Here is a 144,179-nt window from a genome sequence, read left to right as displayed (position 1 = left end):
TAGCGGATGCTTTAAGTAGAAAGGCGGGAAACATGGGAAGTCTAGCTCACTTGCAAGCTTCTAGACGCCCATTGGCTAGAGAAGTTCAGATTCTGGCTAACGACCTTATGAGATTAGAAGTAAATGAGAAGGGAGGATTTTCAGCTTGTGTGGAGGCAAGATCTTCCTTCCTTGACAAGATTAAGGGAAAGCACTTTAATGATGAAAAATTAATCCGGATCCGAGATAAAGTGTTGCAAGGAGAGCCTAAAGAAGCGACAATCGATGAGGAAGGTGTTTTGAGGATTAAGGGAAGGGTATGTGTACCCCGCGTCGATGATTTGATCAACACTATTCTGACAGAGGCTCATAGTTCAAGGTATTCGATACATCCGGGTGCAACCAAGATGTACTGTGACCTAAAGCAACACTTTTGGTGGAGTAGAATGAAGCGTGATATTGTGGATTTTATTGCCAAATGTCCAAACTGTCAACAAGTAAAGTATGAACACCAAAGGCCCGGAGGAACACTTTAGAGAATGCCCATTCCTGAATGGAAGTGGGAAAGGATTGCAATGGATTTCGTGGTTGGTCTTCCAAAGACATTGGGAAAGTTTGATTCTATTTGGGTAATTGTTGATAGGTTAACTAAGTCTGCTCATTTCATTCCGGTCAAGGTGACTTACAATGCAGAGAAGTTAGCCAAACTTTACATCTCGGAAGTGGTGCGATTGCATGGGGTTCCACTCTCCATTATATCAGATAGAGGTACGCAGTTTACTTCTAAGTTTTAAAAAACATTGCATGCGGAATTGGGTACTAGGTTGGACCTTAGTATTGCGTTCCATCCTCAGACCGATGGTCAGTCTGAGCGAACGATTCAAGTGTTGGAAGATATGCTTCGTGCATGTGTGATAGAATTTGGTGGTCAGTGGGATAGCTTTTTACCCTTAGCAGAGTTCTCCTACAACAATAGCTATCACTCAAGCATTGATATGGCCCCATTTGAGGCACTATACGGGAGAAGATGTAGGTCTCCCATTGAGTGGTTTGATGCATTTGAAGTTAGACCTTGGGGTACTGACCTTCTGAGGGAATCGTTAGATAAAGTGAAATCTATTCAAGAAAATCTTCTAGCGGCGCAAAGTAGACAGAAGGAGTATGCAAATAGGAAGGTTCTAGACTTGGAGTTTATGGAGGGTGAACAAGTCTTGTTGAAGGTTTCGCCAATGAAAGGGGTGATGTGGTTTGGTAAGCGAGGTAAACTTAGCCCAAAGTATATTGATCCATTTGAAGTACTTAAGCGAGTAGGGGAGGTGGCTTATGAGTTAGCCTTGCCTCCAGGGCTATCCGGAGTGCATCCGGTATTTCATATGTCGATGTTGAAAAGACACCATGGGGATGGAAACTACATTATCTGTTGGGATTCAGTTTTGTTTGACGAGAACTTGTCTTATGAGGAGGAACCTGTTGCCATTCTAGATAGAGAAATTCGCAAGTTGAGATCAAGGGAGATCGCATTCATCAAAGTTCAATGGAAGAATCGACCCGTTGAAGAAGCCACTTGGGAGAAGGAGGCAGATATATGAGAAAGATACCTATATCTGTTTACAGATTCAGGTACTCCTTTTTGCCCTTGTTTTCCTTCTTGTGATCGTTCGGGAACGAACGATGGGTAAATTGGTATCTATTGTAACGACCTGTTTAGTCGTTTTGAACAGCAGATTTTATTTCTGGAAAAACAAGCTGAGGCGACGGACCCCCACGACGGACCGTCATGGGCACGACAGACCGTCGCAGGGTCTCGTTTCAAAACACTTAGAAAATCTGAAATTGGGTACTGAAAATCGACTCTCTGAACTTCGTAAAGAAATGGAAGAACGGACCGTCACAGAGTCTTCAGGGGAAATCCAGTCTCTGAACCTTGCGACGACCTGCAGGACGGACCGTCGCAGGCACGACGGGCCGTCACAGGTTGCGTAATCCCAGTCTGGGTCAGATTTCTTTACACGTTTTAAGGGACGTTTTGGACTATTCCTACTTTAATTATAAGTTAGAGGGTTAAGGTTAATAAGTCCAATTACTTGGAGGTTAAAAGAGGTAACCTTAAGTTAATTAGGGGGTTATTATTGCCATCTTTTATTCTTAATTATATACTAATTAGGGTAAAAGAAAGAGGGTTGGAATAAGAAAATTTGAAAGCACAAGAGAGGGAGAAAACGAACGAACAAGGAGAGAAGAAGAACAAAGCTTTGGGAATTCGCTTGCTTGATCACTAGTCTTCGGTGGAGGTAGGTTATGGTTTCTCTTACGATATTCGTAGTAAACTCTTAATAGCGAATGATATGTATTGATAATATTGTAAACCCTGCTATGTGCTTAATTGTATGCTTGCATGAATGTAATTATATAATTGTGATTATATAAGCATGATGAAGTTATTGAATCCCAAATCTTGCAAAACCCTAATCTCTTTGTTAATAATGAGGCCTTGGTATAAAAGAAGGCGTGATGAACTAAAATAATGAGATTGATGATGCCTTGGTAAGAAAGAAGGCTTGATGAATTGATAGAAGGAGATTAGGGGATCGGGTGTCACGAACCGACACGTAGATTTAGGGGATCGGGTGTCACAAACCGACACGTAGATTTAGGGGATCGGGTGTCACGAACCGACACGTAGATTTAGGGGATCGGGTGTCACGAACCGACACGTAGATTTAGGGGATAGGAGTGTCACGTTCCGACACATAGTAGTAGGGGATCAGAGTGTCACGTACCGACACAAGAGGATTAATGAATATGAGGGAGTGGAGTGTCACGTGCCGACACAAGAGAAATAAAGATAATGAATCTTTAAAGATGGTAATATACTCAATGTAATGAACATAATTCCCAAATGAGTATGGTATTGAGGCTTGAGTCCTCATGTGTGAACTTGACGGTAATTGTTAATGATATTGTACTTGTTGTTGCTACATGTTGAGTATCATAGTTGATTTTATGATATTACTTGGTATATATATTGATCTCTATTTTGAGTTGGCCAATGATATCTACTCAGTACCCGTGTTTGGTACTGACCCCTACTTTTATGTTTTCTTCTTGTTTATTTGTGGAGTGCAGCAAACGTGCCGTCATCTTCGACTCAACAGTAATTCTAGCCAGTCTTCATTACTCCGGATATCAGGGTGAGCTAATGCTTCTAGCTTGGACTGGATCTTCCTCTTCATGTCTTGATGCCTTGAAGTTCCGGCATGGACTAGCTTTTATGTATTTTTAGCTTCTTAGAAACTCTTAGATTTAGTAATTTGAAGTAGATGTTCTTGTGATGATGACTTCCAGATTTTGGGAAATAATAGTTATTGAATTGGTTTTTATTAATGAGTTCAAGTCTTCCGCATTACTTTATGTTGAAATTACATTGAAATGTTAAGGTTTAGATTGGTTGGTTCGCTCACATAGGAGGGTAAGTGTGGGTGTCAGTCGCGACCCGATTTGGGTCGTGACAATTATCCATTTGAATGTGTCCTCAAAATTAAATATGGTTAACTTTGATGTTTTGTTAAAAATTTAAAGTGAGATTTTTAGTCTTTTAAATTTTTTTAAAAATATCAAAAGATTTAAAATAGTAACAAATTCAAAAACAGACTTAGAAATATGAAAAATTATTCGTAATAGATAAGCTACCTATAATTTGAAAACTTAAAAAAGTACTTCAATATTTATATATTAAAATATAAAGTTCTCTATATATATAGATTCTTTGGAAGGACATGGGTGATACATGATTTTAGTTCGATAAAATAATTTTTAGTGATATAGAATTAACATAAAAATAATATATTATTGTTAAAATGCATAATAAAATAAGTAATAAATGAACAATTATAGATGAATGATAAAAGGTTTTATGTTAAGATTAAAAAAAAACTTATATATCTACTAAAAACTTATAAGTGGACTCTTGAATTTTTTCTAAATAAAGTAAACATAAAAAAACTTTTCACAAATAATATGAATATTTATGATTATTAACGATACATGATATTTTCTTATAATTAAAGTGTTGGAGAAAAAGTTAAGTAAATTTTTAGAATCATTATAATGGAGGATGAATGGTTAGTAATAAGTATATTTAAAATGATTATCTGTATTAATTTTTTCCTTGAGAAATTTTGTAACGACTGTTTAGTCGTTTCGAGCAGTAAAGTTTAGTTCTGAAAATAACTGATTGTGTCGACGGACCACACGATGGACCGTCGTGGTCACGACGGATCGTCGAGGGTCTCCGTCCCAAAACACTTAAACTCTAAAATTTGGGTACGGGGAAACAACTCTCTGAACTTCGTGACGGAAGAGCAGCACGGACCGTCGTAGGCACGACGGACCTTCACAGACTCTTTAATGAATTCGACTCTCTGAACTTTGTGATGGAAATAGCAGGACGGACCGTCGCAGGCACGACGGGCCGTCACGAGCTGCGTAACCTTGACTAGGTCGGATTTCTGCTAAAGTTTTAAAGGGGTGTTTTGGACTATTTATGTCAAACTGTATGAAATTAGTGGGTAAGTTTAATAACTTATTTACTTGAGGATTAAAGGAGATAACCTTAAAATAAATAGTGGGTTACTTTTATCATCTTTTATACTTAATTATATGGTAATTAGGGTAAAACAAAGGGAATTTGAAAGAAGAGATAACGAGCGAGAGAGAAAGAAGAACGAAGAGAAAGCAAAAAGCATTGGAGAAGTAGATTGCTTGATCACGAATCTTCGATGGAGGTAGGTTATGGTTTATGCTATTTCATAGTAAACTCTAAATAGCGATTGATATGTGTTGGGTGGTATTGTAAAGTCTTCTATATGCTTCATTGTGTTGTTGCATGTTGTGATTATGTATATGGTGGTGGATTATAATGATGATACTGTGGAATCTTAAAAACCTTAAATATACTGTTAATGATGATGCCTTGGTATAAAAGAAGGCTTGATGAACTAAAATAATGAGATTAAGGGATCGGGTGTCACGAACTGACACGTAGAATTAGGGGATCGGGTGTCACGTACCGACACCATGAATTAGGGGATCGGGTGTCACGAACCGACACGTAGAATTAGGGGATCGGATGTCACGAACCGACACGTAGAATTAGGGGATCGGAGTGTCACGTACCGACACCAAGAATTAGGGAATCGGGTGTCACGAACCGACACGTAGAATTAGGGGATCAGAGTGTCACGTACCTACACCAGGAATTAGGGGATCGGGTGTCACGAATCGACACGTAGTAGTAGGGGATCAGAGTGTCACGTTCTGACACCAGGATAATAAAGAGAATGAATCTTGAATTATGTTAATATACTCAAATTTAAAGAACCTATTCCCCAAATGAGTATGGTGTGGAGGCTTGAGTCCTCATAGATGTGCCTGGGGTTGTGGCCAATGGTTATGGTACGTGTTGTTGTCACCAGTTGAGTATGGTAGTCGATTTTATGTTATTATGTGATATATATTGCTTTCTATTTTGAGTTGGCTGATGATACCTACTCAGTACTTGTGCCTTGTACTGACCCCTACGTGTAATTTTCTTCTTTGTTATTTGTGGAGTGCAGCAAACGTGTCATCGACTTCAACTCGTCCTCAACTCTAGCCAGTCTTCATCACGTCAGATTTCAGGGTGAGCTATTGTTCCTAGCTCGGACTGGATTCTCTCTCATTCATGTCTTGATGTCCTTGAAGTTCGGACATGGACCATCTGTTTACTTATTTTAGCTTCCTAGATACTCTTAGATTTAGTAATTTGAGGATAGAATGCTCTTGTGGTGATGACTTTCAGATTTTGGGAATAATAAGTATTGAGTTTTAGAAGTTATTTAATCGATGTTTATTAATGAGTTTTAAGTCTTCCGCATTATATTCTGTATCTTATGGTTGAAATGTTGGGGTTTAGATTGGTTGGTTCGCTCACATAGTAGGATAAGTATGGGTGCCACTCGCGGCTCGTTTTGGGTCGTGACAAACTTGGTATCATAGCCTTAGGTTCGTTGGTCTCATCACACAAGAACGAGTCTAGTAGAGTCTTGAGGAACGGTAGGGGGACACCTTTACTTTTCTTTGAGAGTCTACAGGACTTTAGGAAAATTCCATTCTTTCTTTCTTTCGTGCTATTACTTGGATCCAATTGGTATATAGGTGATACAAATTGATATCTGACCATCTTCACTCTATTTCGTAGATGGTTAGAACTAGAACAACAACTGCGCCAACACCAACATCGGCAAGACAGGATGCGTCTAAGCCAACCACTGGGGTTGTAGCTCAAAGAGGAGTAGTGGCAAGAGGCCGTGGTAGAGGTCGCGGGAGGACGTCCTCTAGAGGAAGAGTACAAGCACCTGGCCCTTCTAGTACTAGGGCGGTGACTACTCCACCGACTGAGGAAGTAGTAAGAGAGGGTGAGGAAGGGGAGAATGAGCAAGTGCAGAATGAGGAATTACCACCCCAACCTACCCAGAGATGATTAACCAGGTTCTTGCTTATCTTAGCGGGTAATCCGATCAAGGCCAAACGCCTCCAGTGTTTTCTGCACTAGCACCGTAGGTTCCGGGAGTACAACATGCAGCTGCTATGGCTCCCCGCATGGATGCCTCATTAGAAATAAGAACGTTTCCTCGATTGACTACAGGGCCTATAATGACGAGTAATCAACACGAACTTTTCATGAAGTTCTTGAAATTGAAACCTCCAGTCTTCAAGGGTGCTGAATCTGAGGATGCCTATAATTTTCTGGTTGATTGTCATGAGCTGCTACATAAGATGGGCATAGTGGAACAGGTGTTGAGTTTGTAACCTATCAGTTTCAGGGAAATGCCAAAATGTGGTGGCGATCGTATGTTGAGTGTCAACCAGCACATGCACCACCTATGACTTGGGCATCATTCTCTAGCTTGTTTATGGAGAAGTATATACCCCGGACCTTGAGGGATAGGAGGAGGGATGAATTCCTGAGCCTAGAGCAAGGCAGGATGTCTGTTACTGATTATGAGGATAAGTTTCGTGCATTATCCAGGCATGCCACCCAGCTTTGCTTCAGTCCACAAGAGCGGATTCGCCGTTTTGTGAAGGGATTGAGGTCAGATTTGCAGATTCCAGCCTTACAGGTAGCAACTGCAGCAAAATCCTTTCAGGAGGTGGTAGATTTTGTGATAGAAGTGGAGGGAGTAAAGCTAGACGACTTCACCACAGCATCGACACCTAAGAAGTTTTGTAAGGGAGGTGAGTTTGGTGGGTCTTACTCCAGAGGGCAGAGTTCAGGAGGTTACCCAGCCCGACCTATTCAGTCTTCACTGCAGGCTGTAGCTGGGGGTCCACCGCAGACCGGTCAACACTTCTCTGAGTTTGGGGGTTATCCCCAGACTCCGTCGTTCTCACAGAGACCTATGCTTGAACCCAGAGAGTTTTATGGATGTGGGGAGACTGGACATATTAGGAGGTATTGTCCAAAACAGAGTTACAGACTCCCAATAGTCAGGGGTAGAGGTGGTCATGGAAGAGGCCGCTATTCTGGAGGATGGGGTGGCCAAGGTAATGGAGGTAACCAAATCAACTGGGGTGGCGGGCAAACTAGAACTACTGCAGCGCAACATAGTAGGGGCAACGGGCAGACAGGTGATAGGGCCCATTGTTATGCTTTCCCTGGGAGGTCTGAAGCGGAGACATCTGATGCTGTTATCACAGGTAATCTTTTGGTTTGTGATTGCATGACTTCTGTATTATTTGATCCTGGCTCCACATTTTCATATGTATCTTCCTCATTTGCTACTGGTTTTGATTTACATTGTGATTTGCTTGACATGCCTATTCGTGTTTCTACTCCGGTGGGTGAGTCTGTGATAGTTGAAAAGGTGTATAGGTCTTGTCTTGTGGCTTTTGTGGGGAGCAATACTCATGTAGACTTGGTTATCCTAGAAATGGTTGACTTCGATGTATTTCTGGGTATGACTTGGCTTTCTCTAAATTTTGCAATCTTAGATTGTAATGCTAAAACTGTAACGTTGTCCAAGCCTGGGACAGATCCGTTAGTATGGGAGGGTGATTACACTTCCACTCCAATTCGTATCATCTCCTTTCTTCGTGCTAAGAGAATGGTTAGTAAAGGGTGTTTAGCTTTCTTGGCACACCTCAGGGATGATACTACCCAAGTACCTTCAATTGAGTCGGTTTCGATAGTCCGTGAGTTTCTGGATGTGTTTCCTGCAGACCTTCCTGGTATGCCACCGGATAGGGATATTGACTTTTGCATTGATCTGGAGCCGGGTACTCTCCCCATTTCATATCCCCTTATAGAATGACTCCCGCTGAGTTAAGGGAGTTAAAGGCCCAACTTTAAGAGTTGTTAGGCAAAGGCTTCATTAGACCAAGTGCTTCCCCTTGGGGTGCTCTTGTTTTGTTTGTGAAGAAGAAGGATGGAAGTTTTCGGATGTGCATAGACTACAGACAACTGAATAAGGTAACTATTAAGAACAAGTATCCTCTTCCTCGCATTGATGATTTGTTCGATCAGTTACAAGGTGCTTGTACTTTCTCAAAAATCAATTTGAGATCTGGTTATCATCAATTGAAAATACGGGCAACGGATGTGCCAAAAACTGCTTTCCGGACCAGGTATGGACATTATTTCTTAGTAATGTCTTTTGGGCTTATGAATGCCCCTGCTGCTTTCATGAGCTTGATGAACGGGATTTTTAATCCATATCTGGATCTCTTTGTCATTGTATTCATTGATGATATACTGGTATACTCCAAGAGCAGGAAAGAACATGAGGAGCACTTGAGAATTTTATTGGAAACGTTGAGGGAGAAAAAGCTTTATGCCAAATTCTCCAAGTGTGAGTTTTGGCTAGATTCAGTGTCCTTCTTGGGGCACGTAGTTTCTAAGAATGGAGTAATGGTGGATCCTTCTAAGATCGAAGCAGTGAAGAGTTGGGTGAGACCTACTAATGTTACAGAGGTAAGGAGCTTTGTTGGTTTAGCTAGCTACTACCGTCGATTTGTCAAGGGATTTTCTTCTATTGCTTCCCAATTGACAAACTTGACTAAGCAGAGTGTTCCATTTGTATGGTCGGACGAGTGTGAAGAAAGCTTTCAGAAGCTCAAGACTTTGTTGACTACTGCACCAATTCTTACCCTGCCAGTGGAGGGTAAGAATTTCATTGTTTACTGTGATGCATCCTATTCTGGTTTGGGTGCAGTGCTAATGCAAGAGAAGAATGTAATTGCTTATGCTTCGAGGCAATTAAAGGTGCATGAACGTAATTATCCGACCCACGATTTGGAGTTGGCTGCAGTAGTGTTTGCATTAAAGCAATGGAGACATTATCTATATGGGGTTAAGTGTGAAGTCTATACGGATCATCGTAGTTTACAGTATGTCTTTACTCAGAAAGATTTGAATTTGAGACAGAGGAGGTGGATGGAACTACTAAAGGACTATGATATCACTATCTTGTATCATCCGGGAAAGGCTATGTTGTGGCGGATGCTTTAAATAGAAAGGCATGAAGCATGGGAAGTCTAGCTCACTTGCAGGTTTCTAAACGCTCATTGGCTAGAGAGGTTCAGACTCTAGCTAATGACTATATGAGGCTGGAAGTACTAGAGAAGGGAGGATTTTTGGCCTGTGTGGAGGCAAGATCTTCCTTTCTTGACAAGATTAAGGGAAAGCAGTTTACTGATGAGAAACTGATCCGGATTCGAGATAAGGTATCGCGTGGAGAGGCTAAAGAAGCAAAAATTGATGAGAAAGGTGTTTTGAGAATTAAGGGAAGGGTATGTGTACCCCGCGTCGATGATTTGATTCACACTATTCTTACAGAGGCTCATAGTTCAAGGTATTCTATACATCCTGGTGCAACCAAGATGTATCGTGACCTAAAGCAACATTTTTGGTGGAGTAGGATGAAGCGTGACATTGTTGATTTTGTTGCTAAATGCCCGGATTGTCAGCAGGTAAAGTATGAACACCAGAGGCCTGGAGGGACACTTCAGAGAATGCCATTCCTGAATGGAAGTGGGAGAGAATTGCAGTGGACTTCGTGGTTGGTCTAAGTATGACTCTATTTGGGTGATTGTTGACAGATTAACTAAGTCTGCTCACTTCATTCCGGTTAAGGTGACTTACAATGCAGAGAAGTTAGCCAAACTTTATATCTTAGAAATTGTTCGATTGCACGGAGTTCCACTTTCCATCATATCAGATAGAGGTACGCAGTTTACTTCTAAGTTTTGGAAAACATTGCATGCTGAATTAGGTACTAGGTTGGATCTTAGTATTGCATTTCACCCTCAGACCGATGGTCAGTCTGAGCGAACGATTTAGGTTTTGGAGGATATGCTTCGTGCATGTGTGATAGAGTTTGGTGGTCATTGAGATAACTTCTTACCCTTAGCAGAGTTCTCATACAACAATAGCTATCACTCAAGTATTGATATGGCCCCATTTGAGGCACTGTATGGGAGAAGATGTAGGTCTCCCATTGGGTGGTTTGATGCATTTGAGGTTAGACCTTGGGGTACTGATCTTTTGAGGGAATCGTTAGATAAAGTGAAATGCATTCAAGAAAAGCTTTTAGCGGCTCAAAGTAGACAGAGGGAATATGCAGATTGAAAGGTTAGAGACTTGGATTTTAGGGAGGGTGAACAAGTCTTGTTAAAGGTTTCACCCATGAAAAGGGTGATGCGGTTAGGTAAGCGAGGTAAGCTTAGTCCGAGGTGCATTGGTCAATTTGAAGTTCTGAAGCACGTGGGGGAGGTAGCTTACGAATTAGCCTTGCCCCCAGGACTCTCAGGAGTGCACCCGGTATTTCATGTGTCTATGCTGAAAAGATACCATGGGGATGGAAACTACATCATTCGTTGGGATTCAGTTCTTTTTTATGAGAATTTGTCTTATGAGGAGGAGCCTGTTGCCATTTTAGATAGAGAAGTCCGCAAGTTGAGATCGAGGGAGATTGCATCGATCAAGGTTCAATGGAAGAATCAGCCAGTTGAAGAGTCCACTTGGGAGAAGGAGGCTGATATGCAAGAAAGATATCCACACCTTTTCACAGATTCAGGTACTCTTTCTCGCCCTTGTTTTTCTTCTTGTGATCGTTCGAGGACGAACGATGGGTAAATTGGTATCTATTGTAACGACCTGTTTAGTCGTTTCGAGTAGTAAAGTTTAGTTTTGAAAATAATTGACTGTGTCGATGGACCACACGACGGACCGTCGTGGTCACAACGGATCGTCGAGGGTCTCCGTCCCAAAACACTTAAACTCTGAAATTTGGGTACGGGGAAAAAACTCTCTGAACTTCGCGACGGAAGAGTAGCACGGACCGTCGTAGGCACGACGGACCGTCACAGACTCTTTAATGAATTCGACTCTCTGAACTTTGTGACGGAAACAGCAGGACGGACCGTCGCAGGCACGACGGGCCGTCACGAGCTGCGTAACCTTGACTGGGTCGGATTTCTGCTAAAGTTTTAAAGGGGTGTTTTGGACTATTTATGTCAAACTGTATGAAATTAGTGGGTAAGTTTAATAACTTATTTACTTGAGGGTTAAAGGAGATAACCTTAAAATAAATAGTGGGTTACTTTTATCATCTTTTATACTTAATTATATGGTAATTAGGGTAAAACAAAGGGAATTTGAAAGAAGAGAGAACGAGCAAGAGAGAAAGAAGAACGAAGAAAAAGCAAAAAGCATTGGAGAAGTAGATTGCTTGATTACGAATCTTCGGTGGAGGTAGGTTATAGTTTATGCTATTTCATAGTAAACTCTAAATAGCGATTGATATGTGTTCGGTGGTATTGTAAAGTCTTCTATATGCTTCATTGTGTTGTTGCATGTTGTGATTATGTATATGGTGGTGGATTATAATGATGATACTGTGGAATCTTAAAAACCTTAAATCCACTTTGTTAATGATGATGCATTGGTATAAAAGAAGGCTTGATGAACTAAAAGAATGAAATTAGGGGATCGAGTGTCACGAACCGACACGTAGAATTAGGGGATCGGGTGTCACGTACCGACACCAGGAATTAGGGGATCGGGTGTCACGAATCGACACGTAGAATTAGGGGATCGGAGTGTCACGTACCGACACCAGGAATTAGGGGATCGAGTGTCACGAATCGACACGTAGAATTAGGGGATCGGAGTGTCACGTACCGACATCAGGAATTAGGGGATCGGGTTTAACGAACCGACACGTAGTAGTAAGGGATCGGAGTGTCACGTTCCGACACCAGGATAATAACGAGAATGAATCTTGAATTATGTTAATATACTCAAATTTAAAGAACCTATTCCCCAAATGAGTATGGTGTGGAGGCTTGAGTCCTCATAGATGTGCCTGGGGTTGTGGTCAATGGTTATGGTACTTGTTGTTGTTACCAGTTGAGTATGGTAGTCGATTTTATGTTATTATCTGATATATATTTTTTTCTATTTTGAGTTGGCTGATGATACCTACTCAGTACTTGTGCATTGTACTGACCCCTACGTGTAATTTTCTTCTTTGTTATTTGTGGAGTGCAGCAAACGTGCCATCGACTTCAACTCGTCCTCAACTCTAGCCAGTCTTCATCACGTCAGATTTCAGGGTGAGCTATTGTTCCTAGCTCGGACTGGATTCTCTCTCATTCATGTCTTGATGTCCTTGAAGTTCGGACATGGACCATCTGTTTACTTATTTTAACTTCCTAGATACTCTTAGATTTAGTAATTTGAGGATAGAATGCTCTTGTGGTGATGACTTTCAGATTTTGGGAATAATAAGTATTGAGTTTTAGAAGTTATTTAATCGATGTTTATTAATGAGTTTTAAGTCTTCCGCATTATATTCTGTTTCTTATGGTTGAAATGTTGGGGTTTAGATTTGTTGGTTCGCTCACATAGTAGGATAAGTGTGGGAGCCACTCGCGGCTCGTTTTGGGTCGTGACAAACTTTCTTCTATAATTAAGTTTTTTTTTAAAAAAAATTATTTCAACTCTATTTTTTAGTCTCCCTTTTTTTTTAGTCTTTGCTTATTTAATTCTGTTAAGAAAACACAAACAATTAGCATCGTAATTGAAAGACTGAAGTTTGCTCGTCTTTAGTATTTTTGCTAATTTATATATATTTTTTAAAATAGTAACAATTAGCATCAAATCTTAACATAATCAAGTTAGCTTGTCTTAAGCTTTTTATTAATTTAAGCAAAATGTTTAAATGACTTCTCTTAATTAATTTTTATTATACTTTTCAGTATTCATATTTTATTTAAAATTTAAAAATAACTTCATAATAATTTTGATTATTTTCCACCGCTAAGCGTATCTACAAATATATTTTAATGTTTTCAAGAATTGTTTTCGTCTTACTTTTAGTAATGATCTTACTCTTATAATTTCATGCAAAAAAAACAAATCAATTATTCTCTTTTATATATCTTATTTTGTATCATTATTATTAGAAGTAAAAACAATTATATAAAGAAGTCTTTGTCGATAGATTTTGCATTACAAGATTAAAGTAAAGGACAATTAAGCGAAACATAAATATATTTGGTTAGAAATATTTTTTTGATGTGCTTTTAAGATATCACAAATTTAAATATTAAGTAATTTGGGGTTACGAAGATATAAAGTTGGAAGTTATAGGTATTACTAATAAGTGTTAATTAAGTAAGTATAGAGGTTTTGAAAGATGAAGAGGTGTGAGTTTATAATAAAAATTTAATTAAAAATAAATATATAAAAATAAGAGAAAAAAGGTTAAAAAAAATGTGACATATTTTTTTAATAAACAAAATATGTTTAAGTAAAATCCTCCATCATTTTTATGATTTATTTTATTATATGACATATTTTCTTTTTACCTCATTTTAGAAATTTCAAATTATTAAAAGTCTCCAAATATGCTTCTAATAATATACATTATTTTTAGTAATTACTATTATTTTGAACAATATATACTTTTTTCTCTTATTTTATAATATAGGAGAGATATCTATTAAGAGAAAAATTAATTAAAAACAAATTAAAAAGGGACATAGAATTAAAAAGTTAATCAAAAGGAATTAGAAATTTTTTTGAAATTATCAAAAAAAAAGTAATCGTACGAATGTTTTAAAATAAAATTAAAAAATATTTAATTTTTTGTTGATTAAATTCTCAAAATTGTGAAATATTTGGCCTATAAATAATTTCTATATATAAATAATATAAAAAATAATGCAACGTTAAAATTATTATTTTTACCATATCATTGTTATGTATTGTGAGATACGAAATTATAAGAGGAATCGATGTATTTGATTCTTAGTTATATAATATTTAGTATTTTATTTACTTTATATTGAGATGTGATATATTACTTTTTTTATTACTTATATTTATTATATATTTGTATAACATTTTTATAGCTAGTGAGGAGGAAGATATCGTTAGACGAAATTAGAAATAAGATATATTGACGTTTTTTAAATTAACTAATTAATTTGATAAGGAACCAATCAACTCTTATTGCATCAAAGGTTTAACCGGAGAACTATAAACATCCTTACAATAATACCAACAAACATACCTAAAATAATTAACTAATCAAGCAAAAATATTTAAAATATTTAGTTATATGATTTGAAGGGGAAAGAAGGATCACGTTCTCAACATAACATAATTATAATCCTTACAATAATAACAACAAAAAGACATAAAGTTATAGTTAACTAATCAAGCAAAAATATTTAAATATTTAAGTTATATATGATTTGAAGAGGAAAGAAGGATTATGTTCTCAACATAACATAATTCGATTCTTCAAATTTACAAAGTGAATAAAGACAATCAGTGTCGGTAGAAACTACAAGAATAAGAAAAAAAATATCAAAAAACTACAAACAGAAGCAAAAAAAAAAAATATTTTTTTTTATAAAAGAATCATGATTTGTAACATCAGCAATCCAACCTAATAATATCAAATCTATATATAATTACAATAGAACAAAAGTGATAATGATAATTAGACATGTCAAATCATTTTACCTCACAAAATCAAAATATGCAAAATATATAACATTTTTCATTATACATCCCTCTCCTGCAAAAATTAGATCAAAGAAGACAAAAAAAATAACAAATCAAAGGAATAAAAAATGAAGAATAAGGAAAATAAAAATAAAATGATCATCATGCAATGTCTCAAAGTGGATTTTTATAGGTGTAATATTCAGGAGTTATAATTTTTATATTAAATATTTTGAAGTTTATGAATATGAAAGGTTAGGAGTTATATTATTAAATTAAAAATTAGATGTTATATATATTATTAAAAGGTCAGGAGGTGTAATGCTCATTAAGTTACTTATTAATAGCAATATATATATACACATAATATTATTGTGTAAAAAGAAATAATCTAAAAAGCCCAATTTTCTTGAAAAAATATATATATATTTTTCTCAACATTCATGCCACATAGGCGGATTGAAAATCCTCATTTATATATATATATATTGATAGTTACTAATTTGTTTTTTTTTCATGATTAGTTATATTTATTGGTGTTAGAGAAGAGGAAAAATTGCAGCTATTTTATATTTTCGTAGAATCTGAGAGGGACCCACAAAATGATCCTCTCATAATTTGGCTCACTGGAGGTCCTGGTTGCTCTGGTCTATCTACCTTTCTAAATGAATTTGGTATCTCAATTTTAGTGGTGTTAAAACTTTAAATAATTCAATTATTTTTATATATGTGTACAAATCATGTTTTCACGTATAGAAATAATTTATCATTTAGCAAACATCTCTTATCCATAAATCAATAGTGTATTCAACTTTTAGTATGCAATACCAATGGCATAGCCACATGGTACTCAGGCTATCCAATTAGACATCTTTCGTTGGAAAAATATCATATATATTAAGTAAAATAATTCAAAAAATGATTAAATAACATATTTTAGACATCCTTAATACAATAAGCTATTGTACTCTAGTGGTTTGACCTCTTTAGAATGAGGTAGTGCATTTGTGTTTGAATCTTACTAGTTCTACTTTTTGAAAAGAGTTTTTATTACTATTTTTGAAGAATCTTTATGAAATTTCTGACTCCACCACTGTGCAATATCACGGAGATACGATTAATAATCACTTAGGATGTGTTATGTAAGATGAAAATGATTCCTAAGAACAAGAATAGTTTTTTTAAAAAAAATAATTTTCTTGTGTCCGATACATAAGAAAAAAGTTATAATCCCAGAAAGATTTATATATGATCCCAAGTAAAATCTACATGTAATTTACAGTTTTTTAGTAACGTGTGTATATAAGGGAGATCGAGTTGAAGCTCATTCTCCATTAATCTTTTAACCAAGCTTTGGAATAATGCTTGTTTCAGGCCCTTTTACCTTTGATTATGCAAATTCTAGTGGAAATTTCCCTAAATTGGAGTTGAACTTACATTCTTGGAACAAGGTTTTGTAAGCTTACTCTTTTATAATATGGTAATTATCCTTCTATTAATTGATATAACCAATATGGTGACCATGACATGCTTATTTCTCATTTGAGCACTGAAGAATGGATAGACTCTTTGAAATTGCAAATTGTAGATGATTGGGAGCCGCGGTTTGTTCAAGATCAAGTTGCAGGGTTGGTTCCTTTTTTTTATATTGCTCCGACTCTTCAATAATGTTGTTACATAAGTGTGTCGGACACACACATCTGATGATGATATTGTTGAAGAGTCGGAGCAACATAGTCTTTTTCTTAAACTCACATGTACCAATACTTTTTCTAATAAATACTACTTTGTTTATGTAGATACAAGGTGAAGTATTTACAAAATGATTATGAGTTGACATATGCAACTCTTAAGGTGACCACTATTCCCTATTGCAACAATCCTAAACCACTATTAACGATGATTTCAAATGTTATTAATTGAGTTTCAAACTTAATATATGTACATATTTAATACTCCATTCGTCCCATTTTATGTGACGCTATCCTTTTTGGTCAATTCCAAAAAGAAAGTCACATTTTCTTATATGATAAATATTTAAAGGTATAATTTCTCTTTTACCTTTGTTGGTCCCACTTAATTTTAAACATAGTACTATAATATATTTATGAGGAGAGAGAAAAGTGAGTTTATTTTTTGAAGGGCAATTTGATAAACATTTAAAAGTCTTCATTATTTCTTAAATTTCGTGCCTGGTCAAATGTTCCCACATAAAATGAGACGGAGAAAGTAAAACTTATTAATACTAATACACTATTTGAGCAAAAGTTATAATTGGATATGACTGAATCTGTACTCGGGCGTCTAGATCCACCCCTGATTGCATTTGCATTTTAATTGATTTACTTAGGGTGCGGGTCATACACCTCCTGAATACAAGCCTCAATAATGACTGCATATGGTTGATAGGTGGCTTTCCGATGAACTTCTTTAATTTCAACTTTCTAAGATGTTAATGTACAAATTATCAACATAAGTGTGTGTGTAATGTAATTTTGACATGAAAAATAAGTATGTATGAATTGAGGTTGACGTTATTTATATTTGTTTTTACTTTGTAGTATGAGAAGTTATGGAAAATTTTAATATCTTTATTTATGAATCATGTATTACTAAAATCCTTATAACAACAATCTTGAAGAAATAAGTTACAACAAAGTTTAAAGCATGTTTTCAAAATATGAAATCAAAACCAATAAAGAAAAAAAATGTAACAATTAACAGAAACATTATTAATGAAAAGAAGAAAATCGAATCTACTGAATACACAGTGTCTTTAAGGAAATTATTATTTTCCTCGAGCATCCAAGGCTAAAGGAATATATTTTTAAGGATAGAATGAATTTTCTCACCAGAATATCGATATCAAAAAATGAATAATTTTACTCATCAATATATTAATATAAAAAATATTCATATCAGCAAACCACTCAATGAAGTAAAGTACACAAGATTTTTTTGTTGTTGGTAATTTTCATTTGTTGCGATTTATTTAAAATGTTGTTCTAATATAACAAATAATAGGGAAAAAAGCAGCCACTTGACTTAAAATTATTGTTAGGTACAAAAAAACTCAATTTTATTTAAAATAATTCTTATAAATTTGCAAGAAATCATTTCATAAGCGATTCGTATGTTGATATCAACTTATTGGCATATGATTCGCTAAAACTAAGTGGAAATACTATGTTTTATCACATGAACTTTTTATTAATTCATAATAGAAAAACCTTTATTTCTATTGGTGAGATCCCTTTATTTCTATTAATAGGATGGAGGATCAAATTAGGTTGTTGTCAAATTATATATTTGTAAACTATGTAAAAAGTACTATAAGTCACAATAATTGATAATTTAAAATGTTAAAAAGAATCTATACAAAACTTACGATCAAATATAAACGGTCAGTTGACCTACTTTCACATAGGATATATAGGAGATGAACAATCCACTACATAAATATGAGAGTACAAATATCGAGAGAAGAAACCTCATACAATTCACTCGAAATAAAAAAAAAAAAAAAGAGGTTCACAGTAGTGATAGCGTATTGTTTGTGTCTCACAGTTTCTCCCGCTACACAAAACTCTGAAAGTCACTAAGACTACATTGTAAATGTTTCCAAGTTAGAAGAAATGAATCTTTATTTATAGAGTCATAAATCTTTTCTCTCCAAAAAAAAATGACTAATCAAATATAAAGATTTTCATGTATTAAACCCAATTATAATAAGAAACATAGGTCAAATACCCAATAAGCCCAACAACATCTACAACTCAAATAACTACGAATTAGTTAAAGAGTTTAGAATTTCACTAAAAAATATTTTCCTTTAACATTAATTACTCTTTTTCGTATACTGAATTATTTGAAGACTTAAAATATTATTATTATTTTTTACTACACTGTTCTCAATTAAATACTCCTCATCTTTACTTACATTAATTTTCGTCTTCCAATACAAAGTAAAACCACACTAGCCATTTATAATGGAAGAATCTTCCTGAATAAAAGATTATTGGTTAGTTAATAGGATAAATAAATGGTCTAAACGTTACATATGTTATAAGAATAATTAGGTAGAATATTAATGAGTGAAATGAAGAGTTAGAGGTTACAAAAGTTCTTTTAACACAAATGTAATGTATATCAATGAACATAATATAATACATAATGTGATATATGATACATTTTTATTAATATTCAAATGTCACACTAACACAATGTTTTATCAAATAATTGTCACAACACGTACAATGTAGAAGTTCTAAGTTAACTATATTTAGAGTTCTACTACAATACCTAATACTATCTATTATATGTTCCAACCGTCAGCTTCCTTTTTAATAAGCACTTGCTATAAACATGTCAATCAACTGCTTTGGACATGTTTCATTAATATGTTCCAATATATCGTCAGGTTCCTTCTTTTTCAAAACAAATATTCCTATATAGGTTAATTTCTACATTCTATGTCAACTTTCTCGTTTCGTAAAAGTAATTAATATCATATTCATTTTTAAGTATAAAATTCACATTAACTAATCAGGATTATGAGAGTGATTAATGCTCCATTCTGGATCATAACTCTCAAATTTGAGCATGATTGAATATAAAATTACCTTTATTATATCTCCCAATTACATGGGATTTTCTGATGTAAAATAATTTAAATTTAATCTAATGACTATACCAAGGGAGATTTTTTATTTTATTTTATTTTATTTTATTTTTAAAAGAAAACGTATCCAACTGCTCATAAACAAACAAATCAAATCTTATCAAAATTTTGCAACAATGACAAGAAAAATTAATAGAATATTATAATTTGCCGAAGTGGGCATCTATTTATACATAGAGTGATGATTATATATATTGGTGATGATAATATTTTATTATATAATATGGAGGTTATTACCAAGATAATTTCCACTATATAAAACAATTTTATGAGACATTAACCATATCAAGATTTGATTATTTCTCAAATATAACAACAAAGTTTAAGTCATGGCTAAAATTATTCTACTTTATGTTATTGCACTTTTCATGATATTTCCACTCTTTTGGAGATATGGAAATGCAACAACTCCTCGCAAATTAGGAGTACGTCATAACGCAGTTACAAGCTTGCCTAATACAAATGAAGTAACTTTTGATGGATCAGAAAATCAGGATTCTCCAATTTTAAGCTCGTCAGATCTCACGAATATAATAACTGTTCCTCTTGTAGACCCTACTATATTTGCAAATGAAGCAGAAGCCCACAAGCATGGGGCACGTCAGACCCCAATTATAGTTACAAGCCTACCAAATACAAACGAAGAGACTCAAACAAATGTAGTTCTTCCTCGCGAACCATGGTCAGGACACGGTTCATTAATCATTGATTGATACAAACGAAACAACGTAATTACTCGAAGACTATGGAACCCCCTACCCCACACACAAATTAGTTTGTCAATCAGTACAACTTGAAGTATCTTCTAATAACTAGTGGCTGCATAAGCCCACAATATAGCTTCTTGCTATATGTATATTGTTGTGTCGTATTAATACTATCTACGCATTGTGTGTTTTAGTTTTAATTGTTATGCCTTATTTTATTTTTTAATTTGTCAAAAAAGTGTAATGTATATATCGCATTAAAGCACTTTTTATCCCATAATTACTTTCCTTGTAATTAATATCTAATCGAGTCACCACATTTAACCTTGCTATTACTTGACATGTCTGAAATTTTGACCCCCCTTGCTAGTGAATACATACAATCCCAATAATTTATTACTATGATGGACCGGCCCACCATTTAGTGGCAAATTTACAGCCTAAATTATGCATGTAAACCTGTGATTTCTTCGTAAAGTTAAATATTTTATGTACATTTTTTTAATGTGTATATAGTATATATTATCTGATGATTGACACTCACACGGTAGGAAGACTAAGTTGTGCACTTAATTTAAGGTTAAATTCTTTGCCTTCAGGACTTGGAATAAATCCGAGTTCATGATTCGATACGATCGTTATGAGTAGGTCAATAATAAAAGAATTTGGGCCTAAAAGCTTTTCTGAGTAGAGAATTTTTTTTAATCTTTTTTTGGCTAGGCCAGCCTCAAACGGAATTTGGGCTAGGTGAAGTCTGGGTCTATTTATAAATGGGTGGGGTACAATGTTAAGGTTTGATTGATATATTCGTATAGCCAAGATATTAAGAAATTCATATGGCTTTTACGAAATTAAATTCAAATAAGTAAAACTTTAGTAATTGATTTTGGTGTAGAAGATATATGACGAGAGAAGAGGTTTCCTTGTTAAAACATGAGTTTTCTCGGATTTCTGGAGTTGTAAAACGTTAACCTATCACGCTATAGCAATGCTGCTATTGTGCGGGGAAACAAGTTTTTTTTTTTTGGCAGAAACATCTCTAAAACCCCTATTTAGTGCACTTTTGTTCTTGGACTTGAGAGGGCAATTTTGTGAGGGTTCCACTCGTTTTCCACGGAATTCTTGTAAAGGTAAGATTTTGACTCCCCAATCTTGTGTATTGATTCTTAAATCTAGATTATTACCCTTGGGGTTGGGGGGGGGGGGGGGGGGGAGGTTTTCACATGATTTCATGGTGAAAAAGCGCCTAAGTTGGGGAAGATGATCATATGTTGATCCGACGTTAGGATTTGTTGATAATCTTGGTAATTAAAAGGCCACTAGTTATTGATTGTTGCTTTTATTATTTTATGTAAGACCAAGAACAAGTCAATGAACTTCAAAAGGGGAAAGCTTGGGTTCTTTAAAATTTACAAGAGGCTTGGTTTGAGATAGGTGATGGTTGTATGTTTTCACTTTATATATGTATGAATAACTATTGCTTTGTAGTATCATTTGTGCAATGATTTGTAGGGAATACATAGGGAGGCATATGAAATAACATTGTATTGATAACCTCATGTGTAATGAATATTGTGACTTGTGGTTTTCAAGTGGTAATATTTGTGATTATGTATAATTGTTGGTTGGCGCGGGTACCATGCTGGTAAACTAACTGCAAATAGCTCGGATAACACACCGGTAAACTAACTATGGATCACTGGGTAACGCAGAAGAATACTAACAATTTTGGTTTGGATTATATGAGAGGACCAAGCATATGACTACAGTTCTATGAGAGGATTGAACATTTGCATTTGTGATCATTTTGAACATGATCCAATTATTGTTGTTTCATGACATGTGACTTAGAGTCTATGTGGTTTGATAATTGTTGTTATATGCATTGTTTTGTGTTACTATTTCTGATGAATTGTTTACTTTCAATTCTTGGAGTGACCATGTAATCCTACTAGTACACTATGATTTGTGTATTGATACTACACCTGTTCTTTTCTTGTTGAGTACAAGGAATTTTCCAGCGAATGATACGAGGCCTCATGTGTATGTACCATTCATAATCTTCTATTAAAAGCATATACAGAGACGAGTCTATTTCAGTAATCTTGCGTAATCATAAATGTAAATAGCATACTTAAAAATGAATCAAAAGAAGTAAAAGCATATCGTAAAAAATCCATAAAGTAGAGAATTTCTTTAACTGACATACACCATATCATAAAAAAAATGCATAAAGTAGAGGGCTTCCCTATATCTCGCCAAAGTACATAACCATAGCAAATCTAAAATAACTTGTATTGAGGTTGAAATTCATATCATGCTAGCTTTCATTCTCAAAATCTCATGCCAAATCAATACAATAAGATTTTAAAAGCAATGTGAAACGATAAAAACAAGAATTAATGTAAAGAGGAACATAATTTCATAAAAAGCATGGTACTGCCCGACAAGGTTTCACTGAAACGAGCATAAAGTTTAATCTGAATTCTGTTTGACATAAACTTGATACGGTTATAAAGAAGACGCATAGACCTTTCATCTGATAGGTTAATAGTCACCTACCTCTTCATATTGGAAGATATATAATTGCTTGAAGTTGATCCAAGTAAAATTTGATATTGAAACTCAATCGATAAGGAAGTTTTCAACTCAACTTGGTGCTAGAGGATTCCGATGACCATAATTCATCTTCAAAGCTTTTTTCACACTAAAGAATTCACCGTAAATACCTATGCGAAATTGAGAATCACCTAGTACGACCCTATACATATATAAAGAATGTAAATCTTTAACTCGAACTCGAGATATCTAATGTATCACTTGTTTGTATTTTGAGACACCAAAAATGAGAGTTTCTATTGTCTTTTGTATAAAAACAGAAATACTGGAAACTCAGAGCCATTGAAACAAAGATTTCTTCTTCACAATTTTCCACTATAGGATGATACATGTATAATTTTGTATGGTCGTTATGAATCTAGTCACGTTAGACAGTATTTAAAAAAATTGTATTTCCATTGAAACTTTTCACCGAAAAATTTTAAGTGACTATTCACACATATATTTTAATTAAATCGGTAAGAAAAGAAAATACATGTAGTGCTATATATACTTATTATTGTATATCTGTACTTGTTTTCATATACATATATACATAACATACAACTTCATCAAGTGTTTTCTTTTATTTATATACTAATAGTATATGTATATATAACCGAACTCATACAATGTTTTATTAAAATCTAACCCAAACTAATAAATATCATATTCGTTTTTTAAAAGTATAAAGTTCACATTAACTAACGTGGATTGTGATAACTACTCTTTTATTTTTTATTACAAGTCTTGAATTTGAAAATGACTGAATACGAAATTATCTTTGTCAAATTCAAAATAATTCAAATCAAATCTAGTGATCAATACATATATCCTGGGTGAGATTTTTTTGTTTTTTTATTTAAAACCGTATCGAACTGCTCATAAAACAAACAAATCAAATCATATTGCAACAATGACAAGAAATAGAAATAGAATACTATAAATTTGCCGAAGTGGGCATCTATATATATATTTGAGTAAATTAAACAAAATGTATTATAATATTTACATTGAGTGATTATATATATTGGTGATGATATTTTATTATATAATATGGAGGTTATTACCAAGATAATCTCCACTATATAAAACAATTTTATGAGACATTAACCATATCAAGAGTTGGCTATTTCTCAAATATTTAACAAAGTCTAAGTCATGGCAAAAATTAATCTACTTTATTTTGTTGCACTTCTCGTGATATTTCCACTATTTTGGAGCTATGGACATGCAACAACTCCTCGCAAATTAGGGGCACGTCATAACGCAGTTACAACAACTCCTCACAAACTAAGGGCACGACAATTCGGGACTACATGCTTGAAAAATACAAATTGTGCAATTTCAGGAGGATCAAGTTCTCAAGGTGGATCAGGACACATGTATTCTACTATTTCAAGCTCCTCAGCTCATGCAAATGCAGCAAATCCTAGCACACTAGGGTCACACCAATTTGTAGTTACAAGCTTGTCAAATACAAATGAAGCAAATTCTGATGGATCAGAAAAGCAGGATTCCCCCATATTAAGCTTGTTAGCTCACACAAATGCAATAACTATTCCTCTAGTAGACCCTACTATATTTACAAATGAAGTAAAAGCCCACAAGCATGGGGCACGTCATACCCCAATTATTATTACAAGCTTACTAAATACAAACGAAGGGGATAATATTGGTGAATCAGAGCTCCATTCTTCTCCCATTTCAAGCTAATTAATTACACATAGAGTATCTCCTCGATTTCCTCGCGATCCAGATAAAGGATACTTGTCATCAATCATCAATTATATAAATGAAACAACTACTTGAAGACTAGAAAATTCTCCCCCCCCCCCCCCCAAACCCTATCCACCCCACCCCACCCCCACCCACCCACCCACCCACCCCAACAAATCACAAGCAAGTTTGTCAACCAGTACAATTTGAACTAACTTCTAATAATTAATAGCTATTTAGCCCACAATGTAACTTCTTACTACATTATGTTGTATTAGTACTATATCTAGTATCTATGCATTGTGTGTTTTGTTATCTCTACATTTCTACTCACCTATTGTTTTAATATTTTTCTCATTTTTATCTTTGATATGTTTCAAACAGTATATAACATTGTATATTGTGTTATTAAACACTTTTGATCTCATAGCTATTGATAAGACATAATTTATAAATAAGCGTAATACATAAATATGATCGTTAATTTGATGTCAATTGATAATTATGATATTTAGCTTTGGGTATGCACAAGTAGACACTTAAAATTGTATAAAATTGAGCAAATGAACACATTCGTCCTACATGACACCCTACATGGCAACTTTGTATCCTACATGGCATCCTACATATATTATGTCATGTAGGAAACTTGTGTCTACTTGTCAATTTTATGATAATTCAAGTGTCTACTTATACACATTCAAATTTGGAGGTCATAGTTGTTCGTTGACACCAAGTGAAGAGTCATGTTTATGTATGCCTTATAAATATGTCTTTTAACTTAGCCTTGGATCACATTTATGTCCTCTAATTTTGAATGTGTACAAGTAGACACTTAAACTTGTATACAATTGAACAAATAAAGATGTGTCATGTGTAACATCCTACATGACAATTTTTGTCATACATGATGTCCTAATTATTTCACATGGAACTCATGTGTGTGCTTGTTCGGTTTTATATAAATCAAAGAGTTTATGCACACCCAAAGTTGTAGAGCATAAACGTGAGATAAGACCAAATTCAATGACACATTTATGTATTATGCACATTAATAAACTACAATTTTAGTCCTTGTAATATCTGATCGATCTATCGACTAATTAAGCACATCTACCTTCTAATTACTAGAAACGTGAAGTTTAATTTGATCCCTTTGCTCGTATATATATATACAAAAAATTCTATATATAGTTATTAACTAATTCACCATTTAATTACTCATATATTAATTCAAACCAATTTTGTACCTCTAACCTCTATATATAGACATTTAAATGTATCGATTGATAGGTGTAAAATCTTGATTATTGGAAGCGTTAAAATAAGATGGAATGTCAACATAAAATTGCATGGAACTAAGTATATAATTACATCGTCTTGAAAACCTACAATTTCTTCCGAACTAAAATTATTTAGACTTGGTCACGTTGATATAATCAGTTTTATTAAATCCAATATTTGCTAGCTTTCCTTTAAACCTAGTTCAAAATTTGCATATTAACAGAAAAAATTCGAGTATTATTATTGAACATAAAATATTAACAGAGCCAATTGGATGGTAAAGAGTCATAGAGTCGATCATAATTGCCATTATTTTATTTTGTTAAAGTATTAAAGAAGCATTTTAAAAAAATATTACATAGAACAATAAACATCCAATTGCTCACAAGAAAACAAAATAAATCTATCAAAATGTTCGAAAAACAATGAAAAAAATATTAACTCTTAATTTGCCGAAATAGGCATCTAATAATACATTATGTACATTTGAGATTATTATATGTATAGTATTGAGATTATTACTAAGATTATTTCCCTATAAATATATTTAGTCATTTCTCAAATATATACAACAAGCTTAATTTAACTCATGGCTAAAATCATTCTACTTTTTATAGTGATATTTATGCTTTTAAGCTCGTCGATCGATGCGAATGGAATAACTCGTAAATTAGGGGTGCACTATACTACAGTTACACGCTTGCCAAAGTCAAATGAAGCAATTTTTGATGGATCAGAACACAAGTATTTTTCCATTTCGAGTTCATCAATGCATTCAAAAGAAGCGACTCCAAGAAAAGTAGATTCACGCTTTGGTTCAGTTACAAGCTTGACAAATACAAATAAGGCAACTTCTGGTGGATCGGGGTGCCAAGATTCTTTCTCTTCTAGCTCTTTACTTCACACAAAGGAAGTAACTCCTCAGACATTAAAGGCACGCTATAACGCAGTTACAAATTTGCAAAATACGAATCAAGCAACTTCTGATGGATCAGGTTGTCGATATTCACCCATTTCAAGCACTACAACTCACTCAACTTTAGCTAATCCTCGCAAGCTAGGGACACACCATAACATGATTACAAGCTTGCTAAATACAAATGAAGCAATTGCTCACACACTAGGGGGACGAGGGAACCTAGTTTCAAGCTTGCATAATACAAATGAAGCAACTCATCGCAAACTACAAACTCGTATGAGTGGCATACAATATGTGCCAACTAGGACAACTAAAATGACTTTTCACAATATCTAGAGACTCCTCAATTAAGCTCAATATGTATGTACAAAAGTACTAAATATGCTAAAGTGCTATGTTATGCACACTATATGTTGTGTTATAGTATTATCAAATAATGTACTTTTGTGCTCCTCTAATATCTAAAATTGAGTAACTTTCCCTTTGATTAATTTTTGGTTCAAAATTGAATTATCTCGAGATTTTTATTAGGATAATAATCATGGAATTATAATTAACATTATCTATATTCCGTCTTTTAGGCTTGTTTGGTTCAGAAATAAAATACATTTAATTCAAATATTATAACGATATTACTCCATTCATCTATAATTCAAATATTATAACATCTATAATTCACATGCATTTAATTCAAATATTATTAGAACAACATCTATATATACATTTGAGTAAATTAAACTAAACGTATTATATTAACATAGAGTTATTACATATATTGGTGATAATATTTTATTGTATAATATGGAGGTTATTACCAAGATTATTTCCACTATATAAAACGATTTTATGAGACATTAACCATATCAAAATTAGGCTATTTCTAAAATATACAACAAAGTTCTAAGTCATGGCTAAAATTATTCTACTTTTTGTTGTTGCACTTCTTGTGATATTTCCACTCTTTTTGAGCCATGCATGGAAATGCAACAACTCCTCGCAAATTAGGGTACGTTATAACGCAGTTACAAGCTTGTCAAATATAGGTGATGAGACTTTTGATGGATTAGGGTCTGCTCGTAAATTAGGGACACGACAAAATGCAATTACAAGCTTGTCAAATACAAATAAAGCGACTTAAGGTGAATTAGAAGACCAGGATTCTCCCATTTCAAGCTTGTTAGCTAATGAGTCACGTACAAAAACTCCTCACAAACTAATAATGGTAGGATTACATGCCTGAAAAATACAAATTGTGCAATTTCAGGAGGATCAAATTCTCAAGGTGGATCAGGGCAAGTGAATTCGGCCATTTCGAGCTCCTCAGCTCATACAAATGTAACGAATCCTCGCACAATAGGGTCACGCCAAAATGCAGTTACAAGCTTGTCAAATACAAATAAAACAACTTTTGATGGATCAGAAAATCAGAATTCCCCCATTTTAAGCTTGTTAGCTCACACAAATGCAATAACTATTCCTCTAGTGGACCCTACAATATTCCCAAAGGAAGCAAAAAAAGCCCACAAGCATGGGGCACGTCAGACCCTAATTATTATTACAAGCTTACCAAATACAAACGAAGGGGTTAATAGTGGAGAATCAAAGCTCAATTCTTCTCCCATTTCAAGCTTGTCAACTACACATAGAGTATCTCTTCGCTTTTTTCGCGATCCAAATACAGGATATGTTTCAACAATTATCAACTAATACAAATGAAACAACTCCTTGAAGACTAGAAAATCCCCCCCCCCCCCCAACCCAACCCAACACACACACGGCAACCAAATTTGTCAACCAGTACAATTTGAAGTAACTTCTAATAATTAATGGCTAATTTAGCCCACAAAGTAAGTTCTTACTACATTGTGTTGTATTAATACTATCTAGTATCTATGCATTGTGTTTTTTGTTATCTCTACATTATTCTACTTACTTTTGTTTTAATTTATTTTTCTCACTTTCATCTTTAGTCTGTTTCAAAAATTATATAACATTTTTATAGTATTAATAAGCACTTCTGATCTCATAGTTATTAATAAGACATAATTTATAAATATGTCTTTTAACTTAGCCTCAGATTATATTTATACCCTCCAATTTTGAATGTGCATAAGAATACACTTAAACTTGTATGATGTTGAACAAATAAACATATGTGCCCTGCATAACATCCTACATGACAAGTTGTGTCACCCATGGTGTTCTACGTGTATTATTTCACACGCAACCCATGTATGTGTGTACTTGTTCAGTATTATACAAGTTTAAGTGTTTATTTATGCACACTCAGAGTTGTTGGATAAAAACATGAAATGAGACCAAGTTTAGTGATACATTTATGTACCTTTAACCATGACCTCATTTTACGTTTTGTCACGACCCAAACCGGGTTGCGACTGGCACCCACACTTACCCTCTTATGTGAGCGAACCAACCAATCTAACCTTAACGTTTCAATATAATATCAACAGAAAGTAATGCGGAAGACTTAAACTCATTAATAAAATCAATAACTATTATTATCCCCAAAATCTGGAAGTCATCATCACAAGAACATCTACGATCAAACGACTAAACTAAGAGTATTCTAAAAGCTAAAAATACATAAGAAGCTAGTCCATGCCGGAAGTTCAAGGCATCAAGACTTGAAGAAGAAGATCCAGTCCAAGCTAGAAGCATTAGCTCACCCTGAATTTCCGATGTAGTAAGACTGGCTTGAATTACTGTTGAGTTGAAGACGATGGCACGTTTGCTGCACTCCACAAATAAACAAGAAGAGAACATAAAAGTAGGGGTCAGTACAAAACACGGTACTGAGTAGATATCATCGGCCAACTCAAAATAGAAATCAATATATACCAAGTAATATCATAAAATCAACTATGATACTCAACATGTAGCAACAACAAATACTATATCATTAACAATTACCGTCAAGTTCACACATGAGGACTCAAGCCTCGATACCATACTCATTTGGGAATCATGTTCATTAGATTGAGTATATTAACATCTTTCAAGATTCATTATCTTTATTTCTCTTGTGTCGGTACGTGACACTCCGCTCCCTCAATATTCATTAATCCTCTTGTGTCGGTACGTGACACTCCGATCCCCTAAATCTATGTGTCGGTTCGTGACACCCGATCCCCTAAATCTATGTGTCGGTTCGTGACACCCGATCCCCTAAATCTACGTGTCGGTTCATGACACCCGATCCCTTAAATCTACGTGTCGGTTCGTGACACCCGATCCCCTAATTCTACGTGTCGGTTCGTGACACCCGATCCCCTAATTCTACGTGTCGGTTCGTGACACCCGATCTCCTAAATCTACGTGTCGGTTCGTGACACTCGATCCCCTAAATCTACGTGTCGGTTCGTGACACCCGTTCCCTAATTCTACGTGTCGGTTCGTGACACCCGATCCCCTAATTCTACGTGTCGGTTCGTGACACCCGATCCCCTAATTCTACGTGTCGGTTCGTGACACCCAATCCCCTAATCTCCTTCCATCAATTCATCAAACCTTCTTTCTTACCAAGGCATCATCAATCTCATTACTTTAGTTCATCAAGCCTTCTCCCTTACCAAGGCATCATCATTAAAAAGAGATTAGGTTTTTATCAAGATTTGGGATTCAATAACTTCATCATGCTTAATATAATCACAATTATATAATCACGTTCATGCATGCATACAATTAAGCACATAGCAGGGTTTACAATACTACCAATACATATCATTCTCTATTAAGAGTTTACTATGAAAGCATGAAAACCATAACCTACCTCCACCGAAGAATTGCGATCAACAAGCTATCTTCTCAAAATCCTTGCTATCCTCTTCGTTTCTCTCTCTCTCTACTTGTTCTTTCTATTTTCTTTATTCAAAACCCTCTTCCTTTTACCCTAATTAACATATAATTAAGAATAAAAGATGACAATAATGCCCCACTAATTAACTTAAGGTTACCTCTTTTAATCCCCAAGTAATTAGACTTATTAACATTAACCCACTAACTTTATAATTAAGGCAAGAATAGTCAAAAACGTCCCTTAAAACGTATCAAGAAATCCGACCAAGACTGGGATTGCGCAACCTGCGACGGTCCGTCCTGCAGGTCGTCGCAAGGGTCAGAGACTCAATTTCCAATGAATAATCTGCTACGGTCCGTCACGCCTGTGACGGTCCGTCCTGCCATTCCGTTACGAAGTTCAGAGAGTCGATTTTCAGTACCCAATTTCAGATTTTCTAAGTGTTTTGAAACGAGACCCTGCGACGGTCCGTCGTGCCCATGACGGTCCGTCGTAGGGTCCATCGCCTCAGCCTGTTTTTCCAGAAATAAAATCTGCTGCTCAAAACGACTAAACAGGTCGTTACAATAGATACCAATTTACCCATCGTTCGTCCCCGAACGATCACAAGAAGGAAAACAAGGGCGAAAAGGAGTACCTGAATCTGTAAACAGATATGGGTATTTTTCTCGCATATCCGCCTCCTTCTCCCAAGTGGCTTCTTCAACGGGTCGATTCTTCCATTGAACTTTGATGGATGCAATCTCCCTTGATCTCAACTTGCGAATTTCTCTATCTAGAATGGCAACAGGTTCCTCCTCATAAGACAAATTCTCATCAAGCAAAACTGAATCCCAACGGATAATGTAATTTCCATCCCCATGGTATCTTTTCAACATCGACACATGGAATACCGGATGCACTCCGGACAGCCCTGGAGGCAAGGCTAACTCATAAGCCACCTCCCCTACTCACTTAAGTACTTCAAAGGGACCAATGTACCTTGGACTTAGCTTACCCCTTTTACCAAACCGCATCACCCCTTTCATGGGCGAAACATTCAGCAAGACTTGTTCACCCTCCATAAACTCCAAGTCTCTAACCTTCCGATCTGCATACTCCTTCTGTCTACTTTGAGCCGCTAGAAGCTTTTCTTGAATAAATTTCACCTTCTCCATCGAATCTCTCAGAAGATCAGTACCCCAAGGTCTAACCTCGAACGCATCAAACCAACCAATGGGGGACCTACATCTCCTACCATACAATGCTTCAAATGGAGCCATATCAATGCTCGAGTGATAGCTATTATTGTATGAAAATTCCGCTAAGGGTAAGAAGCTATCCCAATGGCCACTAAATTCTATCACACACGCACGAAGCATATCCTCCAATACTTGAATTGTTCGCTCAGACTGACCATCGGTCTGAGGATGGAACGCAGTACTAAGGTCCAACCTAGTACCCAATTCCGCATGCAATGTTTTCCAAAACTTAGAAGTAAACTGCGTACCTCTATCTGATATGATGGATAGTGGAACCCCATGCAATCGAACGATTTCTGAGATATAGATCTTGGCTAACTTCTCGGCATTGTAAGTCACCTTAACCGGAATAAAATGAGCAGACTTAGTTAACCTATCAACAATCACCCAAATAGAGTCATACTTACCCATTGTCCTTGGAAGACCAACCACAAAGTCCATTGCAATTCTTTCCCACTTCCATTCCGGAATGGGCATTCTCTGAAGTGTTCCTCCGGGCCTTTGGTGTTCGTATTTTACTTGTTGACAGTTTGGACACTTGGCAATAAAGTCAACAATATCACGCTTCATTCTACTCCACCAAAAGTGTTGCTTTAGGTCACGATACATCTTGGTTGCACCCGGATGTATAGAATACCTTGAACTATGAGCCTCTGTCAGAATAGTGTTGATCAAATCATCGACGCGGGGTACACATACCCTTCCCTTGATCCTCAAAACACCTTCCTCATCGAATTGTGCTTCCTTAGCCTCCCCTCGCAATACTTTATCTCAGATTCGCCTTAGTTTCTCATCATCAAACTGTTTTCCCTTAATTTTGTCAAGAAAAGAAGATCTTGACTCCACACTAGCCAACAATCCTCCCTTCTCATTTACTTCTAATCTCATCAAGTCATTAGCTAGAGTATGAACCTCTCTAGCCAATGGGCGTCTAGAAGCTTGCAAGTGAGCTAGACTTCCCATGCTTCCCACCTTTCTACTTAAAGCATCCGCTACAACATTCGCCTTCCCCGGATGATACAAAATAGTGATGTCGTAGTCCTTCAGTAGTTCCATCCATCTCCTCTGTCTCAAGTTCAAATCTTTCTGAGTAAAGACATACTGTAGGCTACGATGATCCGTGTAGATCTCACACTTAACCCCATATAAATAGTGTCTCCATTGCTTTAATGCAAACACCACCGCAGCCAATTCCAAATCGTGGATCAGATAGTTACGTTCATGCACCTTTAGTTGCCTTGAAGCATAAGCAATCACACTCTTCTCTTTCATTAGTACTGCACCCAAACCAGAATAGGATGCATCACAATAAACAATAAAGTTCTTACCCTCCACTGGCAAGGTAAGGATAGGTGCGGTAGTCAACAAAGTCTTGAGCTTCTGAAAGCTTTCCTCACATTCGTCCGACCATACAAATGGAACATTCTGCTTAGTCAAGTTCGTCAATTGGGAAGCAATAGAAGAGAATCCCTTGAGAAATCGACGGTAGTAGCTAGCTAACCCAACAAAGCTCCTTATTTCTGACACATTAGTAGGTCTTACCCAATTCTTCACTGTCTCAATCTTAGAAGGATCCACCATCACTCCATCTTTAGAAACCACGTGCCCCAAGAAGGACACTGCATTTAGCCAAAACTCACACTTGGAGAACTTGGCATAAAGCTTTTTCTCCCTCAACATTTCCAATACCATTCTCAAATGCTCTTCATGTTCCTTCTTACTCTTTGAGTATACCAATATATCATCAATAAATACGATCACGAAGAGGTCCAAATATGGCTTAAAAATCCCGTTCATCAAGCTCATGAACGCAGCAGGGGCATTCGTAAGACCAAAAGACATCACTACAAATTCGCAATGCCCATACCTCGTTTGAAAAGCAGTCTTTGGCACATCCGTTGCCCGTATTTTCAATTGATGATAACCGGATCTCAAGTCAATCTTAGAGAAGACACAAGCACCTTGTAACTGATCGAACAAGTCATCAATGCGGGGAAGAGGATACTTGTTCTTTATGGTTACCTTGTTTAGTTGTCTGTAGTCTATACACATTCGAAAACTCTCATCCTTCTTCTTTACAAACAAAACCGGAGCACCCCAAGGAGATGCACTTGGTCTAATGAAGCCTTTCCTCAACAACTCTTGAAGTTGTGCTTTTAACTCTCTTAACTCCGCGGGAGCCATTCTATAAGGGGGTATAGAAATGGGGCGAGTACCCGGTTCAAGATCAATGCAAAAATCAATATCCCTATCTGGTGGCATACCAGGAAGATCTGCAAGGAACACATCCAGAAACTCACGAACCACCGAAACCGACTTAATCGAAGGTACTTGGGTAGTGTCATCCTTGAGATGTGCCAAGAAAGCTAAACACCCTTTACTAACCATTTTCTTAGCACGAAGAAAGGAGATGATACGCACCGGATTGGAAGTGTAGTCACCCTCCCACACTAACGGATCTGTCCCAGGCTTGGCTAACGTCACCGCTTTAGCATTACAATCCAAGATCGCAAATTGTGGAGAAAGCAAAGTCATACCCAAAATTACATCAAAATCATCCATTTCTAAGATAACCAAATCTACATAAGTGTTGCTCCCCACAAAGTTCACCAAACAAGACCTATATACCTTTTCAACTACCACAGACTCACCCACCGGAGTAGAAACACGAATATGCATATCAAGTAATTCACAATGTAAATTTAGACCATTAGCAAATGAGGAAGATACATAAGAAAACGTGGATCCAGGATCAAACAATACAGAAGCCATGCAATCACAAACCAGAAGATTACCTGTGATGACAGCATCAGATGCCTCCGCTTCAGACCGCCCAGGGAAAGCGTAACAATGGGCCCTATCGTTTGTCTGTCCATTGCCCCTGCCATGTTGTGATGTAGTGGCTCATGTTTTCCCATCACCTCGACCATTTTGGTGACCACCATTACCTCGACCACCACGTCCTCCAGAATAACGGCCTCTACCATGACCACCTCTACCTCTAGCCATTGGGGGTCTATAACTCTGTTTTGGACAATTCCTCCTAATATGTCCAGTCTCCCCACATCCATAACACTCTCTGGAGTCAAGCATAGGTCTCTCAGAGAAGTGTTGACCAGTCTGAGGTGGACCCCCAACTACAGTCTGTAGTGAAGACTGAATTGGTCGAACTGAGTAACCTCCGGAACCCTGTCCTCTAGAGTAAGAACCATTAAACTCACCTCCCTTTCGAAACCTCTTTGATGTCGATGCCATGGTGAATTCATCTGGCTTCACTCCTTCCACCTCTACCACGAAATCTACCACTTCTTGGAAGGATTTTGCCGTAGCCGCTACCTGTAAGGCTGAAATCCGCAACTCTGACCTCAACCCTTTCACAAAACGACGAATCCGCTCTTGTGGACTGAAACAAAGTTGAGTGGCATATCTGGATAGTGCACGAAACTTAGCCTCATATGCATTGACCGACATCCTACCTTGCTCTAGGCTCAAGAACTCATCCCTTTTCCTATCCCTCAAAGTCTGGGGGATATACTTCTCCATAAACAAGCTAGAGAATGAGGCCCAAGTCATAGGTGGTGCCTCCGTTGGTTGACACTCAATATGTGACCGCCACCACATTTTGGCATTCCCTTGAAACTGATAACTCACGAACTCAACACCAAACCGTTCTACTATACCCATTTTGTGTAGTAGCTCATGACAGTCAACCAGAAAATCGTAAGCATCCTCAGATTCAGCACCCTTGAAGACTGGAGGTTTCAATTTCAAGAACTTACTGAAAAGTTCATGCTGATCACTTGTCATTATGGGCCAGTAGTCAGACGTGGAAATGTGCCTATGTCCAATGAGGCATCCATACGAGGAGCCATAGTGGCTGCATGTTGTACCTCTGAAACCGGAGGTGTTGGTGCAGAAAACACTGGAGGGGCCTGACCCTGATCAGACAACCCACTAAGATAAGCGAGAACCGGATTGATCATCTCTGGGGTAGGTTGGGATGGAAATTCCTCATTTTGCACGTGTTCATTCTCCCCTTCCTCACCCTCTCTTACCACTTCCTCAGTTGGTGGAGGAGTCACCGCCCTAGTATCAGACGGGCTAGGTGCTCGTCCTCTTCCTCTAGAGGACGTCCTCCCACGACCTCTACCACGGCCTCTTGCCGCTACTCTTCCTCGAGCTACAGCCCCAGTGGCTGGCTCAGACGCTTCTTGTCTTGCCGATGTTGGTGTTGGCGCAATCGTTGCTCTAGGTCTAACCATCCGCGAAATAGAGTGAAGATGGTCAGATACCAATTTGTATCACCTAGATACCAATTGTACCCAAGTAATAGCACGAAAGAAGAAAGAAAGAATGGAATTTTCCTAAAGTCTTATAGCCTCTCAAGGAAAAGTAAAGGCGTCCCCCTACCGTTCCTTAAGACTCTACTAGACTCGTTCTTGTGTGATGAGACCAACGAACCTAATGCTCTGATACCAAGTTTGTCACGACCCAAACCGGGTTGCGACTGGCACCCACACTTACCCTCCTATGTGAGCGAACCAACCAATCTAACCTTAACGTTTCAATATAATATCAACAGAAAGTAATGCGGAAGACTTAAACTCATTAATAAAATCAATAACTATTATTATCCCCAAAATCTGGAAGTCATCATCACAAGAACATCTACGATCAAACGACTAAACTAAGAGTATTCTAAAAGCTAAAAATACATAAGAAGCTAGTCCATGCCGAAAGTTCAAGGCATCAAGACTTGAAGAAGAAGATCCAGTCCAAGCTAGAAGCATTAGCTCACCCTGAATTTCCGATGTAGTAAGACTGGCTTGAATTACTGTTGAGTTGAAGACGATGGCACGTTTGCTGCACTCCACAAATAAACAAGAAGAGAACATAAAAGTAGGGGTCAGTATAAAACACGGTACTGAGTAGATATCATCGGCCAACTCAAAATAGAAATCAATATATACCAAGTAATATCATAAAATCAACTATGATACTCAACATGTAGCAACAACAAATACTATATCATTAACAATTACCGTCAAGTTCACACATGAGGACTCAAGCCTCGATACCATACTCATTTGGGAATCATGTTCATTAGATTGAGTATATTAACATCTTTCAAGATTCATTATCTTTATTTCTCTTGTGTCGGTACGTGACACTCCGCTTCCTCAATATTCATTAATCCTCTTGTGTCGGTACGTGACACTCCGATCCCCTAAATCTATGTGTCGGTTCGTGACACCCGATCCCCTAAATTTATGTGCCGGTTCGTGACACCCGATCCCCTAAATCTACGTGTCGGTTCGTGACACCCGATCCCCTAAATCTACGTGTCGGTTCGTGACACCCGATCCCCTAATTCTACGTGTCGGTTCGTGACACCCGATCCTCTAAATCTACGTGTCAGTTCGTGACACCCGATCCCCTAAATCTACGTATCGGTTCGTGACACCCGATCCCCGAATTCTACGTGTCGGTTCGTGACACCCGATCCCCTAATTCTACGTGTCGGTTCGTGACACCAGATCCCCTAATTCTACGTGTCGGTTCGTGACACCCGATCCCCTAATCTCCTTCCATCAATTCATCAAGCCTTCTTTCTTACCAAGGCATCATCAATCTCATTACTTTAGTTCTTCAAGCCTTCTCCCTTACCAAGACATCATCATTAAAAAGAGATTAGGTTTTTATCAAGATTTGGGATTCAATAACTTCATCATGCTTAATATAATCACAATTATATAATCACGTTCATGCATGCATACAATTAAGCACATAGCAGGGTTTACAATACTACCAATACATATCATTCTCTATTAAGAGTTTACTATGAAAGCATGAAAACCATAACCTACCTCCACCAAAGAATTGCGATCAACAAGCTATCTTCTCAAAATCCTTGCTATTCTCTTCGTTTCTCTCTCTCTCTACTTGTTCTTTCTATTTTCTTTATTCAAAACCCTCTTCCTTTTACCCTAATTAACATATAATTAAGAATAAAAGATGGCAATAATGCCCCACTAATTAACTTAAGGTTACCTCTTTTAACCCCCAAGTAATTAGACTTATTAACATTAACCCACTAACTTTATAATTAAGGCAAGAATAGTCAAAAATGTCCCTTAAAACGTATCAAGAAATCCGACCCAGACTGGGATTGCGCAACCTGCGACGGCCCGTCGTGCCTGCGACGGTCTGTCCTGCAGGTCGTCGCAAGGGTCAGAGACTCAATTTCCACTGAATAATCTGCTACGGTCCGTCACGCCTGTGACGGTCCGTCCTGCCATTCCGTTACGAAGTTCAGAGAGTCGATTTTCAGTACCCAATTTCAAATTTTCTAAGTGTTTTGAAACGAGACCCTGCGACGGTCCGTCGTGCCCATGACGGTCCGTCGTGGGGTCCGTCGCCTCAGCCTGTTTTTCCAGAAATAAAATCTGCTGCTCAAAACGACTAAACAGGTCGTTACACGTTTATGTGCTCCAACTTTGGATATTCACAAGTGAAAACTTAATCTTATATAAAGTAGAACAAGTATGAAGAAACCGTACCCCAGAACAAGAACCACGTTCTTGTAAGTTGCTTTTAAGTAAAGACACAAACACTTATTAAATTAAAAACCTTCCTCACTCAAGGAAGGAAAAACCTCGTTTTATTAATTCAACTATAAGATTTTGTGCTTACAACTCAATAATCAAAAAGTCTTATCTCTACTACCTCTCTCAATTGACTACAATCGATCTCTCCAAAAGGCCAAACCCACCTTTTGTTACAACCCTCACTGAAACTCAACCCTACAAAGAGCCAAACCCATCCTTTGTACAATAAATCGTAACTTACAATCAAGAACAAAACAAGAAGATAGTTTTACACGTTGAAAATCTTCTCACTCAAGAACGTTTTAAACTTAGCAAACCTATCGATCTTGAAGACTTCTATTCGATGAATAAATCTCTCTTTTCTCTCTCTATGAAGTCGTGGGATTCTTCATCAGCGTCGTCCTCTTCTTATAGAGTTTCTTTTGCCTTCAATCCTTATCAGATAAGGTAAGGAAGTTATTGTTGAACAAGGATTTCCTTTTAAAGTACAATCCTTATTATATACAACTTCCTTCCTTAATAATATATTTAAGGTTTTCCTTATTTGTATCAACTTATACCTTGAATATATTATTTTTGGATTTGACAAATAACTCTATTTTCTTGATTACTTGGCTGACCCATTTTACTCGATCTTGGACTCGAGCTAAGCTTCTTTTGCTGCGTACATTTGCTACTGATTATTTGCGCTTCTTGTCTATCATCAAAACATGAATTATCCATTCTATCATATTCCCCCTTTTTGATGAAGACAAACAAATCTTTCTGTGTGATGCATGCGCAAATACTCTTCTCCCTTTTGACAAATAAAAAAGAATCCAACAACGGCTTAAACAAACCCAATCAACATCCATAGCAACAATATAAGCCCAGCCAGTTGCACATAATAAAATGTTCTGGCAACAAAACAAAAAGTAACAACACAGAGTTTCAACAACTAAGAGAACCAGGTTCAAACAAGATGCTTTTTCAATGTGAAGGTTGACCAGGCTTAGTTGAAGCAGAAGCCAGCATATCCAGAACTCTGTCAAATCTTGCATTATTAGCAAGTTGCTGCTGCACCAACTGATCCTTCAACCTGTGAATTTCAGCATTTGAAGTGTCAAGTTCAGCACGTAACTTCTGGTTTTCTGACTCAAGAGTGGCATACAACCTGCTTCGACTCCATGGGAATTCCACAATCAGCAAGGATGGTTTGAGTGAACATATCTGCACGAGTTAAAATCCTGCCTTCTCCCAATGGTACTTCAAATCATCAAACACTCTAGTTAACAGATTTCCAAACGCTAACTGATGAGAACCTAGTTTAGGATCAAGACTCTTTGTTAGTGATCAAAACTTCAATTCTTTGTCATCCATCAAAACTACAAACTTCATGTTTTCTCATTTGCCAATAATTTCCCCCTTTTTGATGATGACAAACTATGCATATGTCTATCCACATTATATAATTTCCCCCTTTTGGCATCATTGAAAACCAATAACCAAAGAACTCGAATAATATTCATGAGTGCAATATCATTTTTAACTCATAGCCACTTGGGCAACACTTTCAAGTACACTTCTGCTAACAAAATGGTTAGTTAATCTGAGAATATTAGTCATCTTAAACTCATACACAATTAAGATCTTCAATGAGAAACGAAATAAACAAATATGTACCAGTTTATGCCCTTATTAAAAAACATATAATATCATGAGTATGAGACAGACATAAGCACATCAAAGAGTCAAAAGAGTCTAAAATTTGAGGATAAGGATTGGGACAAAGATTACTAAAGTGAGGAAGAAAGGAATGTTTACTGCCATTGATAATTTTTTTTCAGTATGCCCATTGTGCACCAGCTTCTTTATTCTGATCAGTTTTCTTAGAATGTGAAATTTCATCAAGAGAAACATGAGATACATCATCACCTTTTTTTTTTAACTCTACTCCGTAGCATTTTCATTCCTCCATAATTTTTTTTTAATGACAACTTTGAAGGAGTACCAACTACCAGTAAGAGATTCATCACATTTTGGTGCACAAAGAGATGTGTTTATCAATAATGAAAGCAAGCAACAATTTATTTCTGTGAGAATTGTTCCCCCTGGGAGATAGACAAGTTATACACTTGGAATGGATGAAATATCAATTTGGAGTTTGTGAACATGGTTCAGATTCATCAGCTTGGCTTCTTTTGCTGCGTACATTTGCTACTGATTATTTGCGCTTCTTGTCTATCATCAAAACATGAATTATCGATTCTATCATATTCTATCAAAGTACACACACGAGTCCTACATGACACAAAGTAGATTTTAATTATTACCCTTCTTTTTGTTAAAGTATAAAAAGAATTTTACATAGAACAATAAACATCCAATTGCTCACAAGAAAACAAAATAAATCTATGAAAATGTTCGAAAGAACAATGAAAATAAATATTAACTCTTAATTTGCCGAAATGGGCATCTAATAATACATTATTGTACATTCGAGATTATTATATGTATAATATTAAGATTATTACAAAGATTAATTCCCTATAAATATATGTAGTCATTTCTCAAATACACAACAACCTTAAATAACCTATGGCCAAAATCATTCTACTTTCTATAGTGATACTTACGCTTTTAAGCTCGACCATTGATGCGAATAGAATAACTCGTAAACTAGGGGTGCACTATAGTGCAGTTACACGCTTGCCAAAGTCAAATGAAGCAATTTTTGATGGATCAGAACACAAGTATTTTTCCATTTCGAGCTCATCAACGCACTCAAAAGAAGCGACTCCACGAAAAGTAAATTCACGCTTTGGTTCAGTTACAAGCTTGACAAATACAAAGAAGAGCAACTTCTGGTGGATCGTGATGCCAAGATTCTTTCTCTTCCAGCTCTTTATTTCACACAAAGGAAGTAACTCCTCGGACATTAAAGGCACGTTATAACGCATTTACAAATTTGCGAAATACGAATCAAGCAATTTTTGATGAGTCAGAATGTCGATATTCACCCATTTCAAGCACTACAATTCACTCAACTTTAGCTACTCCTCGCAAGCTAGGGACACACCATAACATAATCCAAGCTTGCTAAATACAAATGAAGCAGTTGCTCGCACACTATGGGGACGAGGGAACCTAGTTTCAAGCTTGCATAATACAAATGAAGCAACTCCTCGCAGACTACAGACTCGTGTTGGTGGCACACAATATGTGCCAACTAGGAAACTAAAATGACTTTTCACAACATCTAGAGACTCCTCAAATAAGCTCAATATGTACAAAAGTACTGAATATGCTGAAATGTTATATGTTCTGCACTGTGGGGCCGTTTGGTTACGGTATAAGAAGGAATATTATTCATGTATAAAAAATTACATTAGTTTTACTATGTTTGGTAAAAGTTTTTTATTAGGTTGAAAAGTCAACATGACTTATACAATGTTTGGATGCATTTTTGTAGTCCTAGATAATTAATATCAACATTGCTTATGAGGGAATCTATGTATAAAGTTATGCAGGGTAAAATGTGGAATAAGTTATGTGGGTATTAGTTATACATGTATTAAAGTGATAAATTACATATTTACTCAGTTAATTTATTTTATTGTTTTTAATTGAAAACTTTATTGTTTATATATATATATATATATATATATATATATATATATATAGGTTTGTTTGTTTTTTAGATATATATTTGGACCATTTTTATTTCTTTTATTTTATTTTATTTTTTTTAATTGAAAACTATATTGTTTCCTATCAACACGTGTTGTTTTTATTTCTTATTATATATAAGATTATTTTCATTTCTTTTTATACTTACAGTTTTTATTGATTTATGGAAATATAAATATTTTTAAATATTAGAAATTGATTGTATATTTTTCAACGGTACATATGCTAATCAAATATTAGCATTATATATTAGTCAATATATTTCATATTTTATCAGCACGTATTATTATTTTGTAAATAATATATTATAATAATTTACAACAAATTTAATATTCAATAGTTAGTAACTCATGTATTGTAATCTCTGCGTAACTAAATAATATCTACATAACTAATATCCACATGGCTAATACCCGCATAACTAAACCCAATATAACTAAACTTGCATAACTAATACCTACATAACCAAACACTGCATAACTAAACTCTACATAATTAATACATGCATAATTAAATTCTATATAGCTAATACCTGCATAACTCTAACCAAGTAACCAAACAGCCCCTATATTATCAAATAATGTACTTTTGTGCTCCTCTAATATCTAAAATTAAATAAATTTCCCTTTCATTAATATTTGGTTCAAAATCGAATTTTTATTAGGATAATAATTATGAAGTTATAATTAAAATTATCTATATTCCATCTTTTAGGCTTATTTGATTCAAAGATAAAAATACATCTTATTCGAATATTATAACATTATAACTCGAATCTCATTTTTTCCTCTAACTCCTAATGGAGTCAATATGAGGATATTTTCTAATTATACTAAAAAAATAGAGGGGTAAATTTAGATATACTTTTCCAACACAAGGAGTCATTAATGAAAGAGCTTTGTAAATACCAAAACAAATATGAGATGATATTGCTATTTGTAAAGGTATAAATAAAATAAATAGAGTTTAAAATATTTTAATTTTTGTTTTGTTTTATATCGATTTGAACTATTATCGACTATTGATCAGAACGTATTTGAAACTTCAGCTAATGATTATGTTTTTTTCCTACTTAATACATTCACTATTTGAATTTTGATATAGGTACAAAACTCATTCACTTGATAATTTAAGTAAAGGCTCGAAAAATCAAAATGTGTTAGGTGATTTTTGACCCGCACTAACTTAACTAGAGTAATCCCATGATCGAGTTTGAGTCCCCAAAAAATAAAAATAAAAAATTAAAGAAGTGGATGCCAGCAACGACGTCGTTTGAGTACTTGTGTGAAAAACTGAAAATACAGTATAAACAAGAAGGGCAGATATTGCAGAATTAAACTTTTTAAAAGAAAAAATGTCTTCAAATTTGGAATTGGAAGTGAGGTCTTCAGCTACAGTTCCTTCTCTGCAAGTTCCAACCTTTCATCATACCCCTTATTATTGGTACATTCTCTCTCTCTCTCTCTCTGTGCTTTTTTGGGGGTGGAGGGGTATGTGTGTGTATAGATTCTTGAATGATAGACATAGCTGATGATGATTACTGTTTGTTTATGAAATTTGATGCATAATTGAGGATACCCGTTTCATTTGAAGACCTAATTAAGTTAGAATTGGTACTCTGTGTGTGTGTGTGTTTGCCTTTTTAAGGGGTGGGGCGTGTAAAAATGCATTCTTGAAATACAGATACAGCTGGTGATTACTGTTGTTTGGGGTGGGGTGGGGGGAGGTGGGGGTGTGTAAAAATGCATTCTTGAAAATACAGACATTGCTGGTGATTGGGCGGTGGGGGTGGGGCCGTGGGGGTGTGTAAAAATGCGTTCTTGAAATACAGACACAACTGGTAATTATTGTCGTTTGGGAGGGAGGTGGGTGGTGCTGTTTAAAAATGCGTTCTTGAAATATAGACATAGCTGGTGATTACTGATGTGTAACACCAGTACATTTGGAATTGGTAGTCAGTCCTATTTCCGGTAGGGGCAGTTGTCAATTGAATCAGATTTTGACCATTATTTTGATGTATGTAATAGTGCGAAAAGTAGAGCCAGCTCCAAGTTGTTCCGTTGAGTTTCTCGACCCTTTGGCTGAGGATGAGTCAGTTCTATTTCTCGATGTGGCAGGGAAGGGATATTTGTTTTGGGGTGCGGATGTGTAAATGCATTCTTGAAATACAGACATAGCTGGTGACTACTGTTATTTGGAGAGAGGTGTGGGGGAGGAGGTGGGACATAGTTGGTGATTACTGTTTGATTATGAAATCTGATGTACAAATGCTGATACCCTTTTCGTTTAAAGACATAATTTAAGCAAATTCTACAGCTGACCAGTTTTAGATCCACAATCACTACAACATACCGTATGAAATCCCACAAGTGGGGTCTAGGGAGGATAGAGTGTACCAGTCCTTACTCCTACCTCGTGTAGGTAGAGATGTTGCTTTTGAAAGACCCTCTGCTCAAGTGTAGCAATTCAAACTATTTATGGAAAGAAAAAAAGCTATAGGGAAGAAAACATGGCAACTAAAAAGGAAAGAAGTGCAGAGCATACAAGAAAAGAACAGTAACAACAATAGGATAGTGCGATAAGCAAAACACAATAAACAACTGTTGATGATAGATATCAAAAGCAAGCAACTACAAGCTTACAATTAATACTACAATAGACACCGCCAAGCCTAAACCTGTCGAAAAGCAAGACAATGCTCCACAACATACTCTTTTGTTATGTAGTATGAAAATATACATGAAATTTGGTGCAGGAAAGATTGTACGGGCGCCATTTTGTACAAAAAATGTTTGTGGAGTTTGTAGTTGAGCCAAATTTTTTTTGGTAAATGTCAATTAATGAAAGGATTTAGTCTTCGTTTGCTTCAGTAAGGTGTTACTTTGGTAGGCTGAACTGATTTAGCTGATGGCTTTTGTTCGGGGAAAGGGAGAGCTTTATTAAGTAATTTCATGATTTTTACAAATATCTGGTAATTTTGAACTGAACTTATCTAATGAGAATTCAAGATATGAATTTGGAACTTGTTAATTGTTTATTTGGTAAAAGCAATACTGAATGAGTAAAGAGAAAAAGAACTTGGCAATCTATGATTCATAGTATTTTTTTCCTTATTGATCTTTTTGAATTCCATATTCGAAGTTGCGATCAGATCTATAACAAAAAGAATCAGTTCAATATATTTCGTATGTATTCATAGGTAATATATTGGATTTGTATCAAATTTCGGATCAATCTATGTTGAGTGATTGCCTTCATTATGTAGTTGCTACCAAGTACCACTATTTTGGTTTTGGATCTTCAAATCCTTCGCGTAGGAGATCCAAACCCATTTTTTAATCCTTTGAGAAAAATATTCATTCTCTTCCTAAAAGTAGGACGTAGAAGCAACAAAGATTTTTTTTTCTATTCATCCTTGACCTCACTCAAGAATTGTTTTTATCCAATCCGCAGGAATTGATAGAAAAGGCAAATCATGTATAATACACCGGATCCGGCTCAGTTATTAATAGAGTGAATAGATATTGAAAACTTTCTTCTGATTCAAAATCATAGTGTAACGTGTATCCTCCCCTGTAACAAAAAATTGATTTTTGTTCAAGAATGAAATCTTATTGGAACTATCCACATCTAGTTCATCCTTTGGAACCATATCACATCCTGGAAATGATGAAATAGGATGATTGAGACGGTATTTTGTAAATATGTAATTATCTTGAATATATTAACCATTTCTTTATTTTGGGATCGCCTGGAAGGGACAAAAGAAAGATCTTGTTGTTTCTTTAACTTGGAGTATCTCTATGAGCATATTCCTGCAGAAATGCTTCGCCTGTGACCTGTCCTAAAGATAAATGTTCATAAAGAAAAGGGAACTTTTGAAATGAATCTATTTATGTAGAATTATTCAACTTAAGTACTTCCCTTTTCAAATTTGACATGTCTGTTTTTATTTCCATTCACATTAAGCTTGCTTACTGAATATATAGAGGGTTCATATATTTGACTCGGGTTGATCTTGATTTGAGGCATAGTTGATTGATTGAGAAAAATTACTTGCACTAACAATAAGTATTCTTCTGTTTGCTTTCTGTATTTACTTTCTATTACAGTGAGGAAAACATCTACCTGCTATGCAAAAAGCTATGTGATGACGGACTGGCAGATCCTAATGGTTCTGATCTGTTTGTTATTTTCATTTCCAATGAGAAGAAGCAGGCAACTACTCTTTGCTCTTCCTTTGGTTACTGTCTTAAGAAGTTCATTCATTGCATTGATACTTCATCTCAATGAAAATGATAGTAGTATAATATCTGTTCCTCTACTAGTAATGGTAATGCCGTAATGTATTGCGTTAAACTAACAAATGGTTAGATGGATAACAAAATAATGTGAACTGCAAGCCTTTGTTTGCAAACGGGATGTACTAACGTTTAGAACTTAATCTTTCAAATTTTGTTTACCATTTGATAATTCTTTGTAATGCATTAATCAGTTCAGTTTTATCTCCCTGTCCCCAATACAGCAAAGTAAAAGGATGAAGGGAAGTTCATGTTTGAATGGATCTGAAAATGGTCCAGGACACTTAAATAAGTTAAAGATAAATTGGACGTGAACAGTCTTCAAAACTAAATCGATTCAATACTATGAGTCCGTTTCTAGTGTATAATGATTTTCTAACTTAGTTGTTTGAATAAGGAGAGCGACAGAATGGCTGACAGTTAAGTTGTACCTAGCATAATGTTTTTGGGGATGTTAATTTATAATTATATGCTTTCAGATTCCTCTGTGGCATCAGAAGGCTAGCCAGCGAGCAGAGGGAGTTATTCTGTGGGACTATCATGTCATCTGTGTACAGGTTAGATTAACCTACTGTTGTCTAGTATAAACTGAAAATGGTTAACTATATGGTTTTTATTTTTCTCTACTATAGCTATTGGGATTTCATGTCCTTGAGAAAATCTGTTTGGATGCTTGCAGAAGAAGAGAAATGAGAACTCTTCGTCACTAGTGTGGGATTTAGATTCAAGTCTTCCGTTTCCATCATCTCTTGGCACTTATGTCGCTGACAGCATTCGTCCATCAATTCAGATATTTTCTGAATTCAAAAGGTAATAACTGTTCTAGCCCCAAAAAAGAAACATGATTTCTTGAATTTTTTGCTCTTAAACGATGAAGAACTGTTATTTCATTTTCTTTTATAGAAGCTAGATATTTCATTTTTGCTCAAATTATAAGATTCTTGATATAGTGATACAAAAGTAGTTCTATTGCTCTTCTGTGTATTGTTTTTCTCCATTCCTTCCTGAAGTCAACCCAACCTTAAAATGTTTCTAACTTTTCGTAAAATTTATGCTCTACCTAGTGAATCTCATTTTTTGTTTATCTTTAAAAATTGATTTCACAAGTCCACCCTAAAGGGGTGGTCTCATTAAAGAAATGCTCTTTCACTGACCTTTTTCTGAAGAAGAAACCAGAGTATGTTTTTCTTCTGGTGCTAAGCAATGTTGCCAACCTTGTGCTTGGAATAATAAGCTTACTGCAACCACATGAAAGAACAACTTTGGCCATTTCAGGTTTTTTCGAGTTGTGCATGCCCCTATATTCCTCCGACACTTCGCATCAGATAGAAGACATATGAAGGATTCTGCTGGAAACTGGACTGCAGACCCGCCATCATATGAAGCTATTGTTGCTGAAGGTAAATGCAGGAAATAAAAGTTTGCAAGATTATGCTTTTGTCATTTGTTGGTACATTTGGTATATAAAGATAACTTTGTTCCTTCGATTAATATTTTTATCCCGTAACTACTCAAATGCCGTCTCTAATTTGATTATTCTTTTGTTATTTTTGCCAAAGTTCATCAATTTCATGATAAATATCTCGATAAGGAATGACATTTTTGCTTGATAGTCAATTAGTTTGCTCTATATAACCTTTTGATTTGTACACTTAAACAAATTTAGAGGTGGATATCGGTGCATCAAAAATTGAAATACGTGGTTGTATGCCATACCAAACTGACTCGAAGTTCGAATCTCCCCTGCTGGTTTTATTTCCAATTATCTGATCTCATTTTATGTAGTGTCACTTTTCATAGTTAACTTATGGAATAGAACATATAGGAACCAGTAGAACTAAGCCTTTTGAATATATTTTCATTCGTTAAAATTGAATCGAGGAGCACATTTGCATTACCTAATGATATCTGATAGGTGTTTTGTATGATTTTGGGTCATTTGGTACAATTAGTGAGAAAATATGAAACCCTCTCGCTTGCTCTAGTTACGATTTTTGTTTTCATTCTGCCTTTTGCTTGTACAGATGGAGCTGTACACAACCTGAACGAGTACATTACAGTCTCTCCCGATGATGTAGTGAAGAATGTGGAAGCTGATACCGTCAATGTTGTTCTCTCCGAGAAACTTGGTGTAGTAATTGGTGAAGATGATTTGTTGGGATTTTTCTCTTTGATTTCCTGATGAGAGTTGAGAAAAAACTTGCTAGCTTGAAAGATGAAATGATGATCTTGGATTTTTACATGTAAAAAGAAAAAGAAAGTGTCTTGTGAGAGTTTTTGCAAATGGAATGGAAAATATTCTTGTGTTAGACAAGTTCTTGTTTTTGGGGAGTTATTTTATTTTATAGAACTTGTATAGACATTTTGATGCCCGACCCCGTGCATAGCAGGAGCTTAGTGCATCGGCTTTTCTTTTTTTTTTTACACACATTTTCTTTTGTTGGTGAACATGGTTGAAGGAGGAAAATTATTTAGTACAGTGATTTCTTCAAAACTATACTTTCACGTGAGCAGTTTCAAGCTACATTCTTCTTCTTTTTCTATAAACATAAGTGGTCGGGTTAGTTTTTGTGTATCTCGACTATTCCGTTGATTATTTGATATCTGCAGCTACAATAAGTAATAGATAACTCTGTACATGAAGGCTTAGATACGTGATACAAAAATATCATTTAAAGACTTTTTGGTGGTACTTGGTTGAATTTTGATCTTAAATGTTTTTATATGTCCACGATGGAGGGAGGGCCAAAGAAGGCTAGTCAAAGAAAAGACTTGCGGATTTTTAGGTTGACAAATTGTTGAAAAAGAGGCATACATGACGCTTTAGGCGAATAGCATATTGAAATGAAACAGAAAAGAAAAAAAGAACTCTGTAGGACGTAACTAAAATAAAAAAAAAATGAATATTATGGACATGAACAATGACATGTTTACACAATACTAACACATAGAAAACACTATTCATACTCTTATTTCATGTGGATTATTTATTTTTAATATGTTTGGAAAAAATATATATTTCTTTCATTTGAAAAGTCCTTTTTAACTTTGAACTTCCAGTGTTCGACTTAAATGACATGCTCTGATAGTCATATAAATATAAAATAATTATTTGATTTTCTTTTTTGCTTTCTCTTTGAAGTGGGAAAGGACTATATATTTGTCTAGTTTTGATGAGTCTGACAATATGTATTTTAAACCATAAGTTTTAAAGATATTTTTCTGTTATATGATATACGTTTTATTACCTTCTTAAATTATATGTGCATTCAAGTACCATCATATCAAAATAAACAAGTGCTATTATTTCCATCAGTCGTATATTACATCAAAAATTATTATTATTTTTTAATTGTCACTAAATATGTAATTTTAGCAGCCATTAACATTCTTTGTAACATTGATTGTAATGACACTTAACTAATTCTGTTAAAGACTTTAACATCATTTATTAATGTATATATTGGCAATTAAAGCCCATTCTTTACTAACCCGCCCAAATAGGCCATCAAATATGGGTTGGAAGAGTAATTTTAATTATGGGTAATATTTGGGATTATACCTATATTTTACCCATTAAATTATGGGTATATTATAGGTAAAATACGTGTCAAATATGAGTACTGTAAGTTTTCTCCAAATTTACAATAACATTATGTTATCAAGTTTTTAGAAGTGATTTTTCAAAACTTTCATCTATGATAGGTCTTTATTAATATTTCAACTTTCGACCTCCACCCCACGCTTCCCAAAAAAATTAAAATTTATTTTGAATTTCAAACTTCATTTTTTTCACCTGTGCCCTCGACCCCTCCCCAACCCACCCCACACCAGCCCCCTCACTCCCCACCCCCAAAAAAAAAAAAATTAAGTTTATTTTTAAAAAAATATTTTCAACTTCAAAATTTTATTTTTTCATGTCTACCATCGTCCCCCTATCACCCCCACCCAAAAAAGAATTAAGTTTGTTTTAAAAAAATATTTTCAACTTCAAATCTTTATTTTTTCACCCTACCCTAGACCCACCTCACCCCAGCCGTCGTCCCCCACCCCTAACCCCAACCAACCCCCACCCTTCAAAAATATTAAGTTTGTTAAAAAAATATTTTTAACTTCAAATTTTTTTCACCCTACCCTAAACCCCCCCCCCCAACCCGAAATTTTTTTTAAAATTTTTTTTACTATTATAATAAAATAAAACTAAATAAAACATTTTCAGCAGATTTCATCTAAAAAAAAGACTAAAATATTTTCTCCATATTAAATTCTTAAGTAAATAACTATTTATTCATGAAATGTGGATAAAATATGGGTAAACTAATATTTTATCCAATCCATTTTTTCCCATATCAAATATGGGCGGGTTGAATAATTATCCATTTTATGTTTATCCATTTTCAACCCGCCCACATTTAACCCTATCCGCCTATTTGCCACCACTAATTGCCGGTTGATTTCCATGAATTTTATGGGCCAAATAATACCATCAGACACTATAAGGGTAGTAAGTAGTACTCAACAACTTTTTTTTAAACCTTATTCTAGAATGGACATATCGATATTGATGCAATAAAAATAAATTTGAGAGACCTCAAGCATAAATAAGCTATCATTGGAGAGTATTTAATCAGAGGTCCTTACATCTTAGATTAGAATTTTGAAAATTAAATTGCTATCAATAGAAATTGTTTTACTTGAATTATTTTATATAAATTTAAATTAATCGAGCTTCAAAATAAATATTAAATCATCGAGCAGAACTTCTTTATATAACTATAGGCCAAAATAATTCTCCTATGAATTGTGAGATAAGTGGTAATAATTGATTCAAAGGTCTCTATTGCACCTAAGTGTCACAATGACTCAATGAATGCTGTATTTTGTTTCTTTTTTCATCATTGGGTTGGACACTTGAACTAATAATTTATTTTTTTTATAATCATGGAAACTTTAGTTACTAATTGTATTTTATTATTAAAATATAAATTACATATCCTTTTTGGCTAAAAATAAAATATATAAAATTATAATATTTATCTGTTACAAATTTTGGCTCTTCTCCTCCTTATTGCTCAAGTATTGCATTGTTACGACAACTATCTTCATTTTTGGTAAAATAATAATCAACCAATCTCCATATAAATAGAATTTCTATTATTACGAGTTTTTGATTAAAATCATCTTTAAACTATATGCTAACGTAAAGTACATCGTCAAAGTATTATTCTTAGCAGAAAACGTTCTTTGAGTTATTTTAAAGTGAACAATTTTCATCCTTCTATTTTAATTTATCAGAAATATTTGATATTAAAAATATTTTTAGTTGAAATATGTCTCTTTTCAATTAAATATGCTAGAAGTGACATTTGTTAGAAACTTTCACTTCTAATAATGTAGAAAGAAACTCAAATGCGAGACATAATCAATATTTTAATCACTTCAATATCAGATTGACCCAAAAATTTTATTGATCTAAATACAGTTTGGCTATGAAAAAAGTAAAGATAATTAAGCTACAACTTCTTTCCGTTACTAAATAAGAAAAATAGCACCTTCCAAACATTTTTTTTTTTGCGTAAGCAAATAATGTGTAAGATTTTAAATATTTTTTTTCAGGAACTTCATATATAGCAAGTAATTAAATTATGCAGGAAAACGTTTATTAATAGTCACGTGACTACTCATGTTTTTATAGGATCCCTTAATTTTTTGAGGAAATTTAGCATAAGAATGAAAATGTTCACTTTTAAATACTTAAAGGATGTTTTCCGCTAAAACTGATACTTGAAGGATGTAGTTTAAGTTTGGGGTATAATTGAAGGATGTTTTTGGCCAAAATTATTACCAATAACAAATTTAGAGATTTTGATCAAATATTTTGAAATTTTAATAAACTATTATGACAAAAAAAATATTACATAAATATATATATATATATATATATATATATATATATATATATATCATTAAAAGAAGGAAAAATAACTTAAATACACAACTATAAGTTTTATATTCTCTAATTTTTCCTTCTTTTTTTAAATATTACATAATTCTTTTTTTAAAAAAAATTTTAGTATAAGTTTATAGATACATAACATTTTCTCTCCTATAATACACAATTACCCATTTTAATGCCTATTTTTTTTTCCATTAGAACACTCAACCTTTTAAATCAGTTTTTGGATTTTGAATTTTCTCCATTAAAAACTCAACCTTTTAAATCAGTTTTTGGATTTTGAATTATTAATTTTAATTAAAACACCCAATTTTGAAATTTTGAATTTCAAAATTCAAAATATTTGAAATTTCAAAATTTTGGACAATTTCTCTCCCGTTCAGTTCTTACTCCATCACGTTTTCAGTTCTTCTTTCTCCATAATTGTCTTTCTTCTTATTAACCCAGCATATTTTATTGGTTTCTTCTTAATCCATCATCGTCTTTTTCTTCTTAATCCATCATCGTTTTAACCCAGCATCTTTTTCTTCTTAATCCATCATCAGGTCTTCTTTTCTTCCCTTTTTTGTTTTTGTTAATTGTACAATTACATCATAGTAATGGATCCGTTAATTAATAGAAGGATATATGATTCCGACGATGAAAATTGGAAAGAAAATAGAAAAAAGTCTTTGCATGATCCTATGAATCTTCAGAAGGATTCAAACAAAGACTCTGGCGAAACATCAAAATCAAAGGTTGTCAAAATACAAAAAAAAAAAAGAAGCAGCAAACATTATTGTTAGGCCTACATTGTCTCGGGTTAGTATTTTGGTACTTAAAACTGTTGTTGAAATTAGTAAAAAATTTTAGGAATCCAATATGTATCAAAAATCATGAAAATTATTATCATGTATCATGAAGTTCTGAAAATTTGTTATAATGTATCATTCACTAAGTTTAATAACTGCGTCATCAACTGTGCTTGATGATACTTATAGAATCAGTGTGTATAGTGTTAAGTCGATGTACTGATACATGTATTAGATATGTACCACATGTTATAATGTTTAGTCAATGCACTGATACATGTAGTATATATGTATCACATGTTTTTCATGTAGTATGAATTTTCTGAAAACTGATATCATGTATCAGTAATGTATTAGTTGTTTAGTTGATGTACTAATACATGTTTTGAAAATTGTTATAATGTATCCATTTTGTAACTTTCATACTGCAATTCACCCAAATTCCGGAATGTCTCATCAAAATTGAAGTATTCATCTTGAAAAATCCACAGTAACAACAATAATATTACTGTAGTTCGAAATTTAACAAATTGTTCATAAAAAATGTATTCAAACTAGATGATATAATCTTTGATTTTCAAAATTTGAAATTAATATCCAATTACGTGCTGAATTTATGTTGATTAATGATCTGTTACCGTAAAATAAGTTGTTTTAGTAACAACATTAAATTTACCGTTTTCCCCCCATTTTTTCTCAACAGTTTAAACTTACCATGTATCACTAGAGTCTAAAGTATCACGGCACAACAAATTTAAGAAATTTTTTATAAATACTAAATTTGTCGGGACAAAATATAATTATTGAATTACACTATGGGATTCCTTAAATTTTTACTTAAAAGAATTTCCTTCTTTGTACAAAATGTGATTGAGCTTAGAATTTGATATCTTATTATTCATAACATTCAAATCTTATTTAAATGTAACAACTACAAAAATTTCAAACCCAACATACCATTACAAAGAAGTCTGATCGTAACAAAAGTTTGTCCAATAATCATCTTATAATATCTAAAAATTATTTACATCGTAATTGATTAACTCGTAAAGAAAAACCTCTGCTCTCACCCCCACCCCAAGCCCCAACTTATTTTTTTTTTAAAAAAAAAACTTGTTTGATAGTTTACCTGGCAGAAGAGTAAGATACCTGGACCCATTAAGCAACACACATAAAATATCATTTCATTTTCATTGAGAGTCACAAACTCAAAAAAATAATAAAAATCAGAATCTTTACAAACAAAGAAACTAAATGAACTCACAAAATAAATAAAAAATAAAAAATAATAAAAATCTTTCCTATCCAAACTCCACACTCCCTCTTCTCTTTTTGCCCATAACTTATTCTATGAAATCTAAGCTAACCAATAGGAACCCAAGAATCATCATCAAACATGACCCCAAATCAGATAGAGAAGAAAACAAAAAAATGTACAAACTTTCATTTTCTTGTAAATGCACACCCTTGTTGCCACGTGTCCTTATGTTTCACCACTAAAAAAAACTCAAAAAACATCTTATATTGTTCACTCAAATTCTCCAAAACTTCCATAACAGCCACTTATAAACTCAAGAACCTCACTCTTCCTTTAGAAGGAAAAAAAAAAAGAGGAAGAAACTTCAGAGTTTCACTCAAAAATCTAGTCTTTTTTAGGAGGAAGTGTTAAAAATCAAAACTTTCTACGACCCAAGATTTTTTTTTTTAATTTTTACAAAGATTTGATTTTTCTTGGTTTTTGTGTACATTTGGTGTGTAATCAAGAAGCCAAAGAGGTTAAAGTTTGAATCTTTGTCAAGTTTTTGAGCTATGGCTTCTTTGGTTTCTTCACCATTTACATTACCAAACTCAAAAGTAGAACACCTTTCATCAATTTCTCAAAAGCATTACTTTCTTCACTCTTTTCTTCCCAAGAAAACAAACCCCACTTTCTCAAAATCACCCAAAAAGTTCCAATGTAATGCTATTGGAAATGGTTTGTTTACACAAACAACTCAAGAAGTTAGGAGGATTGTACCAGAAAACCTTAAAGGTCTTGCTACTGTGAAGATAGTGTATGTGGTGTTGGAAGCTCAGTACCAATCAGCTCTCACTGCTGCTGTTCAGACACTGAACAAGAATGGTGAGTTTGCTTCTTTTGAGGTTGTGGGGTATTTGGTTGAGGAGCTTAGAGATGAGAATGCTTATAAAACTTTCTGTAAAGATCTTGAGGATGCAAATATCTTTATTGGGTCATTAATTTTTGTGGAAGAATTGGCTTTAAAGGTTAAGTCTGCAGTGGAGAAAGAAAGGGATAGGCTTGATGCTGTTCTTGTATTTCCATCAATGCCTGAAGTGATGAGGCTGAACAAGTTGGGATCTTTTAGTATGTCTCAGTTGGGGCAATCAAAAAGTCCATTTTTTCAGCTTTTCAAGAAGAAGAAATCTTCTGCTGGTTTTTCTGATCAGATGTTGAAGCTTGTGAGGACATTACCTAAGGTCTTGAAGTACTTGCCAAGTGACAAGGCTCAAGATGCTAGGTTGTATATACTAAGTTTGCAGTTTTGGCTTGGAGGTTCACCTGATAATTTGGTGAATTTCTTGAAAATGGTGTCTGGTTCTTATGTTCCTGCATTAAAAGGGGTGAAAATGGACTATTCGGATCCTGTTTTGTACTTGGATAGTGGAATTTGGCACCCTTTGGCTCCTTGTATGTATGATGATGTGAAGGAGTATTTGAATTGGTATGCAACAAGGAGGGATACTAATGAGAAACTCAAGAGTTCTAGTGCTCCTGTTATTGGGCTTGTTTTGCAAAGGAGTCATATTGTCACTGGTGATGAAAGTCACTATGTGGCTGTGATCATGGAATTAGAGGCAAGAGGGGCTAAAGTTATCCCAATTTTCGCCGGGGGGCTAGACTTTTCCGGGCCAGTTGAGAGATACTTCATTGATCCCATCACAAAGAAGCCTTTTGTAAATTCAGTAGTATCACTTACTGGTTTTGCTCTTGTTGGAGGGCCAGCAAGACAGGACCATCCAAGGGCTATCGAGGCATTGACAAAGCTTGATGTGCCTTACATTGTGGCGTTGCCTTTGGTCTTCCAGACAACAGAAGAATGGTTGAACAGCACTTTGGGGTTGCACCCAATTCAGGTGGCTCTACAAGTTGCTCTACCTGAGCTGGATGGAGGCATGGAGCCTATCGTATTCTCTGGACGGGATCCAAGAACAGGCAAGTGTCCTTTTGTCATGTTGATTACAGTTTATATTTGATATGAAATGCAAATTCTATGTTTAGTTTGATTAGTATTTGCTCATCATTACTAACTTTTACAGCTTTGTTTCCTTTCGTTACTTAAAATATGCAGGGAAATCACATGCTCTTCACAAAAGAGTTGAGCAGCTATGCACCAGGGCAATCAAATGGGGAGAGTTAAAGAGAAAATCAAAGGTATTTGTTCTTTTCATGTTAGTTTAGATTAAATGATAAGATTTGTTTTGTAGCTTTAAGGTAATGTTCTGGCTAATTAGAACTATTTCACAAATGTGATTAGGTTAATTACTTGCAAATACTGATTAACATGGATCCATTTCTTTGAGTTAGTGGGAATAACTTGTTGACCATTTGTAGAATTCACTTATCTGGTACTAGTACTTAGAAATACTATTTGATGTAGACAAGTTTTAGAGTTCCCTTCTAGTATTTAAACTTTGAATACTTTCTTTAGTACTTCAGCAAGTCAAGTAAACTCCATTTGATGTAGACAAGTTTAAGTGTTCCTCTTTTCTACTATTTACTCGTTAGCTGAAGCCAAGTTTGAGTGTCTTTTTACGTATTATCCTTAATTAAACTTTGACCGCTTTCATTAGGACTTCAGCAAGTACAATGAACTCTATTTGATGTAGACAAGTTCAAGATTTCCCTTCTTCTATTATTTTAACTTTTTATCACTTTCATTAGCACTTTAGCGAGTGCCATGAACTCTGAAATTCATGTTTTGATGTCTTTATCATGACCACAAATTGCAAATCAGGATAAAATTCTCATACGAAACCAAAACTTTTTTGTGTCAAAACTGTTACAATTTCCTATGTTGCTCAGACTCTCCAAAAATATTGTCACACTCGTGTTGGATCTTCAAAATGCACTACTTTTGAAGGATACGACATGCATTTGGTAGCATTTTTAAAGAGTCTCAGCAATATAAACGATTTTTGCATATGATAATCATAGACCAAAGGGACAACAATATCAAAACGTTGATCAGTAATTCTCTTTCAATGTGTATTATGATCTTTGTCAGCAAGAATTGTTCAGTGGATTCATAAATCTGATTATGTTGTTTATAGCAATTGTCTAAATTGTTTTCTGCTACTGATGCTCAATATAACTGAACATTGTGTAGGCTGAGAAGAAGTTGGCAATCACTGTTTTCAGCTTTCCCCCAGACAAAGGCAATGTCGGAACTGCTGCATACTTGAATGTCTTTGCTTCCATATACTCTGTTCTCAAAGATCTCAAGAAAGATGGCTACAACGTTGAGGGGCTACCTGAAACTTCTGCTGAACTGATTGAAGAAGTAATTCATGACAAAGAAGCTCAGTTCAGCAGTCCAAATCTTAATGTAGCTTACAAGATGAATGTCCGAGAATACCAGAAGCTAACCCCCTATGCCACTGCTCTTGAAGAGAACTGGGGGAAAGCACCTGGTAATCTGAACTCTGATGGAGAGAACCTCTTGGTATATGGAAAACAGTATGGAAATGTATTTATCGGTGTTCAGCCTACATTTGGATACGAAGGTGACCCGATGAGACTTCTGTTCTCCAAATCAGCTAGCCCTCACCATGGTTTTGCTGCATACTATTCCTTTGTGGAGAAAATTTTCAAAGCTGATGCAGTTCTCCACTTTGGTACTCATGGTTCTCTTGAGTTCATGCCAGGAAAACAGGTGGGAATGAGCGATGCATGTTTCCCAGATAGTCTCATTGGAAACATTCCAAATGTCTATTACTATGCAGCAAACAATCCATCCGAAGCAACTATTGCCAAACGAAGGAGTTATGCAAATACCATTAGCTACTTGACTCCCCCTGCTGAGAATGCCGGACTCTACAAGGGACTCAAGCAGCTTAGTGAGCTCATTGCTTCGTACCAATCACTGAAAGACTCAGGTCGTGGCCCTCAGATTGTGAGCTCTATCATTAGTACTGCTAGACAGTGTAATCTTGACAAGGACGTTGATCTTCCAGATGAAGAGAAGGAAATAGATGCCAAAGAACGTGACCTTGTGGTAGGAAAAGTATATGCTAAGATTATGGAGATTGAGTCTCGTCTTCTGCCCTGTGGACTTCACATCATTGGTGAACCTCCAACCGCCATGGAGGCAGTTGCCACTCTTGTCAACATTGCTGCATTGGACCGTGCTGAAGATGATATTTCTTCCCTTCCATCTATTCTGGCTGCCACAGTTGGCAGAAATATTGAGGAGATCTATCGAGGAAATGACAATGGAGTCTTGCGAGATGTGGAGCTGCTTCGTCAAATTACTGAGGCATCACGTGGAGCAATATCAGCCTTCGTTGAACGCTCAACCAACAACAAGGGTCAGGTTGTTGACAATTCTGACAAGCTGACCTCACTCCTTGGTTTTTCTATTAATGAACCATGGATCCAGTATTTATCAAACACCCAATTCTACAGAGCTGATAGGGAAAAGCTCAGAGTCCTGTTTCAGTTCTTGGGAGAGTGTCTGAAGCTAATTGTGGCTAATAACGAGGTGGGAAGTTTGAAACAGGCTCTTGAAGGGAAATATGTTGAACCAGGTCCTGGAGGGGATCCAATCAGAAATCCGAAAGTTTTGCCTACAGGGAAAAACATCCATGCTTTGGACCCACAGGCTATTCCCACAACAGCAGCACTGCAGAGCGCCAAGATAGTGGTTGAAAGATTGTTGGAGAGGCAAAAGATTGACAACGGGGGCAAGTACCCGGAAACTGTTGCTCTGGTGCTTTGGGGAACAGATAACATCAAGACTTATGGAGAGTCGTTGGCACAGGTTATGTGGATGATTGGTGTTAGGCCAGTTGCAGACACACTTGGACGCGTTAACCGAGTGGAACCAGTTAGTCTTGAAGAGCTTGGAAGGCCTAGAGTTGATGTTGTTGTCAACTGCTCCGGGGTGTTCAGGGATCTCTTCATCAATCAGGTATTGGTCTATCCTCCTTTTCCACTGATTCTGCACTGGATTGGTACATTAGTGCAATGTCAGATCATTACTTATCATTTGTTTTGTTTTGTATACAGATGAATCTCCTTGACCGAGGAATCAAGATGGTTGCTGAGCTTGATGAACCGGAAGACCAAAACTTTGTCAGGAAACATGCACTAGAACAGGCAAAAACACTCGGAATTGATGTTCGTGAAGCAGCTACTAGGGTCTTCTCAAACGCTTCGGGTTCTTACTCTTCCAACATCAACCTAGCTGTTGAGAACTCATCATGGAACGACGAGAAGCAACTTCAAGACATGTACTTGAGCCGAAAGTCATTTGCATTTGACTGTGATGCTCCTGGTGCTGGCATGATGGAGAAGAGGAAAGTTTTTGAGATGGCTCTAAGCACAGCTGATGCCACGTTCCAGAACCTCGACTCATCAGAAATTTCACTCACAGACGTTAGTCACTACTTCGATTCAGATCCAACCAACCTCGTTCAGAACCTCAGGAAGGATGGCAAGAAACCTAGTGCATACATTGCTGACACCACTACTGCTAATGCTCAGGTGAGTGTTATCACTTGATGGATGACTTGAAAGATGTTAACTCATGAAGTTGATAGAGGTCGTTTATTTTATGCCTAATGCCTCTATCTGTGATGATTCAGGTACGTACGTTGTCTGAGACTGTGAGGCTAGATGCAAGGACAAAGTTGTTGAACCCCAAGTGGTATGAAGGCATGCTGTCCACTGGCTACGAGGGTGTTCGTGAGATTGAGAAACGATTGACCAACACAGTGGGGTGGAGTGCAACTTCAGGCCAAGTTGACAATTGGGTGTATGAAGAAGCCAACACAACATTCATCAAAGATGAAGAGATGTTGAACAGGCTTATGAACACAAATCCAAATTCTTTCAGGAAGTTGCTTCAGACATTCTTGGAGGCCAACGGGCGTGGATACTGGGATACTTCTGAAGAGAACATTGAGAAACTCAAGCAATTGTACTCAGAAGTCGAAGACAAGATTGAAGGAATAGACCGATAAATGTATAGCTAAATATATGATCTCTGATTATTGTTTGTTTCTGCTACAGGATAATAAGATCCTTTCTGCTTCCTAACAATTTCTGATGTGAATTCCTTTGATAGTCCCCAGTGTAATTTTTGTTCATCTTTTGGGGATGTCTTTCTACTTCTATGAGAAAAATACTGCTTCCATATGTTCAAATTTGATCTTGAAAGTTGCAACTGCCTTCATGCTCTAATTTTTTCTTTGTTTTTCCCACCTGTGATGAGCAGTACCCGCTCTCTAAGGCCTAACTAATTTGGAATCGCGTCAGAAAGTCCCACTTTGAAACGAATGAGTATTTCAGCAAAACAAACGCTGAAATGCCCATATACAAGATGTATACCAAAAAGATGAAAACCTACAAAAGGAAACTCAAGTATCTTCAATAATGCACTTCGAAGATCTTCAAATCGAGTATGTATTGAAGGGACGTCAAGGGTGTGCTCTCTCTAACAACTTTAAATTTTTCGATCAGATGTCCCATGACTGCTGTTTTGGGACATTTGTAGACATCTCTTGGACACATCAAGATGAGAAGTGTTCAACCAATCTTGATTTATCATATGTAAGAAACTGAAGATGTATAAAAGATTTCTCTGTAGAAACAAAACGTATTCAAAAGCAAAATGAAAATCAGAAGAAAGCCTGCACTGTTTTCTCCTTCAATTCTCTTTGCCACAAAATTTTTAAGAGTTAAAACAGTATTACAACAAAAATCTACAAGAGCACAAAACCTCTTCTTTCACCCCATTCCCCCCCTACTAATGAAAGGTACAAAAGAATAGTAGAATTCAGCTGCACATAAACTTTACATGTTTTACATTTTCACTGTGAGACTCTTCAAGTATCTATCATTACACTATACCAACTCCATTAACAGGGGGTCACCTGCAGCCATAACTCTGATCAGTTTTATGAACTCTTGCTCACTTGACACTTTCCATGGGTGAATTGCAGGTGCCTCAGCTGAATAGAATGTCGTTAAATTGCCAGGAGACTTCTTCTTGTAAATCATCGAATTCAATACTGAATCGAAATTCTGTGGAGAATCCATAGCCGTAAAAAACATTGGCATTGCAACCTTGTGATGCACGTCTAGATTCCCTACTAGATTAATGAGGTCGACAAAGTCGGATACAAAACGACGGGGTATGTAGAATATCTCCGAACTGCATATCGTCAAGGTCTCGTCACTTCTCATTGTCTCTTTGTAATTGACTTGCAAATGTACCGGCATTGTTGCTACCACTTTCTTAACAACGTCAGCTTGCTTCACAAACCAGTCCGATTTGTTAGCTACTGGAACAGCGTGCCATGACTTGGATACCTATACGCAAAAGAAAGAAATGAGACGCCTATTGCTTGTGTATTTGGGTAGGACAGGTTTGAGAGTTGATCATTTGCAACAATAAATTAAGAACTTACAAAAAAAATCCCTTTTCCCTCTCTCCCTGGAGGCAGTTGGATGATCAAGCAAGTGCGCTTTAACCACAAGTAAAAAACTCAAGCTATGTCTAAACATATCATAGGATGGAACTCTTTCCTCATGACGATGGTCTCGGGTTTCATATACATTATCTCCTCTCCAAGCCGAATAAAGAAATAAAGAACCTTACATATATTATTCTACATATGTACTGGATGTCAATGATTAGAGTAGACGGTTAGTAGGTAGCCGAGTGTTACCGCACTTCATGTGGGAGAGGCAGGGGGATAGCCTCATCTACTCCCCTGCTACTAGTAGTAGTAGACTAGTAGTAGTTAGTAGTCGGAGTTTCTTATTCTTCAATGTGTGGTACTATCTGCTACTTCACTTGCTTTGTATCTTGCTACCATATTTCCTTGCTTCGAAAACTTCTCTTTTGAGATGAAGGTATATCGGAAACATCCTCCCTAAGGATAAGGTCTGCTTACATCCCACCCTACCCAGACCCACTTGGAGTGTTGTTATGTATACTACCCTAAATTCCCTTTGAATAACAGCAAGAAGTACAAGCAACAGAAGAAACCAGTGAACAGTAAATTTCTTTAGTTTAGCCATAAAAAGTAGGAATTGGCTGAATCTGTATTAAGTAACAATTAGTAAAAACCTTCCACTAAATACCAAAAATAAGGACTTCATATTTGTACTTGCCTTGTTTCCTATCCAGAGCTTTGACTTATCTGCTTGAAGTAAGTTCCAGTAATTAAGGATAGTATCGTCCTGGAGAAATAGAAAGCCTTCTGCACTAGTGTACCTATCAAGTATCTTTGGTGCATACCTGAAACAGAATTTGCCAACAGTGTATTTAATCAAGAATGTTTCTAGGATACAAATTGAACTAACATGATTGCCTGCAGGCAATTCGACAACATGAAACCACATATTCCCTTAAAAAGGTGACAGTGTGGAGCTTTAAATGATACGTAATAAATAACATGTGCAAGCATGGATAGAGGGTACTGGAAAAAATACTCATTTCAGACGAGAGGTCGTCATACATAAATAAAAGTAGGGAGTACAGAGAAGCATTAAATGGAAAAATATGGTCAATGAGGATTTATATAGCTTCTCTCAAATCATTTGAGACTGAGGAATTGTTGATGTCTCATACAAAAGAAATGCTCGCAAACACTCGGTTTCTTTTTTGCTTTTTTTAAGTAAAACATTTTTTTTCATGGTTGGAGATATGATTCAGTAAATAAATTCTCTAGCAGCTTCGACTTCTAGGGCATCTCCAACCCAGAACACCAAACTTTTACTCTAAGAAGAAATATTATCTTTATATTTTTTCTCTCTTCAATATGATATAATTATTTTTATTTCATTTACATTTTCAAAAATGTTATATAATAATAATAATATTAAAATAATGAAGAAGTGATGAATAGTGTCACACTAAATTTGATGCGACACTATTCACACACGAAAATAGTGTTGGGTTGGAGATGATCTTAGATGAGATTGTCACACACTTTAATCTGGTATCATCCGATGCTCAAGTCTCACGGTCACCCATTAAAAAGCAATCCGGTGCACTAAACTCCCATTCACCGCTACCCATTATCAAAATGAGTTTCCACACGCTTGGTAAATGAATCAAACATGCACGTGAAGGAGCGTGTTGAAGATGTATCGAAGTAAACAAAAGTGTGAACTCTCTAGCAGCATAGGCTTTTAGATGAGGTGGTCACACACGTCAATAATAGTATTTTTTCATATGTTACCACTTTTCTTTTCTTTTTTAAAAATGTTAAAGTTGTATTCTTCAGCATTAAGGGTATGCTGGCTACCTCCAAAAAGTTACAAGCTAAAACCATAATTACATAGATCCTAGGAAATCTACCAACTGTTCTGCTACTTCCATACCCTCTTCTTTACACAAAAAAACAACTGATTTACTGCTAGCACTGATTTACTGGTTGGTATAACAAGAGTCGCAAATTGCAACAGGTATATACCAAAGTTTTATTAGAAACTGAATTAGATTATGAAGCAAAGGAATAAGATGTTTTAAGAAAACTGTCCATTACATTTAATGAGCTTTCAACAATCAAAGAGACAAGTTATAAGTTTTCACTCTTGCATGGCGACACTCAGTGAGCTCACTGATTTATCTTATGATCACCTCTACCAAAACAAATGAAAGAAATGTATACCAAACAAAAAAGATTTGAAAAAAAGGTTATAATTCAATCGATGATATGCTTTATACGCTAACAAGGCAGAGCAAGTTCATACTTACTACCCCCTCTGTACAGAACAACAACAACATACCCAAGTGAGCTCTAGGGAAGGTTAAGTGTACGCTTGGAGGTAGAGAGGCTGTTTCTGATACCCCTCAGCTCAAAGGATACATGTCCAGGTTTAAACAATGGACCTCTTAGAAGTAAACAAAACTGTGAACCAATCAGTCCAAAGAACCATATAACCCCGTCTATACAAAAACCATAACTTATTACCATAAAAACTAAAATGTTAAGAAAAAAGATGCCAATGACTAACCTGTACATATAATCCAAATTTCCTTTTTCAACGGCAAGATCTACATTCTTCTGGTCAGACAATATGATAACTGTCTTAAATATCCTGCCATATAGTAATCTCCACTCCAAGGCAGTACGTTCAACAGGTCCACTACAAAAGATTATGAGCACAACATTGCCAAAATTCTTCCTCCACTTAATCAAATTGGCGATTTCATAATTCACTGTACCAATCTCTTCTACCCCAAGATGCACAGATGGCAACTTCTGAGGTACAAATTCCTTCCTGTCACCATGTCCTATGCTTGCCCTTGGCCGATCCAACTCTAAAGCCATTAGCCGAGGCTGCATGTACCCAACAGCAAGCAGATCTTGAAGCCATGCAGCAGTGAACTTGACATCTTGCACTGTCCAAAAGCCTTCTTCAGCCATTGCATAGCTTAACTCCAAAATCTTTTCAAACAACCTGTGTTTACTGGATCTCCACGCTACCAAAAACTTTGTTAAACGGCCAACATTCACGTGTAGATCTTTCTCTTCTGAAAAAGGGTATCCCTCGATTCTATCATACCGATGGATAGTGGGAGGATACACCACAACATACCCACCAATCTCCCATAACATCCTCTGTGTCCAATATCCTCTTAAAACATCAGAAGCCATTGTACTAACAGAAACCGGGAGCATCAAACCCCAAAATGCAGATGAATGAAAAAGCGTATTAAATGAATTAACCGGAACCATCATACCCTGGGGCAATGCCACTTTCGGGGCATGCTCATCAAATCTAATATCAAATGCTTCAAACCCTGCCTTCCTAGTAAAATAGAACACCGAATCCACATCCGGTAAACCATTGGAGATCCCTTGCTGGATAAGCTGCTTTCCACCAAAAATCTCAGTATAAAACTCCTCGTGTCCAATTTCACCCACATTTTCCAATGGCAAACCTCTCGGCCAAACAGACCGTTGCCCAAAATGGATATATGGGTTCACCACAGTCCTATTAGGATTATCATGACTATACTGCAAAATCACCTCTTGTCTAGCATCCTCACCAATCAATTCAACATCAAAATGTTTACCAATATCATCATCAATCACATCACCACGATCATCCACATCCAAAATCTTTTTAGCACCATGTTGTATAGCAAACAAATAACCAACAGTCTTTCTAACATAAGAATCATAAGGCAAGTAATCTACAACCCTGAATCCTAACTTAGCTTGCATTTCCAAAGACAAGAAAATTGTACCTTTCAAGTTCCAATCTTTAGGGGTTTTCGAGTTCCCAACTGCAAGAACCTGCCACCCTTTGATCCTCCCAAGCTTTCTAAGCGAATCCGACGGGTAATCTGAAACAGAAACCACAACCCATTTCTCAGATCGAAAATTTGCATAAGGAGTAGACTTATCTAAGATAGCTGGAATGTTATTCCAGTTGATTTTAGGGAACTCAGGTCTGATGGAGTGAGTTTGAGTTGACTGTAAGCAAAGGAGAGTAGTGGTATCACCAGCAGCACTACGAAGGTAGAAGAAAATAGCAATGGTAGAGATTAAGAGCAAAATGGTGAGGATTTTGTAAAGATTTTCAGAAACCCATGTAGAAAAATCAAGATTCTTGGCTCCATTTAAACGATTTGGGGTTCTTGATAGAGGGATTGATGATCTTTCTCTAATGGGTTTTGGTCCTTTTGGTGATTTAGAAATACCATCTTCACGATCTTGGACTAACATTGAAACCCCACAACCTCAATTTTACACACACACAAGAGTAAAAATGAGAGCTTTATGTTCTTTTTGAGTTCTTGAACTCAAGTGTTAAAGATTCTTCAATCTAGCATTTGACTTGAACTGAAAATACTGAAAAGTTTGTGTTTTTGAGTATTTTGCCGACAAGGGATGGGAGGGGTGGGGGTGTGGGGGTAGGGTGGGGGGTTCCTTTAGCTTGAAGGTTAACTTCAGTTGGGGTAGTTTGGTGAGAGGTGCACTTTTGGACTCTACCATTTCTACTTTTTTTGTTAATAATGTTTGTTGATTTGGAGATTGGGTGGCCAATAACTCAAGAATAGACAAATCAACTAACTTAAATGAGATGATGATAAAACGATTTGGTGTAGCGGATAAAGTTGTTCTCTTTTGATCAGAAGTTTTGATTTCGAATGATAGAGATAAAATAATAATATTGAACATAAAAAAAATTTTCTTAAATAAACTCTATACGATAAGAAACTTAATTAGTCGTGTTTTACTTGAATCATTGGTGTAATTAGAAATTTTATCAAGGTGGCAAAGGTTTAGTATATATATGTGTGTTAGTAGAAAGGTAGAAACCTAAAAAAAAAATTAAAAAAAGAAAGGTAGAACCTACTATCAAATGAAAGAGCATCATGAGAATTTGTAATATATAAAGAACTTTTTGTTAAGAAAATTTTGTAAATTTTGAATTTTCAACTTTATGATTTGTTTACTATTATTTTTAATAAAAAAAATGTATTGTAAAAATTGATTATTTATTTTTACATAATTTCTGAAAGCTATTTATTAGGAAATTCTTAGATCAGAAAAAGAAGAGTTAAAACATTTCCTTATTTGATAAAGAATTAAAAATAGACAGCTTTCTTTAGTTTGAGTAAAAGTAATGTGCAAAAAATCAAAATGGGAATTGAACCCCCCAACCAATAACACAAGCCATGCAACATTTAGGCCATGCCTCTCAGATATATTAAGGTGTCCAAATCAAAGGAAATATTCACTTTAAACAGGGTTTGAGCTACTATATATACGATATAATTTTTCGACGAAGGGTGTTAATTGAACATTTTGGAGATATTGTAGCTCTGTCACTAACTCGAACGATTAATGAAAATGATTTGGTGCAACATATAGGACTGCTTCTTTCTTAATCTATAAAAATTTGATTTCAAGCGTTGAAAATGAAATAATACTTGACAAAAAAAGTTTCTCTTGAATGAACCTTACGCGACAAGAATTAAAATTAGTCAAACTTCACTAGAACACATAATTAAAATGATTCGGTGTAGCGATAAATTTGTGTCTTTCTTAATCAAAAGTTTGATTTTCGAGTGTTGGAGATGAAATAATACTTGACAGAAAGAATTTCTGCTAATGAACCCCTACGTGATAAAAATTTTAATTAATAAGTTCACTCAAACACCGAATGTAAATGATTTCCGGGATAGAATTGCTTCTTTCATAATGAAAAGTTTGATTTCGAGTGTTGGGGGATAAAAAATGCTTGAAAGGAAGAGTCTATCCTAAATGAACCCTACATGACAAAAATCTTGAACTTCACTCGAACACTAAATAAAATAATTTGGTGCAACTGATAGAACTGCTTCCTTCATAATCAAAAGTTTTGATTTCGAGTGTTGGAGATGAAATAATACTTCACTGGAAGAGCTTTCTTGAATGAACCCTACGCGATAAGAATTTTAGTTAGTCAAACATCACTCCAACAATAAATAAAAATGATCCGGTGCAGCTAATAGAATTGCTTCTTTCTTAATTAGAAATTTTAATATCGAGTGTTGGAGATGAATAATACTTGGCAGGAAGAGTTTCTCCTAATTGAACCCAATAATACTTGGCATCAAAAGTTTCTCCTAAATGAACTCTACGCAACAAGAATCTTAATTAGTCGAACATCACTCAAACACTAAATAAAAATGATTTAGTGCATCAGATGAAATTGCTTACCTCTTAATCGAAAGTTTTAATTTCGAATATTGAAGATTAAATAATACTTGATAGAAAAAATTTCTCCTGAATGAACCTATGTAACAAAAATCTTAATTAATCAAACTTCACTTCAACACTAAATGAAAAACTAACTCAAAAGATATTTAGGAAAAGAAAGAAAAAATCAACTCAATGGATGAAAACATAAAAGTCAAGAAAAAGAGAGGCAAAAGAGAACATAACTTTAGGTGTAAGTTATTTATTAGAAAAATTAAGGTTAATATTGGAAGGTTTTAACATAAATTTTCAAAGAATTTTAAATTACGTAAAAGAAAATGAACCATCTATAATAAAAAAGATATATGACTTATTTTGTACGAGAATCTAAAATTGTTCAGGTCTTAATAAGAAGTTAATTAGGGATTTTATAAGTGATAGTGTAGAATTAAAGAAGAGATTGAACAAACTTTTTAAAAAATGTGACCAAAGTTTTAAACACTTTAGATCAAAACTGATACATTACTCTTGTAAACTAATTACTTTTACCTATAACGTGAATAGTGTTTATATGAAATGTAAATTGCTCGAATTGATAGAGTTAAAAAAAGAATGTAAAAATGATCGATGGATCCTTATTTACTTGAGAGCATTTCATTTGATTCTACCTTATTTCATATGCGTGCAACTACGAACTTAAGTTGAAGCGCTTTTTTATAACTTTGAGTAATCAACTATATGCCAACTTTATACCCAAATTGTCTCAATTTCGACAATCACTCCTACTTTTTTAGACCTATGATTTTGATTTAAAACTTCTATTCCGAATTACATTTTGAGGCAGCTAAACTTTAAAAAAATTGTAACCTTGCCTATTTTTTAAATAAAATAAATAGTGCTATTTGTGCAAGCAAAAAATTGGGTTCTATAATAGGTCCAATGTGATGCAAGCAAAATTTGGGTCATTTGCATTTTTGTCCCATGTTTTGGGATGGTCTTTACTTTTTGTTTACAAATACCTTTTTTGTGAGCTATGAGTATATATCATCGCATCATAATATCCGTGAGACATATCTAAACATGACTTTAGTTTTTAAAGAATCGAAAAAAGATTCAAATATGTCAACGAATTTTTAGAAAAGACTCATCTATGTCATCCATTAAAAGTTTAACTCATCTGCGCAGTTTTGATTGTTAAAAAACTCATCCATGTCATTATCTATTAACTAAAAAAAGTTTTGCTTTTGCAATTGTTTTTTTACATGTGGTCAACTATGATTCGGCCATATAATTAATTAAATCATTTCTTTAAAAAAATGGTCAAATATGTTATCAAGCTTTTGAGAAAAGGTTGGTCTATGTCATCCTTTAACATTTTGGTTCATCTACGCCATTTGAGTTGACAAATAATGACATGAATGAGTCTTTTCTTAAAAGAAAAATGAAATAGATAAGTCAAACTTTTAACGTATGATGTAAGTTAGCCTTTTCTCAAAATTTGATGACATATTCGTGCCTTTTTCCCAAATGAATTTATGCCCCCGCTAGGTATACGTTCAACTAAATAAGAGTAACAAAAATCAAAGACCGATCCATTTAAAGGACAAAAATTAAAAGACCAACACATTTTAAGGGTAAAACGTTAATACATTCATCCCCTTCGTACTTCGACCACCCTACCCATTCATGCACTAACAAGTAGAAGCTTGTTTATGTGATTCGTTGCACTTGCCTGCACCTATCGGCTAATTCTATTGCCTATAAATTAATGAAACTTTTTCGATAGTACAAATTACTATGCTTCGCCTTTTTCTATATATGATAATATACATCTTGATTGTTGCGGTCTATACAAAGTAATAGCAAGAGAGTGGGCCAAATATTGGGCCGAACCCCAAAGAAGAATACTGGATCTTATATAAAGCCCATTTCGTAGTCCTTTATCAGCTAGTAAATGACTTTAACGCGCCATTTTTCAAATTTTGCATAGAGAAGCAAAAATAACGTTGAAGAAGTTTAACAATGGAAGATGAAGAAGAAGCATTTCCTAATGAAGATGAACTTCATGTTGCTTCTGCTCTTCTCCTTTTATCAAATGCACCTTCTCCATTACCGAAGTATAACGAAATTCAAAAATTTCTATCGAATTTCACTTACTGAATATGTTGCTATTATGCCATTTTTTTTTTTGATGAATCGAAGTTTCTAACGAATTTGAGTAACTGGAATTGTTGCTATTATGAGTTTTTTGCATGTTTGTTTTATGAAATTTGAAATTCATATCGAATTTGAGTAATTGAAACTGTTGCCGTTATGAGTTTTTTTGGGGTAATTTTGCAGAGTGAAGAGCATATCTGAGATTTCACAGATAGCGGCATTGAGTTATACGTCTTCGGTATCGGATTCGAAGTCGAAATCGGCTGATTCTTCAAATGTAACAGCTGATGATGATGATGATACACATTCTTCATCTCAAATGTATAGCGAAATTCAAAATTTCTTTCGAATTTAAGTTATTGAAATTGTTGCTAGTACGAATTTGTTTTGCGTGTTTTTTGTGCTTTTATTTATTGTTGGTAATTTTGCAGAGTGAAGAGCATATCTGAGACTTCACAAATAGCTGCAATGAGTTACGCGACGTCCGTATCGGATTCGAAATTCAAATCGACTGATTCTTCAACTATAACAGCTGATGATTACGACGATGAGGATGCTGATTGTGATGATGATGCCTCGTTTGCTGAGGCTAAAGCGAATGCTCGTCGGATTAAGATGATTCGGATGATTCGTGTCATTAATAAGCTCAAGGTGATCAGTTTTACTGTTAAAGTATTGCACGAAAATGAACGCGATCTAGATTTTTAGATTGTTATTCTAGTTTGATTTTATTGAATTATCAGTTTATTCGATCTGTTGTGAAGCTGCTTCTTCAGTGCTTCGTATTGGATTAATTTTTGAATTTTCATAGTTACACTGCTCTGTTTTCTCAGTGTTATGAATTGCAGAATCGATGATTTAGAACGAATAAGTTTTTCTCTAGCTTTGATTGATTTTTAGATGCTTTGAGCTTTTGAATTTTCGTTCATTTAAATCTCCAAAGTTCCGGTACTCTGTTTTCTCTATTCTTCGATTAGAAAATTGATTCAACATGCTCTGTTTAAATGTCTCTGGTTGATTTTCTGAATTAAACATGCACAAAAAATTGTAGGCGGTGCGAAGGAGACGATCCAAGAGCTTATGCATTTCTGATTGCCTGAAAATCAGCTCCGGCAAGCCGAAACCGGCGTTTTCTCTGGCTACCTCTTGCACATCAGCTTCGTCGTGCGTGTCCAATGATTCTACTGCCGCCGGCGACATCTCAAGCGGCGGAAGCTGTGAGGCAGTACTAAAGGAAAGAGAGTGTGTTCCAAGGAAGATGAAGGTGATTTTCTCAGCTCACATGCGGCGTCGAGCTGAAGCCATATTGAAGGTGTTGTCTTCTCATGGTTGTGCTTCTGAAGTTAGGATTCGTCAACTGCTTGGTGATAGCCCTGATACCAGCAAAGCCTTGAGAATGTCAGTCTCTCTCTCTCTCCCCGTAGATCTCGGACCTATGGATGGGGATATTTCGGAGGACCCAAATAATCATCAAATCTATTTCTATCTCAAGAAACACTATTAGAAAATTACTAAAACGAAACGATTCGCTCTCTCACACACACAGAACACATAATTATGGTGTACAAAAATCATCAATGCATAGTGTGGCTGATTGTTGGTTATTTCAGATTGTTGAGGCTAGAAGAAGTGAAGAGGACAGGGGCTGGAGGTCGCACAGATCCCTATGTTTATGTGGTAAGTTAAATTTCGAAATTTGAAAAGTGTCACATGAATTGAGACGAAAGGAGTAATTAATAGTCATTTGTTTGAAGTAATACGTATCAATCTGATTTACTAGTTTACACTTTCTAACTTTGACCATCCTTTTTGTTTAATGCTTTTCAACCTTTTGTTTGCTGCAGATAAGTTGACAAGTTAGATAACATCAAAACAAAAGTGGATCAAGTTTGTAGATTTGGAAAATAAATTACCCAAGAGAGCCTGAATATATATATTTTTTTATATAAATAAATGAAACAAAATTATAATTCCAAAGTTTAGTAGGTAGATTAGAGAATCCTAAGTCAACAGAAATGGTGAATTACTTGGTGTTCAGACGATTCACTAGAAAATTGACTATATTACAGTAATTACTATGCTTCTTCGTTATTATGGTTCAAAATGAAATGTAATAAAAATTTTATGGTAGAATTTTGAATTGAACTAATAATGTTTTAATTTTTGACCTGTCTATTACAGCTTACAATATTATTTAGAGACTGTTGACTACTATTTTTCATATCACAACGAACACAAGTAGTTATTTAAGATGCTCGATCAAGCTTGTTAAGAGCGTGAATTAGAGATAACTAATCCAAGGTTTAACAATTCTTGGATAAGACCTCTAAATGACTAAACTATCCGCAATTCTTTTTTTAAATTTAATGTTTTTTTTAAAATTTATATACATTCTTTTAAATTTTCAAAATTCTTTCCATGTAATTTGATGATTTCACAAATTAATATTTTTTTCTCCATGTTTGATTTGTTCTATTGGGTTGTTTTTTTTTTTTTTTTTAAATGTAGTTAGTCGATTGACTGCTTGTACTATTTTTTTTTTAAAAAAAAATGCATATTTAAACAATTTAAGTAGCCTTAAATTTATGTTAACTTTAAGGTATATTTGACCAACAAAAAGAATTAGAAATATATTGTGCTATCAAGAATCTCTATAGTAGCATATTACACCTCAAAATTAATAACTTGACAAATTAAATAAAATATAGAATCTCATAATAACTAAGGATAAAATAGGAAATAAACTTTTACTAGAATCTTAAACCAAATCAAACACTTGATAAAAACTAATACATACACTATTAATCCCTGCACTGATAATCGCTGCATTATGCATCTTTCTACCAAACAACACCTTAATGATCAATAAATTGAGTGTGATATGAAATCTAAGGTTCAAATGCAAGTATTGGTAATATCGAGATTGATTAGGATTATGCAAATATATATATATATATATATATATTTATGTCGCACCTCTCTATGGTCAACATTTACATGATCATTTAACTCTCTTTTTTTAAAGCTTTAAATTTATTTATAATTTTTTTTAATTTTAGAAAAACTGAATACATTTAAATGAATTACACAATTAATCATGTTCTTTATAACTTCCTTCACACTAAATACATTTAAGTAAATAGATCATGAAAAAGATCAAAAACTTTTCATTTTTCATAACTGCTTATTTTATTTAGCCTATAAAAAAATAAATTTGAGTATTTCTAACCAATAATAATGAACTACTCCTCTTTTCTTCCTTTCTTCTTTTCTTATAATGATAAAGAAGAATATACGGATACACAAACAAGGAACTCCTCCTCTTTTCATTGACAAAAGAGAAAAAAATAAGTACATCATGATGCTTCCGAAAATATTGGTAGGAGAAATGTCGTATTGGCATGAAAAAAGATTGATTTGATATATCAAATTTTTAGGCTTTTGAATTTCTTCAACAAAAGAGTTCTTCTTTTATTTTGTCTCGATTTTTTTCTGTGTGTTTAATCAAAGTTATTATATATATACACACACATGTGATATTCTAATTATTTTTTATAGTTTTTTTTTTGCATTTTTAGTAATTTAAAAGAAATAATGATCATATCTAAATCGTTTCATCATCTATTAATTTCTTTTACTTCTCTTAATTTCATAATTTATATTATTTACTATATCATTTTCTTAAAAAAAATTATTTGTTTATTTAAAGAAATAAGTTATTTATATTCAATGAGTAGTAGCTAAAATAAAAATGCAACGTTTCACTTATGAAGCATTGATACTTATTCATTTTCCATCAATTATTTTGACATCTTTCTTATATTTTTATTAAAATAATTACTCAAAAATCAAGGTAATCTTCCAAAAAAAAGTATGCATCAATATTTATTTTATTTTTGGCCCTTTTACTAATTTTAAAAGACTGGAAAATTTTATAAAATAAAAAAATACCATATTTAAGTGCTATTAATTTCTTTTACTTCATTTCGTTAATCTCATCATTAATATTATTTATATTATCTCCAAATCACTTCTTCTCCTTTCTTTGTTTACTTTATATATATATATATATAATGTGATGACATCATTCTTAGTCTAGAATTTGTTATTTATTTATTTATGTCAATTATTTTGACATTTTAAGTACATTTTTATTAAAATAATTGCACAAAAAATGAAGTTACTCTTCCAAAAGTAATTATATGTCGATATTCATTCTATTTAATAACATTTTTCCTAATTTTAAAAGATTGAACAACTAAAAAAATGATTGATTCATATATACATAGTTTGGTAGCATAGTTTGGTAGTAAAAGATATAAATTAGTTAATTTTTGTCTTTTCATCTCCTATCTTTTAATATAGAGAAAAAGATCAAATATGCCCCTAAACTATTCGAAAAGGTCTAGATATACCCTCCGTTTAAAGTTTGGTTCACTTATGCCCTCGCCGTCCAACTTTTGGTCCAAATATGCCCTTTTGAGCGTTAGTTGCCATGCTGGACATATCCAACTCATTTTTCATTTTTCTAAATGCCACATGGAATTATGATGTCATTTTGGCCTTACCACATAACATTTGTATGAAAATGAAAAGATATTCGGACTCATAAACACCTAATCCGACCCAAAAATTAGTAATTGATTAATAAAAAATATGAAGAAATATAAAATTCACAAATTAATATAGTAACCTTAAATCTAACATTTTAATTTTTTTTTTATTTTTCGATAAATCTCGAAAATGAGTAATTGATTAATAAAAAATATGAAAAGTATGAAAAAAAATATAAATTAACGCCAAAAGTTCACAAATAAATACAGTAACATTTCAATCTACAATTTTTTTTAAAATTTTAATATTTTTTGGCAAATCCCGAAAATAAGTAATTTTTTATAAAAAGGGAAAAATATGAAGAAAAAAAATATACGCCAAAACTCACAAATAAATATAGTAAACTTAAATTCAATAATTTCAACAATTTTTTTATTTTATATTTTTTTTCATATTTTTTGATATTTTTTATTTCTGAATTTTTTGCGTAATTTTATATTTTTTGTTAATAAACTCATTTTTGGAATTTGTCGAAAAAATTAAAAATTTAAAAAATGTTGAAATTGTTGAATGTAAGGTTACTATATTTATTTTTTAATTATTTTGGCGTTAATTTTATATTTTTCATACTTTTTATTAATCAATTACTCATTTCAGGATTTATCGAAAAAAATAAAAAAATTTAAAAAAAGTGTTTAAATTGAATTTAAGATTACTATAATTATTTATGAATTTTTGGCGTTAATTTTATACTTTTTTCATATTTTGCTATTTTTTTTATTAATCAATTACTCATTTTCGAAATTTATCGAAAAAATAAAAATTAAATAAAATTGTTGAAAATTGGTCGGATAATTTATTTAAAAGGGGGTTGGATTAGATGTTTATGAGTCCGAATATCTTTCCATTTTCATATAAATGTTATGTGGTAAGGCCAATGACATGGCAAATCCATGTGGCATTTAAAGAAATAAAAAATGAGTTGGATATGTCCAACATGGCAACTAACGCCCATAAGTGCATATTTGGACCAAAAGTTGGACGGCGAGGGCAATCAGTGAACCAAACTTTAAATGGAGGATATATCTAAACCTTTTTGAATAGTTTAAGGGCATATTTGACCCTTTTCCCTTTAATATATTATTACTCTACATTAATAAAAATAATTAAGAATTAAAAAAATTGAAGGGGGATGAATACATGCATATACATTAAACCTATAACAAAGAAGACAATTGTAGTGGGAGGTGAAAAGTCGATTGAGTTGAATAAATATTTTTTTCTAATTTTTAAAAATAAAGTAAGCAAATAATAAACAATGATATTTATTAGTAAACAATGATATTAATAAATATGAAAGATTAGATAATGATAGAGTATTTTATTAATATTATTAAAAAACTGTCATTTATAAATGTAGAGGAGTGAGTCATAAAAATGATTTTTTTTAAAAAAATAAATTAATTTGTAAAAAAAAAGAGATAAATATAACTTTGTTTATATCTTATTTTTATTTATTTTTGTATATATAATAGCATTTATATTAGTTTAAGAGTTTTTAAAATAATTGATTTTGAAAAAATAGAAAAAAATTGAAACAAAAAAAAAGAGAAAAAAGAGATTAATATGACTTGGCCTATATTCGATTTTATTTATTTATGCATATATAAATAACAATTGCGTTTGTTATAGTTTAATTACAATTATATTTATAAATGTCTTTAAAATTAAATAAAGAAGTTAAAAGAAAGAATATTGGAAAGATATAATTAGTATAATATTAATGAGGAAAGAGAAAATATAAGTGTGTAGGTATTTTCTGAAAATTTGAAATTGGTAAGAAAAAAAACATAAAATGAAGAAGGAAAATGAGGCAATTAAAAGCACAATTATTTTGGTAAGAAAAAAGTAGTGGAAAATAAAGAAGTAGATGAATGAATCTTAGGAAGATACAAATAGTGTAGTATTAATGAAGAAAAAGAAAATTTAAATTTGTATATATATATTTATTTATTTTTAAAAGAACAAATTATGGAAAAATACTGACAAAATAAATAAATGACAATTCTGGCCAAAGAGAGCTGTCATGTCAGATTTATAGTGTTATCGACCTTTTATCTCAATGATGACCCTTTTTAAATTTATTTGAAAAATAAAATTTATTGATAAATATTATAGTTACAAAGTTGTTTATTCTTTGATTTTAGATCTTCTTAATTTTTTTATGAATATTCTATTCAAATTAAAGTATTTTTTAAGAAAAAAATGCAAGTTCAAAAGCATTAAAAATAACTAACACTAACTTGAAAGACAATATTTGAGAAATTGCAACAACTAAAGCAATTGCAGGAGCTTCATAGACATGTCCAGTTTTCGTAACATGATGAGACAAAATAGAGAGAACTATAATAATACTTGATATTGAACACATAAGAGTAAAAGTGAAACATATATATTATGTAAGCAACGTAGCGCACACTTAAGTCCATGTTTTTGAAATTTGATGGGAAAAAATGGTTCATTCGATAAACAACGATGATTTAGCAGAAACAGAGATCATGTCTGGCTAATAATATGTGGTAAAATAGATCAATCATAAGTTCTAGATATGTTGATTAAGAAAAAAACAAACAACTAACAATAGAGTGAAAAACAATGTAAGTTGGCTTATCAAAAAATAAAATTACAGAAAGAAAGTGTTTCACTTTATTTGATAGCAAATTTCATTTTTGTACAATTTATGAGTAAATAATATGTGGATACTAAAATCTTCTATCATTCAACTCATTTTTATTCACATGACAAGTCAAATATTTAGTCATTCGCATCTAACTCATTTTCAACTCACTCATATGCGATCTAATCCCCTGTTAGCTAGCCAACACAAGTCATGTCACATGAATAACACCATAGTTACTTAGGGAGAAGTTGACAATGTTTGTTTAGAAGGTTTTGGTAAATTTATTTTTAATACACTTGGAATCTCAAGATCTGAAATAACGGGTGAATCAGGCTTTGTAAACGTCGGAATCTCCGATTTTGAGGTAGTTGGTAGCTCACGGTTTGGTTCACTTGATATTTCAAGCCTGATAACACTTGGAGTCTCAAATTCTGGGGCTGCTGGAATATCAAGCTTTGAAGAATTAGATGTTTCAGGTTTTAATAAACTAGGTATCTCTGACTTTGAGAAAATTGGAGTCTCAAAATTTGGAAAACTTGGGGTCTCATGCTTCGGCAAACTTGGTTTCTCGGACTTTGGGGAACTTGCAGTGTCGGGCTTTTGGGAATTAGGAGTTTCGGGTTTTGAAAAACTTGGAGTCTCGAAACTTGAGGTGTCAGGCTTTGGGGAGCTTGGCATCTCGGGCTTTGCGGAACTTGCGGTCTCGGGCTTTAGGGAACTTGGGGTCTCGGGCTTTGGGGAGCTTGGCATCTCTGGCTTTACGGAACTTGACATCTTGGGATTTGGGGAGCTTGGCGTCTTGGCCTCTGGGAAACTTGGCGTTTCAGCCTTTGCGAAACTTGGAGTCTCGGGTTTTGGGGAGCTTGACTTCTCGGGCTTTGTAGAACTTGGAATCTCGAGCTTTGGGGAGCTTGGCATCTTGGGCTTTGAGAAGCTTGGTGTCTCGGGCTTTGGGGAGCTTGGCAATTCCGACTTTGGAGAACTTGGTGTATCGGGCTTTGAGAAACTAGGTGTTTCAGACTTAGGATAACTTGGGGTCTCAGGCTTCGGGGAACTTGGAGTCTCGGGCTTTGAAAAACTAGGAGTTTCAGGCTTTAGAAAACTGGAGGCACTTAGAGAACTTGAAGTCTTAGGTTTTGAGAAACTAGGAGCATCGGGCTTTGAGAAACTTGGCATCTTGGGCGTTGGGGTGCTTGGTTCCTCAGGCTTCGAGGAACTTGGAGTATCAGGTTTTGAGAAACTAGGAGTCTTAGGCTTTGAAAAGCTAAGTGTTTCAGGCTTTGAGAAACTAAGGGTCTCAGGCTTTAGGGAATTTGATGTCTTAGGGCTTGGAGAACTTGGCATTTCAGAATCTGTGAAAGTAGGGGTCTTAGGCTTCGGGGAACTTGGAGTCTCGGGTTTTGGAAAACTAGGAATTTCGGGCTTCGAGAAACTAGGGGTCTCAGACTTCGGGGAACTTGGAGTCTCGGGCTTTGAAAAAATAGGAATTTCATGCTTTAGGGAACTAGAGGCACTTGGAGAACTTGAAGTCTTAGGTTTTGAGAAACTTGGCATCTTGGGCGTTGAGGTACTTGGTTCCTCAGGCTTCGAGGAACTTGGAGTATCAGGTTTCGAGAAACTAGGAGTCTCAGGCTTCGAAAAGCTAGGTATTTCATGCTTTGAGAAACTAGGGGTCTCAGACTTTGGTGAATTTGGTGTCTTGGGGCTTAGAGAACTTGGCATTTCAGGTTCTGCGAAAGTAGAGGTCTCAGATTTTGGGGAACTCGGAGTCTCGGCTTTTGAAAAATTGGGAGTCTCAAATTTTGGGGAACTTGACGTCGCAGACTTTGAAAAACTAGGAGTCTCGAGCTTTGGGAAGCTTGGGGTCTCGGGCTTTGAGAAACTAGGGGTCTCAAGCTTCGGAAAACTTGGAATTTCAGGCTTTGAAAAAGTAGGAGCCTCTAACTTTGGGGAACTCGGAGTCTCAGGTTTTGAAAAATTAGGAATCTCGAATTTTGTAAAACTAGGAGTCTCGGGCTTTGAAATTTTTGGGATCTCAGGCTTTGAGAAAGTAGGATTCTCAAGCATCAATAAAGTAGGGGTCTCGGGCTTTTGGGAAGTAGGAGTAACAAGATCTGACGATGTAGAAGTTTCAGGCATTGAAAAACTAGGGGTCTCAGGCTTTGAGGAGGTAGGATTTTCAGATTTTGATGAACCAGGGGCCTTGCGCTCAAGCTTTGGAGAACTAGGGGTATCGGGTTTTGAAAAACTAAGAGTCTCGGGCTTTGAGAAACTAGGAGTCTCAGGTTTTGAAAAACTAGGGGTCTCGGGCTTTAAAAAAGTAGGGGTTTCAGGTTTTGAAAAACTAGGGGTTTCTGATTTTGAAAAACTAAGTGTCTCAGGCTTTGAGAAACTAGGAGTTTCTGGCTTTGAGAAACTAGAAGCCTCAAATTTTGAGAAACTAGGGGTTTCAGATTTTGAGAAACTAGGTATCTCAGGCTTTGAAAAACTAGGAGTTTCTGACTTTGAGAAACTAGGAGCCTCATGTTTAGAGAAACTAGGAGTCTCGGACTTTGAAAAAGTAGGGGTCTCTGGTTTTGAGAAAGTAGGGGTTTCAAGTTTTGAAAAACTAGGTGTCTCAGGTTTTGAGAAACTGGTAGCTTCGGGCTTTGAGAAACTAGGTGTTTCAGATTTTGAGTAACTAGGTGTTTTAGGTTTTGAAAAGCTAGAGATGTCAGGCTTTGCAAGACTAGTGGTCTCAGGCTTTTGAAAGACTAGGTGAATTGGAAAAACTTGGGGTAGTTGGCATTGAGAAACTAGGGGTCTCGGCTTTCGAAAAACTAGAAATTTCGGACTTTGAGAAACTAGGTGTCTCAGGCTTTGAAAAACTAGGAGTTTCGGGCTTTGAGAAAGTAGGTGTTTGAGGTTTTGAGAAACTAGGGTTCTGAGGCTTTGAGAAGCTAGGTGTCTCAGGCTTTGAGAAACTATGAGTCTGGGGATTTGAGAAACTAGGGTTCTCAGGCTTTGGAAGACTCGGAGAATTGGAGTAACTTGGGGTAGCAGACATTGAGAAACTGGGGGTAGTGGGCGTCGTGAAACTTGAGACAGTGGACGTTGAAAAACTAGGAGTAGCGGGTGCTGAAAAACTAGGGGTCTGAAGAAGGCGACGTGCTGTTATAGTAGTTATCATGCCGTCATGCATAAAGTAGATAAAAACAAACAATAAGATGGAGGACAAGTTGTAATGCGTAGCCATTTTTCTGCTGATGCAAGAAACTTAGAGAAAAATGTGATAAGAGAATATAAATTTTTGATATTTTAATTGTTTTCCGTTTAGCTATATATAGATTTTTAAAGGCATGTAAAAGGGAGGATTTCATAGGTTAGTTGCCCTATTTATCTGCCAAGATTATAGTATCTAGAATTTGTATTATGATAGCAATATTATAGTATCTTGAATATTGCTAGAATAAAGGAATGCTCAGATTTTCTAGCTTAAATGAGATTATTAAGGAAGCAAACAATTGTTAAACTATTTACTAATTACCTTCAAATTATCAATCACGATGTCTTTTAATTATGTCCTTTCTTTATTTTTAGCCTTTCTCTTAGGATAAAATTAAAATAAAAGTGGGTATAAGAGAGACACATCATATCTTAATCAAACATAAGTGAACTTAACATGCATATCACTCTATCACGATAAGAATGAAAACATTGATTTCTTCTTGTAATAACTAAAATTTTCACTAAATATCTTTAAAAACAAATATATAAACTTGCTTAGTCTTTTATTTTATAAGGCATCGTTTAATTAAATACCACGTCTGGATTTTAACTTGATTAAGTATTTATACTATTACTAAAATTATTAAAATAATTATTGATAATATAATTTGATGGAAAAAACATTACATTATATGAATATCCTTAAAAGTTATAATCAACTATCAACAAAGTTATACTCCATATTTTAGTAAAATATTATAACATTTGGGAGCATTAGGATGTCCCAGTTAAAAAATAAAATAAAAAATTGACTATAACTAGAAATAAAATTAGACTTTTTATTAATAATGTAGAGATTAATTATAAGATAATTTATGTACTTATACTTTAAAACTTAAAAAGGACTATATTTCGCGCTTAAACTAGAAAACAAGTTGAATTTTCTCATTCGATTTAGGGTTCATTTTCATGGCGGAAGCAAATAATTTCACTCTATCTTCTTCATTCCTCAAACAAGTACTTTTTTTTTTGTTGATAAGTTGATGTTCTCCTTGAATACATTCAATTTTATACTCCGTAGAAATTCATGGATTTTTTTTTTTTATAAATTTTGCAGGTTTACTTGTATGATTGGTGGTTGATTAAAGTTGAAACTGGTGATGGAAGCAAGCGATTGGGTGTTGGAGGTTTCACTGCAAAAGAGTAAAATTTTTTCCCTTAACTTAAGAATGTTGCTGATTTTTTTTTTATTTCTGTTTTGGGTAAGTTTGTTAAGTAGGGAGTATAAGATTTTGAGGTAGTGGTTTAGAAAAATTCAGGGAGTTCAGTTGACTATACGTATTCTTGAATGAAAGCTGCAATTTTTATTAGTAAGTTTGTTAGTTAGTAGGGAATATAAGATTCTTGAGGTATTAGTTCGTCTAATTCAGGGAGTCGAGTCTTGAATGGAAGTTGAAATCAGAGAAGCTGTCCTCTATGTTGTTCAGACTCTCCAAAAATATACTACTTTTGGAGGATTTGACCCACATCCATCAATTAAAAAAGAATTCAAGCAACATAGGTTCCTCTGTGTTGTTCGGACTCTCCAGAAATGTTGTTGAACTTGTGTTAGATCCTCCAAAAATGTACTGCCTTTGGTTGATTCGACACATACCCATCTATATTTTCAAAGAGTCTGAGCAACTTAGGATGTCCTTTGTTTATGATAATGGTGTCCGTGCGAGCTTGTGTGTCGATTGTTCCAACAGGTACCTGCTACCGTCCATTTGTTAACTCTGCCAGCCAAGGCTTAGGCATGTAGAAAGAAATCATATAGATTTTATTTTGTTTTTTGTTTTTTTGTTTCTGGTGGGATATGAACCTACGAACTCATGGTTCTCCTTCCACTTCATTGACCACTAGCCCACATCTTTTTGTTCTTGTTAATTTTCAAGTTAACTTCATGTTATTATCATGTTTGAAGCAACTTTCTTTTAGTTTGTTACTATTTTGCATCTTCTTGATGCCTTTCTAATGCAATTTAATTACTTCACCAAAAAAGAGTACATCAACATACTAGTGTAATCCCACAAGTAGGGTCTAGGAAGGGTAGGATGTTGCAGACCTTAACCCTACCTTTATGGGATATAGAAGTTGTTTCCAATAGACCTTTGGCTCAAAATAAAAGTACTCGACGTGGGAATTTAAGAAAATAACACAGTTTAATAGCAATACAAGAAAGAGTACAAACTAAAAGAATTCCTTCCATCATTAAAGCATCCGTTAGTCCTCCTATCATTAAAGCATCTGATAATGTTAAGACACTTAAATAGAAATACAACATGAAATATGTTTTCCCTCCTATCACGAAGCATCTGTTGTTCCTCTCCTTCCAAACATTCCAGAAAATGCAAGTAGGGTCTGCTTTCCAATATAATCTGTTCTTAGTATAATACTGGTCATCCCAGCTACTTAGAGCAAGTTTTATCAACCTGGCATAACCATTTTACTTGAAAAATCGCTGGAAACATGTCGAGTTGCCTGGTGAAAGTTCAGTGGAACATTAAGTGATTTACTGGTTCATTAGCTTTTTCACATAGAACACATCTGCTTCATATAGTGAGACCTCTTTTCTGCAGATTGTCAAGTGTTAAACAAGCCTCATGAGTTCCAGTCCAAGTGAAACAATCAGCTCTAAGGGGTGTGATGGTCTTTCAGATTGTTGTCCACGGCCAACGGCCACAGTTTCTTCTTGTCGACAAAAGATTGTTATAGCATGTCTTTGCCTTAAACCTTCTATGCTTCCAATTTCTACAGCACTTATTTTGTGGATATGTTGGATTTTTGAAGCACCTTATTCATTTCTATATAGCGCTGTTAATCTCGCAAGAGGTTAATACATGCTTTTTTTTAGTTAAAATTTAATCAAGACACAGATGATTTGTGGATTTCAGAATTTTGGACTGATTGTCTCTCAAGTTGCCAAACAACTTGTGCTAATCTTTTCCATGTTTTATTGCATTGATCAAGTAAGAAACACAGTTCTAGTAATGTTCTTTTTGTTGGATTGTTTTCCAAGTTGCATACAGAATTGTTATTTGGAAGGTGTGGAATTTTGTTAATGATCCAATTTCCAGAACATAATAAGCACAGCGCAGTTAAAAGGCCTTCCTTTGGGTTCTTTTCCATGAGATGTCAGATAAAAAGTTTATTTATCTTTGCCTCTGGATATCCCTATTGGACTGCTCATATGCAAGCATTTTAATTCATTACTTTGTCTTAGTTTAAAAGTGCTTTAGTGGAACTAGAGTACTGTATTATATATTTCGTGTGACAAGGCAGTTCTTGGAATCAAGTGATGTGATATTTTGTTGCCCTTCCTTAAATAGGAGACCAGATGGAAGAGTTTTCCACTCCACAACAATTGCGAAGAGGCATGATACTACCACTTTAGTGACGGAGGATGGTATCACCATTCTTCTTAGCGGTTTCATTAACAGGTGCCGAACTCTTCAAAATGGCTTCTCATCAGAGGTATTTAAGTTATTTTAGTTCTCAACTCATATGACTGCTTTATTTCAGCTGTTTTGATGGAACATATAATTGAGGTTTACGTTAGCTGAGAAGTTTTAGAGGTTCTATTTGGTCCCATCTGTAGCATTAACTGTCGGAATCATAGTACTATCTATAGTTTGTCAATCTTGGTGGAAGACAATGTATGACTTGCACACACATCTTGTAAAACTTTTAACATTATTTGGTGTTTATAATGAAACTTTTTGACTTAAAAGTTCATATTACTATCCAATGTGTCCTGTCTAGTTAATTATTTTTTTGCTTACCTCTTTCGAGTAATCTCCGCTCAATAATTTACTTCTGGCAGTCTTTCTTCAGCTATCACTCATCTTTTACAGATAAACCTCAGTCTTTTTCTGCTTTTGCGGTTTTAACTAACTCCTTGAGGAACCTAAAGAGGAAGGCCTGCTAAAGCATTAAATGGATTCTCCAAAGTGAGCATTCACATGTTAGTTACAAATTAGAATAAAATCATGTTTTGTGAAGATGAAATAATAAACAATCTCTACCTCCAAGGTAGGGGTAAGGTCTATGTACACTCTACCTTCGTCCCTCCCTAGACTCCACTTTGTTGTTGATGAAGATAACAAACAGAAATTTCAAACTAACAGGTTTGCAAGCAGTTCCTTCTTGGATTTCCATACAACTGGGAAGAGTCTGCTGCTGTGTCATTTGGAGAATCAACCAATGAAAATGCAGCCTCTAGAATTTCTGATTTCTCAGAGTCAGCAAATGCATCAGCTGATTGCACAAGTAGTTCCTTTACACTGTCCGTTGATCATCTTTCCCCCAATGTTTTACGAGATCTCTTAATATCGGCTGCTGGTGACCCAGAAGGCGGCATGCTAAGAAAGAGTATTTTTAATGAAATAGTGCAGAAATATGGTAACAATGCTTTTAATGTCGATGAAGCTTCTTCTTTGAACCAAAAAAGTGGTAATCAGGTCACCCCTCAAAGTCCTTCACTGAATGGAAGTCCTAGTCAAAAGAAGAAAGCTAAAACAAACCGGAAACAAGAGGATAGCTGTATAGCAGATGCAAAATCTGGTAAAGAAAAATTGCCAGAAGCTACTCCAAAAGATATGCCAGAAAAGAGAGTTTTGGATAGACTTCTGCATAGAAGTGGTGACGATGTTCCTATCGTTGGTGAAAATTCTTGTTTAAACCAAAAAAGTGGAAATCAAGTCTCAAGCAGGGGTCCTTCACTGGATGAAACTCCTTATAAAAAGAAGAAAACTAGAGCTAATTTGAGGAAAGAAGATGATAAGCATGTGCCCAATGCACAATGTAGAAAAGAAGTGCTTCCGAAATGTAATGATGAGAGTGGAACAGATATTGATAAGAATAGCTCAAGTAGTAGCGCTTTAACAAGAGATAAAGCTAGCTTATATAAGAAAACCAAAATTTACCTTACACAAGAAGAAAAGAGAGATGTGCACAAAGTATCTGGACAAGGAGATTTTGGGATAGTAAACATCACTAACTCGAGTAATGGTCCATTGACAAGAAGCAGAGCTAAAATGAAACGGGTAAAAGAACAAGGTCAAGAAGGACATAGATATCTGTGAAGGTGTTATGGGAGTTCTGTTGTGCAGATTAGCTACCCGTGGATATTAATCTGGAAATTCCTCAAATCATAACTTTTATGGATTTGTCACTTTGTTATTGTAGTTCACAGGGGAGGTAAATTTCGAAGGTTATGTTTTTCTTGTTTTTGTTATGGATTACATCACATCTCCTGAATTTAGCGTTTAATTAAGTGGATAGGGATTTTCTGACAACAAAAAAGCTTTTCTCCCCAACCGAGGTGAGTATCAAATGGTTCATGCCTGGGAGTAAACATGATCTTTATCGATGTTGAGGCAAGTATGGACAAGACAAAGAATAGCTGGTGGAATACTGTGCCTTGTTCCTGGTGTGTGGTTTGGTGAGAAAGGAACTCCATGTGTTCTGAAGAGAAGGATTACAGACGATTAAGTTAGATTGTCTTTTGTTGTTTCATTTTTGGTGTAAACTGAAATCTGCTAATGAGACAGAAACTCTATTAGAGTTCATATAGTCCCTTTTAAGTTCAGGAGAGGTCTTACTTTTTATTTCTTTTTCTGCTCACATGTACAAAATTCATAGCACTCCATTTGTGTTATTTTGTGAATAGAATTACAATAATCACCTTTTGAAAAAAAAGCAATTCAGTTTTTCCTTTTTGTGTTCCTCATAAGTACATCATGGTCGTGCTAAGACCGAGTGATGTGGAGAAGATTCGTCAGTTTCTTTATGTGACAAGGTACTTCAACATAGCTGATGCTGTATTTTGGACTTTGTCAAAGTTATTGCAATTATGTTTGTGTATCCAGCACAGATTTTTCTCAATTTCTTTCAGCATCATTTCATCCAATTTTTTTGTCAACCTTTTCTCTCTTTTGCTGCAGATAAGTTGACAAGGTAGACAGCACTAAAACAGAGGTAAATCAAGTTGGTAAGTCCTACATGAAGTTAAATTTTGGCGTAAGAGAGGCTACATGTATGTATTATAACAAGAAATATATGTACACGGCCAAGTTGGCCTTGTTAGTGTTGATGAAATTATTTACTTGATCAAATAAAGAAAACATGAACTATAATAAAATTGAGACCAAAAGTATAGTTGCAAAGCATATTGTATTAGACAATTTATATGTATGTTTTCAGTTGTCAAAATAGCATCTTACAGTATTGACTTCCATCAATATTGCAGCTTACAATATTATTGACAAAAATTTTGTTGACCAAATCTATGATATTCTGACCCACCATATTTGGAACAGACACAATTAACAGGTCAAAAAGACTCAAAACTACATGGAAAGGACAAGAAAGTATGCTAAATGTCAAAGCCATCTTGAAGAAGCAAAAGTTTCAAAGTCTCCTCTACAAATCTATATACTTGGTATATTCTTCTTTCTCATTTCTTCTTCAACCATCTGCATTTATATTAATTTTGTTCAAGTTTTCTTATACATCAAAGCATTGTGAATAAAGACATAATCCATGGGTAAATACACGGAGATAGTGGATGTAGGTGTGAGAATAGTAGCTAGGTTTCATTCTCATTGCCCTCAGACTGCTCGAATGTATTACCATCCACCCTCCAACATTCATGGCAATGCTTCAGATTTTCCTCGTCGTTGTAAAAAAGAGAAACTTGGGTTTATTGCTCATAATCAAGAATCGAACTCTATGGAGAGTTATGGTGTCGAGGCTTCCATGCATGTTGACACTGCAGATTTTATCGTTCACACATTGGACTAAGTCTATGTATGTACGGAACTATGAATACTCATTTTTGTGAAGATTGAAAGTGAGAATATAATGGACTGCGGTGTCAAGTTTGTGTTTATACGTGATATCAGCGTATATAAGTTAAATTCTTATTTTATTGTGTGATTATTGTATATATTGTTTATGATATGCTGGGTTGATTGGTTTGAAGGAATAGAAAAGAAAGAAAAAGAGAGATTAAATGAGTGATTTAAGTAAAAGTTATGTGAAGTCTGGGATGTGATTGTTTGTTGATCAAGTTTGTGTATATGGGGGTTTGTATGAATTGAAAGTATTTTAATACTTTATTTGATTGAAGATGTTTTAGTTCCAAGAAAAAAATTAGTAATTACTTATTGAATACGATTGATCGATTCCGTGGACCCAAAGAAGAATCTTAGCTTTTCGTGTGTATTTGTTCATAAATTTTTCGGTATCTGATTAATCGATTTTGTTTGAAACCAAATTTGTTGTGCCATTCAAACTGACCTATTGAACTAGACTATTTGCTTACAAAATCGAAACGAAACTTGAAAAAAAAATTTGACTAGTGGTTTGGTTTGATATTTAAAAAAAAATTCGACTATATTTAGGCTGGTTTGGTTTTAACTAAAAAAATCAATCCGAGACCAAACCAACCGGAAATTATATATGTATTTCTAAAATTTTATTTTATGCATAAAAATATTTACTTTGATATCATTTTAAAATATTTTCTTATATTATTTCATAGTTATTATCTCTTAGTATATTTTTTCAAGTTCAAAACTTGGTATTCGGCATGATTCAATAAAGATTATAGTTCATAGATAATTAATTATAATAAAACTTAAATCAAAATCAAATTGATACAAATGCAAAAGAAAATCAATTCAATACTAGAAATGACAATAATATTGAATATTTGTTCTTTAGTTTTACATTGGTTCAGACAAATAAAATACATAATCTAGTTTTAATTTTCCGTAAATATTTAATAATGTAACTAATACTAATGAAATTTATTTTAGCATGATTTAGTACTTCTAAATTATGATTATTTTCATTATGACGTTACGTTATTTATTTAATATGATGATTTCATTTTATTTTTATTGAATATTTGTGTCATCAATACTCATCTTATATTTGTGTTACTTTTTTTAAGAAACAGCTTAGATAATTGATTTTGGTTGGACTAAAGAAATATTTGGAGCACAAGTTAATTAAAATTGAAATGAACCTGATTTTGATATCATGTTTAAAAAATAAACCTTGTGTCTGACGTAATCCTGAAAGCAATTTTAATGAACAACGATTGTCCAAGACGATCTAAAGAAACCAATTTCCTATCCCCAAAATGATTCAGAAACTCAACGATGTTCCTGGATTGACACATACATGAAACCTTCACCTTCAGATTAGGCTTTATATTATATTACTAAACCCACAAGAATTTGAAAAAAGCAAAGACAGAATGATACTCTAATGATCCAAATATCTCCAATCTGCTATAATAAGAAGGGTTCCTTTCATTTCCCTTTTAACAACGGAAAAAATCACCTAGTGTTTTTACTTTGTCGGGGATTTGAACCCCGGTCTCTGAAGCAAAACAGCTTGTTTAATTTCCTTTTTAACAGTTTATATTTGCACTGTACAATGAGTAACAGCTATGTCTATAGTGAACAAGTCACTTCAGAATACAGTGTTCAACTAAATATCTCCATCTCTTGGGTTTTTTTTTCCTGTACTGTAAACTTCATTGATGATCAATATCATGAGCTTTCAAATGGACCAAGTCTCCCTTCAATGAATGGTGAAGAGGGCGAGATCTCCTGAAACAGAATATATCTTCAATCTGGACGACATTTGGTTCAGCTGGATCGACTTTCTCTGACTTAAATTCAGAAAAATGTGAGCTTCCAAAGACTTGTAAGCTTAATGACTTCCGTTTAGGAGCGCCAACGTTCACATATTCATTAAAGAAATCGATCAGGTCCGTTTTAGTTATCTGCTTCAGTGCTGCAACCTGATTCATGAAAATATAAGTCAGTTTAAATGCTTGTTTCAGAGAGAAAGTACGTCCATGAGGCAATTATCCTACCTTGTGAACTCTCAACAACATATCCAGTACCCAGTGGAATCTCACTACTGTGGTCTAGGGAGGATAGAGTGTACATTGACCTTACCCCTACCTCGTAGAGATAGAGAGGTTGTTTCCTATAGACCCTCAGCTTAAATAAAGCCTGCCAAATAGTACCTTATGAACTCCCAGAAACTAAAAAAAGGAAGATTATTAACTTTCAGGGAACAGTGAGCCATAGTACCTTTTACTGGTTTATTCAGCATTTCAGAAAGCAAGAATATTTTTCTACAATAGAGGTATTCGTGCCTACTTTCGTGCACTTTGACTATCCACCAACACCTTCCCCTACCAAGGCTTAGGTCGATGGGAAGAAATCAAGAATTATATTCCTCAATGAGTCAACATTTCGTAAGAAAGACTTGGAAGAGTTCTTTCTTTGTATCCCTTTAGTTTGACCCAAAGGTGCCAAACAGCTACCACCCATGCCAATTATCCTCCGCCTCCCGGAAAGGGAGAAGGAAAGACATACAGTAATCTCCTTTTACCTGTCAATTCAATTCATGGAAATAAAAAATGGCATATGAATAAAAGAAAACCATACCTCATTTTCAATTCTATCAAATTTGAGGGTGCCACTAGAAATTTCCCACCAGAAAAAATTGGTTTCCTCCGGTAAGTTTTTAAACTTCTCAAGCTTAATATCAATAAGAGCATTGACTTTTTTCTGCATTGTATATGATAAAATCAAAATCTTAGAGGATGAGGCAAAATATATAAGATTGCAGACAAGTGGAAATAATAAATAAGCTTCACATCAACCTAACAATTTATTCAGCACCATCATTTGATTTTGACTTTATTGGTTTGTTACTGACCGGGTTTATTGTTATTATTCTTATTTTTTATTTTTTTTTGATGACCAAGAAGTCGGTCTGTGACCTGCCCTTTGGACCAGTGATGCTAATAGAAGAAAGGCATTGAAAGAACATAACATATGAAGCCACATGGACTTATCAATTTTCTGAGTACCAGAAGATCAGGATAGCAGATACATCACATTCTATCCTCAGCAAAAGCAGCAAATGATTGTTAAGTACAAGAACAGTCGGCCAAATAAATTTCTCTTGCAGGGTTACTGAGCGCATCTGATGAAGATGTAATGACAATATCAAACAGTATTCAAACTAAGCACACCTCTAATTTTTACTGATTGAAGTGTCACAATTTATGCTGCCTTGTAAAAACCGCGTTCCTCATGATAGCAAATATTTTTCATATTGACTTTGCCTACCCTCTCAAACTTTTTACCATTATTCTGGGTATTTATGATCTTCATCTTAAGATATTTCCGTGTAGATACTTCTGGTAATATTACTTTCCTGAGAGTTGTCACAATGATGCCATTGTGTTATTGTTGTTCTTCTGGTATAGTTCTTTTTATAATAGCAGTGGCCAATTCAGCTTGTCTGCAACTAGACTAGTACTGGGAATTTTTAATCAAACTAAGTCATTATATAAAACAATTTACCAAAGTAATATATTTTTCTAAAATTTTACAAAACTAGTATAAACGTATTTCACGGTAACGTTTTAGGGTATATTTTATTTTTTAAAAACTAACAGCATTAGGTTGATATACGTTACTATAAGTAACATTTTACTTTTAAAACGTTATTTTCTGTAACGTTTTACTCCTAAAATGTTACTGTGAGTAACGTTTTATGAGTAAAACATTACTTTGAGTAACGTATATCAATCTGACGCCATCAACTTTTAAAAAATAAAATATATCCTAAAACGTTACTGTGGAATACGTTTATACTAGTTTTGTAAAATTTTAGAAAAACATATTATTTTGATGAATGGCTTTATATAATGGCTTAGTTTGGTTAAAACCCCTAGTACTGGACTCTGCCTACCAAGGCTCAAGCAGATGAGAAGAAATTATCCAATTTTTGTTTTTACCTTCTGGAGATTTGAACCCTGAAAATGGTACCTATTCTGAATGAAAATCTCAAAAGGAGGTTCAATAATTGACCTTAAACTCATCATCTGACATGTCATGAAGCTGAGTTTCCAACGTCTTAAGAAATGCCTGGAATCGCGACTCGATATATCTAGGATCCTGTATTGTGGCTAACCATTAGTCTCTCAAACTGAAGTAAAAGGATTTTTGTAATATTTCTTCGCTGGCTTACATACAGAAGATATGATGTGTTTACCTTGACCGATGATTGAACTATAAGCTGCAGTCCACGAACACCAGCATCACTCCTACAGTTTAACCACATTACATTGGTTTCAGCAGTGAAATAAAATTTAATAGATGTGCCACATGTCACAAGAGTTGAGACATTCACAGAGTATTAAAATGAGAAGTGTTGGCATACGTCCGTGAAAGTGATGTGATGTAACCAAGCTGCTCAACAGATCTAAGCTGGTCGAAAGCTGGTTGTTTGGCTATCAGAGCAAATAGCTGCAGTTTTACATTCTTGATGTATTCATCTGAATGCACCTGCATATTTTAGTTTGCTTTGGTATCAGATCCTTCCAAACAGCCAACTTAAGAAAGACGGCCAGACTCATACTATGTTGCTCGGACTCTTCCAAATGTCAACGGGTGCTTGTCGGATTCTCCAAAAGTAGTGTATTTTTGGAGAATTCGGCACGGGTGCGGCATCGAAAGTGAAGAGTCTGTGCAACTTAGGACTCATATAGAGCCAACTTATAAAGATAAGATATCCAGCAGGATAAAGTTGTTCAATAGAAAGATTTTGCATTCTGCTCATTGTGAACTTTTGAGAGCTTAAATACATACAAATTATTTGTCTAGCCACAAGTCAGTAGAATGGCCAAATTTCGAAAAAGATAAATTGATTGTGCATTATAGACATTTTAGGTTTTGAATTCTTTAAAAGCTCCAACCAGTTTTGATCATTCGATTCTTGCTTTTTCTCTTTAACGGTTCTAACAATACTTGTTCCATACAAGTAGGAGTTTATTGCTAAACAAAAGGGAAACCCCATATATAAGGGGTATAATGGGTAAAGGTAGACAATTAGACTTAAGGTCCGCATACACCCAAACCTCCCCAAACTGCACTTATGTGATTACACTGGATATGTTGTTGTAAGGAGGTACAAAAAAAAGCCTTTGCAGAAGAATATGACTTTTCCCATGGGGCATCCAGTCATATATATGATACTACTAAAAAAAGACATTGAAAAAAAAGAACAAAAGTTGTAACTTCACATGTACCTGAATGTAGTGGACAAGAGCAGAATTTTCATCAGATGTATTTAGGCCCTCTGCAGCATAGAAATAATTCTTGCTCTCTTCAAGATTTATAATTCTACTTGACGAATGCTCAGACGCAAAAAGGGCCCGAGATAGAGGCTGGGAACCCTTGTACAAGGCATCTTCAACGTGCTGGATCATTGAAACTGCTTCCTTTGAGTCGATGTTTCCTGAAGAGGGATAATCAAAAGGGTGAATATGCTACACAGCTGACAAAAATCCTAGAGAAGTCTAGTAGGGAAGAAAAAAGAACCTGCTAAATAACACTCCAGAAATGTCCTTGATAGAAGCAGAGGATAAAATTTAACAAGGTCATCAATTTCAAGATTAGTAAGAGCTTCACATTCATCATCCCATGACCATGAGTGTTCCCTAAGTATTAATGAACAGTAGTACAAAGCTTGCTCGTATGGCTGTTGAAACTTGATGTTTTGATATTGCTTTGAGAACAACTCCTTCATAAGATAAAAACGACTCCGTGAGAAGGAATATCAGTCCACGGCTTTGGATTGGAAATGTTAGCAAACTGCAATCACAATTGTTCCATTTTCCTTATCTAATTTACTCTATGTTTAATATTCCTGGACTTACAATAAGGTATATGGGGTAACTAAAATCTGCCTCCTTACTGTTATTACTGCCTCACGTTATCCTTCTTTCTCAACCTACGTCTTTTACCATTCAAGGATTACTACATCATTATTTACTAAATCATGTCAAGTTAAGCATATTAGGCACTATGAAAAGATTAGGCACTATATGCTATATTTAACCCAAAAAGTATGCTTTGCCCAAAATCATAAAGAAGCTATCATGCATTTCATTTAGCTTTTTTGTTTCTGAATACCTAAATGTAGAGTTTAATATAATACTGAAGAGACCACAAATGTTGTAAGAGTCATAAGTTTAAGACCATATCAATACGAGAGTTTTTCAAACAGTAGAAGTCCCTTTTTTGGAGGGGTAACACAAATCAAGTAATGCTAGTCTTTTGTCATGACAATATACTAAAATTATTGTAAGCAATGAAGGCTGGGAAATGTAGTGGCTGAATCATTCAGTTGCAGTTACAAAGATCAGAATTAGAGTAAATATTGCTCCATGTTGGTTTTTCTTTAATATACAAACACACAACAAACTAATTAAACAGGAAATAATTTTTGGCAAACCAGCCAAAAATGGAAACAGTATTGAGACATATTTGTGCGAAGCAAGCCAAGAATGCACTCTTTGATGTAACTGTTGACAATACAAGCTGAATGTCCATATCAAGTAAAGAATATGGAGATAATATGCCTAACCCCATGATATGAATATGAAATGTCTAAACAGAGTTCAAGTTCCTCAAATCAAAAGTGAAAATGTTGTACATATCTTAAGCAGGCCTAGATCCTTGCAATCTTATGTAAAAATGTGGCCCACTATTTAAAGCAGGCCGAGATTTAGCACACTCGTGAATCCCTGACAGGAGCAATTCATTTCAGATACAATTAGATGCAGCAATTACCATCAAACAATCTGGTCTTCAATCAGTGTATCCGCTTGAATGATAAGACTTAAAAGAAATTGTAAGGGATGACAATAGACCCTTACCTTGATAACAAAGAATCTGTCAGGCTCAACTTTGAAATTGGTAATCCTATCAATAACCTTTTCTAGTAAGATCCTCATTTTATGATTATATCCAGATACAGTAACCTGAAAGGGAAGAAAATCAAAGTGGGAGGGTACAATATCTAAAAAGTGATTGCACATGGGATAGGAAAAAATGACAATAATCTTAAGCGGAATGAGCATAAGGCTTCCCCAAAGTACAACCAAGAAACAAAAACTTCACGACATTCCAACAAAATTATTATGTTCTTCTTTAAATTGAAAACACGGAAGTTAGGAGACAGTTTTGTGAAGATTAACTTTGAGAAATTGTATTATTGCTTAGAGAATTCCATTCATGATGATGATGCATGTGCAAGATAAATACCTCGAAACCACTACAGTGACCACTTATCCAATAACCGAGACCAGCAATCTCAGCATCGTAGGCTGAAAGATGGAAAGTCGATTAGCTGAGTTAAGCGAATTTTTCAGTAACTAATTGATCAGTATTTCAACTGTCAAAAGGTCCTTGGAATTTTTTTTGATTGTTAGGTCCTTGCACATTTTCACAAAGGTTAACATATAAAGGAACATGATATCTTAGTCTTCGTTACTTGCCATATTCATTTAGATAGTCCTTCAGCAACCATACGAAAATGCAGGTAAGAACAGCTGATTCAGGTGAACTTCTAGATTGGGGACAGATGAAATCTATTATACAGTAGCCCTTTGGCATGGAGAATAATGTATCCGGCTTGTACCATAACCTTGAGTAAGGGGATTTCCTTAACAACACCGGAAAATTCATCTGTATTGAAGGGGAAAACATTTCAGGAATTTTATTAAGTGAAAGCACGAGAAAATGAGGTTTCATTGTTAGTAATACCTTGTTTGAGACAGTTTTAATGGACAAATCGGTAGGAATAAACATATTCGGAACAGGTAGATGCAAATTTCCATCAGGAGCCTTCTCCATCCATTGCTATCACATTCAAAGAAGTGTCATCGTACCAGTCAATATTTGGACTTGAGCAATATTTCAATGCCAAATATTCACCAAATAAAAAGCATCAGTATTTACAGATAACTGACTGCGTACCTCAATCACGGAGCTTGTTATTTTCTCCAATGAATATGCAGTTTCATACCAAGGCTCCATTGAGTCTGTATTACCGTCAAAATTTGTTGAAACCCAAAAGATTCTGTTGGAAATACTTATTTGTGAGAGGAACTCCTGAAAGATTTAGCTACAGTGTAATGATATATGACACCTCATAATTCAGTACTATTTATGCAAAGGATACATGTTGAACACACTATCTGATGCCAGAAATTCCAACACAATTTCTATATTTATGTTTATCCGTATTATCCAGATAACTGCCATGGATCCAGAGGAATGACTAGGAAATATTTTGCCATGATTTTATGATGTTTAATGATGTAATAGTTTGGCAGCGCAAAACGATCTCACTTTTCATCAAGAAAAGCGGTTCATAAGTATTAAAGTCCCAATGATTGTATAATGACCTTCGGTGTTATATGAGCCTTTTTTCATGTTAAATGAGCCCAACAGCAGTAAGAGAACACAAAATGCCTACAAGAGTCTGAGCCACTGACAACAGATACCATCAGTCCCTTCCTCTTCACCCAATTAACATTTTCCATCCTGCTCCGCTCTACCGAAAGAAAAAGGAGGAAACACAATTGCATAAGCAGACCTTTTTGCTTGTCATTCACAGTCATTCTGTTTCTTCACTTTCTCTATGTTCCCTGAAGGAGTACCCAACAAACTATGATCCTGTCCAAAATGAATTCCTCAACTGTACCGTGTTCTTGTCATGTCAAAGCCATGAATCGAACCAAAGCCAAGTCCATGACACAAAACAATTGTCTTCATTAGAAGTCATGAGAACCTGACTTCTATGCAGCAATAGTTAAAATTGAACCCACCACTATCAGGACTAGAGCATTGGACTTCCAATGTCATCCAATGGACATAGTAAAAAGCTTGATTAGAAAAACATAGTCAAAAAGATATTGTAAGGATTGGATTTTGAAATCAGCGAGAAGCTGAGTAATGCATGTACCCATTTGCATAAACAATAGTTCAAAATATATAATTGTCTATGTGGAGGCCAACTCACCTGACATTTTGTGGTGTGAGATCAGTTAGAACTGCTTCAATAATGTCTGGACTGAACTTTGAAGGTAAAGATGACCCAACCAACCAATCTATTGGCGGGTAAAGCTGGAAAAAATGATTCAAATATACACAGTTAATATTCTTTTGATAAGTCCATAAAAAAATCATTATTAGAATGGGAAACTGGTGTATAAAATGAATTTATAGAGTGTATACCTGACCACAATCATATCAAGTTATCTCAACTATCTACACTATGAGAATAAGAGAAAGATTGAGAGAATCTGTGAAGACAGATGCCTTAGACTGAAAGATGTTCTGATCAAGACAAGAATCAACTTGCCAATCAAAGGGGTTTTGCAAACATGACTTAATTTTTTTAAACAATTTTTCGTAAAAATAGTATCTTCATCCTGGAGCTTCGAAGGAAAGAAACATAGTTCTTTGCTTTGACGTTGATGAAAAATTCAGTTAAAATGGATTGGTAGTACCTATTCAAATACGAAATATGGATTATGATTGACTCGCTATTCAATCGGAGGTAGAAGGCCCATGAGTTGTGAACTTCTTTCTCCAGAGAAGAAGCAATGATGGTATCTAGGGAATAAGCATCGGCTAACTCTATGCTAGTGTAAATGAGAGCTTTGCCATTCGTTTTCTACTGAGGTCGGGTTTTTTGAAGACATGTGACATATCCATCAATGAAGTGCTAGAGGCCGGATCACTCACTCAACAATTTCTCTCTCGAGTGAAATAGCTAATTCATTCCCCGTGCGCTAGGCAGTCATACTATGTTTAGTTCTCATTTATGATGTTTGCGCTCTATGAGTTTTAGCTAAGAAGCAAGCGCCATAAAGGGTTGACAGGGCAACTCGACTGGTAAAAAAGGAGATGGCCCCGAAGCAGGAGGTTCCTGGACGCTCTAGTGCAATGACTAATCTAATTTCTTTTCTGTACATGAACTTTTTCTTACGTAAACCCGGTGCTATCTAAGTCTTTTAACTAGTCCAATGGAAATCTCCTCTATTGCAGATGTTGAATTAGGTCTTACACCTAACTCACACCCCAAAAGCTAGATCAAAGGGAGGAGGATTTCCCAAGCCTTCTAAGGATTCCACCCATCTCATTAATTACTGATGTGGGACTATTTGACATTCTTTAACACCCCATCTCAATGTCCAGTGCTTAACATCTGCTGCGTGGACAATTTTGATTTGGGGGGCCCCAACATCGAGTGAGACGGGTCTTTATGATCTTGGTAAACAATCAAAGAGCTTCCGCAGCCGGCGAGCGGCTATTATCCATATATGCCTCCCCTCTTGCTAAGATTATGTTAGCAAAAGTTGTCTCACTGTGTATCATTCGGGTGACTAATTTCTTATATCTAATTTATGTAGCACCATGCCATCATTCCAGTGACTACTTTTTCATATTTAATTTTTGTAGCATCGTGCCATCATCCACCGACTACTTTTTCATATTAAATTTGTGTAGCATTGTGCCATCATTCTAGTGAATACTTTTTCATATATAATTTGTGTAGCATCGAGCCATCCTTCCAATGACTACCCTTTTTTTTTGCATATCTGATTTGCGTAGCACCGTACATCTCTTCGAATCACTTTTCATATTTAATTTGTGTAGTGCCATGTAATTTTCCAAACTATTTTCTCATATCTGAGTGTCATAGCATCATGTGTCCTTTCAGTGACTCAGATTTGATTTGCATAGTTCCATTCATCTTTCCGATAACTCCTCAAATCTGATTTGTGTAGGTCTATGTTATCATTCCAACCCTACCCATATTATTTCTCTTTCAATAGGGTCGTTTCATAAATTCGAACTATCCTATATAATTTCCATTCTCTAGTTAGATCGTGACATCATTTCGACCCTACCTATATAATTTTATTTCTTAGATTGTGACCACTTTTAGCTATCAAATCTAATACCTCGACATATGAGCATGTTTCAACCAGTTTCTCGGTGACTTGTTTAATATCGACTCGTTTATTGATTCCAACATGATCCATATACTTTATACTAGGTTTTGAGCACGTCGTTGTTCAGGGGGAGTTTAGTAGCCTTGTATGTCGATTATGTGAATCACTCTATGGTCTGAACCAATATTGCAGGTTTGGTTTGGAAAGTTCAACACTAGAATTTATCTGTGTTTGTTGACATTATGCATCAAATCCAATATTTAATGAGAAGACAAACACATTGAGATTGATTGTCAATTTTATGAAGTCGACTGATTAACTTGCAGATATCTCACCAAACCCCTCATTGGTCCTCGTGTTAATTACATTTGTAACAAGCTAGGTACATGAATTGTATGCACTAGCTTGAGGGGAGTGTTAGAATAGGAATAAGTTTATACAATCCTATTGGAATAGGAATAGGTTTATACAATCCTATTAGAATAGAAACAGGAATACTAAATAGTATCCTACTTGGTAAAGGATTGTATTCTAGGGTCTATAAATAGGGTCTCAATGTAATAATGTAGACACAATAACAATTCAATAATATTTTTTCTTATATTTTTCACAGCAGAAAAAGCTAAAAAAGGATACTCACTAGCTTACCCTTCAGATTTTTTTGAAGAAGGTTCCATTAACAATATGTTTACTTCTTCGTTATTATGGTTTCAGGCAATCTCTGGTTTGACAATTAATGTTTGCAAGGGTGAACTCTTTCCTCTGGAATAGATTCAGGAAGTGGAGGACATGACAAGGGTGGTAGCAGGCAAAGGCAGTGATCTTCTGGCAAACGAGGTCCGCTCATGAAGATTTAACAATGAAACCTTGTTGTCGATAAGGTTCACTAGGGCACTCTGTCAGAAGAAGGAAAGATAACCTTAATCGAGTGTACTCTCTAATTTAATAACCTAACTTATGCCTTTCTTCACTAAGCCAACAATAATAATAGACAAGAAACTCTCACCCCCCTTCTTTTCATATGATTTTGCTTACTATACTATTTATCTGACCCCATTTTCATTAGCAGTTCTGAATTCTTGAATTTTCTGTGGAATAGGAAGGAAGAGATTTATTCACATTGTCATAATTAGAGAAGGTTACTTTCTAAATGGGGATGGAGGAATTGGGAGTTAAATACCTCTAGATATACTGGCATATTAACTTCATATGAAGCTGCTTTATGGAAGAAAATCATTGGAGGATGGAGAAATTCTGATAGCACATAAAATCTAAGGTAGAGGGGGGAGAGGAGTACATTTTGAGATAACACTGGTAGGGAAATAGCAATGCCAACCACTTTCCAGAAGCTCTTCGTCATCTCCACCACCACCACCACCACCACCAACAACAACAACATACCCAGTATAATCACACAAGTGGAGCCTGGGGAAGGTAGGATGTATGCAGACCTTACCCCTACCTCTGTGCGCTACATAATTATTTCCGATAGATAACATTCTTGTATGTAGAGAATGGGATTTGAACCGTTGACATCTGTCATTTCTACCATGAGGGAAAAAAGAATGATTAGGGAGGTGGTAAAATGGAGCGGCCCAGAGTCAACAGAAACTTTTGGGATTGGCGATCATAAGGACAAACGAGTACAAGAGAAGAAGATGGCTGAGTTGAAGGACTAAGATTATTCTGCTAGATGATATATGAAAGAATCTAAATATTCAACTCAAAGCCTTAAAGCAGTGAGTGGGGTGACCCAAGCTTTTATAAGCATTGCATATCATATGTGGACTTTATATAGCTCAACAGTCTCATGCAACGGTAAACCAAATTTAAGATTCAGACACAGATTTTAGTATGAGTGTCACAAAAGGCATTCCAGAAGTTGACTCAAATAACATGAACAGGTAACTGATGATCCAAAAGAACACCTTATGGAGGAGTGACCCAAAACATTAGTAAATACCTTTGAATGCCCGTGCACATCCAAAGTGGGATTTCATTTAAATCAGCATTATATATCGGGAATTAGTAACAAGTTTTAATGGTAACACAATGTTCATCAGCACAAAGTTTGCGCTGCTAGCTATATTCACGTGGCAATGCAATCAGCAAGGAAATTTCACTGTCAAGCCTTTTGATAATGTCATGTTGAGGAGGGCAAGAAAACAGTTCCCTTAGTCTGCATTTTGAGTTTCTTAAGCTCCAGCGAACTTGCGTTTTAATATGGAAAAATTGCAAAAGATTTGAGAACAAGAAGAATATTTGACATCACTTGTTACTTCCTATGTATAGCAATGGAAGTATGCCCATCACTCGATTGTTCGCCATTGAACATCTATCATTTTAGGAGTTGGATATGTGATGGAATTGTAAAAAATCTATACTTCTAGAGCTATTTTTGGTTCTAGCATTCTGTTTTTTCATAAAATATCAGTTGCATGAAGAAAAAAACAAGATAAAAAGAATCAGTGAGTACGCCAAAAACGTCCATAAAAATGAATTGACACCAAATGCAGGAATACAATTGTGAATGTACCTGCATGTTCGACGCAACATATACCACATAACCGATGGGAGAACTCTTGTCTTGATAATGGAAATTCGTTTCAGATATAGCAGAAAGCTGCATGTTTAGAATATATGTGAGCTAGAAACTTTGACTAAAGAACGAACATTTGTACATCTAACTATTAAGCCAATTCATCAAACAAAAAATGTAAATAAATAAATACAAGAAGTTGAAAACTTCCTATTCAATCATTAAACCATATCTCAATCCCTAACTAGTAGGGACAGCTATATAAATCCTTTGAATGCCTTCCACTCTATTATGAACCATTTCATTTCAATACTATATGGCAAATTATCTATAAAACAATGCAGTTTTTTTCTTTTTCTTTTTGATCAAGAACAAAAGCAGTCTTATTATATCAATGCTTTGCTGTGTGCCCACAATTGACCAGTTATGCTTCTCTTTAAATTCAATGCAAACCAATCATCCAATGGAGTCAAAATATAGGTGCAAACTAGTTGGCTAGCAAATATTTGTATCTCCACACATATGTACCTATTTTTTCACATACACACACAAAATCATTTAAAACTTTCATAAACGTTAGAGCTTTTATGCAACTAGATTATTGATCTCTCGATTTGAATTTTGAGACAGTTTGGTCATGTCCTATGCTGACTCCTAAATGCAACAGTTTGAAGATGTGAAACTATGGTAATTGAAGATGTTGAAAGGAGATAAAGGTGAACCTAAAATCACATGGAAGAAAATTATCTCAAAATACCTACAATGACTTGGAATCTATACAACATCATACCTAGCATGATTCCACAATGTGGGGCCGGGGACGGTAGAGTGTATGCAGACCTTACCTCTCCCAGGTAGAGGGGTTGTTTCCGATAGCCCCCCACCCCACCCCACCCACGAATATAGTCCAAAGCAGTCGAGAAAAATAAATAATAGCAGTACAAGAAATAACAGATAGTAACTACAACAAAATCTAGTAACAAGACAGTAACTACAACAAAATAATATAATAGTCGAAGTTCAAGGAACAAGAAACAATAATAGAAATCAATACACAAGAAACTAAGGAACTATTTACACCATATCAACTAGTTAGATCTAATATGTAGGAGTTCTATTTGAATTTTGATTACATTGTACTTTCTAGACTTTAGGAGTTTGTCATTTTCAGCAGATTTTTTTTGCTTATCTCTCTCTTTTTCTCTTTCTTTTTTAAAATAAAAGTAACCGTTAGTCTATATTTATCCACAGGTATACTTCCTCAAAAGTGTAGTTCCCCTCCAAAAGTGTTGTATTTAGCTACCAAGTTGTGTTGATTACTTCTGAGCAATCTAAGACTACTTCTTTACACCAAAAATAATACAGAGCTAAATAATTAAGCTGAAATCTTGGTATTGTTGCTCCGCTTTCCTTCAAAACATCTCTGGTTCTTCTCTAGCCATACTGTCCACCATATACATGATGGGACAATATTACATCTCTCCTCCTTTCTTCCTGCATTTCAAATCCTATTCCAGCACTTCAAAACCACTTTGATGCTTCCTGATTCACCCATTTGATCTCTCTCATATTGGTGAACATTTGCCACAGCTGGTTTGTCCACTTGCAGTGTAAGAAGAGATTGTCGGCTGTCTCCCCTTGCTCTTCACACAAAAAGCACCTGGATGGAACACAGGTGAAAACCTCTCTTGTTCAAGTTCTCATATGTCAAAACTGCCTCCTTAGCTAACAACCAAGTAAAATAGTCTACTTTATAGGCTATCTTAGTTTTCCATATCATCTTCCAAGGCCATTCTACTTCCTCAATGCCAACTGTGCTGAGATCTTCATATGCTGAGTTAACAGTAAAATACCCTTCGCTCCCCACATTCCATACCAGTGAATCCTCTTCCTTAGACAGGTTACTAAATTGTGCTAGGGTGAAAAAAAACTCTGCTACTCCACACATCTCCCAATCATTAAGTTTCTCTTGAAGTGCAAATTCCACCCTTAATCATTCCATTATTCTGCTACAGTTGCTTGTTGCATTTGACATATGGTTGTAGAGGTCAGGAAACCTTTGGCTAAGTGAAAATTGTCCACACCATTTGTCCATCCAAAAAGCCACCTTTCTGCCAATTCCCACCTTACAGTATGATCTTTCTAGCACCAGATCCCATAGATCACTGATAGATCTCCATACACTAGACCCATATGGAGAGGCTAACTCTGTTGTCATCCACTGATCCCTCATTCCATATTTTGCAGCAATCACTTCCTTCTGCAATGAGTTCTTAGCAGATGCAAATTTCCATAACCACTTCATCAGAAGGCTTTGGTTTAGAAACTTCATGTTTCTGATGCCCACTCCCCCAATCTTCTTGCTTATGTTCATTTCTTCCCATTTGACAAGATGATACTTCCTCTTATCTTTATTCCTTGCCAAAAGAAGGTTTTTCTGACTACCTCTATTCTATTGATTACACCAGGTGGTGCCAGGAAAACAGACATCATGCATGTTGGTAAGGCATTCAGCACACTTTTGATCATAGCAAGTCTTTCCCCAGGATAAGTATTGACTTTTCCAGTTTGCTAAGTTTCTCTCTGTAACACCCCGACAATTTATAAGTCAAAACTTGAAGCATTCTTCATTTGAGTATAAGGTTGTACTGAGTGATTCTTAATTTTACTGTGTTAAGGTCAATTCTTTAGTGTAGGAATGATTTTTGAATATGACTTGGGTCACAAGAACCCCTTAAAGCTTCATTGCCGAATAAGTTTTGACATAAGATTTATTTAGGTCATCTTCAAACGATCATATCTCCCCGTACATAATGAATTAGGTGGCCTATGACCTACCAAATTAAAGGTCTTTGAGTCTTATTTCCAATGTCATCAAGTTTGCCTCATTTCATGTTTGGAGTAAAAAGTGATGATCGTTTTACCAAAGACTGTCATATCAGAGATTTCTGAGTCTGCAAACTAAGGCTCCAACCAACAGGCTATAGGTTGAACAACGATTCGTCCTATCAAGTCATCAGTAGAGTGTTGGGAGTCAACTTTTGGGACCCAAAGCCTACGGATCCAACCGACGGGCCGTAAGAATTACTACTAGTTGTCGTTTGGACTTGTAAATGGACTTTTGAGCCTTAAAAATTCAATATCAATTCCACGGATGGGATCTAGATCAAACCACAAACCATAGATAGTCCCGTGGACAGTTTTTGTCAGTTTTTAAAGAGAGGTTTCCCACCCCTTCTAAGCCTAAACACGACCCTTTTTCACCTAATTAAGGGTCTAAACAGTGTTAAAACTTTTTGTTACGTTCTTTAACACTTCAAAAACTTAGAGCAAGGATTCAAGAGGAGAAAACTAGGGTTTCAAACGTTCTTCAAATTTCATCTATTTTGCCAAAGACTGTTCTTCCCAGTATGCAAGACTATCACAGTGTTGGACTAGTTCTTCCTCACGTCCTACATCTACGTTCAAATTAGTAAACGAAAACTTAGGATTCTATTCTAGATTTCAGTATTCAGATGAGTTGATATTGAGTTCTAAGTTCTTGAGTTATGGATTATTGAATTCCTAATTTTAATTATTGAATTGTTGTACATTGTGTATTGTGATTATTGACCAGATTGTTCATGTCTATTTTTCAGCATGAACCCTATTCTTGAGTTTCTATTGAATTCTTATAGAGAATCTTTTAAACAAAATATTATTGTTTAAACTGAGTTTTGAGGAAGTAAAGAATAGTTTGAGAAAGAGTAAGGGAACTATGTATTTCCCAAATGTTCATTTTTACATGAAGAAAAGGAGTAGACTTTCTGAGAAAAATCAACCCAGAATGTATTTTTCATTGAGTAAAGAGAAACCTTGTTTTCTAAATGAAAAATGAGTTTCAAAGACAGTTCAGAGTGTATAGATATATATATATACATACATACATACATATATATGTATATATATACACATATATATGTATGTATGTATGTATATATACATATATGTATGTATGTATGTATATATATATATATGTATGTATGTATATATATGCGTATATATATTGGGAGTAGTATTGAGCACTGATAGGGAAAGTTCAGACAACTCACAGCCCCCATAATCTACGTCTTCAAGAAGCAATTTAGTGCATAAGTTGTGGGTACTCACTTGGTACATGTTCTACTTAAACCATACACATTCTTCATATATTAAGTTTTACATGAACATTAGATAATTTTACTATACACAAAACAGCACCAAGGAGGTACTGAGGATGCACAAAAGTCTGAATTTTGATTTTTTTTAGATGTGACAGGAGTCCATAATTTCCAGAATGGAATCTATTACAATATTCATCCCAGTATCGTACCACACAAAAAACAGCAATAATAATTACGCTTCATTCCCACACTATAAATGATATATTCATTTCACTCTATTTAGTCACATATCATGTCATTACTTAATAATTATCCTTTTAAGAGAAATTAGGGAGTGTGTGCCCAGAAGAAGATGTCCCAACACATCATTACTATGAAGATTTATAAATATTTGACTATGCACAATTGTCAATCTATGACAACCATCATCCATTCTCTACATTGGCTATGAGAAACTTACATAGGTGAGTTCACTCTACACAAGAACCAGAAGTACACATTTTGACATTATCTAGGCTTTACATATGATATGGGTTCACCTTTTCCCTCAAAATATCTGAGTTTTTTCTATTTGAACGGCCCAACATACACTAAGGTATTTTCTCCAATTCTGTCTCTAAATTTCCTTGGTCCCTGTCCCGGCTAGCTGATCAAGCTTGCTGCAGATTCCCGGGTATCACCCACTTAGCTCCATATATTTCAGATAACATGCCCGTATAAACTTCAAACAAGAGAGGTCTTACAGATTCAGTAGAATCTTACAGAACTAACACCTACTACATAAAGTAAATCCTCTCCTTCTGTAGATTCTGTGTGTTATCATGCTCTCTTTAGATTTATAAATTGGGAACAAAAGCTAATTGTGACATGACAAGTAACTCTGTGATTCTTCTCCCCAACACATTTACTTCTGGATGCACTTTAAAGTGAAGCCAATTTTGAGGAACATATGAGGATTGAATTAAAGGAAAAGGCAGAGATCGCTGAGGAAATTTTAATTTGCTATGTATGTTTCCTATGTTTCATCAATAAATCTTCCTCTAACCTTGAAGATTTATTGTTCTGCTGTAAACAACAATGAACACTTTTGTGTTTGATACAAAATTAAGTGCAACAACCTCATCAAATATCCATTTGCGGGCACCAGCTTGTTGCAGAAGGTGAATATATTTGAAGACCAGTGCCACAACATCCTCAAAATGGTCTGAAATATTATTGAGACATGATGGTCAGTGTAGTAGACTTCCCGACAGAAGGTAAAGTCCAGAAAAAATGGAGGGTCACGACAAACACATTTCCATTAATTTACTCTCCACATAAGGGAGTGCGGGGGGTTTTTTTTTTTTTTTTGGGGGGGGGGGGGGGGTGGAGATGAGGAAACTAACCATGCCCAGCATCAGTCAGACTAATATAAACTTCAAAAAAGGAGAAGTGATGACCGCCGCCTGACTCTCCAGCCGATAAGCTTGTTGCCCAACCTGCAATGATTTGCAGAGATAAACAGCACTGAGTACTTAGAAACAGTATGGAGAGTCGAGTCCTGACAACTAACAAGGAATTCTAACTTCAACGTGTGCCCCACTTCCAGAATAATAGAGAGAGAGAGAGAGAGAGAGAGAGAGGTTGGATTATCAGATGTAATTAACATTACATCAATCCTCTCGCTACTTATCATGGTAGATAAAAAACATTTTCGTTCTTTCGAGCAATAGTTATTGTTGATTGCATACTATACGCAGCCTCCTGCAAGGTTACTTTGGATAGAATTAATGAAAAAATATCTCAACCACTCAAAAGATCTGCTTGTAAGCAACACACTTGTGTGTTTTCACTATTTTCGCATATTATTGCAATAGAACTCAAGGGCTCCATAAGTGCCTCATAACAAATCTCTGGTGAAATAGAATCAGAATTTCTAACAATTATGTTGAGAACTCACCTAACTTCTTTAAGACATAAAACAAGGATCCTTCTCCTTCATGTCCAATCAAGTGACTCAAATAGAGTGAAGGCCCTTCCTTGTAATGAGCTAAGTCTGGAATTATTGGCCACTCAAGCCTCAAACTATGACCTTGTTTTATTGGAACAGCTCTGACTAGAATCTGTGTAACAAAGAGTAAAGAATCATAGGCAGAGGACAACCATGTCTTTGTAATAATGAAGATAATGCAATAGAAGAGAGAAGAACGTAGATTACTAGCGCATTTCTGACACCCCTACCCAAAATGAAAAATGAAACTGGGAAGTTTCAACGCACTCCTAGAAAATTTGGCATAATTCACGCTTCATCAATAAGACTTCTCTATGAGATTAAGGAGTAGCAGGTCTTGGAATAATCCAGCAGGAACGTCTATCAAAAAACGTACAGAATATATCTGATATGTCAACTCAGTGCCGAGTATATAATATATGATAATTGAGTGACTTGTTAAACTTAGGTGACATCTTATTGCATCACAAGCACATGGAGACAAGGAAAGGGCTCACAGTTTCTTTCATGTGTTGTCTACCAAAGCCAATTAAGCTAGATCGCGAAGGATGATAAGTGGTGGTAGGAAACAATCAGAAGTTTAGCTCTCTCCTCTGAAACCACGGTGCAGATAAAATCAAATGCGTGTATAGGAAAAACCATTCATTTCTCACAAATTCCAAAATCTATCTGATAAATCATAAGCATAGTAAAAATTATCAATCATAAGACCCCATATCATAAACACGTTCTCCCTTCCTTGTCTTGCCGCTAATCTTTCTACCACTAAAAAAGCACCTTCCAATCCAGCCAACACAAAAGGGGCAAGAGAAAAGAGATTCACTAGAACATAGCCCTTATATTTTTTAACTTTTGTAACAAATTTATGACCTCTACACCTATTTGAGCACCTGAAGATGTTCTGATTTGCAAGGCTGATCAGTAACAGGGGAGTAACTTCTATTGGTATTTGGAACTTCTTGGAATATGCCCTGTACCAGTGTCTGAGTTTTATCAAGGCAATCTGAGTGTTTCAAAAGAGAAAATTAGCATAGATGCTTTTCCACAGTAATAATTTATAGGGAAGAAAAGGGAAATCACCAGCTACCTTTTGCATAAACAACCAAATGCATTAAGTTGGCTGAATAATTTTCTTTATAAAATTTGAGAAGCTCCTGCCTTGTATTCAAGCCTCTTGCTTTTGGCTGCACCTCCAGGGTATCCCAATTACCTGTGCAAGAATCAAATGTTTCTAAATGTCAAAAGAAACAATGTGCAACAGAGATAGAGTAACCTCCTATTCTCTCCAATACAGAAAGGTAATATCACGAAAGCTATGGCAAAGCCACTAAAGCCCAAAAGATGATACTGGTAATACGACCTACAGATAATGACAAAATTGTCAATGTTACTGAGAGTTTGCAGCAAAGAAGAAGGAAATGTAGCGGTGCTCTCAGTTCTAGAAGAGAAACAGAGAATATAGGGAGTTCTTAATGCTTGTTTGATTGGCCAGGCAAGTAGTTTCAATATCGATGATAGAAATATAGGCTATTAGTGAAATATTTATTTTTGATGGCCAAATGATGAATTAATTGAAACGAAGGAGTGAAATATTTCAACTGAACTTTTCTTTTTATCAATAAGATAGAAAATTTATTCACAATAAATCGCACTAAAATGGATCTGTAAACTCCACGACCTAACCCAAAAGTATAGTTCCTTTTAGTTATGTGGGGAAATAAAGAAATCACACAATCCTCATAATGTTGTATCTTATAGTATCGTAAAGCAGGGGAATAACAGACAGAGGGCCTACTAGTGTTGAAAGCGTAAGACTTCTTTTTGTCTATAAAATAATTTATTCAAAAGAAGTGTTAAAGTAAAATTAGTCCAAGACTCGGGCTTATCCGAAACCCAAAGATACTGCATTTACAGCATTGATGTTCTGAAAAGGACAAATCAGAGAAAGGTGCAGCAGTAGACACTAGACAAGTTAGCTAAACAGGGATTTAAGGTAAGCCAAAATTAGATTGCAAGCCATGTAGTCGAGTCAAATGGAAGAGATTGCACATAGAATGACAAACCTGTGCCAAATTTGTGGTATGGATGATCTTTTGAGCTCAGATGTTTCTGAAGCTGCACAGAAAGTAATGCAAAATAATGAAGGGTGTTCTTTACTCCAAAAGATATAAAAACAAAAATTTGGAAGTGTAAACAACACGGCTCTAACAGGTATGTAACAAGCGTACAATCTCAAGATACACAAGATAAGAGAAACAGTCGTAGCATTGGAACAAGTTCAGAAATCAAAAGATCTTAGAACAATATTCAGCATATCCTTATTGAGGATAAAGGACCAGGTAATCCTATACATTGTTGCAGATCTAAACTAAATAAATGAAAAGGTCCCTCACCAATAACTTAAGTTGTTAGACATGTGATCACACAATTCAATATGGTATCTGAGTAGGCAAGAAGTCCTGCACTCCAATCAAACCGCCATCCACTAGAAGAATAATTTGTCCCTAATGATAGAATCATGCTCTTACACATAAGGGTGTGTGAAGACCTAAAGAAAAATGACAATATCCCCTCTCTAATAGTTTAATCTTTGAACAGATGAGATCACACATTTCTACTTCATCTATCTTTGTCATCAAGGAATCATCACAAGTACCAAAGGAAGCCTAAAGCTGGCTTATGAGTCCATATAAATACCTGGTACAGTCTGTGACCATCAGATAATAGGTTGTTTTGGTTCTCTGAAATGACTCAGCAAGTTGCCACGGGCACAATACAAGAAAGAGCAATCAGCAGTTGTTAATGTTTACGGGACTGAATGCATCAACATGCATAAATTATGAAGCCTAACCAGAGTCAACAGCTTTTATTTCCCTTGTTGTGGCATCAGGTGACATCAATGGTTTGACAAAAAACTGCGCAAATCTATATAATGAAACACCATAAGACATTTGATAGATACTCTTTCAAAGATTATAAGGAGAATTAATTCCATACCTGTCCAATGCTTCTTCAAAACAATCTGCATTGATATCGAAGTAAAAGTTGGTGCGCTCAGAAGATGTAAAGGCATTGGTGGAACCTCCGTGCTGAATCAATAATCAAGAATGAGAAGAAAATCAAACTCTATAAGACAGTTACCTCAAGGGAAATGCATACAAAACTTCATTCATTTAGATGTAAAAGCTATAGTAGCTATTCTTTCTTCTTCTTTTTTAAAGAATTGTTTGTTGATTGTTTTTGCTGACAACAAAAGCAAAAACACTTGCTTAACACCAAGCTACACTCATTTTCCTACACCCTCCCCCATTGTCATGAATACAAAGAAACCAGTCACATCCAATTGGCCATGGTGGTTCTCTTGGGCGGTGGTAAGTGGTGTGGAAACTTTAGCGGTCGACTATTTATTTGGCCTATTGAATTATGACAAAGGATGTCTTCATATCTAAGAGACAACTCATATGTTTAGACCTCATGTTCATCTTCTTCAAATGTCCAAACAATTTTTACATCACAACAACTATTTTACCTCATTGCTAGGCATTCGTAGAGTTACAATTGCCAAATAACATTTAAAGATAAACAAGGACTAGTGCGAAGAGAGTGAAGCTAAAAAAGAAACGAAAACGTAGTTTTCAGAAGCAATTTGTTAATCTTTTCCAAGACAACCTAAAACAGAGAATTTCATATAAAATGTAAAATGGGACAAAGGCAGTTCATCAATATATAACCTCCTCTTATCCTCAAAAAATATAACCTCCTCTTCTCACTGGTTTAAAATCCAAATTAAGCTAGGACATCATAGTGAAGATTTCATATAACTGACATTTTATTGAATACTGGAGAAATAACTAGAAACTTACAGTCCGAATGAAACACATTCAGGACCAAGTTGGTAGTGCCGCAAATATACTCCAACAATTACTTGATAATTTCTTCTTCTACCACCATAATTATTATAAATTTACATGCTCAACAAACTGTGTGCATCTATTAGCAAAAGAGAAGAAGTAAAACACAGTTGCATACAACATGTATTTGATGTCAACTGCTACCCCTTTGGCCATTGGTGATTTCCTATTTGATTTTTACCCAGTATTGTAGTACATTTTTTATAGGTAACCTAGTATATCAACAACACCATACCCAGTGTAGTCCCACACAGTGGGATCTGGGGAGGGTATAACAAACCTAACCTCTACCTAGGAGATGAGGTAGAGAGGTTGTTTACGATAAACCCCTGCCTCAAGGCAAAAACAATCTAGGAAAAGACATAATGAAAACACCATTGACAATAGATAGTAACAAAAACAACAGAAAGGACCAGAATAGTACTACAACAAAATAATCTTATAAACAAACTACACAAATAGATAGTCATAGAAATTGAAGAACAAAAAACTACAAGAATAGTCCTATGACTACTAGTAAGGGCAACAAGACAAAGCACTCCGACCTACCATCATGGACGCACTCCTACCTACTAATCTTTACCCTAATTTGTGTCCTCCACACTTTTCTATCTAAGGTCATGTCTTCAGTAAGCTGCAACTATGTCATATCCTATCGAATTACCTCTTCTAGTACTTCTTTGATGTACCTCTCCCTCTCCCTCTCCTGAATCCATCCATAAACAACCTCTTACACCTCTGCACGGGGACATCCATGCATCTCCTAGTGACATACCCGAACCATCTCAACCTCGCTTCCCACAAGTCACCCCCAACTTGTCTCGGATATCCTTATTTCTAACTCATCTCTCCTGGTATATCGACACATTCATTGCAAAATCATCATCTCCGCCACTTTCATCTTCTGAATGCGAGAATTCTCGATTGACCAAAACTCTGCACCAATACAACATAAGTGGTCTAACAACCAAACTGTACAACTTGCCTTTAAGTCTATGTGACACCATCTTATCGCACAAGACTCCAGATGTGAGCCTCCATTTCATTTACCTAGCACCAACATGGTGAGTGACATCCTTGTCGAACTCTCCATTTCCCTCGATAATTGACCCAAGATGCTTGAAACTACCTCTCTTTTGGATGATCTGTGAATTAAGTCTCGCTTTCGCATCAGCCTCATGTGTCACGTCACTGAACTTGCACCAAGTATTCAGTCTTGATCAAGCTCAATCTTTTCTTTTTTTTTGAGATAAAGGTAACGGTGTATTCACAAAAGGCTCATCATCAAATAAATGATGAGCATAGGTCACTTACAATCTCATCAGAGCATATCAAACTACCCTACGGGAGATTACAAATTACCTATAAAGTCTGCATAAAGTTCTATATCCCCCATCATATCTTGTTTACACCAAAAATACAAAAGACTAAGACTATTCATTTTAATTTTCTGGATGTTGTTCCTCTTATCCTCAAAGCATCTTCCATTCCTTTCTTTCCATAGGGACCACCAGATGCAGGCCGGGATTAACTCCCACCAATCTTCAGTTAGACTCCCTTCTTCCTATCTCCTTTCAGCTGTTGAGTCCTTAGTGGACTTTGGAATTACCCAGCATACACCAAGACGACCAAGAATCATGTTCCATAAGCTTGTAGCTACTTTGCAATGAAGGAATAAATGACTATTAACTTCTGCATCTTGATCATGCTCAACCTCAAGCGATTAAAGTCAAGGGTCTGTCTCCAAACGTCTAACTTAGAGTTAACTCCGTTGCGTGTCTCATTAATCAAAACTACATCATTTGCAAAAACATAGTTTATCATAAAACATAATCAAGAACAAGTTAATATTGATTTGATTGGATCATTGCCAAGATCTTAGAGATTCTAATTTGATCCCTTATAGTAGAACTTTGAATTGCCGATTCTCCAATAAGAAGTGTGTTTTGTTCATTGATTACCTAGCTATTGATATGGTTGTGTCATTACTACTAGGAAAATGAAGTACATAGTGTTCAGTATTCTGAATTTAGGTTGAGGCAATGGTATATTATGTACATGCAAAGATTACATGCCTTATAATTTGTTAGAATAAGGAAAACTATTTCGTGTTGGCACAATATTGTGAAAGGCGCTCGGCTTAGCGCTTAAGCATGAGGAGAGGTGAAGCATACAATCAGTGCCTTTTTCCTAGAGGCAAGAAGTGATCAGAAAAGCATTTGTGAGGCGAAGCTTCAATTTTAATTACAATTTGAGAGCTAGGTTTTTTTGGTCAGACTCGGACTACCCTGCGCAACTTCTCTCTCCTTCTTTCTCTGTCCAGCAGCAATCTCTGTTTTTCGTTTAGATGAGGCAAGTCAAAGCTAGAGTTCAGGTACTTCTTCCTTTCTTCTTTCTCCTCTGCTTTCCAGCAACTAAAATCAGTCAACTTCTTTCTTCTTTCATCCTCTGTTTTATGATTTTATCCTCTTCTTCTGCATTTTTGCTCAGTTTTTTCTTTTAGCATTTATTCGGATTTAGTTGCATAATAACTTAAATAATTTTGCCTAATATGCTATTGCTATTGAGTTTTTGGTTAATTATAGATGAAAAATTAATACTTATCTTTTTGTATTAATTGACGCTTCACTTCGAAAAACAAGCACATCACTTCTCACCTCAGTGAAATGGGCCCTCATCGCTTTTTGTCGCCTCTCGCCTTCCAAAACACTGTATAGGAATATAGTAGATCTGAACAGAGAGGAATAATGTAGAGGTTCATAAGGCCGATCATAACTGATTTGGTACTAGAGTATAGTTGCTTGCTTGATGTTGGAATGTCAGATTGGATATATTGTCCCACATCTTAAGAATATATTATGTGTATTTGCATAAATCATCTATAACCTCCTAGCCCGCAAGTTGTCTATGCATTCCCAATGTCTTCAGTTATTGGGGCTCAGCTTCTACATGAAAAATAAGAGAAGAGATTGCAGCAGTGCATCAGGCCAGTGACTTTCGCCACAATTTATTTTGCAGCCATGGATTTACCATGACTTTCGCCACAATTTATTATTTTTTGACAAGGGAAGGTGAAGTGAGTTACACCACAAATTCCTGTAAATAGTTTATTGAATACACACAATACTTGCTTCAGATGTGAGACGATATTTCATATTAACATTCTGTTAATAATTATTTTGCACCATTATTCATAACTTGAATTTTATTATTGCAAGGTAAAGACCCGCTTCGATCTTATAATACTTACACTCAATTTTTCTTGCCCTCACACTCTAGCAACTCTCTTTGTTCTCTTATTTTTCTCCCGATCACTCTCTTCTTGCTTGCTTACTTGCTTGAGCACTCAATATTTACTTGAGCACACACACATCTCAAATGAACCACGTCTATGTTTTAGGTGGTGAACTGGTGATGCAAGAATCTAACTAAAGGTATTTCTTCTCTATTCTAAATTGTTCCCCCAACTACTTATTTCTAGAACTTCCCTTTCTAGAATATTTCTAGACTTCTCTCTCTAGAACACTCATTCTAGAGATCTTCATTTCTTTACAACTCCTGCATATTTTAGATTCATCTTCGACGTGTCTTGGATATTAAGTTGGTGATGACTTCTCAACACATTCTAACCTTCCCCTCAAATTTCGGGGAGGAGAAGTCACCTTGAATTAGCAAGTTAACGACTGAAGAATATGCAGATAGTGAAACTACCACCATTTATCACCATCGAAGCTCAATAGAAGAACCCCTAAAAACGATCAAAGTTGTATCCCAACATAAAAAATAAGAACACAGACAATAATCAGCTCTCAAAAAGTCCTGAAGAGAAGATAGATTGCAAACGGTGGGAAGAAGGGAAGCTATTTCACATGAGTAGGGAAAAGTAAATCATAATTGTTAATAGGATAAAAGAAGATACCTGGGTGATGTATTTTGAGTAACTATTCTCCACAGGATACTTCTCACTTGCATAAAACAGCATATGTTCTGCAGTTTAAAACATTATGAATCAGTGTGCACTTTTGCCTCATGGAAGAAAGTGAAACTAAAGTAGCATACAGTAGAATGGAATAACTTACAAAGGGTGCAATTAACTCACAAAAACCAAAGAAATAAGATCATGAAATTAACCAAAAACACATCAGCTGCACATTAAGAGAAGTTAAAATTCCCACCCCTCCAAGATTCACCACCTTCCATGTTGGCAGAATACTGGTGCATAGAATCAAAGCTACAGGAAACATCATACCCACTGTAGTCACTCAGGTGGGGTCTAGAGAAGGTAGAGAGGTTGTTTCTAAAACCTCATCTCAAAACAAGCATATCAAAATCAGTAGGAAAGGAAATACAGTAGATACAATAGTGAAAATATTGGAGAAACGAAACAGTAGAATTTTTTTTAAAAAGGGGATCCGGGTACACTAAGCTCATGCAAGGTCTAGTGAAGGGCTGGACCACAAGGGTCTATTCTACGCAGTATTACCCTGCATTTCTGCAAGAGGTTGTTTCCACTTTCCACCGCTTGAACTCATGACCTTTTGGCCACGTGAGAACAACTTTACCAGTTACATCAAGATAAACACCAATAGTTGAGCTGGTGGGAGGTAACAGGTATACGGTTACGCGCAAGCTGGCCCGGACACCACAATCATTAACAGAAACCAAAAAAGCAGCTTAGTCCTTGCTTCAAGACCTAGAGTCATGCACTAGCTTACTTACCAAGAAAATGAGCAAGGCCTTCAAGACCCTTAGGATCACTGTAATACCCCACTGACACCTCCATAGAAGCAGCACACTGATCCAACAACATACAAAAATACATTTGTAAAACAACCCAACTCAATAAAATTCATAAAATTTCTGAAATTAAAAAAAATCACAAAAACAACTAACCTTGTCTGTTTCAGGATCAGTGATTAGTAGAACTTCAAGAGAGTTCTGAAGAACTATTCTTCTGTACTCCCTCTTATCAGAACGAGCCTTAAAGATCTCTACAGGTTCATCTGCTTTGCCCACAGCCATTTTCTCGCAAAGTTTAACAACCCCAAATCTCAATAGCTCAAAAAACACGATTTAAGTCCAAAATCCCAAATGGGTATTTCAAGAATCACCGAAATACAACAAATGAAAGTAAAGGGTAAGTTCAAAATCTCAACTTGCATCAATAAAACCTGCACTTGTAGAGAAATTTCCGTAATATTGATGGAGACAGTCTTGTTTAGTCATGCATGTTATAAAGTGTGCAAATTCAGCCCGTAAATGTTGAATAAAGTCCTCAGGGAGGGAAAATTGACAAGGGTCCAAGTCTATGCCTAGTCATCTTGTTTTCTTTTTCTTTTTTGTTAATCTCCTATAATTTATGAGCAATAACTAATTACATCTAAATTAAATAAAAAGAATTGTGCAAAATTTTACGATATTTCAACTCACTTTATTAACGGTAAATACTTGACTTTTTAATCAAGTAATGGAAGACTTGGCATTTGGTTTAAGAATGTGATAGGTCGCAAAATTGGACAAACAAGGTTACTATAGTGTGTGGTCCATGAGGGTGAAAAGTCATCCCTCAATTCTCAATCCTTAGGCAAGTCATCCGCTAATTAAAGAAAAAAGAAAAAGGAATGGATAGAGTTACTTAGTATTATGTTAGTGATAGGTAGTTGAAGTCAAATAGGGTTGAAAAGATTTTATCGATGAAAAATTATATTATTTATATAATAAAATTGAAAAAAATTATATATATATATATACACACATATATACATATATGTTGCGGGAAGGTAGAGGCAAAGGTGAAGCTAAAAAATAGGTTTGAAAGGAGTTCGTCAATAAAACTATTGGACATTTACTTGATACATGTGTTGGTAGGAATGTAGAGGCAGGGGTGGAGCGACGTAGGGCCATAGGGGTGATTTAATCCACAGAAAGTAATACTATTTATGCATAGTAAATATTGAACTTTTTTAGTTTATTCATACGTTTACTAAATGGAAGACACATAAACTAATCTAAATACCACCATTATGAAAAAAGGGAAAATTAGTACTTAGAGAGAGAATACTCAATTTACATGTTAAAAACTAATCTTTATGATCTCATAGAGCTAACATCACATATGACTATCTCTAAACATCTTTTTTTTAATAACTGTAGTGCTCAAACCAACTTATACACTTCCAACTAATTCTCCAAAAACCGACAACCTACCGCCAACACAAATATCAAATAATTCTATCCATTAAAAATTTGGACAGATTCACCTGATAAGTTTGCCTAATACACTAGTAACATCAAGAAGATTTTTAAGTAACAAAAAAAAAAAAAACTGAAGTACATTGTAGTTTATTTATCCCATCAACACCATGAATGAATAATTTTCCTTTCAGGTCTAATTCATGTCACTTCTTGTCTTCTGATCAATTATATTCAGCAATCAAAACAGAAATTGGTGTCACAGTATACATTCACTTCTTCCAAATCTCTAAGCAGTACATCATCAAATCAGTTGAGCAATTAAACTCACACGCCTACCACGAGCCCTCGTACAACTGACTAATTGACACAACTGAATACGAGAGAGGTATCTTGCAGATCAACTGCTTCTGTAATGGACTCGCTAACGCAACATATCAACTGCATTGGGGGGCTTCTCGAGCTGCTATGCGACCTCTTACAATCTCACATGACCAAAGCCTCCTTTGAATGAACTATAAAGAGGCCGAGATCGTCGAAAGCTAAATATTTCTTCTATCTGAACTGCATTTGGTTCCATCTGCTCATTCTTATGTGCTTGGAATTGAGAAGAATGTGAGCTTCCATAGACTCTGACACTTAAGGCCTTCTTCCGAGGAACACCGACTTTAATATATTCATCGAAGAAATCTGTCAGCTCCTTTTGAGTCAGTTGCTTTAACGCGACAATCTGTTTCATCAATATCATTGACAACTGATTAGATACATTTTCCCCCTATGATTGTGGAAATGTTTTGAATTTCTTTCAGCAGTCATGAAAAACCAGACGGGAAACGAAAAGGACAGTAAGATAGGCTGCTGACCAGACACAAGCCACAGACTGATCCATACTTAAATTACTGTAAATGACATCAATTACCGGAATAAATTATAGGTTTTCGGCGTGAGCCACTAACAACAGTCAAAAGTGACTCAAAATGCATACATTTCTAGAATTAAAAAAAAAGGACTCTACCGAAATAACAATAGCACTAGTACATTTTGATATGCTTTTCCTTCAGCCGAGGGTCTATAGCAAACAACCTCACTACCTCCCAAGGTAGGGATAAGGTTTGTATACACCGTACTCTCCCCAAACCCCACATGTGGGATTACACTATGTATGTTGTTATTATTATGTGGTCAAAAAGGTAAAAACCTACAGAAGAACTCTACATAATAGGGTGATGTCATACATTTGACCTATTCCTTTTACATCAGTTTAGTCTCACTTTGTGCAAAAACAAAACATAAAGAAGTAGAGTCATTAACTCTGACAAATGCTCATGAAATGGAAGTGATTCTTTACATGAGTGTAGCAATTTTCATACCTCACGGTCTCGTCTATCAAACTTGAGGGTCCCATCTGAGATCTCCCTCCAGTAAAACCGAGATTCCTCCCGTAAATTCTTGTGTTTCTCAAGCTTCATATCAATAAGTGCATTGACATTATTCTGTATCATAAATGGATAAAAGTTAGGGACCAGAAAGCTATACTGGAAAGTTATCAAAGTATAGACGGATAACAGTAAGCCACCATGTACTGCAGACACGAAAACTTTGACAAAACCTACATCCTATTAATTAATAAGCAACAGTAGCTAGCTAAGTATACAATCCGGAGTGCTTTATTATAGAGTGGGGGGGGGGGGGGGGGGCAACAACAATGAAGCTTTTCACGAAACAAAACGGTGATAATGTAAGCAATTATGATGAGTCAAAACATGGAGCCACATGGAAGTCAAAGACTCCTAAAAGGGTGGCGCAAGGGATGGCAATGGGGGCGGGGTGGGTTGAGCTTAACCCACAAAGTTTAAAATCCTTCCCGCCCCACCCTACATGACAATTTTTTTCATTTTCAACCCGCCCCGCATAGACCAGACGCGCATGAAACCCACCCCACATAATTAAATTAATATTTTCTTCTTATAGTTAAGTTTGATACAAAAAATAAAATTCATAAAAACAAATTCATTTTTCCATTAAGTTGTATTAATTAAATAGGATAGTAACTTAAGAATTTATTTTTTGGAGGTCAATTGGGAAACATGTAAAATTTAAAGAAATTATCTAAATAAATAATGTTTTATCACTCTTATAACATGTAAAAAGTTTTAAAATTAAGTTTGAACTCACATAAAATTACATATACCCACAATCCGCCCTGCACCACATTAGTTTTTAAAAGAAACCACTTCAAGCCGCCCCACATAGTCTTGAACCCACCCCACCCTGCATCCGCCGCATTGCCATCCCTAGGTGGCACCCTCTGATTATGTGAGCTAGGAGTGCCTATACTCATGCCCACAATGTGAGGAGTTAGTTGATGTTTTTGTACGGCAAATAGAGAAGACATGGACTATTTCAATCGTCCATGAGGAGCACAGACTAGTTTTGGGTAAAGAGGAAGCACAGGCTAGTTTGAGATCGCAAAGGTCCCAACGGAAAAAGAGCCGTTGAAAGTCTCGCCTGGATGCATCATTTGGCTGATTTATAGGGAACAAACAAAAACTCTTTAAAGGGATTTAAACTCCGTTCTGAAGATTTCCTTCTCAAACCAGAAGAAAGTGCAACATAGCACTCCAGTTTGGAGAGCAAGAGCTCCTTTTAGTTCTATTCCATATTATATACAGTTGAATGGTTTTTTTGAAGGGCTGATGAAAATCCACATAGTATGGTTATACCATCTTTGTGCTATGTCAATGGTTATTTTCCCTTTCGCCAGTGATAATAATTTGAGTTATCAAAAGTACATAATAATAATCCGTTACGGCCTGATAAGAAATGAAGCTGTCAACTTTGTGGATTAGGATTATCCTTAAGAGCCAAGTCCCAAGATTAAACCCCAAAACTTACTGAACCTTCCTGACAATATTGAGACTAATTTAGTAGCTACAAGTTCCTTTCATCGCTAGAAAAAGAAGCACAAGTGTTATTAAGCTCACCTTGAATTCATCACTAGTCATCTCATAAAGCTTGCTCTCAAACATCTTCATAAATAACTCCACTCTTGTGTCAATGTATTTGGGATCCTGCCAAACTCAACCAGTAGATTTGTCATAATCTATAAATGCCCGATCTTATTTCCTTCCACAGTACCTATGATAAAATATCTTTACCTTTGCAGTTGACTGAACGATAAACTGCACCCCGTGAACACCAGAGTCGCTCCTAGAAAGAGAATGTTAGTCCACTTTAAGTGAAAACAAAACTTGTTAAGGAGGAATAGCCAACTTGCCGAACAGTGTTCAGTAAAAGACAGACTACATACCTCTGCATGAGCACAGTGATATAACCAAGTTGCTCGACTGATCTAAGCTGGTGGAAGGCTGGCTGCTTTGCTATGAGAGCAAAAAGCTGAAGTTTTACATTCAGCATAAAGTCATCCTGATGCACCTGGAAACTTAAGCAAACTTGTTAGAGAAGCAAAGAACCAGGAAAAGATTGATGACACAATTCATTACAAATGCATTAGACAAGTTTGTTTTCCGTTTAGAAAAGAACAATCATATGTCAAAAGATCTTGAAGATTGATTGGTAAAATCTTTACTGGCATATCTGTAGTCAAGGTTCTTGTTCCAACAAATGAGAAAAACAATATCCTCCATGACCAGTAATAAATCTCTGAAAGACATCCAATATTTGAAGAAATATCTTCTCGAGATTAAAGCAGTATTTGCTACAGATAACTATGATCATTAAGAAGTTGAGTGAAGTTATAGAACTAGAAGATCTAGGACTCTCACTACTCATGACAGCAGTACAAACGGAATTTACGGGTCATGGAAAAAGAAACTGATTATTCAACTTACGCTAAGCCTTAAAACAAGCAATTCAAGTCATCCAAAGGATTAGACACTATTTGATTAGAAGTTCATGATCAAATTCAAAAAGGCTCTCAAGAAAACTGCCATCACGATAGGCATATTATTCTCACAAGATTGACTTATAAGGTAGCCTTAGTTAGAACGACTTTGCATAAAGGATTTTTTCCAGAAGGAAGAAAGAATTAAGGAACATGAGATGATAGCAAGACAGCGGATCTTCAAAATCAAGGAGACCTAAATGTTGAAAAATGGAAAAGGCCCCTCAATGGAGATTAATATTCAAGAATGTGGGAAAATTACATGACTCTAGAAGAGCAATCCAATTCACAAATAAAAGGTAATATGGGTACTCAATAGGATACCCACTACAAAGAAGGGTCAACACCAAAGTTGATGAGTTGCCAATTCCAACTTGATATGTCATTACTACAAACGAATAAATACTACTCCCTTTGTCCTAGAAAGAAATACGCCTTTCCATATTTAGAAATAGTTGAACTTTAAACTTTCCATTTACCCTTAATGAGATGATTTATGGCCACACAAATTTTAATTGCTTGTTCTAAACCCAAAATTCTTATATTAATGGAGAACTAGGTTGCCACATAAAGTTATTTGTTTCAGTTCAATTACTCTAAAAGATTATTGCTTGACACAGGATAACCTCATAAGGAGGAACTCCAAATGGTTAAACAGATGTTACATGTGCTTATGCATCTCGGAATCTATCAATCACCTGTTTCCTAATCGCACATTTGCAACAGACCTATGGAACATGTTCTTCTCACTTTTTGGACTCGCTTGGGCCATGCCAAGCTCACTGAGAGAGGTTTTTGTGTGTTGAAGTTCTTGGAAAGTTGGGAAGTCCATCAAGCAGATCTGGTCTTTTAACCCAACCAAAAAGAGTGATCAATAAACTTGCTTTAAGGGTAGGGATGAGATTTTGGGTGCCATGAGAACATCTTTTGTTCCTCTCTCTCCACATGGACATTGTGCATATGAGGAACAACCTCTTGTTTCTGCTTCCCCTTTTGGTTCATCAATGAGGTTCCCATCTGTATAGAACTTTGTGTGCTTTGTAAAGAACCATGTTTTTGTAGTATCCCAGTTTTTGGTAATACTTCCTTCTTATATAAGCGAATCCAGATTGATGAAACTATTTACCTTATCAAAAGTGGCAAGAAGTAACAGGAATTGCAACATAACAAAGCAGAACCAATAATGAGGGCACTAGAACACATTAAGTATGACAGAAATCCATATAAAATCAAGCACTCTACAAGTTCTGGTGGTGCTAAATAGTTGCAAGGCAAGAGTTTTTGATTTGGGGTATCCAGCACCTACTTTTGGTTTTGGATGATGTTTCATCCAATAAAATGGAAAACTTTTGCTTCTAAGCACCCATATTAATTTTGTGCAAGTATTGGACCTCCAAGGAACTCATTTAAGATAACATTTTTACCAATTTTTTCTAAGAAAAAAACAAGAGAGAAGAAGAGAGAAACTTGCTGTCAATTACATGCACATTCCATCAACTTAAGGTTTACCTGAATATAATGAACAAGAGCTGAATTTTCATCACTTGGATTTAGTCCCTCTGCAGCGTAGACATAATTTACACCTCTTTCAAGATTGACCACTCTGTTTGTCAGATGCTGAGATGCAAATAGAGGCTTTGATATTGACTGTGGACCCTTGAAGAACACATCTTCAATAAGCTGTATCATGGACTCTGCTTCAGCTTGTTCAACATTTCCTGAGAAAGGCAGTGGATTTCACAAGTTAATAGATGTAAAATGAAACAACTTAAATGGCTGTTGAGAAAAGTAACCTGCTACATAGCACTCCATAAAGGACCTAGCCATCAAAAGCGGATAGAACTTAACCAGATCATCAACTTTAAGATGTGGAAGCACTTCAAGTTCTTCATTCCAAGGCCATATGTTGTCTTTTAGCAGTAATGAGCAGTAATACATAACCTGTTGATATGGCTGTTGGAACTTGAAATTCTGATATTGCTTTGTCACCAATTCCTATTAATAAAAGGAGATCAACAAGAAAAAAAGAATGGTGGTTATGCTCTTGATTAGAAAATAGAAAAGGAGGAAATAAAGAGAAATATCAGTAAAATTCATGAGTTAATAATGGACCAAAAAAGATAAAAAAAAAACTTAGAAGGCTTGCCAACGTCGCAATAGAAAACCAACATTGCAGGTAATGGTGACACAAACTTCTCACATCCAGATGACCAAGAGTAAATTCTTACAAAATGGACCCAAAATAAAAAAATTTAAAAAGTGACTAATATAACATCCTATTTGTTTTGTTTGAATTACACTGAACGACAAAATCATTAGAAGAACTGAAGGAACAAAAGAAGGAAGATAATGGAGTTACCTAGAAAAATTTGTATGTTACTCCTTCAATCCCAATAAAATTGACCTACTTCACTTTTTTGGTTCATACAGGGAAAACTGAACTACTCCAAAAATATTATTTCAAGCTTGAGATGGCATCTTTTTTACAAATTGTTCAACCTATAAAAAAATTTAAAAAGTGACTAGTATAATATCCTATTTGTTTCGTTTGAATTACACTGAACGACAAAATCATGAAGAACTGAAGGAACAAATAATGGAGTTACCTAGAGAAATTTGTATGTTACTCCTTCAATCCCAATAAAATTGGCCTACTTCACTTTTTTGGTTCATACAGGGAAAACTGAACTACTCCAAAAAATAGTCCATATTATTTCAAGCTTGGGGTGGCATCTTTTCTACAAATTGTTCAACCTTTTTATAAACTATTATTTTGAACAATTGTCTAGCAAGTTCATATAATAATTATTCAAACTTAACAGGTCAAAAGCACATCATTATTGTGAATGGAGGTCTTAAAAATCAATGGAGAATACCACAAGGATGGGATTCAAATATTTAATGAGACTCCTTATCATGAGGAACTCTTTTTAATTATGTAGCTGATTTCTTATACTCCTATGGGTCCATTTTGGCCATCTGACTTTAATTTAATTGTGCTAGTCTGCTAGACTGCTATAATTGTATATGTATGTGTCTGTGTGCATTAGTGCGTACATGGAACAAGGAAATTTACAAGTCCACACAGTTGATCTCCACTACTTACAGGTGTTATGTCTTTTGTAACCTCATAAGAACATATTAAGCAACAGGAAAGAAGCGACTGATCTTTCAACACAACATTCTGGTATGAGGTGACGAAAAAACTTGAGTATGACACATCAAGAATAAGTAATCACGAATCATTAGTAATAAGATGGTACAGTGAAGACAACTGCAAACTAAAGCTAGAGATAGCTGGCAGACATGTTGATGCATACAAAAGTACCTAAAAGCAGAGCATACAGATGCAAAATAACCGATAGATTTGACAACAAACTTGCTCTTCAAAACACAAAATGAAGTCATAAGTGCCTGACTGCAACTCTAACAATACTTTGACAAAAGGGGAAGAAAGAGAGTGAAATTGGGAACTTAAAATGAAGAAGTCCGACATTGCTTGCATGAGGAATTGGTTCGGAAAATTTATCTGTGAACTTCAAAACATTGTTGAGAAAATGAATCTTAGAATTTTCTTATAGTTATCCGCTAAAGTTATAGTTGTTCATATAGCCAAGACTATGGCATAATAGGATCCATTATTTTAAAGCCACTTGCCAGAGAGTAACCTTTTTGCCTCAATGAGATTCATATAGAGTATGATGCATTCTTGGAGAGTCTAAATAGTTGATGTATCGATAAGCAGCAAAAAATTGCTGATGCTCACCTTGACCACAGAGAATCTGTCTGGTTTTACTTCAAATTTCGCAACTTTTTCAATGACTGCTTCCAGTAAGACTCTCAACTTGTCATTATATCCAAACAATGTCAACTGCAGAAAAGAGAGGAAGAACAGGGGAATAAATGAACAATGCATAGTCATATTCAGGTAGCAGGAAATGCAAGAAACTAAACAGCCATTGAAGTAGCAATATCAATCCACTTCAAGAAGACAGGATGAAGCAGCTAGTTCATTCTTAAATGACATAAAAAGATTAAATAGCTTTGAGCCAGCTAAAAGAAGCCTAACAACATTAACAATTAACATTAGGATTTAGTATTCAGTACAGACAAGAACCTAAAATCCTTCGATGTTGGATCTGGGACTTCCCCTACCAAATGACATATCAACACTTTAAAACTAAAACCTTAGAGAAACATGGTGCCCAGATACTAATACTGTGGTTTAATGGATGTAGCAACTATTTCATTAAACAAGTATGGGTTTAATGGATGTAGCGAGTATTCACAGTGCATGGAAGAACTAAACTTAAAACAGAGAAAAAGGTTACACACCCCCAAATAAATAAATCTCTTCAAAAATTTAAAAAGATAGAGATAGGAAACAAGATGATCACCTGAAAACCACTGTTTGTTTTGCTTATATCATAATAAAGACCAGCAACTTGTGCATTATAAGCTGAAAGATGCAAAGGAAGATATTTAAAGAAGTGTTATATTTTACGGGAAAAAAAAAGAAATTGCTAAGACTATATTGGAAGTGTGAAGAAGTTGATGAATAATAATATTAACATTAAGAAGTTAAGTCCAGAGTAATTGTAGAACAGTCGCCCAGCAGTGCATAAGTCATAACTAGTCAATATCTTGCAGACGTACCATATTCATTCAAGTAATCCATCAATAGACGTGTAAATATCTCAGTAAGAACCTCAGCTTCTGGAGAATGTCCACAGTATGGGCAACTGAAATCGATCATAACATAGGCTTTTGGAGATGAAAATGCTGTATCGGGCTTATACCATAACCTTGAATAAGGTGACTTCCGCAGAAGTATGGGAACTTTTGTCTGCTCGACAAATTATATATAAGAAAAGCCAAGACATCAGAACTATACTCCCTCCATCAAGTGTCATTAAAATTTAAAATGGTTTAACTGTGCCATGATATTTCTATAGCTAAAAGAAAACAACATTAGGAGCAAAATGGGATGTATAAAATTGAAGAGTATCCAAATATGAAAAGGTATTATTATTTTTGGAAAAGAGACAAAAAGAAATCGTTTGATATAAAATGGAACACTCGAAGGAATAAATAAGTTCAACATTAGCACCTTCTCGAAGACGGGCTTAAGTGATAAATCAGTTGGTATGAACACATTGGGAGCAGGGAGATGCAGCTCTTCACTGGGAGCATGCTCCATCCATTGCTGCAAAATTAATTGTTATGTCAGCAAATGTTTAAAAAGGAGACAATTTCGGTCTCTGCAATTAGAATATAACAAATGAATACTAATTTAATGAGAGAGTGCTTCCATCAAACCTTGATACTGTCACCACCAACTTTCTCTATAGAATATGCAGTTCCATACCATGGCTCAGTCATGCTAGTATTACCCTCAAACTTTGTTGACTCCCAGAAGATTCTGTTCAGAACACAATTTCATTGAGGTCTTCTAATACTTTTATACTTCAGAGATTTCCCACAAAAAACTGGGGTATACTTGGAACTTGTATTTTATATAGAGCAATGCTAACCTGACATTGTCTGGGTTGAGTTCATTCAAGAATGACTGAATAATGCTAGGATTAAACTTTGAAGGCAACGAGGATGCCACCAACCAATCTTCTGGAGGATAGTGCTAAGAAGTAACATCACAATTATCAGGTTGTTCAGGTATTAACTTCTTAATGTCAACATTCTACGAAATGTTCACAAGTCAAAACCAAAAAACTTAACAACCATAGTCCACTGTTATCCAGGTATATATTTGTGGATATAGATGACATGTATGTTGTATATATAGCTTCTTTAACTTCACGATAATTCATAATGCAAACTGAAACTTATTAAAATTGATTGGACAAGATCACCTTCTGTTTCTCATAAGTTCATGAAATGCAAAAGTTAGAGCAGAACTCATTAAGTTCAAGTTGAAACAAAAGTAAAATCATCTCCAGACTAACAACTTTAGACATATTCACCCTCAATGTTCTTGCATGCTCACCTAAAGATAAACATTATAACCAAAATACTTTTTCTTACCAACTGTAGTGTCCGGCTAGCTTGCCGGCACCTCGACTAATTCAACATTATACCTACTACCTCCACAACACAGGTACTAGGTAAACCTGTCTACCAAGACTTGGACAAGTGGGAAAAAATCACCAAGAACTTTTTGCTCCTCCGCGATTTGAAGTTGAGACCTCATGATTCTTAATCCACTTCATTCATGAGCAGCGTTGGACCACGCCCTTGGGTGCATTCAGAAACACAATACTATTCAAGCTAGCAGCCATACACGATACTTCTATTAAAAAACTATCAATACCAAAATTGCCAAATCACTGAGATAAGTTCCCACCTTGTTATGACCAGAACAAAAAATTTAGTTAGAGGAACTTCTCTAAAGAAGACATTGCAAAAGTTTAAACATAACCCATTTATTCATTGCTATATTGGTGCATACAGGTGATGGGACCATACTAGTGAAAAGTGTCTTCACAATCAAAGGTAGGAAACTTGGAAATAGCACATATTTTGTGCTTAGGGGCATAAAATCAAATGAATATGAAAGATGTCCAATCGGATCAACCATAGACTGACAAACCTGTCTTTCCGAATGGAGACCCTCGCTCGCTCTCCTTATTTTCTAACACAAGATTATCCAGGGTAAATATGGGATACAAAAGGTTTGGCAAACAGGTCAGGTTAACATTTCACATGGGGTCTATGTTGCTCAGCTCATAAGTCATGAACAAATGTTTGTGGTTACCTAAGGCTCAAGATTCATTTCTATCATGGTATCAGAGTCGTAACTCATTCCGATTCTTCGTTACTAGATATTGGGTCCTCATATAGTCCATGCCAAGTTGGCAAGTGTGGGTGTGCAGGAGGTGTTACATTGTTCCACATCCCTTGAGGAATGTGGAATAGGACTCTTCATAGTCTTGAAAAGTCATCATCTAATGAACTAGCTTGTGGAGTTGAGTTAGTCCGAAGGTTTACTTTTATCGGTCTGCCTTCACCTATAAACCATTAATGACTCCAGGAAACCATCAAAAAGATAACTCTAACTGCCAACTGGATGTAAAATCTAATCCACATTAAATCAACCAATTGAAAGATGGAAAAAGAATATTTAAAATGTATAGGAATTATCTGATCAAAAAATATACATGGGAATTTAAACAGCACATACTTTTTCTTCCTTTTGCATCACTCGAGTAGTATACTTCGTGTAGATAAATTACTTCAAATAAAAATAGGAACAGATGTTAAAGAATACCTGCATATTCATTGCAACATTAACCACATAATCACTTGGTCGAATCTTGTCTTGATAATGGAAGGCAGTCTCACAAATAGCTGAGAGCTTATGAAAAAATTTTAACCAAAAAAAATTAGAATAACTAAAAAAAAAAAAGGAATAAGAAGGAAGTGAGATCATTAAGAACAATAATGCATAAGAGACAACAAGAAAAAGAAGGCCAGGACAAAACCTGGTCATATTACATGCCAAGATGAACAAAGGGAACTTACAAAAATAGGATTGGATGATTGACCCTAATCTTATTGATAAAATGTAGAATAGTGCACATGTAATGTAACACTATTCCTTTCTGGGACCAACCCATTATGACCTCCTTTTAGAATAACTTCCTCTTCCTTCTCTTTAGAAATCCAACTACAAAAAATCTAGTTTGCTTCTAAACTAGACTAGAAACGTAAAAATTTTAAGAACTTCAAATGAAGAAAAAGATAGTAAGAATGAGATCCTACAGTGATGTGGTTCCATGGCCTGTGCACAGAGATGTGGTTCCACGGCCTGTGCAGTGTGCTCACATCAGATGACGGGTACAAAGTAAAAAATATGAGCTGGGAGTTGATATTTTCTGTTTCTTGCAAGAAAATATAGAGAGGCGTAGAACCATTTTTGGAACCTGTCAGGTTGTGTGATTTGACCAACCAATCGAGCAGCCAGAAATAGTGGGGAGATGGGCAAAGAAGATAGTAAAGGGTACAGCAGTAGTTAAACATCTTTGCTTCAGAGATTCTCGGCTTGTTTTCGATTACCATCCAGGAAAAAGTCAAAGAATGTACTAGAAGGACCAAGGTGGTCCAGAGAATCTTTCCTTCCTCTTGATCAACGGTTTTTCAAGAAAAGGGTGCAGTGAAATGAGATGGCAGATCGGTACAGTGAAGTTATGCATTCTCAGACTTCTTATAGATTTGTTGGAGTTCGGTTTTGTTCCAGCGCATCAGCGGATCTGTGTGCTAGTAAGGCTTTACAAATTGCCACACTTATCTACTCTACTACTACCTCTATCCATATGGCGTGACCTCCTCTCTAAATTTCAATAGTCATTTCCCTACGGAGCTTTAAGTACTCTTTAAACATTTTCACAACTGAAAAAAAAATTCTTTCAAATTGATGGGTATTGACGATGATGTCTATCTTCGTATTGATGTTGAGTGGATGAAATGGAGGCTCGCATCTAGACTCTTGTGTGATAAGAATGTGTCACCAAAACTTGAAGGCAAGATCTACAGAGTGGTGCTTAGACCTACTATGTTGTATGGAGCAGAGTGTCGGCTAGTCAAGAAGAGGCCAAAACTCTCAAGTTTAGAAGATGAAAATTGCAGAAATATGGATGTTGCGATGGATGTGTGGACATACTAGGAGAAATAGGATTAAAAATGAAGATATTCGGAACAAGGTGAGAGTGGTCTAGGTGGAGGATAAGATACGAAAAGCGAGACTGAGATGGCTCAGACATGTGAAAAGATCCACACGGATGCCCTAATGAAGAGGTATGAGAGATTGTCCATGGATGGTGTCAGGAGAAGTGAGATGATTCGATAGGAGATAGTGCACTTTTAGCTTCTTGAATGACATGACCTCTTATAGGAGGTTGTGGAGGACACAAATTAGGGCAAAAGATTAGAAGGTAGTAGAGCATTGTCTTGCTTATCCTTCCAAACTAGTAGGCGCAGTTTTATTCGTTGTAGTTCCCCCTACTTTGATTATATATAATTTTGTAGTTATTATTCTATGTATTCAGAATGTTTTGTCATGCTTTCTAAGTATTTTGCTATGGCTACTTCACTTCCGGTATTTCTTTTTCCAACCTGCTTTAAAAGTTTTTCCTTGAGGATTAATCGGAGACAACCACTCAACCTCCAAGGTAGGGGGTAAGTTCTACGTACACTCTACCCTCCCCCAGACCCCAGTTTTGGAGGATTACACAGGTATGTTGTTATAGTTCTTTTCAAATTAAGGATTCTTATACACTAAATGTATGTAAGGTCAAAACCTATTCATCAAATCATCTATTAGAATACACATCATTGGTGTTAGTAGATGCAAATGACATATACTACAGTCATGAAAAATTAGTGGCATTGGCTGGCATGCATGAGGATGCAATTGATTATACCTCTTCAAATATCCATTTGGACGCACCAGCTTGTTGTAGAAGATGAATATATTTGAATAGGAGACCCATAATGTCTTCAAAATGATCTGGAAATAAAAAATGGTCATAAACATCAATATCCCGCATAAAGTTCAGGAAAGTTCGCACATTCAGCTTCATTAAAGAAAAACTACTATTAGTGGAAGGGAAAATAGGGGCTTGGTAACATATTAAGGTTCAACACAGAAAACAAGTACCTTGACCAGCATCAGTCAAATCAATCGCCACTTTAAAGAAAGAGAACTCGTTAGTCCAGTCTGATTCACCAGCAGATAAACTTGTAGCCCATCCTGTAACAACCAAATATAAGTACCTTTCTGGATATTAAAATATTAGTTTGAGAAAAGTACTTGAAGAACTATAGTAGCATTAACAAGGATGCCATGTAACCAATGCAAGATCCAAAAAAAATTGACTGAAGTCACAAAATAATATGGCATTAAAGCATCTTAACAAACACATTGATTTCATCATTCCGGCTATGTGAAACCACATCTTATCATTCCTTGATCAGATAAAAATGATTCCCATGAACTGTTATAGACATGTTCGCTCACAATTGTCCTAAATTAGATAGTTGGTTGTAATAAGTAAAAATGAAGGACTTAACATTGACTTCAAGCAAGTAGGAACACATGTAGCAACTCAAAAATGAGATAAAGTTGTTAGTGTACAGGATGTTATCATGTTTGCAAAGTGGCAGACGAAACTTATTATCTAAATTAGAACTTCTACTGTGGGTATTTTCTTGGACAGAAGAGATTCCGCCTCAAGGATGCTGCCTAGGGGATCCTAATATTTCAAACATGCTATGGGTCAATAAAAGGATGTGACAAATTTATACGATAATATCACCATTCGTCTATACAAATTTCAAGAATGGGGAAGTATGAGTTGAAGCCAGGAAATGAATGATGTACAGATAGGGTAGAGAAGGGCATAAAATAATTAATTGAGAACCCACCCAACTTTTTCAAGACATAAAACAATGATCCTTCTCCTTCATGGCCAATCAAGTGGCCCAGGTACCTACAAGGCCCTTCCTTGTAGTGATGTATGCCTGGGGTTATAGGCCATATGATTTTCAGCTTGTGACCTTGTTTTATTGGAACAGCTCGAACAAGAATCTGAGAACAAAGACATAACCAATATGAATATTAAATGGACAACAAAGTAATAAATCATGTCGACTATTTGGGAGAACGTATGAGAGTACGGAGGAATTGAAAATCACTGAACAAGTAGATTCAGCAACCAACAGGCATCATGAACAAATCACTTGCTGAATTCAACAGCTCAATCAAAAGAAGTCTATTCAAATACAGTCCACAACCAAAAGAAAAGGAAAGGTGACGCATCTGTGTTATACTACTTAATACCTGGAGATGTTCCATGATGCAAGGCTGACCAGTAAAATGGATTTGATTACGATCTATGTTCCGGATGTCCTGGAATTTACCCCGCACCAACTGCTCAACTTTATCAAGACTATCTGAATTATAGTTATACAAGTAGATTGTTAATTTGGGCCACTAGCAATATATTTGCAACAATTATCCATGCCTTCTGTTAAAAAAGATTGTCCAAACCTTTCGAATAGACGACCAAGTGCATGAGATTGGCTGAATAATTTTCTGAATAAAATTTGAGAAGCTCCTGTCTTGTATCTATGCCTCTTTCTTTTGGTCTGACCTCTAATGTATCCCAGCTGCCTACACACATGATAAGTGATGTGATCATTTCTTTTTCTTGGGGTAAGAAAAACTATAATATGGTCATTTTTCTATGTCAGAGAGTAATAGGACCGTTTGCATTACAGATATTACAAACTAAACAGTAATAACATCATAGTGCTAAGATCTTTTGGGATATGAGCATGACGAAAGAATCCAGTATGCTTAACTCAAAACTAATTTTCAAGGAAAATATTAGGAAACTAAAAGGAAGTATGGTTGACACGTTAGGAAGTGTTCCAAGGGTGTCAAGAGCTCGTGTTACTTCCAAAGGGAATGATGATGAGGGTGTCAATAGATTGAATTACTGTGATCAACTCCTGTGGCAATACGATGTGCTTTCTCCATCTCAAAGGGAAAAACTGCAGGTTTTATTTCATGAAGGAGAACCTTTCTGATAGGATTTTGTTCAATGTATTGTAAACCAGTCATATTTCTACATGTATCGCAGTAGACAATCAGAAAGCAGATATTGAACAATCAAAACCCAGATATAATCATACAAAACACATGATAAGGATATGCATCATAGCAAGCTCACAAACCTGTGCTGAATTTATGGTATGGATGATTTTCCGCGCTTAAATGTTTTTGAAGCTGCACAGAGTAGTATTTGGAAGTTACAACTTCTTCAACAAAGAAAACATTTGCAAAAGAATAATCCAGAAAACTCTGACATCATGAGACTTCTTATTTCTGGAAGGAATTTTATTTTATAACAGCACTAAGATACTGCTGACAAAATTACAAAAGAGCTAGACCCACTTCTAATAAAACTATAAGGAGTCAATCATATCCAAAATGTCATCATAAATGTTAACAGAATTCAGCCTACAAAAAAATAAAGATTTTGAGACATGTACTTAGCACAGAGTATATGATCCTTTACTCCATCAAAACATCTGGAACTACATCAATCCATTTTAGTACATAATGCAAAGAGCGACTGTTCTCCAGACTACTCACTATTCTCAACTCTCTTGTCTTATTTATCCTTCGACTCCTCCATCGGCATTTAAGCTCCTTGGTATAGTTCATCGTACGCCAAACAAGTTCAGAAACATACTTCAAAGCTTCCAAGTCAGGTAACCATATAGAAACAGATGGTTCACTGACAACTGATTCTGCCGAAGATTTACAGAACTAACACCTGTTACATACTGTACTCTCTTCTTGTAGAAGTTCTTGAGTTAGGCATGCATTTTGTAATGCTGTCCATCCAATACCATAGCAATTTGAAGGGGTTTTATTCTCCATATTATTTTCCAAGCCACAGTGTTTCATTCATAGAATTTGGAACTTCCAGCAATATTAAAAACAAGATTTAACAGAGAATCATCCATCTCCCTTGGCTGTACATCGGAAAGTATATGCCATGTTATCTTGGGACTCTACTGTTTCCAACTTGTCAAACAAAAGATCAAACTCTATCTATTTTCCAATCGGAAAAATCTTTCTGAATTGCTTATTCCAATCACTTCCGCATCTGTTTTTGCTACATAACATACTTTATTTTGCACATTGTTAATTAAATTAGGGTATATCGACTTCAATGCATAGTTTTCAAGCCATTCATCTAACCAAAATATGATTCTTTCTTCCATTTCCAGTTGAGTCTGGCATGATTCTGGAAATCCTCCCACGTGCATCTTATTTGATTCCAGACAGAAACCTTATTTGAGCATGTCACCGATTTTACACACCACAGATTCAGTTTAACATCATGAGACTTCCAATCTCTAGATATCCCATTATTGTTGTCAAACCATGTAGTGCTCCTTACTACTTTGTTAAGAAAAAACATTGCTCCTTATTCTTTCTATATCAAGGCGAGAATGCACCTACATGAAAAAGTTGCCACTTTTACTCTTTTTCCTTAAAAAATAAATGCAAGTCTAGAAGTCAAAATCTTCTAAAGAACATAGAAATTCCTACGAAAGGATCGAGTGATTTGACAAAGGTTGAACAATTTTGAGGGCAAAACAACAAACCGATCTTCTTCTTTGTTTATTAGCCAAAGAAATATTCATGGCATTGCTCCTGGAATTTATATAAGCGTAAGCATCTTGATTGAATCGAACAGTTCCATTTAGTGCAAAAGTTGGTGAATGATTTCAAAGACATTTATCAATAAAAAATCTCACGGTATGCTTGTTGTCTTTATCAGACTCAAACTTTTTTTGGTTTGGCTTGGTTTTTCTTTTTCTTTCTTTTTTTTTTTTTTGTTTACCCCTCAGTAGTTGGTACCGCTTTGGGACCCGATTATTCCGGATTTGCGTTGGGAAGGTCCCACTTTGGGGATAAAGCACTCCCTACGAAGGAAACTCCGCACGCAGAGCTCATACCTGAAACATCATGGTTAATGATGGAGTAGTACCTCCACTCCACCAAACAACCTCTTGTGGTCTCATCATTATTACATTAGAAAAAGAATCTTCTCAAACTATTATCTCTCTTGAATCACTTTTTTTTGCTTTTATTTAGTCGGCAAATGGGATGGGTATTCTCCAAGAACGAAGGAAGATGGAAGTCAATATACCTGGTTCATTCTCCAAGGATCAGAGAGTAGATTCTTCTGGTGTTCTGTATGGGTAAAAAAACATGTGACAACGAAATTATTATGAACATGCACAGGTGCAAAATCAAAAGATATGCAAAAAATAGGGATACTAACCAGAATCAACAGCTTTAATTTCTCGAGTTGTAGCATCTGCTGACATCAATGGTTTGATAAAGAACTGGGCAAATCTGGAAAAGAAAACCGCAAAATTCAGCCGTGGCATTTTTTAAAATATTAATATGATACTTAACCACGAAAAATAAAATAATTTACCTGTCCAATGCTTCTTCGAAACCGTCAGCATTTACTTCAAAATAGTAGTTGGTGTCCTCAGAAGATGTAAAAGCATTTGTACTACCTCCATTCTAATCAGGAAACAAGAAAGGGACTTGTAAAATACAACTATCTTTTTGAATCAATAGGAAAATAAGGAATGTACAAAAGCTACTAAAAACTTAAAGAAACAGTGAACTCAGAGTTGTTACCTCTGTTATGTACTTTGAATAACTATCCTCCACAGGATACTTCTCACTTGCATAAAACAGCATATGTTCTGCCATATAACAAAAAAAAACGGCCAAATCAAAAAGTAAAAAAAAAAACATTTGATGACAAATTATGCATGCAAGGCAACAGAAACCACCAATGAGAGAATCAGTGGTAAGAGTTGCACACGAGCACACTCTGGCATTTCTAGGTATTTAGAAAGAGGTTTTAGTGCCTGCTAGCTTTATACTAATACATATTCTCTATATAGATGATTCTCTGTACAAGTTTGTTTCAATTGACGCAATTTCATCAGATTCTAAATTGAACGAGACTATCTTTAAGGGCTATAGATGTGCATATGCCTGCATAGAAGGGACGATCAGATAGACCCCAAAAATGAAGTAGTTAAGAGTGACAATTAAGAGATACATTCTTTTCCTTATAGTAAGATTTACAAAGTTTAAGCACAAATGAAACCATATCATCTACAACTAATTAAGAACATTGGACCCCACCTAATACAATCCAACAATATTGATCCCATCAGAAACTATTATGCTTTACTTGCTCAAGTTGGATTCGAAACTGATCCTCCGCTTGTAACACATGGCTTAACCACCGACAACCATCAGTATTTTGGACTAGCACTTCCCCATACCATCTCATTGCATCCCCCACTTATAACACATGGCTAATCCACCAACAGGCATCAGTATTTGCAATAGCGCTTCCTAATACCATTTCATTGCATCTAAATTTTTTTAGCTGGAAACATAATCTTGTACAACCTAAATTTAGAAGTTCAAAAATTACCAAAACTTTTTTGAACACAATACATACTCCAGTAATACTGAACCATGAAACTGACACAAATAAACAACAACAACAACAATATACCCAGTGGAATCCCACAAGTGGGGTCTGGGGAGGGTAGAGTGTACGTAGATACCTCGTAAAAGTGGAGAGGCTATTTCCGAAAAAGAGCCTTGGCTCAAGTGCAGTAAATACAAGTACAAAGCAGACGAAAACGATGAAGAAAACATAACAACTAACACGGTGAATCAACACTAGTGCGATAATTGAAACACAGTAATCTACAGAGGATGCAAGATATCAAAGTAAGAACTACAATATTATCAGGTGATTAAAGGTACAAAAAGCAAAAGACTATATGAAAAGACTAGTAATGCAACAACCCCTAACTACCTACTAACTGTCTGTCCTTATCTGCAAACTCCAAACCTTCCTTCTCTAAGGTCATGTCTTCAATAAGCTGCAGAGGCGGCATATCATGTCTAATCACCTCTTCCCAATACTTCTTCGGCCTACTCTACCTCTCTTCAATCTCACTATATCCCGCCTCACCTCCTCACTGGGGCATCCGCACATCGCCTCTTCACATGTCCAAACCGCCTCAGTCTCCCCTCCCTCATCTTGTCCACCCCAGATGTCACTCCTACTTTATCTCGGATATCCACATTCTTAATCCTATTGCTCCTAGTATGCCCCGCACAAGAAAATAGAACTTCATATTAAAATTATAATTTTTATCCTCAGCCAAGTTAAACAATATTGCTGTAAGAATAACAGTCTAGAGTGTTATCTAAAATTCAAATCAAATTACAGTAAAACTACACTTCTTCTTTTTGGATGACAAGGAAGCCTGCAGCCAAAAACCCTTTAGGACATGGTGAACCTCGCTCCTGTGCAATAGCTCGCAAACCATGCAGGAGAGGTAAACCACACTAGGCAAGCCTTAGGAGACGAGCTCAACCTAGAACGGCAACCCCCGCTGTCACAGTACAGTAAAACTACTCTTTTAACTCAAAATTAAGGATAAATACAAGGCAAAACAAGAGACTCAATGAAGCCACATAAAAAATGAACCTGTTTTGCAACAAAGAAATCATACCAAGAAAATGGGCAAGGCCTTCAAGTCCCTCAGGATCACTAAAAGCACCAACACACACATTCATTGAAGCTGCACACTGATACACGAAAAACAAACAAAAAATGATAAAAATTATTTCACTTGTAGTGAAACCAAATAACTCAAGCTAAACCCATATAAAAACAATTCCAAAAAAACATGGAAAAACATAAAAGCAACAACTAAATCAGTTTCTTCAAATCCCCAGAAACAAAAACATGAGATTGATTCATTTTTTAGCAAAAACCAAATAATTCGCAACCCCACATTAAAAGAACTCAAGAAACACATAAAAACACAAAACAAATCAATAGAAGTTACAAACTCTTATCACTTTCTTCAAATACCCAAAAATAAAAACATGAGATTGGTTCACTTTTAGCAAAACAAACAATTTAAACCAGCCCCACAAAAAAAAGAATTCAAAAAACACATAAAAATACAACATAAATCAATAAAAGTTACAAACTTTATCAGTTTCTGGGTCACTGATCAGAAGAATTTCAAGATTATTTTGAAGAACAATTCTTCTGTAATCCCTTTTATCAATTCGAGGCTTCACTATCTCTACTGCCATATTTTCTTCCTTTTTACCAACTGCCATTTGTTCTTGAAAACCCCCAAATTCTGATTTTGCGAGAAAAAAGACTTCGATGAATGAACTTATATTATATATATAGAGGTCAACAGGAAGCGAGGCTGCCTGCGACTCTTAGTTGTACATTTGGGATATTTTATAATACTTTCAGGTTTGCCATTCTCTTGTGGTTCGAAATTCAACAATGTTTATATAGAGTAATATCTTTATTTGTTGTGACTTTTTTGCATAAAAACATACTCGCCTAATTATTTGTTCACTTTTAAATTAATATATCTATAAAAAAATAACTAATAAATTATTCGGAATTTAATATCACGAAATTTATAAAATATCACTTAAAGCCTATCTGTCATTAAAACTAAAGCATCATATTATTTTACATACAAGATTATGCAGTAACAAACATTAATAATGTAAGAGAAAATGAAATTATGTACATCTTATCATTTATTCTTAATGTCATAAGCATAAATTAATGACTATAAAAATACATATCAGAATCTGTAACATAAGCAATGACGTCAATAAATCACCTCATAAGAGCAAAATAACAAATATTTAATTGTGAAGAAGAAGAAGAAAAAAAAAGAGATTCAAACATTTTCTTTATCGGAAAAGAGCTTAAAATACCCTTGAAGTATTGAAAATGGTACATAATTACCCTTCATCCACCTATTGGCTCCAAAATGCCCTTTTCACCCACCTATTGGCTCCAAAATACCCTTGACATCCACCTTTGGGTTCAAAATTGACCACTTATTTAATGGTTTTATATTTAAACTATTTTTTTTAAATAGTTGGGCCTCGACGATTAGATATAATTTAATTTATTAATATCATTTATAAACCAACCCACTACTGACCCATTACTAATTATTTACCATCCAATTAATAAACAAATTATAAAATCAAAATCGCCCTAAACACTACTAAAACACGACGAAATTACAAATTCCTAAAAATGACATCCAAAATTATTTAGTCCGAATTAAAGCCCCAATTAAATTTAGGTTGAACCGATTATTTAGGACACTTTCAATAGGATTCTCTTTCAAGCTTGAATTCCAATTTTATGATTAAAGGTAAAGTAGTAGTACATCCCGAATTAATTTATGCACTTTTAAAATATAATTTATTAAAATTTATTATTTGTTTTAAATACTTTAATATATTCTTTTTTGAAAAAGTTATCCATGAAGTAACATCACATAATTGAGAGGAATGAATAACTAAGATGAACATAGTCATACTTTTAAGTTTATCAATAATTTTATTTTAGACTCTTGAATTATAATATGTTTTGATTGAAGACTTGAATGTATGATAATGTACTTTTATAGATATTTTCGCCTCAAAGTTTTAGAAACATGCAATAGTTTTTTGTTGTTGCATTAGTATTGGGGTGGTTTTATTAATTGGGTGTGATTTAATTAGTAATGGGTGGTAGATTGATTCATAAATTATATTAATAAATTAAATTATAACAATAATTGAGCGTCATGTATTAGAAAAATTATTTAAATAGTTTAAATATATAAGCGTTAAATAAGTGGTCAATTTTGAATCCAAAGGTGGATGAGAAGGGTATATTGAAGCCAATAGGTGGATGAAAAGGGTATTTTGGAGCCAATAGGTGGATGGATGGTAATTTTGTACCATTTTTGATACTTCAAGGGTATTTTAGCCCCTTTTTCGTTTCGTTATTTTATAATGAGAGGAAATGTTTCTATTTATAGACAATAAAGGGTAGTGTAAACAAATGTTTATTGTGCCTTATCGAAAATATTACAACTATTTGGAAAAGTTGCAACCCTTCAGAAAAGTCAAATCTTTCATAAAAGTCACAATTTTTTATAGAAATCACAATTTTTATAAAAGAAACAATTTTTCAATAAAGTTACAACTTTTCATAATATTCACAACTTTTCATAAAAGTGGAAGCATACAGAGTAAAAGTAAAAAAGTTGTTGACAAGAAAAATTATAGGAATGTTGTGTTCTGGTATATATCATATTGGATACCCAAAACGAGATCAAACAAAAAGAAGAATGAAAAAAGACATATTTGAATTAAACCTGAAAAGTCTCTTCCATCGTTGCATTTTTTCTCCTTTTCAAGTCTAAAATAAAGGAGTCTGAAACCTAAATAAGCCACAAAAATATAAAAATGACCAAAATAAGCCACTATTTTGGTTACTAACTAAAATAAGCTTAGTGGAAGAAAAAGTTCTACTTTATTCAATTTTTCAAACGTTTTCCATTGGTGTCATAACGCGTATTTTTAATGTATAACAGAACTTTTTCTTACACTTTATAAAGTGTAACTTTTTCTTATACTTTATAAGAGGAATATTTTCCACGTTTTGAAGAAGTTTTTTTTCAATGTTGTCATACAATTATGTTGATTTAACATGTCATAAAACGAAAAAAAATACATAGTCTGAAAAACTTTCAATCTCTATTTAAGGACGTTTGAAATAATTGATTGTCACGACCCCAAATCGGGCCGCGACTGGCACCCACACTTACCCTCCTATGTGAGCGAACCAACCAATCTAAACCTTAACATTTCAATATAATATCAACAGAAAGTAATGCGGAAGACTTAAACTCATTAATAAAATCAATAACTATTTTTATCCCCAAAATCTGGAAGTCATCACTACAAGAACATCTATGATCAAATTACTAAACTAAGAGTATTCTAAAAAGCTAAAACAAGTAAAAGCTAGTCCATGCCGGAACTTCAATGCATCAAGACATGAAGAGGAAGATCCAGTCCAAGCTAGAAGCATTAGCTCACCCTGATATTCGGAGTAATGAAGACTGGCTAGAGTTACTGTTGATTCGAAGATGACGGCACGTTTGCTGCACTCCACAATTAAACAAGAAGAAAACATAAAAGTAGGGGTCAGTACAAAACACGGGTACTGAGTAGATATCATCGGCCAACTCAAAATAGAAATCAATATATACCAAGTAATATCATAAAATCAACTATGATACTCAACATGTAGCAACAGCAAGTACTATATCATAATCAATTACCGTCAAGTTCACACATGAGGACTCAAGCCTCAATACCATACTCATTTGGGAATTACGTTCATTAGATTGAGTATATTAACATCTTTCAAGATTCATTATCTTTATTTCTCTTGTGTCGGTACGTGACACTCCGCTCCCTCATATTCATTAGTCCTCTTGTGTCGGTATGTGACACTCCGATCCCCTACATCTACGTGTCGGTTCGTGACACCCGATCCCCTAAATTTACGTGTCGGTTCGTGACACCCGATCCCCTAAATCTACGTGTCAGTTCGTGACACCCGATCTCTTAAATCTACGTGTCGGTTTGTGACACCCGATCCCCTTAATCTGCGTGTCGGTTCGTGACACCCGATCCTCTAAATCTACGTGTCGGTTCGTGACACCCGATCCCCTAAATCTACGTGTCGATTCGTGACACCCGATCCCCTAAATCTACGTGTCGGTTCGTGACACCTGATCCCCTAAATCTACGTTTCGGTTCGTGACACCCGATCCCCTAAATTTACGTGTCGGTTCGTGACACCCGATCCCCTAAATCTACGTGTCGGTTCGTGACACCCGATCCCCTAAATCTACGTGTCGGTTCGTGACACCCGATCCCCTAAACCTACGTGTCGGTTCGTGACACCCGATCCCCTAAATCTACGTGTCGGTTCGTGACACCCGATCCCCTAAATCTACGTGTCGGTTCGTGACACCCGATCCCCTAATCTCCTTCTATCAATTCATCAAGCCTTCTTTTATACCAAGGTCTCATCATTAACAAAGAGATTAAGGTTTTTCAAGATTTGGGATTCAATAACTTCATCATGCTTATATAATCACAATTATATAATTACATTCATGCAAGCATACAATTAAGCACATAGCAGGGTTTACAATATTATCAATACATATCATTCGGTATTAAGAGTTTACTACGAATATCGTAAGAGAAATCATAACCTACCTCCACGAAGACTAGTGATCAAGCAAGAATTTCCCAAAGCCTTGTGTTTTTCCTCTTCGTTCGTCTCTCTCTATCGATTCTCCTTCTCTCTCTTTCTGTTCTTTTCTTTTTCTTATTCAAACCTTCCTTCTTTTACCCTAATTAGCATATAATTAAGAATAAAAGATAGAAATAATAACCCACTAATTTACTCAAGGTTACCTCTTTTAACCTCCAAGTAATTACACTTATTAACATAAACCCACTAACTTTATAATTAAAGTAGGAATAGTCCAAAACGTCCCTTAAAACGTGTAAAGAAATCCGACCCAGACTGGGATTACGCAACCTGTGACGGCCCGTCGTGCCTGCGACGGTCCGTCCTGCAGGTCGTCGCAAGGTTCAGAGACTCCATTTCCACCAAAGAGTCTGTGACGGTCCGTCACGCCCGTGACGGTCCGTCACGCCCGTGACGGTCCGTCCTGCCATTCCGTTACGAAGTTCAGAGAGTCGATTTTCAGTACCCAATTTCAGAATTTCTAAGTGTTTTGAAACGAGACCCCTCGACGGTCCGTCGTGCTCATGACGGTCCGTCGTGGGTTCCGTCGTCTCAGCCTGTTTTTCCAGAAATAAAATCTGCTGCTCAAAACGACTAAAGAGGTCGTTACATTGATATCACCTACAACATAAAATCTTTTATATTTGTTCATTCAATCTTAAAAAAAATGTCTTCTACGACTAAAGTTAAAGTTTCAATTTATTGGGATGACAAAATTATACATGACAAAAATATCGTTTATTATAATTGTCCTCCCAAATACAATGCTAAATTTCCAATTAGTGTTCGATATCATAAATTCATTTCATCAATTTATAAAAGAATGGGTATAAACAGTATTGATTATAATTTGATGATAGTCGAAATACCCTACTTCATTTTTATCACAAGGACAAGTTAATTGTGGAGAGTGGATTATCTATAATGACGAATCGTTGATCGACTTTTTGAGGGTTCCAAATGACTACACAAATCAAATCAAGTTAACAATACTTGAAATCTATGTTAGGAAGGAGCCTAAGATTAGTCAACAACATTCTCATTTATCAGTCGATGTTAATCCCCAATTAGAAAATCGTAATAGCTTTGATGGATTTCCAATACCTCAATCTATTGATTTTCCTAACATGACTCGTCATCAAAATATTTTTACCGGTCGATGTGATATTGATTTAAATGAAACTATCAATGAAAGTGATCGGTAATGCTCAATAATTATATTTCAATCATTATTTGTTGATTTTGTCAATTATTTATTAGTTTATATGATTATTTTTCTTATTATTATATATTTTGTAGCGATTTACCTTAACAAGATAGGAATATTGCTCCAAGTTATGGAATAGATAACTATTTTGATCAGTCCTCACACTTTGAAATGACGGAAAATGTTGGGACATCCTCAAATTTTCATGTCTCGCCTATTTTTGGTGCAGATGATTATCAGTATGTCCAACGCTTAATTTTTCATTTATTTAATTAAGTTAATTGCATGAGCGAAATATTTATACTTTTTTTTTACATATATAGGGAAAATATTACACAAGATAAACCCATTGATCCTGTGAATATCGATGATTGTGACCTTCCTAATTACGGCTCACCTTCAGCTAGTGATAGTGATGATTTGCCTAATGCTGAGGAATCAGAAGATAATGTTCCATTTGAGGCATCATCTAGTGATGATTATTTTTTGACCCTCAATAGATCGCCAAGACCAATGTCCATGAGCCCGTTTCGTAATCATGAAATTCCTTATATTTGATAATCTCCCAGATGGTTCAAATATCTTTGGTAATACATATGATGAGTATACATCACAACGTATGTGACATGAACTAGAAAATTTCATGAATGATGCTATTTATATTGAAAAAAGGCATGTTATTCAATTCAAAGAAGCAGTTGCAAAGA

At 35.2% G+C, this 144,179-nt stretch overlaps 9 protein-coding genes and 1 long non-coding RNA gene across 15 annotated transcripts; 6 read left to right on the top strand and 4 right to left on the bottom strand.

The window, feature by feature from the left end:
- Window positions 1-43,581: 43,581 nt before the first annotated feature.
- On the top strand, window positions 43,582-49,075 carry LOC101243881 (protein N-terminal glutamine amidohydrolase). The gene is made up of 6 exons (XM_004236561.5): window positions 43,582-43,723; window positions 46,393-46,498; window positions 47,061-47,138; window positions 47,261-47,391; window positions 47,857-47,981; window positions 48,606-49,075. Exons 1-6 carry the CDS (start codon window positions 43,635-43,637, stop codon window positions 48,761-48,763), a joined length of 687 nt encoding a protein of 228 aa, XP_004236609.1. The 5' UTR covers window positions 43,582-43,634; the 3' UTR covers window positions 48,764-49,075.
- A 5,624-nt stretch (window positions 49,076-54,699) lies between these two features.
- LOC101244176 (magnesium-chelatase subunit ChlH, chloroplastic) lies at window positions 54,700-60,756 on the top strand. Its single transcript, XM_004236562.5, has 5 exons — window positions 54,700-56,542; window positions 56,679-56,761; window positions 57,717-59,519; window positions 59,618-60,094; window positions 60,196-60,756. The coding sequence occupies exons 1-5, from the start codon at window positions 55,138-55,140 to the stop codon at window positions 60,571-60,573; spliced, it is 4,146 nt and encodes a 1,381-aa protein (XP_004236610.1). The 5' UTR covers window positions 54,700-55,137; the 3' UTR covers window positions 60,574-60,756.
- A 453-nt stretch (window positions 60,757-61,209) lies between these two features.
- Window positions 61,210-66,602, bottom strand: LOC101244478 (probable glycosyltransferase STELLO2). Its single transcript, XM_004236563.5, has 3 exons — window positions 64,583-66,602; window positions 62,732-62,858; window positions 61,210-61,924 (listed from the first exon to the last, which is right to left on the bottom strand). Exons 1-3 carry the CDS (start codon window positions 66,301-66,303, stop codon window positions 61,457-61,459), a joined length of 2,316 nt encoding a protein of 771 aa, XP_004236611.1. The 5' UTR covers window positions 66,304-66,602; the 3' UTR covers window positions 61,210-61,456.
- Window positions 66,603-70,192: 3,590 nt separating this feature from the next.
- LOC112941257 (probable GPI-anchored adhesin-like protein PGA55) lies at window positions 70,193-72,955 on the top strand. Of its 2 annotated transcripts, XM_069297035.1 has the most exons (6): window positions 70,204-70,382; window positions 70,606-70,743; window positions 70,854-71,073; window positions 71,474-71,820; window positions 72,033-72,099; window positions 72,267-72,955. In XM_069297035.1, exons 1-6 carry the CDS (start codon window positions 70,288-70,290, stop codon window positions 72,273-72,275), a joined length of 876 nt encoding a protein of 291 aa, XP_069153136.1. In that variant the 5' UTR covers window positions 70,204-70,287; the 3' UTR covers window positions 72,276-72,955. The 2 variants fall into 2 exon arrangements, with proteins under 2 accessions (XP_069153135.1, XP_069153136.1); XM_069297034.1 differs by lacking the exons at window positions 72,033-72,099; window positions 72,267-72,955 and having other exon boundaries at window positions 70,193-70,382; window positions 71,474-72,026.
- A 4,534-nt stretch (window positions 72,956-77,489) lies between these two features.
- On the top strand, window positions 77,490-80,336 carry LOC138347849 (uncharacterized). Its single transcript, XM_069296398.1, has 3 exons — window positions 77,490-77,536; window positions 77,966-78,642; window positions 78,700-80,336. The coding sequence occupies exons 1-3, from the start codon at window positions 77,490-77,492 to the stop codon at window positions 80,334-80,336; spliced, it is 2,361 nt and encodes a 786-aa protein (XP_069152499.1).
- Window positions 80,337-80,393: 57 nt separating this feature from the next.
- LOC112941249 (nuclear pore complex protein NUP98A-like) lies at window positions 80,394-80,891 on the bottom strand. Its single transcript, XM_069296397.1, has one exon. It carries the CDS (start codon window positions 80,889-80,891, stop codon window positions 80,394-80,396), a length of 498 nt encoding a protein of 165 aa, XP_069152498.1.
- An 836-nt stretch (window positions 80,892-81,727) lies between these two features.
- LOC104646676 (uncharacterized) lies at window positions 81,728-86,492 on the top strand. 3 transcript variants are annotated; one of them, XR_002027515.3, is made up of 5 exons: window positions 81,728-81,880; window positions 81,981-82,066; window positions 84,232-84,376; window positions 85,030-86,101; window positions 86,186-86,492. XR_002027515.3 is itself a non-coding variant. In XM_019213329.3 (4 exons), the coding sequence occupies exons 1-4, from the start codon at window positions 81,833-81,835 to the stop codon at window positions 85,984-85,986; spliced, it is 1,236 nt and encodes a 411-aa protein (XP_019068874.1). In that variant the 5' UTR covers window positions 81,728-81,832; the 3' UTR covers window positions 85,987-86,492. The 3 variants fall into 3 exon arrangements, 1 of the variants encoding a protein (XP_019068874.1); XR_002027514.3 differs by having other exon boundaries at window positions 86,179-86,492; XM_019213329.3 differs by having other exon boundaries at window positions 85,030-86,492.
- Window positions 86,493-86,562: 70 nt separating this feature from the next.
- Window positions 86,563-88,033, top strand: LOC138348258 (uncharacterized). Its single transcript, XR_011220568.1, has 3 exons — window positions 86,563-86,702; window positions 86,848-86,894; window positions 87,223-88,033. It is a non-coding gene; the product is annotated as an uncharacterized lncRNA (long non-coding RNA).
- A 1,117-nt stretch (window positions 88,034-89,150) lies between these two features.
- Window positions 89,151-116,734, bottom strand: LOC101244763 (insulin-degrading enzyme-like 1, peroxisomal). 3 transcript variants are annotated; one of them, XM_004236564.5, is made up of 26 exons: window positions 116,238-116,734; window positions 116,064-116,139; window positions 115,264-115,331; window positions 110,431-110,522; window positions 110,285-110,358; window positions 110,131-110,174; window positions 109,497-109,548; window positions 108,521-108,643; window positions 108,324-108,436; window positions 107,383-107,545; window positions 106,829-106,921; window positions 106,562-106,647; window positions 101,299-101,385; window positions 96,821-96,924; window positions 95,773-95,875; window positions 95,560-95,655; window positions 95,292-95,481; window positions 95,059-95,120; window positions 94,671-94,775; window positions 93,331-93,532; window positions 93,039-93,247; window positions 92,171-92,295; window positions 92,003-92,054; window positions 91,819-91,905; window positions 90,382-90,504; window positions 89,151-89,723 (listed from the first exon to the last, which is right to left on the bottom strand). In XM_004236564.5, exons 1-26 carry the CDS (start codon window positions 116,364-116,366, stop codon window positions 89,454-89,456), a joined length of 2,928 nt encoding a protein of 975 aa, XP_004236612.1. In that variant the 5' UTR covers window positions 116,367-116,734; the 3' UTR covers window positions 89,151-89,453. The 3 variants fall into 3 exon arrangements, 2 of the variants coding, with proteins under 2 accessions (XP_004236612.1, XP_069153134.1); XM_069297033.1 differs by having other exon boundaries at window positions 95,292-95,655; XR_011220567.1 differs by lacking the exon at window positions 92,171-92,295 and having other exon boundaries at window positions 95,292-95,655.
- A 951-nt stretch (window positions 116,735-117,685) lies between these two features.
- ide (insulin degrading enzyme) lies at window positions 117,686-138,275 on the bottom strand. Its single transcript, NM_001246997.2, has 26 exons — window positions 138,098-138,275; window positions 137,611-137,686; window positions 135,695-135,762; window positions 135,483-135,574; window positions 135,324-135,397; window positions 135,189-135,232; window positions 133,195-133,246; window positions 132,506-132,628; window positions 132,296-132,408; window positions 131,881-132,043; window positions 131,114-131,206; window positions 130,878-130,963; window positions 128,726-128,812; window positions 126,975-127,078; window positions 126,760-126,862; window positions 126,551-126,646; window positions 126,097-126,286; window positions 125,838-125,899; window positions 125,207-125,311; window positions 123,234-123,435; window positions 122,950-123,158; window positions 120,847-120,971; window positions 120,695-120,746; window positions 120,521-120,607; window positions 118,907-119,029; window positions 117,686-118,266 (listed from the first exon to the last, which is right to left on the bottom strand). Exons 1-26 carry the CDS (start codon window positions 138,230-138,232, stop codon window positions 118,015-118,017), a joined length of 2,916 nt encoding a protein of 971 aa, NP_001233926.2. The 5' UTR covers window positions 138,233-138,275; the 3' UTR covers window positions 117,686-118,014.
- Between the last annotated feature and the right edge of the window lie 5,904 nt (window positions 138,276-144,179).

Source organism: Solanum lycopersicum, chromosome 4 (genome assembly GCF_036512215.1).
Source record: "Solanum lycopersicum chromosome 4, SLM_r2.1".
In the NCBI taxonomy this organism is placed as follows: Eukaryota; Viridiplantae; Streptophyta; class Magnoliopsida; order Solanales; family Solanaceae; genus Solanum; species Solanum lycopersicum.
The sequence above is the reverse complement of the archived record's forward strand: the minus strand, read 5'-3'. Positions and strand labels throughout refer to the sequence as shown.

Coding starts and splice junctions, on each gene's coding strand:
- LOC101243881 (XM_004236561.5), top strand. CDS start 43,635: ATGTCTTCAAATTTGGAATTGGAAGTGAGGTCTTCAGCTACAGTTCCT. Junction 47,392..47,856: donor ATATTTTCTGAATTCAAAAG/GTAATAACTGTT, acceptor TGGCCATTTCAG/GTTTTTTCGAGTTGTGCATG. Junction 47,982..48,605: donor TGAAGCTATTGTTGCTGAAG/GTAAATGCAGGA, acceptor TTGCTTGTACAG/ATGGAGCTGTACACAACCTG.
- LOC101244176 (XM_004236562.5), top strand. CDS start 55,138: ATGGCTTCTTTGGTTTCTTCACCATTTACATTACCAAACTCAAAAGTA. Junction 56,543..56,678: donor TGGACGGGATCCAAGAACAG/GCAAGTGTCCTT, acceptor TAAAATATGCAG/GGAAATCACATGCTCTTCAC. Junction 56,762..57,716: donor AGTTAAAGAGAAAATCAAAG/GTATTTGTTCTT, acceptor AACATTGTGTAG/GCTGAGAAGAAGTTGGCAAT.
- ide (NM_001246997.2), bottom strand. CDS start 138,232: ATGGCAGTTGGTAAAAAGGAAGAAAATATGGCAGTAGAGATAGTGAAG. Junction 127,079..128,725: donor ATGTTGCAATGAATATGCAG/GTATTCTTTAAC, acceptor GTTACTTCTTAG/CACTATCCTCCAGAAGATTG. Junction 123,436..125,206: donor ACAGATTCTCTGTGGTCAAG/GTGAGCATCAGC, acceptor TTTTATTAATAG/GAATTGGTGACAAAGCAATA.
- LOC112941249 (XM_069296397.1), bottom strand. CDS start 80,891: ATGGCTACGCATTACAACTTGTCCTCCATCTTATTGTTTGTTTTTATC.
- LOC112941257 (XM_069297034.1), top strand. CDS start 70,288: ATGGAAGATGAAGAAGAAGCATTTCCTAATGAAGATGAACTTCATGTT. Junction 70,383..70,605: donor GCACCTTCTCCATTACCGAA/GTATAACGAAAT, acceptor GTAATTTTGCAG/AGTGAAGAGCATATCTGAGA. Junction 70,744..70,853: donor ACACATTCTTCATCTCAAAT/GTATAGCGAAAT, acceptor GTAATTTTGCAG/AGTGAAGAGCATATCTGAGA.
- LOC101244763 (XM_069297033.1), bottom strand. CDS start 116,366: ATGGCTGTGGGCAAAGCAGATGAACCTGTAGAGATCTTTAAGGCTCGT. Junction 115,332..116,063: donor AGGCCTTGCTCATTTTCTTG/GTAAGTAAGCTA, acceptor TTTAAACTGCAG/AACATATGCTGTTTTATGCA. Junction 89,724..90,381: donor TTGATAGAATTGAAAATGAG/GTATGGTTTTCT, acceptor TTCATGAATCAG/GTTGCAGCACTGAAGCAGAT.
- LOC101244478 (XM_004236563.5), bottom strand. CDS start 66,303: ATGTTAGTCCAAGATCGTGAAGATGGTATTTCTAAATCACCAAAAGGA. Junction 62,859..64,582: donor AATTTGGATTATATGTACAG/GTTAGTCATTGG, acceptor ATTCTGTTTCAG/GTATGCACCAAAGATACTTG. Junction 61,925..62,731: donor AGCTCTGGATAGGAAACAAG/GCAAGTACAAAT, acceptor TTTTGCGTATAG/GTATCCAAGTCATGGCACGC.
- LOC104646676 (XM_019213329.3), top strand. CDS start 81,833: ATGGCGGAAGCAAATAATTTCACTCTATCTTCTTCATTCCTCAAACAA. Junction 81,881..81,980: donor CTTCTTCATTCCTCAAACAA/GTACTTTTTTTT, acceptor TAAATTTTGCAG/GTTTACTTGTATGATTGGTG. Junction 84,377..85,029: donor AAAATGGCTTCTCATCAGAG/GTATTTAAGTTA, acceptor TCAAACTAACAG/GTTTGCAAGCAGTTCCTTCT.
- LOC138347849 (XM_069296398.1), top strand. CDS start 77,490: ATGGTTCATTCGATAAACAACGATGATTTAGCAGAAACAGAGATCAT. Junction 77,537..77,965: donor TTAGCAGAAACAGAGATCAT/GTCTGGCTAATA, acceptor TGGAATCTCAAG/ATCTGAAATAACGGGTGAAT. Junction 78,643..78,699: donor TTCCGACTTTGGAGAACTTG/GTGTATCGGGCT, acceptor TTGGGGTCTCAG/GCTTCGGGGAACTTGGAGTC.